The 144,179-nt window shown below is 42.7% G+C and overlaps 4 protein-coding genes across 4 annotated transcripts in view; 1 reads left to right on the top strand and 3 right to left on the bottom strand.

Moving 5' to 3' along the window:
- The window catches only part of bsnd (barttin CLCNK type accessory subunit beta), a 20,816-nt gene extending 241 nt beyond the window's left edge, over positions 1-20,575 (bottom strand). The window contains exons 1-4 of the mRNA XM_068036959.1: positions 20,187-20,575; positions 5,804-5,907; positions 4,471-4,725; positions 1-2,371 (exon numbers count right to left, since the gene is read on the bottom strand). The exon at positions 1-2,371 is cut by the window's left edge and continues 241 nt beyond it. Coding sequence (XP_067893060.1) covers positions 1,930-2,371; positions 4,471-4,725; positions 5,804-5,907; positions 20,187-20,366 — 981 coding nt within the window. The 5' untranslated portion in view covers positions 20,367-20,575 and the 3' untranslated portion in view covers positions 1-1,929. The remainder of the gene's footprint in view (positions 2,372-4,470; positions 4,726-5,803; positions 5,908-20,186) is intronic.
- Positions 20,576-36,251: 15,676 nt separating this feature from the next.
- LOC137372507 (transmembrane protein 61-like) lies at positions 36,252-48,685 on the bottom strand. Its single transcript, XM_068036381.1, has 3 exons — positions 48,577-48,685; positions 41,360-41,831; positions 36,252-39,095 (listed from the first exon to the last, which is right to left on the bottom strand). The coding sequence occupies exons 2-3, from the start codon at positions 41,701-41,703 to the stop codon at positions 38,783-38,785; spliced, it is 657 nt and encodes a 218-aa protein (XP_067892482.1). The 5' UTR covers positions 41,704-41,831; positions 48,577-48,685; the 3' UTR covers positions 36,252-38,782.
- A 23,243-nt stretch (positions 48,686-71,928) lies between these two features.
- Positions 71,929-102,720, top strand: dhcr24 (24-dehydrocholesterol reductase). Its single transcript, XM_068036958.1, has 9 exons — positions 71,929-72,309; positions 73,299-73,454; positions 75,080-75,185; positions 77,645-77,763; positions 79,545-79,808; positions 81,162-81,305; positions 83,196-83,393; positions 90,518-90,696; positions 96,567-102,720. The coding sequence occupies exons 1-9, from the start codon at positions 72,079-72,081 to the stop codon at positions 96,718-96,720; spliced, it is 1,551 nt and encodes a 516-aa protein (XP_067893059.1). The 5' UTR covers positions 71,929-72,078; the 3' UTR covers positions 96,721-102,720.
- A 7,153-nt stretch (positions 102,721-109,873) lies between these two features.
- On the bottom strand, positions 109,874-136,660 carry LOC137373191 (ciliary microtubule-associated protein 2-like). Its single transcript, XM_068038048.1, has 10 exons — positions 136,560-136,660; positions 133,415-133,502; positions 123,054-123,224; positions 121,226-121,348; positions 120,429-120,566; positions 117,297-117,437; positions 112,626-112,793; positions 112,377-112,499; positions 110,605-110,732; positions 109,874-110,173 (listed from the first exon to the last, which is right to left on the bottom strand). The coding sequence occupies exons 1-10, from the start codon at positions 136,658-136,660 to the stop codon at positions 110,122-110,124; spliced, it is 1,233 nt and encodes a 410-aa protein (XP_067894149.1). The 3' UTR covers positions 109,874-110,121.
- Between the last annotated feature and the right edge of the window lie 7,519 nt (positions 136,661-144,179).

Raw genomic sequence — 144,179 nt, 5'->3', positions numbered from 1 at the left:
GTTTTTAAAGTGGAGACATGGATGGCTGATGGGTCTGATACCAGTGACGAGCTCGCTGTACAATGTGTCCTTGGGGATCCTGCCATCTTCCATGCGGCTCACATGGCCAAGCCATCTCAAGCGCCGCTGGCTCAGTTGGGTGTATATGCTGGGGATGTTGGCCGCCTCGAGGACTTCTGTGTTGGAGATACGGTCCTGCCACCTGATGCCAAGGATTCTCCGGAGGCAGTGAAGATGGAATGAATTGAGACGTCGCTCTTGGCTGACATACGTTGTCCAGGCCTCGCTGCCGTAGAGCAAGGTACTGAGGACACAGGCTTGATACACTCGGACATACTTCATATGTTAAAGTCTGATTTAACATCGCTACTTCTTCTTGACCTGGTTGCTCTCCTGTTCATTCATCTTTTATCGCTGAATCACCAATCAAGTTTGCTTACATCCCAGACACTATAGCCATGGTATTGCATGCCCTATTTGCCCTTCAGCTGAAACCCTACTAAATGCTTTCAAGAAAAATGGTGTAAACTATGCAAGCCTCTATGTAAAGAACTCTATATAATGGTTAAAATGTGATTTATTGAGATGGCTAGTGGAACCAACTGAATATATTGTGTCCCTTGTGTTTATTTGTTTTATTTGACAGGAAGAGATAGCTTTACTGAAAAAATATTTCTTTCTGTTTTAAGAGTCAATATGCATCCTTTATATTTAATTTTGATTTTATAAATAGCAGCATTGTTGGCAGTTGGCAGATTAATAAGGAATGATTCTAGCAGCAACAACCATGAAAATAAAAAGAGCTTCTTTAACGCCAAAACCATCTCCTGACTATAGCTTCTTTAAAAATTAATTATCTTGGTGTGCAAATGTTTCCAAGTTGTTCAACATGGCTCTTTTAAAAAGTATAAAACTGGTTTAGGTGACATCATTTTATCTCTATGCTATGGGCAAAATGCATTAAGTTAAGTGCAGGATGCAATACAATGGTACATATACAGAACAGGTAGAATCTAATGTATACACATAAGAGCTGGAATTTTCTATTCAGATTCCATCTGATTTTGGGCAGATCTGGAGTTAGGCGGGGGCATAAAATTGGCTATGGATGCATTTCACTTCCTCCCTGCCAACTGCCATCACTTCTGGAACTTTCCACTGGACATGATGATGGTCAGTTACTACAACTACTCAGATATGGTATGGAATATCTAAATTGCATGGTAATGAAGGAGTGACATCATGGCTTGGATTCTCCTCTTTGGTGGGTTGGTATTTCCGCCTGCCTGTCCGCCTGCCAACCCAACCCAAACCCAATTTTCCTGTGTCGGGGCGCCACCATAAAGAGGGAGCCCACCAGTGGGACAGTAGAATCCTGGTGGTGCTGCAGCAACACTGGATAATCCGAGAGGGGACCTGAAAAGGGAAGAAGCCCCCTGAAGATTGGAACGAAGATTCTCACTGAAGATCTTGACCGAGACTGGGGTATTCACGAGGTAAGTCACTGGAGTTGTGCGGAGGGAGTGAAGAGTGCTAGAGGATATTTATTGCCACCTGACACATGGCAACCACAGGAAATATGGCAGAAAACACAAAAATCCACTGGGACCCCCCAGGAATGCTAGTAAAATGTAGGGAAGAAGGGAGGACATGGAACAATTCACGATAAAATGTATATTATATGAATTAATATTCTAAAACATTTGAATAATAATTTAAAGAGTGAAGCTCATTTTTAGCATAGCATTTTTAAAAAAGAAATTATGTTTCAAAGTATTGTCATTAACTTCCTGTCTAGTCTGCTGATTTTTTTAAAATGTATTTTTGTAAAAAGGTTCAATACGGACAATATCACTGAGGGCCAATAGGAAGATGTTACTGATCTTCAGTATGTAATTGTTTACTAAGACACTGAAGGTGATGCTCACTTTATACAGAAATTTCATCAGAGTGGAATTCTTCTTGTTCTGATTCCTCAGAAATATAAGGATTCCTTCCATGTTCTTCATCATATATCCCATAAAACATTTCAGCTTCTATCTGGCTCTCTTGTTTCTGACTCTCCCTGGTTGCAGATTGTTCAAGTTTAAAAGGCAGTGGAATTGCAATGCTTGTGGCATCCCTCTGATCAATCTCAGAGGTACTGGCAGCTAGCTGATTACACAGACTTGGACTGTCCGAAGACACGGAGTCAATTAAGGTGGTGTTTTCACTCCTAGCTGGGTGATTCAGGCCTTTGTCTCTGAAGCAAGAGGGGAGGACTGACCTGTGTCTGAGAAGAGACAGGCTGTTTGAGGAAGAAGGACTGACTGAGGTGTTCAAGCTTTCCTGGAAGGTGGCAAGAGGAGCCTCACTACATCCTCTTCCCTTGCTGCAAATGGACAAAGAAAGAAAGTTAATGAGACTGAACACTGATCACTGATTTTGTCAAATGTTATGTAAGGCTGCAGTAACCTGAATAGGAGTTAATTGAATAAGTGCACATGTGAAAGACGTGATTATATGTTTCAGATCACGAGGGTATTTGTGTTACAAACTACACCCCTCTGATACACTACCATACAAGTTGATATAGGGAAGTGTGAGTCAACTTCCATAAAAAGCAAAGTACTCAAACTGCTTATGGGAGTTGTCATGAAGACCCCCACCTGCCAAGAATGAGGCATATTAATTTCATCATATGAACATTAATTTTTAAACTGTTGCCGGAATGAAGAAATGACTTGTTAAAAAGAGATCACCAGGCACTTGGCTGGAGGACATTTGCATACTAAGAGACAGACATAGAGTCATAGAGTTACACAGCACAGAAACAGGCCCTTTCGGCTAATCGTGTCTGTGCCGGCCAAGCACCTATCTATTCTAATCCCATTTTCCAGCACTTGGCCCGTAGCCTTGTATGCTATGACGTTTCAAGTGCTCATCTAAATACTTCTTAAATGTTGTGAGGGTTCCTGCCTCTACCACCCCTTCAGGCAGTTGTTCCAGATTCCAACCCCCTCTGGGTGAAAAAAGTTTTCCTCTAATCCCCTCTAAACCTCTTGCCCCTTACCTTAAATCTATGCCCCCTGGTTATTGACCCCTCCGCTAAGGGGAAAAGTTTCTTCCTATCTATCCCATCAATGTCCCTCATAATTTCATATACCTCAATCAGGTCCCCCCTCAGCCTTCTCGGCTCAAAGGAAAACAACCCTAGCTTTTCCAGTCTCTCTTCTTTGCTGAAATGCTCCAGCCCAGGCAACATCCTGGTGAATTTCCTCTGCACCCTCTCCAGTGCCATCACATCCTTCCTATAGTGTGGTGCCCAGAACTGTACACAGTGCTCCAGCTGCTTGGAGAGATGAAAGAATTGCTCACAGATTCAATTAACAGAAATTGGGCTGGGCAATGGTGATCCACATCTTGTCGGGGTGAGAGACAGCACTACGCCCCCCCCCGCTCCCCCCACCCACCCACCAAGAGCTTTGGAATCCTCAAACGCAGGAGTGGTTAAGCCAGCTGGTCATACGACTAACCGGCTGGTCCAGGCTTTTTGAACTAGACACAGGACAGTTTGAATTCAGACTGCAGTTGCAACTGAACCTGGAACAAGAGAGCTGTCTTTCCTCGCTGGCTCTCTCTCGCTTTCTCACAAGCCTCTGGACCCATTGAAGACATGTAAACCTCAAAAGAGAAAAGACTCCTACATCGAAACAAGTTAAAGCTTGCACTGGGCCCCAACAAACAGCAAGACTTAACAGCAACCAAAGACTCCACATCGAACTCAAAGGGCCGTAAATAACTACCAGATATTGCCTCAAACTTTTCCCCTTTATTCTTTCTGCTTTTTCTGTCATTATCTGCGTGTGCGTTTATTGCATATGTATGCTAGCGTGGTCGTGTCGCGTATTCGTAGCCGTTACCCAAATTAGAGTTTAAGATTAATAAACTTCCACCTTTCTTGCTTAAATCTAAGAAAACCTGTCTGATTTGATTTCTTTGCCTTACAATTGGAAAGCAGCGAACAAGGATTCACTGAGGGGGAGCTAAAACACGATGTTTTAAAAAATTAAACCCTGTTACGGTTAGATCAGGCAAAGGCTGAGAGGGAACCCCTAGACCCCTCTCACCTGGTTGTAACAGAGTGAATGATGCCACTGAACCAAGTAGATAATTGTGTCAGACTCTAAATTTGAAACAGGTACCTTGAACAAACTTTGACAAAATTATTCCTTTGAAGTAATATTATCTGTGTGGTATATGAAATTCCCCAGTCCTTGAGTGCTTAAGTCGTGGGAAGTCTGTGAATGCATAATCTTTATTTTTTGAATGGGTTAAAAACTTTGTTTTCTGAACTGTCCACCTTCACTGTCTACCTTAATTTTTTTTAGAGGTTCAATCTCAGCCAGGAACCTGTACATGCACGGCCAGTAGATCTGGGGATAAGGAAATAAAATGTAAAAATACATGTAAAAAGGAAAGACAGCTCACGTTCTACAAGAAAGGCTTATGTCGCTGGTACAGGTCTCCCCATCACTCCCAGAGTCTCTGTGGACCAGAGCCTCTGCCTTCACAGAAGATTGACCTTCTATATCCATGTGTTCTGACTGGAGTGAGGTGGGAAGAGAGTTCACTCCAGGGGGATCTCCAGTGCTAATCACCTTCCAGTGCTGGATCTGCCCATAAATAGGAAGATTTTTCTCAAACTGTTCAGCCTCTTCACAGGAGGTATATGGACTCTGGGAGCTGAAAAAAACAAAACAAGTTATATTTAATAGGGGCTCAGTGATGCAAATCTCCTAGAGTACTGTGTCCAGTTTTGGTTACTAAATACAAGGGTGATTTTTAAGACCTGGACATAGTGCAACATTAGTCACAAATCTGGTCGCCAAAGTGAGAGAACTGAGTTTTAGCTATGAGGATACAAAGCTTTTAGGCTTTGAAAGAAAGGATTTAGAAAGGCTCTCATAGAAGTAAATAAAATGGGAAACAGTAAAAAAAACATGTAAATCCATGCATTACTTTAAAGTAAACCACAATAGCAGAAAAAGAGGTACAACCAAAACTAGGACAAGGCAAAATTAATATTGATATCTGGAAGTTTTTCACACAAAAAATGATCAACATTAGAAATGGACAATCAGGTAGAGTACAAGCAAAATCCTTAAATCGTTTATGGAAAGGGGATGGAACTGTAGGTTTTCTTTCTGGAATGCTAAGCTATAATGGCCTTTCCTTATCCTTATTCATCTTTTAATCTTGTGCACCAGGGGACACCCAAGGATTGACTTTATGCAGACCATTAGTGCTCCAGGGAAATAAATGGATGTCCATTGCTAGAACAGCGGGAATCGAAGCTAGATTTTCCGACCTCTCTGATGTTTACGAACAGGAATCAAATGCTGACTCTCATCATAGCCAGGAATTTGGCGCAGAACTTGTTGCTAGAACTCCAGATCAGACTCAGACCATGACCAGAGATTGGATACGACGTTATCATTGGTTCCAAAGTCTAGATACAACTTCTGTCACTGACATATGCTTCAGCCATATTATCTACCAACAACAAATCTCTTCAAATACAATTAAAGTTTTGTGTGACCTATCCCTCCCACTCAATTCTGTTTGTGTACTGCTGTGTTACATCATAATATTTATGTTTGGGCTGCTACATGAACTACCTTTAAGCTGAAAATCCTTCTCATTTGCACAAATTCCAGATTCATTTCAATGAGATCAGGAATGTGTAGAGACGGGTATAGTAAGTCCTGTCCACTAAAGAATATCAACAGTCATCCATAACTCAGCATTCAGGATAAATTACCTTGTTTGGAGAGGAACCCCACACTCTGACAAGGAGGTTGGAATCTGATGTTTTTGCGGAAACAAGTGCTCTGTGTCTGACTCGATGGGAGGAACGAATGTGATCTACAAAAGAAGTCTGTCTATCAGAAAATCACATTAAAAAAAATCCCACTGTCAACTAATACTGCAGTTAAACTAGAAACCATTCACTTTTTAGTAAACATTAGAAGTGAAACCAGGTGCTTCAGTGACATTCAATTCTTAATCCGATCTCAGAGTTTACATAATATAGTGCAAGAATGAGTTGAACCCGTCAAATATCTTGTAACTCATTCCAGTTATGTCAAGAGGGGGGCAGCTGAAGCCATGGCATGTGCTACTGTCCTAAGAGGAAAAAAAAATCCTATGCAGCTCCCAGTCCTGGGTGGCTTAGTCTTCATTATCTTCTTGGCCAAGATCTTCCTCCTCCTGTGCCATATTTCCCTTTGATGGAGCTTAGGAAAGAAGGGTTGAAACTAGGAGTTGCTGAACATCGCCTTCTTGGGATTAAGGAGACAGAGAAGTAGGTGGAAGGTTGTAGCTATGCTGTGCTTCATAGGGTTGCCAAGATGACAGCACAAGTGCTTGATCAGTACACTGGCACCAGCAAGATGTTACCAATCTTGCCACCTCCCACAGCAAGAGAGCTGAGTGTCTCCCACAAGCCTTCTCCTCAAAGTGGGTGAGGAACATAAAGTTGAGAAAGTCCCCTTCAGGGGCCAATCTGTGGCAGGCATTGTGCACCAATTTGTTCTGCAAGATGATAGCCTTACCTTTATTCACACTATCAGTTAAGGAGTGTGTACTAATTGACATGGGAGGGATATGGCAGATATAAGTTTGATTTAAGGTTATATATGTAATTACTGTGAGATGAGCTGTGTAGCCATAATACTAGCTGCTGAGTTTGAATCCCCTTTAACTAAAGAGCATTGTGAAGGATCTATTGGTGCAGGTATTTCTTTAAAAGGGGGAAGAATGTGCTGATGTCCAGGGTGCACAAGGAAGAAAAGAAAGAGGTCTACAGAGTGTCTGCCTTGTTGACAATATGGAACTATTCTGCAGGTTATACACCATTTCTTCATTGTTACCATGTTAATACACCTGGAATTTCCTCAATATCACAACTGTAGGAGTGCCATCAGCCAGAACCTCCAAGGAGAAGGCCCACAGCCTTCTCAGGGCAGCTGAGGATGGGCAATAAAAATGGGACTTTTTCAGCATTACTCATATACTGAGAAAAATAGATGAGGAAGGACAGTTCCCTGTTTAATTTATGCAACCAGATTTGGTTTGGGAACCGTACAACATTAGTGCAATTGCGATGTTTTCTTGTTTGCACTACTCAATGAATTAAAGTGTTATGGTATAATATTAAGTGCAGTTATGAAGAAATCTAATAATTTAACTGAAGTATTTAATAATTGATTTGCTTCATTTCACATCCCTTTTTGATATGCTAAGGTCCTGCAGCAAAACAATGGACATGGGCCAGACTTTACAAGAACACCCTTGTTAAAGCCCTGCAAAATTGAACTGTAACCCATGGTGCATGTCAACCCATACTATGAATGGTCACATACTACCAGCAGACAGTAGAGGGGAAAAATACCTTTTGTTGAAACACAAACTACACACAAAAGTATATAATGCTATAACTGATGGCAAAGATCAATTGTATTAAAAGTCACAGGCAGGGCAAAAGATTACTAGTCAAGGGGTTTGGGTGTTGAAGATTATGGAAGAGGTGAATCCCTTTCTAGCAAATTTCACTTTAAGCATGGTTGCAGTGTAGGAGGCAAAAGGCCTAGAAATTCTTGTAGACCATTTTTAAAGGGCGAAATGTGTGCAGGGACTGATTCACGCAGCTGAAGATGGAAGCATGAGGATTACAAAATATCGGTCCTCAGGCCTCATTGAAATATTCAGGGTGAGCAGCAGCACCTGACACGCCTCCATAGGCAGCTCACCTGATGCAAACATGCAACTTCTCATTGGCTGTGACTCTCAGGTAACCCACACTCCTCCTCCTGGCTACACAGAATTTTTAAAAGAATTGTTCAATTACCTTTCCTAGCTGCACTGGCTAAGTCACATTCACATCCCAACAACCTGAGCGGAGCAAGCCTCAGGGTAGCCCATTCCTGGTAAATGTCCTAACATAGATGTTAGGCCCCTTCACTGTCTGTTTTGGTTGGCTGCCCCAGGCACCTGAAAAAAGGCCAGGCACAATTTTGGGTCCAGTGTTTTTCAAGCGTCCTTGGGACATAAGAAGTTGCACACCAAAATTGACCCTTTCTACATCATTTTACGCCTATAAAACAGATGCAATGAGGACCAATTTATATCCCTAACACTTGGGCACAGAATAGTAAAAGACAGGCTTGATTCCTGGCACTGATATGAGATGTTAGAGTTCTAATACTCAGGAGCGCAGGTTTATGCTCCCCACTTCAGTGGGTTTCTGATGCTCTATATAGACTATAAACAACAAACTTTAAAACCAAAGGAAAAGGTCCTAACAATGGCCAAAACCAGAGACACTTTTACTGTGATAAAAGCAAAATACTGCAGATGCTGGAAGTCTGAAATGAAAGGTCATCGACCTGAAATGTTAACTCTGTTGCTCTCTCCGCAAATGCTGCCAGACCTGCAGGCTATTTCCAGCTGTTACAGCGAGGTGAGGAGGAGGTCTCAGGCTCCCTTCTTGCCCCTTCCTCTTAGTTGACTGCAACAGGATTATTCCTTTTAAACAGTGGTTTTGCTTAACACCCCCATGAGAGTTTTACCTATTACCTTTAAAGCGATTGTGAAAAAAACAATCGGACAGGTTTTCTTGAGTTTAAACAAGAGGTAAGTTTATTATACTTAACACTCTAACCTGATTTAAAAATACTAAAAATACGCTACACATTCATGCACACAATCACACACACACACAAATAGATTACAGGAGGGAAAATAGATTTGATGCTTAGATTAAAGTCCAGAATAAATGGAATTTATATACAATCTGTAAAGTGGATGATCCAATAGTCTTCGGCTGAAGCTGTATTCTTCAAGTTCTTGGTTGGTCAAGGTGTATTTTGGCTGGCTTGCTTTGCTGAGGGTTTTCCTGAAGGCAGAATCTGTAGTTGGCTCTCTTCCCTGGTTGCTGGCTGTAGTAGTCTGTTGGCTTGGAGGATCCCCCAGTCGTAGAACAGGGTATTGAGTTTGGATGATCAGCCATGATCATATTGAATGGTGGAGCAGGCTCAAAGGGCCGAATGGCCTACTCCTGCTTCTATTTTTCTATGTTTTCAAACTTGATGTTTTCTGGGGAAAGAGATAGAAGAGGGAGAAAGGGAAGGACGCAGACTTCAGTTGCTGCACACTCTGTTACTACTTGTCTCTGTAACAAAACATCTAGTTTCTTCATAGATGAACGGCGGTCACATAGTTCTCTCAAACCCCTTTGTTTCTAATAAGGTTTTTTCTGGAATCTTCTAATGAAATTCAAGGCCTACAAGCCCCAGGATGCCCATTCACACTTGGAGGGGGTTGGTTCTTTCAAAGTCAAAGTGTGAAGATGGCCTTGACTACCGTGATAATGAAGCCATTTTAGGTAATTCAATCACTTAGAGCAAGCCATTGTTCTGGCTGGGCTTCTTGTTAGACTTTTTGTCTCCAGTTCAATCTCCAGGTATTTCAGCTGTAAATGGCAGTGGCCATCTTGGCTGCTAGTTTTTTTTAAAGTTACTGCAGGAGTTTTTCCCATTAAAAGTAATAAGGTAAGTTTTCAACCGATAAAATAAATATTTCTCATTTGGCATCTAGGGTTTTCTTGACACGGTGCATTCTGTTTTTGCTATGCTTTTACTATGTATAGTTTTATTATTATAAAGTAAATACTTTCACTTTTGTACTATTATTTATGCACTTTGACAAGAAAAACGATATGCCAAATAAGGAAGATTCATTTATAGGTTGGAAATTTAGATTAAACTTTGAATGGAAAAAATCATGCAGTTAACTTAAAAAAAAACTGGCAGCTAAGATGACCACTGCAGTTTGCATCTGAAACATTTTTTCACATTCTAAGGCCCAACTGGAGACAGAGGTCTGAGGCGCAGGGGCCCAGAACAATGGCTTTTCTTTTCTTTGTTCATGGGATGTGGGCGTTGCTGGCTCGGCCAGCATTTATTGCCCATCCTTAATTGCCCAAGAGAAGGTGGTGGTGAGCTGCCTTCTTGAACCGCTGTAGTCTCTGTGGGGTAAGGTATACCCATAGTGCTGTTAGGAATGGAGTTTCAGGATTTTGACCCAGTGACAGTGAAGAAATGGCGATAGAGTTCCAAGTCAGGATGGTGTGTGGCTTGGAGGGGAACTTGCAGGTGGTGGCGTCCCATGCATCTGCTGCCCTTGTCCTTCTAGGTGGTAGAGGTCGCAGGTTTGAAAGATGCTGTCTAAGGAGCCTTGGTGCATTGCTGCAGTGCATCTTATAGATGCTACACACTGCTGCGACTGTGCGTCGGTGGTGGAGGGAGTGAATGTTTGTGGATGGAGTGCCAATCAAGCGGGCTGCTTTGTCCTGGATGGTGTCAAACTGCTTGAGTGTTGTTGGAGCTGGACTCATCCAGGCAAGTGGAGAGTATTCCATCACACTCCTGACTTGTGCCCTGTAGATGGTGGACAGACTTTGGGGAGTCAGGAGGTGAGATACTCGCCTCAGGATTCCTAGCCTCTGACCTGCTCTTGTAGCCACGGTATTTATATGGCTACTCCAGTTCAGTTTCTGGTCAGTGGTAACCCCCAGGATGTTGATAGTGGGGGATTCAGCGATGGTAATGCCATTGAATGACAAGGGGAGATGGTTTGATTCTCTCTTGTTGGAGGTGGTCACTGCCTGGCACTTCTGTGACATGAATGTTACTTGCCACTTATCAGCCCAAGCCTGCATTTCTACACGGACTGCTTTAGTTTCTGAGGAGTCATGAATGGTGCTGAACATTGTGCAATCATCAGCGAACATCCCCACTTCTGACCTTATGATTGAAGGAAGATCATTGATGAAGCAACTGCAGATGGTTGGGCCTAGAACACTACCTTGAGGAACTCCTGCGGTGATGTCCTGAGCTGAGATGATTGACCTCCAACAAATACAGCCATCTTCCTTTGCGCTAGGTATGAATCCAACCAGCGGAGCGTTTCCCCCCTGATTCTCATTGACTCCAGTTTTACTAGGGATCCTTGATGCCATACTCAGTCAAATGCTTGATGTCAAGGACAGTCACTCTCACCTCACCTCTTGAATTCAGCTCTTTTGTCCATGTTTGAACCAAGGTTGTAGTGAGGTCAGGAGCTGAGTGGTCCTGGCGGAACCCAAACTGAGCGTCACTGAGCAGGTTATTGCTAAGCAAGTGTTGCTTGATAACACTGTTGATGACACCTTCCATCACTTTCCTGATGATTGAGAGTAGGCTGATGGGGCAGTAATTGGCCCGGTTGGATTTGTCCTGCTTTTTGTGTACAGGACATACCTGGGCAATTTTCCACATTGCCGGGTAGATGTCAGTGTTGTAGCTGTGCTGGAACAGCTTGGCTAGGGGCACGGCAAGTTCTGGAGCACAGGTCTTCGGTACTATTGCTGGAATATTGTCAGAGCCCATAGCCTTTGCAGTATCCAGTGCCTTCAGTTGTTTCATGATATCACACGGAGTGAACCGAATTGGCTGAAGTCTGGAATCTATGATGCTGGGGACTTCAGGAGGAGGCCGAGATGGATCATCCACTCAGCACTTCTGGTTGAAGATTATTTTAAATGCTTCAGCCTTCTCTTTCGCACTGATGTGTTGGGCACCCCCATCCTCGAGGATGGGGATATTTGTGGAGCCACCTCCTCCAGTTAGTTGTTTAATTATCCACCACCTTTCAGGACTGCATGTGGCAGGACTGCGGAACTTAGATCTGATCCATTGGTTATGGGATCACTTAGCTCTGTCTGTCGCCTGCTGCTTATGCTTCACCAGGTTGACACCTCATTTTGAGGAATGCCTGGTGCTGCTCGTGGCATACCCTCCTGCACACTTCATTAAACTTGGATCGATCCCCAAGCTTGATGGTAATGGTAGAGTGGGGGATATGCCAGGCCATGAGGTTACAGATTGTGGTTGAGTACAATTCTGCTGCTGCTGATGGCCCGCAGCATCTCATGGATGCCCAGTTTTGCATTGCTAGATCTGTTCGAAATCTATCCCATTTAGCATGGTGGTAGTGCCACACAACACGATGGAGAGTATCCTCAATGTGAAGGCAGGACTCCATCTCCACAAGGACTGTGCGGTGGTCACTCCTACCAATACTGTCATGGACAGATGTATCTGAGGCAGGCAGATTGGTGAGGACGAGGTCAAGTATGTTTTACCCTCTTGTTTTACCCACCTGCCGCTTACAGAGTCTAGCAGCTATGTCCTTTAGGATTCGGCCAGCTTGGTCAATAGTGGTGCTACCAAGCCACTCTTGGTGATGGACATTGAGGTCCCCCACCCAGAGTATATTCTGTGTCCTTCAGTGCTCCCTTGAAGTGGTGTTCAACATGGAGAAGTACTGATTCATCAGCTGGTTGTGGCGGTAGGTGGTAACCAACAGGAGGTTTCCTTGCCCATGTTTGACCTGATGCCATGAGACTTCATGGAGTCCAGAGTCAATGTTAAGGACTCCCAGGGCAACTCGCTCCCGACTTTATACCAGTGTTCTACCACCTCGGCTGGGTCTGTCCTGCTGGTGGAACAGGACATATCCAGGGAAGGTGATGGCGGTGTCTGGGACATTGTCTGTAAGGTATGGTTCTGTGAGTATGACTATCAGGCTATTGCTTGACTAGTTTGTGGGACAGCTCTCCCAACTGGGGCACAAGCCCCCAGATGTTAGTAAGGAGGACTTTGCAGGGTTGACAGGGCTGGGTTTGCCGTTATCATTTCCGCTGCCTAGGTTGATGGCAGGTGGTCCGTCTGGTTTCATTCCTTATTGACTTCATAGCGGTTAGATACAACAGAGTGGCTTGCTAGGGCATTTAAGAGTCAACCACATTGCTGTGGGTCTGGAGTCACATATCGGCCAGACCAGGTAAGGACAGCAAATTTCCTTCCCTACAGGACATTAGTGAACCAGATGGCTTGCTCTAAGTGATTGAATTACCTAAGATTGCTTCATTTGCACAGCATTCAAGGCAATCTTAACATCTTGACTTTGGAAGAGCACACCCCTCCAGGTGTAAATTTTGGCATTCTGAGTATGGGGAGCCAATTCCGAACCTTGAATCTCATTAGAAGATTGCAGAGAATACAATGAGGCAGTCATGTGACTGTTTGTTTTCCATCTCTGTGAAAGCTGGGTGTTTCCTTGAACAAAAAGTCAAGCTAATAATTCAGACAGTGCAGCAGCAGAAAGGCTGTGTGCCTCCGTCTCGCAGCTCTCTTTCTCCAGCTAACACCACAAGTTTGAAAACCGTCTGTGAATGTGAACCCTCCAAGCCTGCAGATTGCTACAGACAGAGAGTAGGGGAAGAAAGCCACCTACAGGAAGACCTCAGCTAAGTGGGCCCGCCACAAAATGCACTTTGACCAGCCAAAAACTTCAAAAGTACAACTTCAGCCGGAAGACCACTGAATCATCCAACCTCACAGACTGTGTATTAATTTCCATTTATTCTGGACTATAATCCAACCACAAAGTCTACTTTTCCCTCTGTAATCTATTTATGTGTGTGTAGTTCTCATGTGAATGTGTGCGTGAATGGGCAGCGTATGTTTTTTAGATAGGGTTTAGATTGTTAAGTATAATCTCACCTCTTTCTTGTTTAAATTTAAGAAAACCTGTCCGATTGGTTCTTTTAGGGTCACATTAAAGGTATGAGGTAAAACATTCACTGAGGTGGTAAGCACAACCACTGTTTAAAAAAGGAATAAACCCTGTTGTGGTCAAGTAAGAGGAAGGACAAGATGGCAGCCTGGGACCCCCCCCCCCCCACCCCACTTCCTCACCCTACTTCCTCACCCTCCTCTCCTGGCTATAACAACTTCTAATGAGATTATATATTGTTATGGTTTACAAAATGCAAAGACTAATGCCCCCAGCAAATAAATTAAAAGCTGTATTACTATATAGATTAGGACTTTATCAAACCAACGTAAATCGAACTGGGATCCTGCCGGTGGCACAGTTACTCATATCACCAGAGATATGATTTTTACTTTGTTTTTGTTGGTCTTTTATTGTGTGGGAAAATGGCGCACTGACACGGAACACAAAAGTCCGAGTGTATCAGGCCTGTGTCCTCAGTACCTTGCTCTACGGCAGCGAGGCCTGGATAACGTATGCCAGCCAAGAGCGACGTCTCAATTCATTCCATCTTCGCTGCCTTCGGAGAATACTTGGCATCAGGTGGCAGGACTATATCTCCAACACAGAAGTCCTTGAAGCGGCCAACACCCCCAGCTTATACACACTACTGAGTCAGCGGCGCTTGAGATGGTTTGGCCATGTGAGCCGCATGGAAGATGGCAGGATCCCCAAAGACACATTGTACAGCGAGCTCGCCACTAGTATCAGACCCACCGGCCGTCCATGTCTCCGCTATAAAGACGTCTGCAACCGCGACATGAAATCGTGTGACATTGATCACAAGTCGTGGGAGTCAGTTGCCAGCATTCGCCAGAGCTGGCGGGCAGCCATAAAGACAGGGCTAAATTGTGGCGAGTCGAAGAGACTTAGTAGTTGGCAGGAAAAAAGACAGAGGCGCAAGGGGAGAGCCAACTGTGCAACAGCCCCGACAAACAAATTTCTCTGCAGCACCTGTGGAAGAGCCTATCACTCCAGAATTGGCCTTTATAGCCACTCCAGGCGCTGCTTCACAAACCACTGACCACCTCCAGGCGCATATCCATTGTCTCTCGAGATAAGGAGGCCCAAAAGAAAAAGAAAGAATTGCTTTACATGCATTTTTTTTCTGGTTTAGGGAGTTTTTGCTCAAAAAATGTTATGGTTAAACAATTATTGATTTCAACAAATATACGAAATCTATAGTAAGAGGCAAAAGGAAAAACTGCTGAAGAAATGATTAAACCCAATTCACTGCTGCCACATTGCAGTTATGAGAAGGATCCATCTGTAGGGTGCGCTAGAGCACGATGGAAATCGTGGAATGAACCAAGAATGTAAGCATCCTGTGAACAACTGGACGTTCAACTAACTCTGTGTTAGAATGAGCCTTGCGATGCATTTACAAGTAATCCACAAAATGAAAAGCTCATTGAAGTTGTTTTCTTTGAAATTGATTCCTGCACTTTTTCAGTTCAATGAATCAACAAAAATTTCTTCTATCTCAATTTTTTTTTTAAAATCCTGAATTCTCCATTCTTTAAACTGAAAAACTGCCCCCTGATGTATGGATAAACTGGGCCTGATTTTTCAGCGATAAATGGAAAACAATCAGAGTTTACGGCTCCAATGTTTCCAGTGGGCTGCTTTGCTGATGGCTATGTGGTGAAGCAGAACATTTGCTCGCGCGTCAAGGCCATCATTGTCCCCGCCCCAAATGCTAGGGTAGGTTAATAACATGAAGGTGGCAAGTGTCCATGCCATTTATGCCACTGTCTGTCTTGCTAGCATTGGTGTGGGGGCAGGAAGATTTTAGGCGCATACTGCCACGCATGGGTAGGGAGTGGTGGAGAGAAGGCAGTGGGGCGGGGGAGTGGTCATTGTGGCCAAAGGCAGAAGAATTTAAAATACATTAAAGATTTGCCAGTAGCTCCACTTGGCAGATTTAAGCCGCTCTCAGAAAAATAAATAAAATCAAACTTGAAATCCTACTTATAGTGCAGAAACAATCATTGTGCGATTCTACTTTTGCCAGCCTGTCCCATGGAATTTTGCAGCACTGCCCAAAAGAGGATCCCACCCCGAATTCCTTACACTCCCAGACTATAAGATACTTACTTATGTTAACAAACACTTAGGAATTTGGGAATTTATGTCACTGTGAATTGAAAATACAGTTAGATAATGCATTATAGAAGATGAATTCATATATAATTTAACATGCTTTCACTTTCAGACTTCAAACCAAGCAGATTTTAACACCGGTATTGAATACATTTACAGTGATCATTTTCAGGTTTATCCAGATTTGATTTCAATTGGACTCTGCTCTCTTGGGGAGTGGATAAAGGAGTGGAGAATGAAGACTACAAGAGTGACTTTCTATTGCTTGAGTGGTATTCTGGCAGTGCTGATGGGAAAGAGCAGTATGGACAGCATGCAGGGTCCAGCTGAATAAGTCACTGTAAATTATAGTCATAGAGTCATACAGCACAGAAACAGGCCCTTCGGCCCATCATGTCTGCGCCAGCCATCAAGCCTATCTATTCTAATTTTCCAGTACTTGACTCGTAGCCTTGTATGCTATGGCATTTCAAGTGCTCCTCTAGATACTTCTTAAATGTTGTGAGGGTTCCTGCCTCTACCACCCCCTTCAGGCAGTGTGTTCCAGATTCTAACCACCCTCTGGGTGAAAATTTTTTCCTCAAATCCCCTCTAAACCTCCTGCCCCTTACCTTAAATCTATGCCCCCTGGTTATTGACACCTCCACTAAGGAAAAAGGTTTCTTCCTATCTGTGCTGCTCATAATTTTGTGTACCTCTATCAGGTCCCCCCTCAGCCTTCTCTGCTCTAAGGAAAACAACCCCAGCCTATCCAGTCTCTCTTCATAGCTGAAATGCTCCAGCCCAGGCAACATCCTGGTGAATCTCCTCTCCACCCTCTCCAGTGCCATCACCTCCTTCCTATAGTGTGGCGACCGGAACTGTACACAGTACTCCAGCTGTGACCTAACTAGCATTTTATACATCTCCATCATAACCTACCTGCTCTTATATTCTATGCCTCGGCTAATAAAGGCAAGTATCCCGTATGCCTTCCTAACCATCTTATCTACCTGTGCTAAAAGCCTTCAGTACATCCAGAATTCCATAAAACCTTTATGGTAATTTAAGCTTTAAACTATTCGGTCACTTACTTTAATTATGTCAATGCTTCACTGAGCATGACTATTTGCAGAAATGTCATTCAACGCAGTTTACTCAGGTAACCTTTCAGTGATTTGTCTTGATTGTACAGTTTACTGTTTGCAATACAAACTGTTGCACGCCTTCTGTTGTTTATGCTGCACATCATGACTGACTATCAGTGGCTTATACATGTCAGTTATTCCTCAAACTGGTATTTACCCTGACTATTGAAATATGAGACCCATCTCATATTATGTGTGCTTGCATATGCAGTAGTGCTGATGCCTTTTTGTTGCACTCACGTGCTGTATCCGGACCAGTTACAAATCTTTTTCACATTACCCAAAATTACAGCTTTTTCTTGTTGCGGTATAATAACAAACCATGATGAATACTTTTAGTGTTGTTTAGACTTCGCTGTGATCTATCATGGGGTATCCAACCTCTTCACTGACCTTACTAATTGGCATATCACTGTATCTCTGTACCGAGAATTTTCTGCTTCTACATTCACCAGCTCGTAATTTCCCCATTCGTTTAATTTGACAGGAACATTGTCCTGCAGACAACAGTCTTCCCCAGTGATAACTTCTCACAGAATGCAGTAATTATTTTGTTCAAACTTGAAAAATTAAGATGTAACTTAGTGGCTATATAGCATCTCAGCCCATTGATATATTCTGAAGTTTTTCACAAAATGAATTATTTTTGCAGTGAGCAGCTGTTATTACATGGAAAGATTAGTTAACACTCTGTGCTGACAGTCAAATTTGAAAAACAGAATGAATGTGGCCTACAAACTTTCTTTCTTTGGCCTTTATAAGTTTTGTGCTCACTGTTGCTTAGTACAACTTTTGGTAAAATAAGTCCCATGCTGTATTAGAAGTGACAGCTATCTACCAAAATACAGGAAGGTAAAATATTCCTGAAACTCTGATCTCAGATGTGGGAGACACTATGCAGAGACCTGGTACTTCCCATCGAGGAAGCAGTCACCATCCTGCTATTACACACCTCCTAATGACTGACAGAACACTGACTGAAGCCTTGCAGCAGATTTTTAAACTATCCTTTTACCCTGATATTGTGCTTTGCACACAGCACTCCAACTGGGAAGGAAATATAAATTTGCCAAGGGATACCTGACGGCAGAATATCAGAAAATTGTGGGCAGACATCCAGCATTTGATTTTCTGACGTGAATGTTGTGAATTAGATCTCCATCATCAACACGTATTCAAATATTTTTTCCATAATCGATCTGTCTATAGACTGTATTAAAGACCTTGAGTTGATAATGGTGTCACCCCAGCCCTTCTCCCTCTACCATCATCAATGGGGAATGCTGTAATGATAACACTTGTTCTCACTTTCTTCAGAGGTGGCCGTTGCTACTTCTAAAAAAAAAGTGTTATGAGAATGCCTGTCATTCCTACTTGCTCCAGGGGTGGTGCTGTAACCAAACTTTCTTGCAGCTAAACACTGACATGAGGGTCAGGGTTTTCAAAGGCCAATGGACGTGGGACTGGAGGTGGGCAGGCCTGGAATTGTGCACCACTGGCTGGCGTGCCAGTTTCTGTGCACCATCTAGCCCCCAACCTATTTTCAATAAGGCCAGGTTGGGACTGGAACAGCTACCAACCAAAAGTGGCCAGTAGCCAACTGAGGTAATTAAGGCATCTATTAAGGCCCTTCTCACACGCCGACTGGAATTTTCCAGTTGGCAGGTGGGCCGCACACTGTGGCCAAAACTTGGCCAGTGAGAGGAAGCGGCTTCCAGACAGGAGATGGGGGAGCAATGTTTCATCCTGCTATTGCCTGTATGGCCACTAGGCATCCAGTGGAGGAGTTGCCCCTCCACATTCATGGCCTTGCTGCTGTGGCCATTTTTACATCAATTTTTTTTTAGCGGGTCTTCAGAGGCTTCCTCCATTGTGAGGCACCCTCTCTCTCTTTCTCTGCAGGCAACTTGCATCTTGGATGGTGGGGCTGCCAATGTGTCTGTGCTGGAGGGCGTCCTATTGGCTCTCCAGCCTCGGAAGCTCACCTGCTATCCTTAATTGGATGACGAAGGCAACCTCTGGCATTAATTGGCCAGCTCGTCAGAAATTGTTGTCGGGAAACTATTCCCGACATGTTGCGGGGTCAGGACCTGCATTCGATCCTGACGTTGGGGTCCTGACCCCAAACGGAAAATCCAGTCCTAGGGATCAGCCTTGTGGCTTGTTCCACTATTTGAATGTCTCTCTCTCCTTTCTCAGCAACCAGAACTGGCCTCTTGCAATAAAAACACCTGCAATGTATTAGCATTTATTCTGACTAACCATGAGCAGGGCCATGTGAGCTTTCGTGAGATCACAAAGTGCTTACAGATGAGAAAGGTCATTAGACCCATTTTCATTCAATCATCTAAAAATACCCAACACTCTCCCCATTGCAACACAAAGTACAGCCTGATGACAGCAGTGTACAGTTTCATCACAAGATCTTCTGACTTGTATTACACTAACTTTGGCGATTGCTGCTGTGCATTATTTGGACAAGTTGAGCAATAATTCTCAGTTATTTTGACATCATTCATGGAGTGCACATGGTGGCTTCTTATGTGCAGTACTTTACATTTGTCTGCATTGTTGGTATCTATAGCACTTCAAATGTCACACTTAAGAAAAGCTCCATGGGATGTTTTGTGACATTAAAGATGCTACCTAAATGTAAGTTATTATCACATTTTAGAGTCTAAAACATTTTCTAAAAAGAGAAAAAAGCAGTTACCACCTGCTTTTTTTGTCCCGAAACTGGAAATTTGAAAGCTACTTCCAGGTTCCCTCACCAAATGTGTTTGCAATTGAATTTTGTTGTCTTAAAGGGACAGGTTATACTAAACAAAACTCCATTTTAGCAATAGAATCATATACTGTCCTTGTCATTACTGTAAGCAACTCCATGAGAGATCTGAGAGTAGCTTCAAGAGCCCAATTTTAAAAAGAAACCATAAATGCTGGTCTCACTTTTCTGTTGGAACGATCAGTAGCATTTTCACAGTCCCTCCTTATCGCTGAACAAATAGTGTCAATAAAATAGATTGTCATCACAGTAGCAAGTTCCTATCTGTCAAATAAGCATGATATTCCCAATCTTCCCTTCATTGTTCTCTTACTTTCTCTGCTTTTGTCTTTTAACCCACTCTTTTTGTGTCTGTTCTCATTTTTCTCTCCCAAATTTATCCTCTCTTGTGATGAAAATGTTCCCATTCCCTCCTGTTCATTCCCCTAAAATCATTTCCCTATTTCTGGAGGATTATTTTTTTTCCATACCTTAGGATAGCACTGACAAATGCTCCAGATAATCCCCACAACGACCATCAGAATCCCGATGCAACAGAAGGTTGCATAGACCTCAGGCTTATCCACATTCATAATGAACATTCCAACCATTATCAGAAAGAATCCCAGAACGATAAGACCATAGCGCAATGTCTTGTCCTCTGCCATCATCAACTGGCCAGTCGGTACGCTTTCAGGAACCCTTCAAGGGAGCGTGTAGATTTTCCTTACAACTTTCCTTCTGAGTTCAAGATCATGTAGCATGATCTGCCCTGCTGCAATTTCATCAGTAAATAGGTATTGTTGATTTTTGCCTCCTTTAAATCTGTTGCGCTACTAGTTTAGATTAAACACAGCTCAGTCCTGCTCAGGTTTGTTCCAGTCAGCTCCAATGAACATAATAAACAGAAATACCTCCATAAACTCACGTACTACTGGAGCTTTATTGCCTTTAGCTATAACCTTCCCTCCAGGCATTCAGCCATTTGGAATTTCTTCAATAACTCCCCAAATTACAATAACAAAGATAAAAAGGTACATTCAAATGAATACCTTCTACTTTGTACATAATCAGATATGAGATAGAGTTAAAAAAAAATAGATGGTATTTACCACTGTATTTTATGAATACTTTTCAGGAAGGAGTGATGTAATCTGAAAGGGAAAATGGACATAATGTGTTCAGGGTTACAGGACTGTAAATAGCTTGAAGCCGCTAATTAGCTATTTGCATTCAAAATATTTAACCTTTCAAACTCTGGGTAATTTTAATATACATACTCTTCCCTGCTGAACAATTTGCATGCAAAATCATAGCCTTGTAAGCCTTGTCAGATTTACTGATAGCCTTGATGTCTTAATAAGTGAGTTGCCAAAAATTTGCCATTGCACAATCAGAGCTGAATTAGTTCACCTTTTTCTCTATGTTCCATTGCCACTTATTTATAATGATAATAAAGCTGCTTCCCGTTTATCAGAACGTCTCACACACCTTAACAGCTGTAGCTGGGAACATCTCTGTATTTTAAACAATCTCAAGTAAGGAGGTCATGAGTTCAAGCCCCACTCCAGAGACTTGAATACATAATTTAGGCTAACTATTTGGAGTCATGCACAGTCAGAAGTGCCGTCTGTCAGATGAGACGTTAAACTAAGGACCTATCTACCATGCCACAATTCCAACATGAGCAGTGGAGTTTTCCTGGTGCCCTGACCAATATTTATTTTTTAATCAACACCACCAAAACATCTTTGATCATTTATTTTATCGCTTTTTGCAGGACCTTGCCATATGCAATTTGACTGCAGCATTTGCCTATATTACAACAGTGACTGCACATCAAACGTACTTCTTTGGCTATGAAACACTTTGGAATTCCTGAGGTCGCACAAGTTGCTATATAAATGCATGTTCTTACTTTCTTAAAGGTCCATTGCAATTATTCTGACATTGAACAAATTCAGTCAAAATACTGATTATCATATCAAGTATGGTAATATAGTAATGTTACTGGATTAGTAGTCCAGATGCCTGGACTGAAACTCCAGAGAATGAGTTCAAATCCCACTATGGCAATTTGGAATTTGAATTCAGTGTAAAAATGGCTGGAAAAAATACTGGTATCAGTAAAACAAGACCATGGAACTGTCAAATTATCATAAAAACCTAATTAGTTCACCAATGTCTTTTGGGAAGGGAAAGCTTGCTGACCTTACCCAGTCTGTCCTATAAATGACCCCCAGTCCATACCAAGGTGGTTGACCCTTAACTGCTCTCCGGTGTGGCCTAGCAAGCCACTTGGTTACATCAAACCACTAATTGGGAGGTAGGGATGGGCAATAAATATTGGTTTTGCTTACAGCTTGAGAATGAAAAAAAAAGTTCTGCTGCTTTGCGCTGTCTGTCTGTCTGGCAACATTCTGCTATGTTGCACTTTTAATATTCCATTTGCTTGTTCGTGTTTTGTGAGCATCCGCAGGGCAACGAATTCTTTTACATTTAATGAATCTTTTAATGAGATCATAATCATCTGCTGTCTTCCTGTATGGACTGTGTAGTAGTTCCCAGTCTTCTCTTGCTTTCTGTCGTTGTGCAGTGAGAGAAAGTTATAAAAGCAGTATTACCCTAGGATTCATAATGGCTGTGAAAGGCTTCTTATAGTCCTCTGTAAAATTATAGTTTATGTTTATATTAAAACTATAGGACCTGAAGTTTTAAATGAGGGGTTTTCCAACTGCTACGGATGCTGGAATAGCACCACCTCTTTAATTACAATGTTACGCCTATAGTTTTAATAGAAGGCTTTCACAATTGCTATGAATGCTAGCCCTGAGCTCTCACTGGGGCTTCTATTTAGAAGTAAATTGGCCAGTGCCTTATTAGTAAACATTATTATGCTGCCCCTCGCTACGCCCAGGATCAGCAATACTCACACTCTGTAGTGAGTTTCTGGCTCGCCAACTAAAGGCATATCTGTTTCTGAAATGACGCAATGTCATCAAAGCACATTAAATTACAGGGATTTCTTTATTTGGTCATTCCACCTTTTTTTTTCAGATGAGCTATAGAGATTTCATTGGAGAAAGTGTCCAATAAAAGTTCTATAGCCTCATCTGAAAATTAGGGCGGTCCTCTTTCAGACTGATGGACAATTAGTCACAAGATACATGGCTCTAGGTGTCCTGCAGGAGCTGTCAATAAATGTGAATGTCACACTGCACCATTCACCAGGCCCAGTTGCTGTGCCATTAAGAAGTTTTAATGTCTGCTAAAGTGGGAGACCACAGCAAAACCTTGTAATAATGTAATGCAGTAAGAATGCAGGTCTCAGTCCTACAGTACTTTGAATGATTCCTATGGCTGCTGATTAAGCAGCAGGGTACATTTTGTATCAGCAACCTTCCCTCACAGAAGACATCCGAATAACATGTGAATGCTTCAAACCTTTGTGTGAAATTATTCATTCTGCTCTTCGAGGGGATGCATTAACCCATTTATTTCAAGGCTATCTTAATTTTCATTCAAACCATGACGATAAAAGAATGTTGATAGGTTACAGGGTTAACAAAGTTGTTGTGAAAACACAGTTGAGTTAGTCATAGCTTTTCCATTTAATTCCATCCCTGCGGAGGCCGATTACTGGCCCGATAGATCTTTAACTAAAGTAAACACATAGTTGGCAGAAAATTGCATTAATTTCGTCTGGGTGGTGTTATTCTCATGAGCACTGTACTTACGTGCTTTAAACCATTTCAGTGTTATGTATGCATTGATTATGGTCATTTATTTTGCCTTTTTGGCATCAAACTTACAGGGCTTACTATCACTACACTTTTCCACTGGTTAAAAAAAAACTACTGCATTTAATTCTGAGAGCTATTGACGTTCTGGCAAAATATTTTGGGGTAAATTTTCGATCTCACCACATAGGCAGTGATTGCGGGACGAGAATCAGATGCGTTCTATAACCTACCGCCAATCCGCTCCGCTACATTACTGCCCAGATGCTGAAGATTGAAATTCACTCCTGTATGGCATTGAATCTCTGATTAAACATCTTTGTGCTTACCCCTACGAGGAAGTTGTGTCACATTATCATTTACAGACTGTTCTAGCTATAAGGAAATTAAATACAGAGCCATGGTTCTGAACGTCTGCTGTACAACAGTTTCTGATTACATCATGGTTCTGGCTTTCATCTTCAAGTCGAAATTAATTATCAACAGTTAAGAACTGATGAAAATGTGAAGCAGTCAATTGACTGGATTAATAGCATTTGTATAAATATTTATAGCATCAAGTGTTGACTTATATGGAACTAAGGAGGAAATTAGGGGTGGGAAAGGAAAATTGCCTGCAAGGAAACTTTAAAGAGAGAGGGACAGCTAAAGGAGAGTCACAATAAGGATTCAGAAAACCAACACTCCAACACTGGTGAGTATTTCAATCCATTAGCAGCCTTTGCCAAAACTGAGGGGATGAAGAACATTAAGAAGAGGCAAACCAAAATGAGAGAATGGATACGGGTGCAAGTCTTCAGATAAGTGTGGTAGTATAGTGGTTATTTTACTGGACCAGTAATCAGAGGCTGGACTAACAATTCCAAGACATGAGTTCAAATACCACCACAGCAGCAAGGGAATTAAAACTCTATTAATTGAACAGATCTGGAATAAAAAGCTAGTATCAGTATCATTGACCATGTAACAGGACTGTAGTAAAAAAACAACTGGTTGACTAATGCCCTTTCGGGAAGGAAGTCTGCCATCCTTACCTGGTCTGGCCAAATGGGACTCCAGATCCACAGCAATGTTGTTAACTCTTAACTGCCCTCTGAAATGGAATAGCAAGTCATTGTATTCAAGCAACTCACTACCACCTTCTCAAGGGCTGGGCAATAAATGCTGGCCTTGTCAGTGACGCCCATTTCCTGTGAATGAATAAAATAAGAGTGAGGGAGTGGCCCAACAACCGATCCTGTTTGAAGGCTCCTGAAGTCGTGGTGGTGGTGAATAAGCAGCTTGCGAGGAGGGTTACCCTCTTTGCCGTTCCATGCCATCATTCCATGGGTCAGCAGATATAGATAAGGTTTAGGCTACTGCAAACCGTAAAGGTCACAGTGTGTGTCCGAATGATGCTGTTTGGTGCCCATTGGTGCCATTGCAGCAGAAATCTCTGCTCTTCATCTGCCATTCTGCTAACCCAGGCCTTCTTAAGCCTGGTCTGCAGTTAGGTGTACCAGGGCTTTTAGAAAGTGTTGATGGCATCATAGCTGGTAAAGTTGATCAAACAATACTGGCTTTTTAGTCGTTTGGGCTATCCTACAGTTATGTAGTATTATCGAAATCACTTTGAGGTGCTTCTGAAAAATTACTCAACATTATGCTTAGTCTGACAGATAGTCCCAGTAAAGGGGACAGGGAGCAAAAAAAAATGATGAATAGCAGCTGGCACAAACACAAATACCAGCAAAAGAAAACCCAAAACAAAAGTAGCAAAAACAGTCACTTTCCAGGCTTCTGCTCTTGAAATGATCTCCCAGCTGAAAGATTGCCTATTGCACAGCACTGTCTGGAAAATTGAGCAGGCACTTCCATGAACTCTCTTTAATGTGTTACAGAGGGACATAGATAGGCTGCAGAGTTGGGCTGAGAGATGGCAAATGGAGTTTAATGCGGAAAAGTGTGAGGTGATTCACTTTGGAAGGAGTAACAGGAATGCAGAGTACTGGGCTAATGGGAAGATTCTTGGAGAGAGATCTTGGTGTCCAGGTACACAAATCCCTGAAAGTTGCCATCCAAGTTAGTAGGGCTGTTAAGAAGGCATATGGTGTGTTAGCTTTTATTAGTAGGGGGATTGAGTTTCGGAGCCACGAGGTCATGCTGCAGCTCTACAAAACTCTGGTGCGGCCACACCTGGAGTATTGCGTGCAGTTCTGGTCACCACATTATAGGAAGGATGTGGAAGCTTTGGAAAGGGTGCAGAGGAGATTTACTAGGATGTTGCCTGGTATGGAGGGAAGGTCTTACGAGGAAAGGCTGAGGGACTTGAGGTTGTTTTCGTTGGAGAGAAGGAGGAGGAGAGATGACTTAATAGAGACATATAAGATAATCAGAGGGTTAGATAGGGTGGATAGTGAGAGTCTTTTTCCTCGGATGGTGATGGCAAACACGAGGGGACATAGCTTTAAGTTGAGGGGTGATAGATATAGGACAGATGTCAGAGGTAGTTTCTTTACTCAGAGAGTAGTAGGAGCGTGGAACGCCCTGCCTGCAACAGTAGTAGACTTGCCAACTTTAAGGGCATTTAAGTGGTCATTGGATAGACATATGGATGAAAATGGAATAGTGTAGGTCAGATGGTTTCACAGGTCGGCACAACATCGAGGGCCGAAGGGCCTGTACTGCGCTGTAATGTTCTATGTTCTATAAACTCATTTGCCACAGTAGAAATTTGGGGTGGCGCAGTGGTTAGCACCACAGCCTCACATCTCCAGCGACCCGGGTTCAATTCTGGGTACTGCCTGTGTGGAGTTTGCAAGTTCTCCCTGTGTCTGCGTGGGTTTTCACCGGGTACTCCGGTTTCCTCCCACCACCAAAGACTTGCAGGTTGATAGGTAAATTGGCCATTATAAATTGCCCCTAGTATAGGTAGGTGGTAGGGGAATATAGGGACAGGTGGGGATGTGTTAGGAATATGGGATTAGTGTAGGATTAGTATAAATGGGTGGTTGATGGTCAGCACAGACTTGGTGGGCCGAAAGGCCTGTTTCAGTGCTGTATCTCTAAATAAAATAAAAATAAAATAAATAAGCAAAGCTCAAAAGAACCAGTCCATTGGCTGAATCCACCTCTGGGGAGAAACTGATTAAAGTTCAAATTTTTGTGTGGGGAAGCCCCAGTTGGTATGGAAACTGGTTTCTTGTCTAGCCAGTGGGAGCAGGAACGGAGGTAGGTCAGATGAAGTGTGACTCGTGACTCGCATGGCAGTCGTCACTGAGGATGCTGGTTGTCCTGTGGGAGAAATCTGCGTTTTGTGCCAAAACCTTCCACAGCACCAGAGGGAGGCAAGATGTCACAGGAGAGCTGGAGGCCTGGCTGCTCCATTGCTTCATTGATACTGACCTGGATCTAAAGCTGGAGGCTGTGAGGGAGAGGAGGGAGGTCCTCTTCCCAGCGGGTGGTGGGAGGAGGCCATCTTGTTGTGCAGCAGGGGTACCTCTCTGTTCAGCATCATCTCCCTTTGCCTCCTCTTCCTCCTCCTCTCTCACCTGCTGCTCCTGCTCCTCCCCCAATGAGCTGTCTCTTTCCAGGTCCTCATTGTCCTCAAGGTCCACACCTCTCTGGAGGGCCATGTAATGGAGTGTGCAGCAGACCACCACAATGACCACCCAACTGATCCAGGCACCAGAATCACATCTTGAGAAGCCCGATGGCATGCTCAATTGTTGTCCTTGTGAGCAGGTGGCTCTGGTTGTATCGCCTTAGTGCCTCTATCTGGAGATCCTGTAGAGAGGTGAGTAGCCATGTTTTCAAGGGATATTCCTTGTTCCCTAGGATCCAACCACATTCTTTGCAGGTTGGAGTGAAGATCTGAGGCAGGGTGGACTGGCAGAGGATGAAGGAGTCATGGCAGCTGCCAGGACAGCACACATGCAAGAAGCTCTTGTTGTGGTCTCACCAGTTGAACAATGAGGAAGTGGAAGCCCTTCCTGTTGATGGATCTCACGGCTGGTCAGTTGGTGCTTTAATGACCACATGGCTGTAATGATGTAATGTATTTGTATAATATGCTGATGATGTGATGATGTAAATAAACACTTCCTTGAACTGTAAAATAAAAGCAAAATACTGTGGATGCTGGAAATCTGAAATAAAAACAGAAATTGCTGGAAATACACAGCAGGTCTGGGAGCATCTGTGAAGAGAAAAACAGAGTTAATGTTCCAGGTCTGTGACCTTTGACCCAAATTTATCACAGAAAATGGCGATGAGACTGAGATAGAAGTCCATCAGTATAGGCAGCAAATAGCAGCAGGGACTGCAGTGAACAAGATTAGCCATCTTCTGATGATCTACCTGCTTGGATGGTGGAGTTTTTGGCTGGCTTGTGCAAAGCCCAAGACCCGAGCTGTCCCCTAGGTTGACTGGGATGCCGCAGGATCCTAGTGTTTCGGATTCAAAGTGTTCATTTGGGTAAGAGCATATTTTCAACCCCAACTAGATGGATTTTAGGTGTCACTGTTATGCACAGCTGCAGCTGCATAAAGTGTTCACTGAGTTACTGTGAATTTGCAAACAGGACAATATGGCTGCGCCTGTGGGGTACATCAGAAGGCTAGGAACATAAGAGTGGGCTTGGGAACCATTCAGTTCATACATTGAAAGAATAGCCATGTTTTTCAGAGGTAATAGTCAAGAGGTCAAGAATCAGAATAAAGCAATTCTTGAGCGCAAGAAAACAATTTTGGTAATGGAAATTGGCCCATACACTAACAAACTTTCTTGCTCCCAACAAGTTGGAGGAAAATTTCAACCCTGAACCTCAGAGATAGTGGAAAGCTACAAATTTGGAACCAGAAACCAGAAAAGTAGCGAAACTGTTGGCGAGTGGCACTGAAGAATTTATTGCAACTTTGGTACATTCGTAGACTGTGCAGTGTGAGACAGATTTGTGTGTGGATTGGTGGATGCAAGAATCCATTTGAAGTTACTAAGCGCACAAAATCTTACATTTGAGCTAATGTGTAAGATTGCTCTTTCTATAGAGATGGCATCAAGGAATTCTCAGGAATTTCGTCCTATGCCAGTGACTAGTACAGCTTCTGTCCACTGACAGAAGGCTTTCACCAAGCCTAAAGTGGAAAGATCTGGTCAAAAGAGTGCTAGTGATTGCAGTTTAGTGTCTTGTTATCATTGTAAGGACAACTACATGGCACAAGCATGTCAGTACAGAAATGTCAAGTGATTTGATTACCAAAAGAAAGACCATATTGTATCTGCCTGCTGAGCGAAGGCTAAAGCAGGAAAGGGAACTAATTCCAGTGGTAATGGAAAACACTGACATTACAAGCATGGAGCTCACAATCTTGAAGTGAATCCAAAGTGCCTAAGCAGAGAGGAGTTAGGGCTGTACAGCATTTATGCCACTAGCAATCACTCAAATGACAGAGACTTTTGTACAAAGGTGTTGGTAAATCAACAATGCATTAACATGCTCGTTGATACAGTTGTAGATTGCTGCATCATGAGTAGGGATACGTACAAGAACAGATTCAATGAAGTACCTCTAACTGAGGGCACAGTTCTGTTGAAAACCTACTATGTTGAGGTATTAGAAACCTGTGGACAAATGGAGTGCAATGTCCAATATGAGGGCAAGTCCCTCAAATTACCCATTGGTGTAGCAAGATATGTCAACAAACCAACATTAATGGGAAAAAAATGGCTTCCTAAGCTGAAGTTAGACTGGCAGCATATTTTACAAGATGAGCCGACCAAGCAGCTTGATCAGCTGTTGAACAGTTATAGCAACATTTACGCTTATATGTATGCAGGTATAATCAGTGTAACAGAGCACATCCAAATTAGGCTTGATGCAAAACCAATATATTGCAAGGCTAGGCCAGTTTCTTATGCTCTCAAAACCCAGGCTGAAGAGGAGCTAAAGAAGCTAGAGGGGAATGGTGTACTAGTGAAAACTACACACAGTCATTGGGCAACCTCAATTGTAGTAGTGCCCAGATCAGACAAAACTATAAAACTATGTGGGAACTACAAAGTCACAATCAACCAGGCAGTGGACGATGAGCAGTATCCACTAGCAACCTCTCAAGATTTGTATGCAGAGATAGCAGGATCCAAGCTATTTATGCAGTTGAATTTGTCTCATGCTTATGCACAGCTCAATGTGGATTGAGAGAGTCAACAGTATTTCACAATAAACACGCACATGGGGTTATACCCCAACACGAAGCTGCCCTATGGTGTGAAGTCTTCTCCAAAACTCTTCCAAGCTACTATGGATAAGACTTTGCAGGGAATGCCGCATTTCTTGTGTAATCAAGATGATGGCTGGAAATTTATGCTACCCCAGCGAACTGGATGGTGGTGGGGGTGGGAGTAGTGTGACGTAAAATTGAGCAGGAGGCTCTGGGAGGCCTTCCCAACCCGATCCCACCTCTGCCTCACTTTACGTAGGGTGGGGAGGGGGGCGTAAAACGGGGTGCCCGCCCCAGGCCAATCAAGGCCCTTAAGTGGCCACTTAATGGCCACTTAAGGGTCTTCGCCCACCTCCACGGGGATTTTACCAGTGACAAGCGGGCATCCTGGAGCTGGGAAAGGCCACCCGGTGAGAGTTGTCGGCCTCTCCGCGCCCTGGGGAAGTGGGGGGGTCCCTGACCATCGGGCACAGAGTGCCCAATTGAGGGCCATCCCCGCTTCCCCAACCACACCCAGGACCCAAGACCCCCCCCACCCCCCCAAATGACCACCCTTGCTTCTCTGGGGCTCAACCGATTACCCTGGCGAGGCAACCCGAAGTTACCTGCAGTCCTGGCTCCATGTCCTCAGCTGAGCTACAGTCCCAGCAGTGGCCACCTCTCCCGGTGGCACTGCTGGGACTAAGAGCTGCCGGTCTGATGATTGGTCGGCAGCTCAGTGAGGTAGGGTTTCCTCTCTCAAGCGGTGGAAGTCCCACCTCGGAACAATTAAAGCCTGGGGACCCGTAAAATGCGGGATGGATCCCCGGGCTAGGCGGAAGTGGGTTCACCACCAACTTTTACATCAGTGGCCAGCTCCCATCCGCCCAACGTAAAATCCAGCCCAATGTGTTGATCACAACGCCAACAGAGGAAGAGAATATTCAAGTGTTGGACGAAGTGTTATAAAGGCTCAGTGATCACAATGAGAATTTGAAAAAGAGCATGTGTGCTTTCGTGCAATCTGAGGTAGTGTACCTTGGCTTGAAAATCAATGAAAAGGACTACAACCAGTGAAAGAGAAGCTGGGGGCAATAGTCAATGCCCCAAAGCCAAAAGATGTGTCTTTTCTTGGCATGGTTCAATAGTACTCATGATTTCTGCCTGAGCTTGCAACAGTATTAGCTCCACTACATGAGTGTTGAAGTAAGATACAAAATGGGAATGATCTGAAGCACAAGATGCTTATGCAGAAGATAAGAGAAGCTTGACCAGTGATGCATTACTCGTCCATTATGACACAAATTGTGACCTGAAGTTAGCATGTGATATTTCAAAATATGGAGTTGGAGCAGTGATCAGTGAAGTCATGGATGATGGTCAAGAGAAGTCCATAGCATTTGCGTCACATACCCTGACCAAGAGTAAACACAACTATGCACAGATAGAAAAGGAAGTGCTGGGAATCATCTTTGTAATCAAAACATTTCACCAGTTTTTGTTGGATAGAAACTTTATGCTAGTAACAGGTCACAAACTCCTAGTAGCTATTCTAGGATCAAAGTCTACAATACCGACAATGGCAGCATCAATGATGCAGCACTGGGCTGTACTTTTTGTAGTATAAGTGTTTGAAGGGGTTAATGTCTGGGACAGTGTGAGTAACATCTCCCACTATGATGATGTAAGAGATTACTTGAGAGAGAGACTTGAAGGAGAAGAAGAAGCATGGCATCAGAGGAGTTATGCATACTTAAGTGAGGCTATATATAGTTCTTTAATATGTATTACACTAGTTATTGTTAAAACTCACCAAAGGATCAGTAATCTCTCCTAGCTAGACTAACCAAACATACAATATGGTGAACAGCAGTGGTTCTGGTCATACAGCACCCAGAACACAAGAACCCAAGAAATAGGAGCAGGAGTAGGCAATTCAGCCCTTCGAATCTGCTCCACCAATCAACGAGATCATGGCTGATCTTCTGCTTCAACACCGTTTTCCTGCACTATTCCCATAACCCTTGATGTAGAAATCTATCGATCTCAGTCTTGAACATACTCAACGACTGAGCCCCCATAGGCACGAGCAATGTCCTAAAAACAAACCAGAATGCTTTCACTGCAAGAAAGCTGGACATTTTGGGAAGATGTGTCAAAGTAAAACCTCTACTTTCACAGGTTCCAACGGAAAAGTCTTCATTCATAGGGGTCTTAATGAAGTTGAACAATTTCCATCGGAAGAGAAATCAGAAAACGTCCTTGCTGAGATCAATGAGCCTAATCATGCATTCTGAAATGCAGATATATATGTCACTGGACATATCACTAACTTTAAACTAGACACTGGAGCAAATGTAACAGTTTTATCAGACAATGAACCGTGGTTATCAATGCATTGCCTGCAACCAACAAATTTTTGTACACAACCACTACTGAGACAATCATTCAGGCTTTAACAGAGATCTTTGCAACACATGTTATACCTGACCAGGTTGTTTACGATAATGGTCCACAATTTGCAAACGGCTACTCCACATACTTTGCAGAAAACTGTGGATTGTACATTTTACAAATTCCCCTAGATATCCTCAGTCAAATTGTGAAGCTGGAAGAGGAGTCAGAACTATCCAAGCCCTGTTAAAGAAGAAGGAAGATTTTCAAACAGCACTCTTAAACTACAGATCTACCCCACTGCTATGTGGATTAGCACCATCAGAACTGTTGACGGGAAGGAAGCTCAAAACACAACTTCCCATCCTACCCACAAAATTACTTCCAGGGCTACAAAAATCCAGGATTATCAGAGTTCAACGCGGAGAAAAGTCTTATCGAAAGCAACAAGCTTATAACTATAACAGGAGATATCGAAGGAGAAAAGGTCTGGGTACAAGACCAAGGCAGAGAAGGAGTAATCATCCAGAGAGATGAGAATCAACAGTGATCTTATAGTACCTTCTGAGGTATTGTCACGGACTTGTATTTATATTATCCTAGGATTAAAAAACAGTGTGTACCTTTAAGACTCTGTTTGAAAACAGTGTGCCTTTAAGACTGAGCACAGGGTGCCAGCTGCACCTGTCCCTAGGCCACAGCAGGAGAGAGAAGTCACATGATATAATGTTTCGATTTGACTGTGTGTAAAACTGGCAAAAAACAGCTGAAACTAGTTTTGAGAGATGCCATCGAGGCATGCTACCAAAGAAAAGAGCTGTCTATTCTCTCTCAGCAGACATTCTACAAGGAGCTACAGGCCAAGTTAATTGCCTAAGGAAGAGACCATTTGTGTTGTTGAAGTTAGCAAAACTCCTTTTCTTTATTTCCAAGCCAGGAAATACTTGCTTCAATATTGAATCTCTCTTAACCGATGGTATTTTCTGGAATCCATCAGTGGTCTTGATGCCTACTGCAGCCAAAGTGCTTTGAATACCTATCAAGAACAGACTATTTCATCAAATCCGCATTGAGACTTTGAGTAGCATTTGATTATTGTCCCATTGGAATGCCTCACCCATCAGGAATGTAACTCACAAAGAATTATTTATTTATTCTTAAGAAACAGCTAATTTTTAAAAACATTTTTAAAAAGAAACCGGTTAACTGTGATTTTTGAGTGTATGTGTGTGTGAATGGGGACGTTAGGTTAAAATAAGAAGTTATAAGGTCTTTAGACATAGGTTTATCTTAATAGTGTTTAAGATTTAGTTTTTTAAATAGATAATTAATTTGTTGTTGTCTAAAGATACCTGGTTTGGTCTGTTTTATTCTGAGGGTTACTAGAGTGTTTAATTTGGCTGTTTTCCGGTTGTGTGGGAAAACTTTAATAATATGCTGTGACCTGTGAAGTGATGGGACCGAATTGACACTGCATTGCTCCTGCCTCGGTCATAACAGTATGTAATAAATAAGAAGAAACAGGAGAAATCTTATTTTTATTCATCAAAGACATCATCAGTCATACATTTGGATGAACTAGATGTTGAACCTGAAATTCAGAAAACACCGGATACTACAAACCTCAATGAAGGCCGTCCGAGTCAAGAAACAAGAGTTCAGAGAAAGACTACTGATCTTCCGAGTCTAACAACCACATGATCAGGGAGAGTTGTGAAGCCTCCAGACAGATTGAATCTGTGATGTCAGAGAATTGGGGAAGATGGGGTAGTATGTAAAAGTAAAAATGAATATATATAAAATAAATATGGACAAAGACTTGGGGGAGATATAGTATAAGGGTTTGAAAGGGTTAAAGTCTGGGACAGTGTGAGTAACACCCCCCACTATGATGATGTAAGAGATCACATGAGAGAAAGACTTGAAGGAGAAGAAGCAGCATGGCATCAGAGGAGTTAGACTCAATTAAGTGAAGCTGTATGTAGTTCTTTATATGTAATAAACTAGTTATTGTTGAAACTTACCGAAGACTCAGTAATCTCTCCTAGATTAACCAAACATACAACACTTCTCTCACAGTACGACTACAACATCGAATATCGTAGTTCAAAGGAGAATGCTATTTGTGACACACTGTCACCATTGCCGTAAGAAGGTTCCGAAGAAGGCTGTGAAAGTGCAATCTTCAAAATAGGTGTAGTAGATGATGACTTTGCAATCACTGCAACTGAAATTGCTGCTGAAATTCAGAAAGACTCAGTGTTGAAAAAAGTGTACGAACAGATATAGAATGGATGGACAGAATTTGACCAGTGTACAGATGAGGAAATGAAACCATTCCACAGTCATCTCAATAAGTTGTTGTGCATTTAGTGGGGTCATCGGGTGGTAACACCTCTTTCTCTGAGAGCTATGACTATGGCAGAACTCCATACTGAACACAAAGGAATATTCAGTATGAAATCCATAGCTCGAAGTTTTGTTTATTAGTCTAGTCTAATCAGTGATCTGGAATCATTAGTTAGCAAAATGTACTATCTGCCAAAACTGTAGAAGCAAGCCACCTAAAATTCCTTTACAACCATGGTCATGGTCAAGCCGACCATTTCAAAGAGTTCATAAAGACTTTTGTGAGAAGGAAAATGACAATTTCTTAGTCCTCATTGATCGTCACTAAAGTGGATCGAAGTAAAACACGAGTCAAAACACCAATACTGAATGGACAATAAACGAGTTAAGGCCTATTTTGGCTTGTCATGGACTACCAGAGGAGCTTGTCTCAGATAATGGTCCTCAATTACGTTCTGCTCCATTCCAAAATTTCAGGAAGCGAAATGGTATCAAAGACACCCACACTCCTCCGTATCATCCAGGATCAAACGGAGGAGCTGAAAGATCCGTGAGGATAGTTAAAGATGCATTCAAAGAACAAGTGCTGCATGAGTGTTCAAATTTCAGTTTGAAACAGCGGTTGGCTAATTTTCTGCTGAAGTGTAGAAAACCCCACCCTCTACTACAGGATATACACCTGCTAAGCTTTTGGTGAATAAAAGGTTTAAGACATGTTTGAGTCTAGTTCATTATAGAGAAAATAATTTTCTTTTGAAAGGGGAAGCAGTGTAATATAATTGTATAATATCCTATTGATGTGATGACATAGTGATGTGATGATGTCATGATGTAAATAAACATTTCCTTGAACTGGCCATGCTTGGTGTCCTTCTTGTCTGTTAGTGCCACCCAAAGATGTCACTGATGATGACCTGCTGCTGGGAGAACCTAGTGATGGTGGTGAAACCCACTGCCCTCTGTGTCTGCAAGGCCTCATTAAATGAATATACTGTCCATCCCTGGCAAAGAGGGCATCAGTGACCCGCGAGATGCAGTGGTGTGCAGCCACTTGTGAGATTCCACTAAGGTCCACAGCCGACCCTTGGAAGGAGCCAGAAGTAAAGAAATTCAAGGCTACAGTGACTTTGCCAAATACTGGCAGGGCGTGGCGACTAGTGCTGCGAGGTGTGAGGTCTTCGGTGACCATCTGCCTGGAGAGACGCAGTCTCCTACGGTACTGGATCTTGGTGTCCTTCCTGCCCTTCTTTCCTCTCCTGTGCCCTCTCGCTGCTGGGGCTCCTGCCTTTTCTGTGGAGGGTGTCTCTCTCATCACCACTGCACACAAAATCTGACAGTTATGCCCCCATTGCCAGCTGGAGCCTACCTTCTGGGCAGGTGGCTACCCAACTACCCTGACTTTGCACCACTAACCCCTGTTATGGGGCCGGGATGATGTTTCCCACCCCACCCCCCCACCCTCCCTCCAGCTGTAAGGCATGTATTACCCATGCACCTCTTTCAAAATTAGAACTGCAACCCCTTAAAAGTGCTTAACGAGATTTTAAACTACCTTAATAGGGCTGAATTGGAGGGAGAGCAGGATTCATGTCCCACCCACTCCCCATCCCAATGTGCTGCTCATAATCGCTGGCGCCAGAATAGGCGTTTTGAAATCGACATGCCGCCTGGCACCAGTATTTTCGGGCACCCCCCCACCTCCGTTCCTGTCTTCGGGGGCGCCAAAAGTTCAGTCCCATGTGAACGATACATAGGGTATCTTCTGCTGCAAAATATTGTTCACTTGTAATGTTATAGCTTGTGTAGGTGTAACAATGCACAAATATTAAAAAAACACAATGTATAAACACTTGAGACACAATCTGTAGAATAAATCTTTATTGCAAAGCTCTGTGTCAAACCTATTTGGAGAGGCAGAAGACCCAGTAAAGCCCTAAATTGTATATGCAACATAATAGGGTAGATTTTAATTCCCATGTGTCTGTGGAGTTCCTGGACTACCTTAGGTATCCAGTTCATTATACCCTTGTAAGACGTCAACAGGACTCTGGGCAACTGAGAGATGGCTCGTGCTTCCTTAATGTCCGTGAAAATGTCCCAAAAGTCACAAAGGCAAAAGTAACCAGTCCCAGATTTAATCTTCCAATTATAGTACTGACCTTCCTTAGCAGGTGCATTTTAAAAATTGTTTGCCTACTTTTCTTTGACCTTACCCGAGCCTCCAGTCTGCCTGCTAGTTGGAGCAGCAATAAGCCACTGACATCTGCCAATGAATCTGAATGGCTGCCTCTGCGACATTCTTACAGATGCAGGCCGCCTGCTCCAATCATGCTAATTAAGAATCAGCTGTGGCTCTGTTAATAGCACTTTCACCTTTGAGTCAGAAAGTTGTGGTTTTAAGTCCAATTCCAGAGACCTGAGTACAAAAATCTAGGCTAACTCTCTAGTGCAGTATTGAGAGAGTGCTGCACTGTTGTAGGTGATGTCTTTTGGATGAGGTGTTAAACAGAGGCCCAACTGCTCTTGAAGTTGGCTGTAAAAGATACTGTGGCACTATTTTGAAGAAGAGCAGGGGAGTTATCCCTGGTGTCCTGAGCAATATTTATCCCTCAATCAAAATCACAAAACAAAACAGTCATTATCACATTGCTGTTTGTAGGAGCTTGCTGTGCACACATTGGCTGCCGCGATTCCTACACTTCAAAAAGTACTTCACTGGCTGCAAAGTGCTCTGATACTTCCTGAGGTTGGCGCTATAATAAATGTAAGTCTTTCTATTTAAAGATGCTGACACCGTGATTTGGCACAGGTACTGTATACTTTTGTAAAAGTGGCGAGGAGATCTGCTCCAACCTATTTAGGTTGGTGAAGAGAAAGGAAAAGGAAAAGACTTTGCATTTATATAGCATCTTTTGCAAACTTATGACATCTCCAATCTCTTTACAGCCCAAATTCTTTTGATATGTAGTCGCTCTTGTAGGAAACACGGTAGTCAATTTGCACACAGCAAGGTCTCAAAAGCAGCAAAGAATAAATGACCAGATGAGATGTTTTAGGAGTAGTTGAAGGATAAATGTTGGCTAGGATGCCTGGAGGAGTCCCTGTCTTCTTCAGATAGAGCCCTGGGATCTTTTATGTCTCATCTGGAAGACAACACCTTTGAAAGTGCTGTATTCCCTCAGGAAAGCACTGCAGTGCCAGCATAGTTTGTGCTCAAGTCTGTGACATAGGACTTGAATTCATGATCTTCTGACTCAGAGGCAAGACTCCTGACATGGAGTCCTAACAGTTGCAGCTGGGCTCCCCAAATTTCAGGCCCTTAGATTGTTAAGTAACTGGGCATATGTACGGCAAGTGGAAACTAATAGACATAAGTTGAAAACATGTTGGCCATAAGTAGACAGTAAATAGAATAACGTTAGCACAAGGAGACTATTAAAGGCACCTGAGAGTAATAGTAGAAACATCCATTTCAGTGTGCAATGTGTAGAATGCTAGAGTATATTAGAGCAGTAGAATAAAAGTCTATAGAAGTTATATGAAGACTCAGGCCACCTTGTTCAGTTTTGGTCAAAATATAGAAAAGCTTAATCTTTGTATTCGAGAAAGCAGGTGGTTCAGGAGGGACATCATTGAAGTACATAAAATCTTAAGTTCTATAGATAAGGTAAACTCAAAATTTACTCGACAGTATGATGAGAAATTAGGAATATAAAGGTCAATCAGAAAGCACTTCTTTACTGAGACAGTGTTAAATATTTTAAAGAATCCATCAAGCAGGGCAATAGAGGGAAACACATTGCAGGTACTTTTAACCTAACATGCCGTTGGAAACTGACAGGATTGGGTGCAACATTGGGGTGTAAAATGTGAGTGTTGGGGTCGCTTTGATGTGCTGAATCGTCTTTCTCTCATCCTGACTTTTCTTAAGTACCCCACCAAGTCTGGCATCGCGCTCTTGGAAATGTAGGTTAACACAGTGCGAGATGAACTGGAAATAATTCTCACGTCCCACCCCACTTCAGAACTGGCTGTTATAATAAGACAGCAAAAAGCAACGAGTCTTCTGATAAAAGATACTACATTGCAACATGAAATGTGAATTCAAATATTTGTGTTCAGACAACATGGCATAATAACTACTTCAGAAAAACAAGCCCAAGCCATATGGTTGTAGCCTATGGTGGCTTCCACAGCCTAACCAAAAGAACAACTATCTTTAAACTAATATTTCAGTAATCTACCATTAAATAAAAATAGCAATCATGATAAGAAATTAGAAGCATGAATAGCAAATTTAGGAAACAAAAAGAATCCTTATTACCCAATGAATTTCAAAGAGAAAAAAAGTACCCTATTCGGACTTTGAAATTGAGTCTGTATGGACACTGAGAGTTTTGTGCTGTCTGTTCTAGACATTCATTATCAAATATGCATGCGGAGATTCTCATAGCTGGGCGGAGGGGTGGTGTAGGTAGTGGATGTCATGGAGCCTGGCCCAAGCTCTTCCTGCTGCAAAATCTGAGTCGGCGCTCTCTGTGATAGTGCACTATCAGACAAACTGCGCTTACAGGGTGTAAGTCGAACTCTGCTAACATCTGATAGCATTTCATATGATGGAGGAAGATCTGGGTCTTTGGGTGGTAGTGGAATCAGAAGATTGCTAGATGGCACCATCATCACTGGTCTGCAGTTTAGAGCCTCATTGTATGAAGGGACTCGAAAGTTGTCAGGACCACTAGAAAAGAAAAAAAGACCTTAAAGACAAAAATTGAGATTTCACCTTAAACACTTTAATGGTTATTTCTAGTTATTAGAAGAGGGATGATGATGCTAGCAAATGAAACAGATTACCACTTTTTACATTGACAGTCTGTGAGTATATTAGGATGGACAGTCTGTGAGTGTGTTAGGATGGACAGTCTGTGAGTGTGTTGGTGAAGACATTCTATGGAGTTAGGTCACAGATCAGCCATGACCTAATTGAATGGCAGAACAGGCTTGAGGGGCTAAATGGCCTATTCCTGTTCCTATGTTCCTATGTATATGGGTGTGGGTGTGGACCATGTGTGGATATGTTGGTGTGGACAGTCTGTTAATGTATTGGTGAGGACAGTTTTGGGTGTCGGTGTGGACATTGTGCAGTTATGTTGGTGTGGACAGCCTGTAAGTGTGAAAGTGTGGACTGCTGTTCGTCTTTCAAGGTGAAGATGACCATGTCCATCATCTGTAGTGTTTGGTACTGTTTTTTTGGGTACATTGGTGACTGCTAAGGCCAATCTGCACGCAAAAGGTTCTGCTGCAAATAGGGCAAGATACTGCAGACGGTAGAGTTTTGGATGAGCTGCTGGCTTGGGATTTCCTCTCCTTGTGTTTTCTCTCTGCCTCTGATATGTGCTTGCTTTCAACAGAGGCCACATCTTTTTTCATTCGCTTGTGCCAGGTGCAGTGATCCTAGGCGAGCTTCTCCCAGGACTTGGTGTCAATACCAAAACTCTTAAGCGAAGCTTTCAATGTGTCCTTATAGCACTTCCTTTGACCACCATGACAGCACACCCCAGACTCAAGCTCTCCATAGAAGATTCGCTTTGGTAAGCAAGTGTCAGGTATTCTGGCTACATGACCAGCCCAACTCAGTTGTGACTGTCTCAATATGGTGTGGGTGCTTGGCATGCCAGCTTGGGTGAGCACCTCAGTGCCTGGTATTTTGTCCTGCCATCTGATCTTCAGAATTTTCTGAAGGCAGCTCAAGTGAAAGTGGTTGAGTTTCTTGGCATGTTGCTGGTACCCAGTCCAAGTCTAAAAATGCGTAAATCAGAGTGGGCAAGACTATAGACTTTCAGTTTGGTATGCAGACTTACTCCTCTTTATTCTCAGACTAATTTCTGAAGGCTTCCGAAGGCGATACTTGCTTTAGCAATACTTGCATGTGTCTCGTCATCAATATAGACAGCTCGAACTTATGCGTTGCTGACAGGTTCTGGTCATGGACTGAAACCTTGGACTCCAGATAAGGCTTTCCTGGAGCAGGTTGGTACATTACTTCAGTTTTCTTTGTGCTGATCGTAAGGCCAAAGTTGTCAGATGCATTGGAGAGCAAGTCCATCTTACATTGCATGTCCAGCTCTGAACCGAAAACTTGTGCACAGTCATTGGCAAACAGTCATTGGAGACCTTGGATTTTACCTGGAGTTCTCTCAGATTGAGTAGCTTCCCATCCATGTGATATCTGATTTTAATGCCAGGATCACCATCATGGAAGGCATTGGAGAACATAGTGAGAAAAACATGCAGAAGAGGGTTGATGCTAGCACGTAGCCCTGCTTAACTCCATTAGTGACTGGGAATGGGTCTTCTTCTGTTGACAGTACAGTATGGTACAGTGTGTGGGTGTATCGTTGTGGGGAGTAAGTGCGTGTGTGTTTGCTCTTAACAATTCAAAGACTACTTTTAAAAATTAAAGTTCAAATTATTATTTTCAGTACAAATGCGACCACATTTTGACTTTTTAAATTTTGTAACGCCAATTTGAATCTATTTAAAATAAATAGGTTCCCTTCTGTGTTACAATTGCCAAATCTAGATAATGCAATCATTATTATCAAAGCAGACCTGCAAATTTCAACATAACATGAAGGTGTCCAAAGATTTTGCTGAAAACTGTGGTCTAAATGGACAAAGTGAGCATGCACTAGTGTCTCATGTCTGTCAGTATCTATGGCATGCTCACTAGACCAGGTATAGAACATCTCACTAGTGGTTGGCCACTTTTACTTTTTTGGGGCAATTCTCACATCCTCACTGAAAATAATCCAAACCTTTCCTCAATTTCTAAAATATCTTCCATTTTATGAACTTGAGCAATTACGCTGTCGAAACCATCCCAAAAGGCAAATTTCTTTATGAGCAACTGTGGGGAGGAAAACAGTGTCTCACACACTATGGTCAATAATCCTATTGGAATTAATTTCTGGAACTGGACCAATCTGCTGTTTGTCCTACCTGTGCCTATACTTTGCTCTCCGTTCCATGGTGTTAAAATATACAGTTGTTCTATTCCAACGTCTGTAACCCCTGGACATTTGCCTATTCACTTTTGCAGACCATAGGAGGCCAAAAAAAAGTAAGAATCCTCCAATCATGCAGAATAAAACACTGACTGATCTCAGTAACGGGTTCAAGGAGGTTTGCTGGATAGCTGCTATGACTTCTTCATTGGATGAGGTTGCTGGACTCTTAGTAGGATCTGGTTGTTCATCGCTCCACCACGCAAAACAAATGGCACCAGACATAAGAAGCACTGCCCCTCCAATTGTGACTCTATTACGCATGCGGGTATATGCCATTTATGTTGTTTACAAAGCTCAAAGCTCAGTTAAATTGAATCAGAAGTCCAGCATCCAGCGAATTAGTATCCTTGAAGATTCTGTGTCAGTCTGTTGGACAATTCATAGCCCGAGGCCCATAGTCATTGCTGCAAGCAGAGGGAGATTAAACAGTAATAAACCCAGACTTGATGAAGTGATAACAAATACAAATCTGATAATCAGATCCCACGTTATAAAATTATTATAAATGACTTGAAAACAAAAAAAGATAGAAATAAGGAAAAGCCATTCAAATTGCATTTAAAAGATCCCATAGCACTATTTTGAAGAGCGGGGTAGATATCCCAGTGTTCTGGCCAGTATTTATCCCTTAATCAAGAAATAAGAAGCAAGAAATAAAAAATAGGAGCAGTGGACCATTCGGTCCCTCAAGCCTGCACTGCCATTCAATACAATGATGGCTGATCTTCGACCTCAATTCCACTTCCCTGCCCTCTCCCCATATCCCTTGAACATCACACAAACAGATTATTCGGTCATTGTCACATTGCTGTTTGTGGGAGCTTGCTGTGTAAAATCATGCTACTGCATTTCTCACGTTACAACAGATACTTCAAAACTACTTCATTGGTTGTAAAATGCTTTGGGATCTCTTGAGGTCATGAAAGGCGTTATATGAAATACAGGTCATTTTTGTACCTTTTAAAGAGATCCATCCACCCCTTGTCTCCTTTAACAAACCTTACACGCAACTGAAGTGCACGTGTTTACCTTTTTTCTTATTGTCACTTCCGACAACAGGAAGTGGCTGTCCCTCCAACTTCTGCCTGAAAATTTTTTAATTTTTATTAATTAAATTTTTTAGAATAATACTCCTGGCCCCACCAATATACAACAGCCCCATTGCTGTCCCATGTGCAACCCTCCCTGTCTCCTTCACCGTCTCCAACAATCAGTTGGTTCTATATTGTCCCAACCAGCAAGCTGCCTGGAAGCATTGATTTAGTGTTGACTGCATGCTAATGAAGCTGGGCTTCAGAATACCTCCGGCCTCATGGCAGTTCAATGGGCAAGTGGCAGCCAGAGTGTGCCTGATCTGAAAACCAGCCCTGTGATGTGTAAATTAGGCTGTCTAATTGGGTGTATCTTCAAAATGCAGGAGAATCCTGAGTCATGTCTGGATGAAAGGCCTGCAATAAGGCTGCTTGCTTGAGTACATTAATGGAGTTTTGGAGTTTATGTTTTTGGATGTCTTTAGTGAGTTTTTTGACTGTGCCAGCCAAAGTTTGCCTACTGCCACAAGTGACCACCAGACTAAACTTCATATTTTGGGCCTCCTCATTCCACAACAGGATCCTGGAGTTGCTTCTACAAAAGTCTGAAAGGAGGAGCTGGTTCTATATCCATCATTTGGAATAGCAGGAAGGTTTGGAATGCTGTGGCAAATGGCATTAGTGCAGCAACAACTGGTTGAAGGATGTGCCTTCAATGACATAAAAGGTTCATTAATCTGATCAGAAAAGGTAGGAGTGGATCTCTGATCTCCTGCATCTGATGTGACTATACTAAGTGAGACATTGACTACCACTTGAACTGAGCGCCCTCATAGACAATCAGAATCGCAATGCTAGCACCCTTTCCTGGGAGAAGCTTGCAGGCATGCCATAGTCTGTGCACAGCTTTCCACTGATGATACCTGACAACACTATAAGTTTGGCCACTTACCTGTCCCCTTGCTTGATTGGGGTTAGTACTGAAAGCTGGGGAATGGGGCTGCAGGTGAATTGGGGCTCTAATGGTCTTAATGTTGTTATAATTGCTCAAGAAGGCAACTGATTAATCAACGGCAGCGGTCTGCCCCTGGTGGAGCTTCAGCTACACTTGAAACAGTTTCTTCCTTTGAGGTGAGGACTGTGAGTATCCAGGGCAGATATTCAGGGAAGGAAGCTGATCCAGCAACTAATGCTATAATGCCAGTCTAGGTATTTCAAATGAATGTCCAGGCTGCTGCAATCCAGGCACTGGTGCAGTGTATCCTCCTATATGTATTGCCTGTTGGAAGAACTGGAAAAAATGAGGGCACACATGCTCACAGGCTTCCAGTCCTTGGCTAATGCTGTTAAGTCAATGGTGGCATTGAAGCCGTGACTAGGGGTATGACAGCGCCTTTGACAGTGGATGCTGCATGCTCTATGGTTTGCACTACCAACCCTAATTCCATCTATCCACTTCATTTTTTTTATTCATTCATGGGATGTGACGTCTCAAACTCCCAGCTCAGGTAGGATTTTTACTTTTAACACTTACCAGCAATTCTTGCTGTGTGTGTCCGACCCGGAGCCGGGCCGATCCGACCCGATCCCGAAAGCCGGACCCGGAACAGCGACCCGACCCAACCCGAGCTCGACACATGTTGTCAGGTCCCGTCAGGTTCGGGTCGGGTAGCAGGCCTTTAACCCACAATGCTGTTAGGAATGGAATTCCAGGATTTTGACCCAGCAACAATGAAGGAACGGTGATATAGTTCCAAGTCAGGATGGTGTGTGGCTAGGAGGAGAACTTGCAGTTGGTGGCGTTCCCATGCATCTGCTGCCCTTGTCCTTCTCGGTGGAAGAGGTCACGGGTTTGGAAGGTGTTCTCTAAGCAGCCTTGGTGACTGCTGTTGAGCAAGAAAGCATTTTCAAATAGCAACCAGAAGGTCTGGAAGAGGGCTGCCAATTCCTCAGCCTTTGACACCACAGATCACACAATCCTCCTCCAACACCTCTCCTCCATTGTCAAGTTTGTAGAGGACCTCGCAATGTTAACTATCAGCTCACACCCAACAAAGAAATCTTGGCGAGGGGGGTGAAATTTGACTTGGACGGTAGCACAAAGCGAGTGATAACAAACTAGCCCCCCGTTATATACTTTAGCTGACTTTTATTTTCACCACACCAAGTATTGGTGCAACCTATATCATGGGAGTTATTAGTACTAATCCTGAACAGAGATAGAAAAGTATGGTAAAAAAAAAGAAAGAAGAGGAAATAAAAGCAAACAAATACATGAAGTAAAGAAAAGGGAAGTCAAAAAGAAATAATTAGGGTTGGAGGAAATGTCTTGAAGGAAAAATGAAGGAAAATAAAATTGGTAGGAAGAAATGAGTGAATGCTATAAGTAGAATAAATCCACGATAGAAAAGAAAGAACAGTTGAGGAAAATGGCATGGCCTAACCCAAAGTCATTGGGGAGCATGGTGCTGGCATGTTATTGGTATAAACATGTGTCCATATTATTATGTTAAACATGCGACGGTTTCCTTTTGTGTATAACACAACACTAAAAGGAAATTGAATGTGAAAGCTAGTGTTTTATAAAATTTAATTGTACCCTTCCTTCCAGTTGCAGAGTTTTGCCAAAATATCTGGATGATAATTACTATAATAGATGAGGCCTGTAATAGAATTTGGAATAAATCTCTCATCTCATGATACATGGAAAAGGTTAACTAAACTACTAGGAAGTATTACAGCTCAAAATAAAATATGTTCCACCAGTATGTAAGCAAGTTAGTTTGAGGTTTTACTTTTTGAGACAGCACAATGTTGCATTGCTCTGTAATGTGTCATGGAGTTACAGGATACAAGTCTGCACACATGCTTTCCAATATGGTGATTCTTCTTAAAACCTCAATCGTGCTGTTGCACAGAAGCCCTGGTGGTAGATCAGATATTTCCTAACAAGTAGGGATGTAGGGAGGGACAACCTGGGGTCCAGGTGCCCTAAGCTACTTTTGAGCACTTTCCAGTGAGTGGTTATAGAAGGATGTTGGCAGAGATATCAAAGCAGGTTTCCAGCTAATGCTCTTGATCAAGGAATGTGTGTTGAGGATAATTTTCAGGAAAACAATTGGAGAAAGAATAACTTACAAACACCATTAAGCTACAATCCCACCCCAACTTGAGATTCGCAGCAGCACCTATCTCTATCCTCAGCGTAGGCAAACCGGTGAATCCAATTCTTTATTTCATTAAGGAACATTTTCTAGATGGCAGCCACTCCCCTTTGGATTTTCTTCAAGATTTTAATGATCATAAAAGTTAGAAAAATGTCATAATAATTTTATATTTGTGTATGCTCAGTAGGCCACCAGGGAATACAACATTTAAGCATCCTTGTTGAACCATTGATGCTTTCGTCACTTGCAATTTACCCAAGTTCCTTAATAATGGAATGAATCCTGTATTCTGAAGTTCCCAATTAAAAATCTTTAAAAATTCAACATTTTTTGATGGTCGATCCAATGGATTGCATTATGGAGGGGCAAGACATCTACTCATCACCTGGACCCTGACCTAAGCCATGCCACTAAATGGAAGTGCTGTGTAGTAGCCAGATGTTATTCAAGCAATTGGTATTGTATGTATTAGTGGAGGGAGATGCAGTGGTTTTTGTCAAGGTTCATCCCAAGCAGCTCTGTAACACAGGAGTCTGTGCTCTACGGGCTGTTCCCAGGGACACACACCGAGACAAACATCAACTGCTGCTGGAGGACTATCAATTCGGTGAAAGACGCCCTTTGGTCTGCCCCACACTTGCTGGTCTTCCAGCGTAAAGAGTTGTCCACGACCGAATGTTGCAGACTGGCACATTCCAAGGTCCAGGACTACATACTGAGGGACGCACTAAAGCTTGGGGCAGCCGCAGCAAAGGCTCAATGGGGAAAGACCACAGTGTAAGGTCCCCCCACCAAGCTGAACTGAGGGGCTGGATCCATGGGAAACCCCTCGAACTGTATCGGGAAAATTTTCATTTGCTGTAAAATGTAAAAATGTAATTGGCATGACAAATGTGAAATAGAAGGGTTGTGAGGCAACTCATGATTGTAATGAAGCAAACGGACCTCCTTTGCACTGTTTGTATTTTTTGCCTTGGTGCTGTTTGAAACTGGTAATGTAATTTTTACAGATTTTTATGAATAAAGTATATTTTGGAAATAATAAAATAATGTATTAGTGGAGTGGTCTATTATCACAGCTATCTTCTATATACAACAATTCCAAACTTATTTCACTTCTGTGCCAGATTTCACGTTCAATTGAGAGGTATTACCTTCATCATGCAGGAAAGTGAATTTTTGGTGCTATTTTTGTTGCGATGTTGGCTTAACATTTCAAGATGAATTATGCAATCAGAACACGGGGAAATAGGTTGCCAAATTTTTGTTAAGGACAATGCTTTGACCACAAAATCAACTCAAAATGGTGATAATTTGTACCTCAGTGAAAGTGGACATTCTGTAGATCAGATTGATGTCTCAGTACCATAAAACTATTGTCCATCCTGTTACAAAATTACCAGGGTTAATACAGATGTATTACTAACTGAGCAGATTACCAGATATTTTATTGTTAAATAGATCACCAGCTGGCAGGGAACATAAATGGAAAAAAAAACGCAATTAATCTTTAAAGATCTCCTTTGGCTTCAATTCACAATGACAGGAAATGAAAATGACAGCAATAAGTACTGTTTATTCATTGATATTGGGAAATCACGATGGCTTAGCTTGGGTAGGCCTTGCAATATGGAGAATTCTATCAACAACACAAATTAAACAGTAGTGCTAACCTGTATATCATTCTCTCCTATATTTTATATATATATATTTTCTTCTTTTAGGTATATGAACATATGAAAATGATGGGCATTAAAAGACAAGCTGGTCCAACAAAGCTGTTCCACACAAGATGCCTCGAGCATCATGACTAATGATTTCTTACAACCTGCCCACTGCACCGCACCCCCTCCCCCCACCCCTGGGAGAACATAAGCTCTGGAAAATTCCTCTCCGATTGCTGCAGGCGATCAAAACCAGTCCAGCAGATCACATGGACAATGTGTTCATTAACTATTAATCCTCTTATCTTCTTTACGATGCAATCTCTGGTTTAGGCAAGAACTGGCCCAACTCTTTCTTGAAGGATGTTGTCTTATATCTTTTATATCTTATATTTTCCCCGCATAATATATTGCAACTTGTAGTCAATGGGACAAGCGGTCTGCCTGATCCCAGATGACTGTTGATGCTGTTTTGATCCAGCTGTTGGTAAGTGTGTGAGAAACTGATCCATCTTGGCTTTTTCTTCACATTTTCCTCTCTCTATCTAAGAAAGTGTCTCATGTTCATAAGGTGCCTCAGGAGATGGCCAAGCTAAGATTTTTACTTCATAATAAAGGAGGTCCTGGGCACAACTCTGCATGCTACTATTCTGTGCTACAATGATTTGTGAAATTGATGCCTGTACCAGAAGGCCACCTATTTTCTTTAAAGTAAACATGTAACTCAGGTTTTCCAAAGAGAATAGGCTTGGATGCCCATGTTATACTGCTTTTATTTTCAATTCTGTGTACAATTCTACCCTATGGACATGTAAAAATAAAATAGAACTTGCATCATTTAATTGGTATGCTTTTTTTTAGCTTCCTGTTTTTTTTTAATGTCACTAATATCTAAATCTGCACCTATTCCTTTATTGATTTCTTTCCATTTATCAATTCATTCCTATAGAATTAAAAGATGAGGGCACATCAAGCAGTGCAATGCCGCACCACGATGGATTGACATGGCACTGTAGGAAGGGGTGGTACCCTACAACACTACTTCCCTATCCGCATATTACATTCCTAATATCAGATACCTCCCTTGAAAAGATGGGTGGACAAGTGCCATGCCCTCAGCAAATCGCAATTTCTAGCAGCTAGTATCAGAGCAATACTGGAAGGAAATTTCCTTCCCACTTACTTGTCCAGGCCTTGGTGTGGGGCACAATGTTATAAGATATATGTTTGCATATTAAAGATAAGACGAGTCTACTTATTTTGACTAAGTTGAAGGAAACTACTCACCAGCATTTGAAAACTAGAGGGTTCCAGGAGGATACACTTGTTTTGTACCGTCTCTATGGCACAAGTGGTGACAGCAGTGGGCAGAATGTATGTCCCAAGAACAGCTCTAACCAGTTCTGATCTAATATTCAGCCTGAACAATCAGCTTAATTCAGTACCTGACTGCTACCTCAGTCCGATTGATGTATGGTGATAGCTGAACAAGCTGGATTACTCAATGTTTACCAGTACACTAACAGACAAATGCAGCCAAAATAATTTACAAAACTGAGGCACTAGTCTCTCACTCAAACTCTTTAAACTTGACTTTCGCTTCCTCCCAGATGCATTGGTAATATACTTATGGATCTCTTTGAACATTACTATCTGTGCTATCTGTACTTTCTAATAGTCTGAAGACACACAGCTGCACTAAAGGGTTGGATTCTATGGGATGGTGGTGAAAAAATAAACAAGGTAACCTGCGAAAACAAAGAATCCCAGTGTTACGAGACAAGGAGGCCAAAGAAGAAGAAGAAATCTGCTTAATTTTGCATTCTTATAAAAGCTCAATTTGCAGATTAAATACAAAAGTTAAATAGTAGTAACTAATATTCTGCTGCTGCTAAAGGAGTATCACCTTCATGAAAAAGTGGTAAATTTTCATTTTGTTTAAAAATATTGTAGTATTACTAAAATGCATCTGAATGATAAAATCAAAATGAAAATAATGTGGGTTGGATTTTATAGGGGTCTCGACATCGGGATCTGTGGCGGGGGGGGGGTACTTGATGATTGCCCCGGATAAGGCCCACCACCGACCTCGACGCCGGAAGGACACATTCCAATCTTGCCAGCTGGGGCAAGGCTTCGTGGCGGCCATCCTGCCGCTCGGTGATGGGACCTGGATTTGAATATTCAAATAAATTATCTCACCTGCATTAATGACGCTCCCGTTGCCTCCTGAAGTGCTGCCGCGTTCTTCACCCCAGCGGCCGGCCTTCGAATCCCCATCCGGGGAAATGAGGCGCAACACCTATGGCAGGGGGGAAGGAAGTAAGTGTCTCAGTGTTGTGGGGGTTGGGGAGAGGGTTAAACTCTTTGGATTGGTGGGTGGGGGTTGGTGGGAAGGGGTTGAGGGTTAAAGTTATTAAAGGTTGGGGGGAAGGTCACAATCGGAATCAAAGTTTTTTTGGGGGGGAATGCCCTATTAATGACTCGATTATTTCTTGGGGGTGTGAGTGAGGGGAATGCAGATGTAATGTAATGTGTAAATTAAAATTTAATGCTTCGGTCCCTTTAAAAATTAAAATGTCTTCAAAGGGCTTCAAATCCTTTAAAAATGGCACCGGACCCTGTTGCCGGGATGGTTCGCCCGCCCCCTCCACGTCATCGGGGTAGGGGGGGGTTTGCAGTCCACCCCGGCCATGTAAATGAGCCGCCGTGTACAAGATCACGGCAGCTCCGCAGAATAAAACCCGTGTGTGTGGGCCGCCATCTTTTACGGCCTCCGGCGTACTCGGTAGCGGCAACATAAAATCCAGCCCTGTGTGACGTTTTTTGCTGATTCTGGTTCTCCGCACAACAAACTGGTTTGTCAAAAATATTTTAAAGGCATTGGCCTAGACATTTGATGGTGTCATGCTCATTCTTCTCATACTAAATGGGCACCTAAGCATCCAATATAGCTAATAGGGTGCCATCCGCCATATTGTTGAAGGAAGAAAAAGAAGCGTTGAGGTTCCATAACTGAAACGCTGCAGGGCTGGCTATGTTCGGAAAGACATCGTCTACATGTGGCCTAACTAGCATACCTCCCTGAGTGTGGAGCCAGGCGTGCTCCTTACAGCTCCATTGCATTGCTGAAGACCATTGCCAGCCCCTGATCATTTGCCTCCCATTAGTTCCTCCCTCCCAATCAGCCCCCTCCCTCCCAATAGCTTCCATCCTCTCCCCCGCTCTAATTATTTCAATTATTTTCCCCATCTCTCTGTCATTCCTCTCCTGAAGGTCATTGCTGGCAACGTAGCAGCCCCAAAATTGAAATCTTGTTTGCTGGTGAGCTGCCTGGGGACACCCAGCAGATGCCTACAGTAAGTTAACAGGCCGGAGGCCCAATATTGGGTGCGCCTCGGGTCTATCGGTTCTGGTGCAGGGATGGTTTCCTATGGACAGTTCACACCGGCAGGCTAGTGCGAACCAATTTCTCAGTCAATCACTCTTAGCAAGTATATTTCAACAGCCTAAACATTGCAGCATATTTTAGCTTTACTATCACATGCAGTGAAGCATAGATGGAATTATGGACGACTGGGTGACACAGATTTAGTTAAAAGCTGCAACATTCCTTATATTTCTTTACGAAAGATGTCGATGATCACATGACAGACACACTTGTATAGGACCTTTCAATTATCAGGCTTCTCTTCCTCCCGCTTGGTACCTCTAGTGTCCCCCAAGGATCTATCCGAGGCCCCCTCCTATTTCTCATCTACATGCTGCCCCTCGGTGACATCATCCAAAAAGCACAGCCTTAGTTTTCACATGTATGCTGAGACACTCAGCTCTGCCTCACCACCGCCTTTCTCAACTCCTCCACTGTTGCAAAATTATCAGAATGCTTATCTGACATCCAGTACTGGATGATCAGAAATTTCCTCCAATTAAATATTGGGAAGGCTGAAGCCATTGTTTTTGGTCCCTGCTCCAAACTCCATTCCCTAGCTACTGACTCCATTACTCTCCCTGGCAACTGTCTGAGACTAAACCAGACTGTTGCAACCTTTGTGTCACATTTGATCCCAAGATGAGCTTCTGATCACATATTCGCACCATCATTAAGTGCACCTATTTCCACCTCCATAACATCATGCGACTTCGCTCCCGCCTCAGCTTGTCTGCTGATGAAACCCTCGTTCACATCGTTGTTACCTCCAAACTTGACTATTCCAATGCACTCCTGGCTGGTCTCCTAGATTCTATCCTTCACAAACTTGAGATCATCCAAAACACTGTTTCCCCATGCCCTAACTTGCACCAAGTTACATTCCCCCATCACCCCTCTGCTCGCTGGCCTACATTGAGTCCAGGTCAAGCAATGTCTTGATTTAAAAATTCTCCTCCTTGTTTTCAAATTCCTCCATGACTTACGTTCCTCCCTATCTCTGTAATCTCCTCCAGCTCCACAACCCTCTGAGCATCCCCAATTTTAATTGCTCCACCATTGGTGGTCGTGCTTTCAGTTGTCTAGGTCCTAAGCTCTGGAATACTCTCCCTTCACCTCTCCATCTCTCTATCTAGCTTTCCTCCTTTCAGGTACACCTTAAAATCAACCTCTTTGTCCAAACTTTTGGTCGTCTGACCTTATTTTTCTTTATGTGGCTCAGTGTCATATTTTGTTTTAAAATGCTCCTATGAAGCACCTTGGGACTTTTTATTACATTAAAGGCACTATTTATTTATTTATTTGGAGATAAAGCACTGAAACAGGCCCTTCGGTCCACCAAGTCTGTGCCGACCATCAACCACCCATTTATACTAATCCTACACTAATCCCATATTCCTACCACATCCCCACCTTCCCTATATTCCCCTACCACCTACATATACGAGGGGCAATTTACAATGGCCAATTTACCTATTAATCTGCAAGTCTTTGACTGTGGGAGGAAACTGGAGCACCTGGCAAAAACTCACACAGTCACAGGGAGAACTTGCAAACTCTGCACAGGCAGTACACAGAATTGAACCCGGGTCACTGGAGCTGTGAGGCTGTGGTGCTAACCACTGTGCCACCCAAATATGAATATAAGTTTTTGTTTTTATCAAAATGCTCAAGTGTATTTTGTAGGAGAAGCAGTAATACTGATCAGAAAGCATTGTCAAAGGAGCAAGTTTTGATAGGGCTTTTGAGGGAGGAGGAAGATATAGTAAAAGAAAAAGGTTAACGGAGAAAGCTCCAGAGTTAAGTTGATGGTAAAGTTATGAGTTTGATGATAATGCACTTAGATAACAGAGAATAAAACAAATTTTGGATTTTGGTGGATAGGTCATTAATACAATTGAATCAGTTTCTGCAAACAGTCGAGAAACAAATAAAACATTGTAATGCCTGACTAGGGACTGAATTTTGTGGTGCCAGCAGGGCTCCCGGCGTCAAGTCGAAAAGGTGGGGAAATCCTGCCTCGGCCATTTGGAGCCCTTCTGATGTGATTCTATGTTGCCTGGGCAGTTAACAGCCCGGTGCTGGGATCTCCGTCTCTTAAAAGACGGGGATCCAGCCTCCAAGAGCTGCCAGGCAATTATAGGGCCAGCAGGTCAGTAGTATCAGCAATGCCGCTGGGAGCGATGGCCACTGCCGGTACTGCAGAGGCCTTGGACCCAGGCCCAGCGCTGGAGCCCCAGACCTCAGCTAAGTGAGGCAGAATTGCTGGGGCCAGTCTGGAAGGCCCTGGCGATGGGGTCAAAGATGGGTGGCATTGAGTGCAGGAGGAGGGGGTTACAGGGAGTATTTTATTTGCTTTCAGGGGGCCTCTGTGGGCCACAGATTTCCCATGGAGGAGGGCCCTCCCTCGAATCCCGCAGGGAGATCGACTTGTTTTACTGGGCAACCTTCCTGCCTGGTGGAGGTGCCCCCTGCTGCTAGCTGCTGCTGCCAGTGGCGGGGGAAGAGACCCTAAAGTGACTGTTAATTGGCTTCTGGCCGGGAAGGTTGTTATTGGCCTATCCTGCCCCCGACCAAATTCCGGTGCAACTGGAAAGTGATGGGCCCTCTGACCACCACAACTGCACCCCCACCCCGCCTCCCGTCACAATTCTATGGCCCCCACTGCCTCCAAACCCGTTTCCAGGGGGCTCATCAAATTCAGCCCAATGGGTGGGACTTACAAATTAAAGGACGTGCTATTGATGCATCTGGCTTGGATGACTCTACATCTGGAGTACTGTGCTCAATTGTGACCTCTATATTATGTGAAAAATGTGAAAATATTGAAAGAATCCAGAAGCAGATTGTGGTTGATTTCTGAACTTAAAGGACTGAGTTACAAGGAAAGAAAGGCCAACCTGAGATTTTATTCTTTGGAGAGAACAAATTTGATTGGAGACTTCATATTTACCCAAGTGTGGAGAATTTGGATGCAGGAAACATTCCTCAGGTTCTGGGTTTGAGGAGTAGAGGTGACAAATTAAAATTGTGTCAAAGGAAAATTAGGCAATATTTTACTAGTTTTCTTCTCTGCTCTTCTCTCTTCTCTTCTCTTTGGCCTCCTTGTCTCGAGAGACAATGGGTAAGCGCCTGGAGGTGGTCAGTGGTTTGTGAAGCAGCACCTGGAGTGGCTATAAAGACCAATTCTAGAGTGACTGACTCTTCCACAGGTGCTGCAGGTAAAATTGGTTGCCAGGGCTGTTACACAGTTGGCTCTCTTCTTGCGCTTCTGTCTTTTTTCCTGCCAACAGCTAAGTCTCTTCAACTCGCCACTCTTTAGTCCTGCCTGTATGGTTGTCCGCCAGCTTTGACGATCACTGGCAACTGACTCCCACGACTTGTGGTCAATGTCACAGGATTTCATGTCACGTTTGCAGACGTCTTTAAAGCGGAGACATGGACGGATGGTGGGTCTGATACCAGTGACGAGCTCGCTGTACGATGTGTCCTTGGGGATCCTGCCATCTTCCATGCGGCTCACATGGCCAAGCCATCTCAAGCGCCGCTGTCTCAGTAGGGTGTATATGCTGGGGATCCTTGGCCATCTCGAGGACTTCTGTGTTGGAGATACGTGCCTTGCCACCTGATGCCAAGGATTCTCCGGAGGCAGCGAAGATGGAATGAGTTGAGATGTCGCTCTTGGCAGACATACATTGTCCAGGCCTCGCTGCCGTAGAGCAAGGTACTGAGGACACACGCTTGATACACTCGACTTTTGTGTTCTGTGTCAGTGCGCCATTTTCCCACACTCTCTTGGCCAGTCTGGACATGGCAGTGGAAGCCTTTCCCATGCGCTTGTTGATTTCTGCACCGAGAGACAGGTTACTGGTGATAGTTGAGCCGAGGTAGGTGAATTCTTGAACCACTTCCAGAGCATGCTCGCCGATATTGAATGATGGAGCATTTCTGACGTCCTGTCCCATGATGTTCGTTTTCTTGAGGCTGATGGTTCGGCCAAATTCGTTGCAGGCAGCCGCAATCCTGTCGATGTGTCTCTGCAGACACTCTTCTGTGTTGGGTGTTAATGCAGCATCGTCAGCAAAGAGGAGTTCCCTGATGAGGACCTTCCGTACTTTGGTCTTCGCTCTTTGACGGGCAAGGTTGAACAACCTGCCATCTGATCTTGTGTGGAGGAAAATTCCTTCTTCCGAAGACTTGAACACATGTTTGAGCAGCAGGGAGAAGAGGATCCCAAACAGTATAGGTGCGAGAACACGCCACTCAGGATAGGAAAGCGGTCTGACGAGGCGCTGCTATGTTGAATTGTGCCTTTCATATTGTCATGGAATGAGGTGATGATACTTAGTAGCTTTGGTGGACATCCGATCTTTGCTCGTAGTCCGAAGAGACCACATCTGCTGACGAGGTCAAAGGCTTTGGTGAGATCTATGAAAGTAACGTAGAGGGGCATCTGTTGTTCGCGTAAGAAGGTGGTAGAGTTATGGAACATTTTACCAATGGGGTGGTGCTACAGAAGAGCATGGCAGGCTTTCTAAAAGGACCAGATGAGTTCCTGATAGTAATTAGAATTCAGGGCGATTATTTCTAGAATCACATCAAGGAACCTGATGGAAGGTTTGGAAGGAAGGCTTGATGGACCAATGGTCTCCTATCCAGATGTTACTATGTTACTATGGTGGCAGATGACTCTACTACTGACAATGAAGAGATCATAGAAATGGGATGAACGGTAGACCAGAATGGCAAGAATGATAACTTAGCAGCTGTTCAGAAAGAAATATCGAAGGCAGCATAACATTTCATCACGTGCATGGATCCAATGAACAGTTGACATTCAATTTGATACCCCAGAAAAGATTAGATTGAAATTGAGTAATTTATCATGTAGTAAACAAAAAGGTTGATGAAATATTGCTGGCTTGTCACAACCACATAAATTATTGGCCCAGATTTTGTTGTGGTAATGACAGCAAAACTGCATTCGCTGTCATTACTTCTCTGAAAATGATTACAACTTCTGGAGTCTGCACATATGCAGAATAACGTGGAAATCCACAAGTTGCTGTCAGTGATTCTGTGCTTCTCCAGCGGGTGTGCTGTTGAGGTTCCTCCAGATTGCAATCAATGGAAATCAATTGAAGTGACGAGAACTTCCACTTTCATCATGTTAATCTCAATTTGAAAGGCCTTGAAAAAATTATACCTTTTTGAATGAGGGGTAACTAGGTTTTTAAATGGTGCACTAACTTCATAATTACTGCTAAACACCCTCTGGGGCCCTGAAAGGTTTATTTTATATTTGTGGAATGTCAAATTTCTCCATAATGATAAAAATTTTCACGTATTTTAAAATAATTTTTTTACCCTTTTTTCTGAGTTTATCTTTACTTTAGAGTCTTTATTACTCCAATCATAATCATTTATTTCGCTATCTGAAAATTTAAAAGTGAAGGATATTAAGTGCTTTTCACTTCAGGTTTTGCGTGTGTAAATATTTCAACGTGATTGGCTCCTTACCTGCTTTCTGACATCACTGCTGTTACATACCAAAGACATCCCTTGACTTGGCACCTGATGTAAACTGTTGTTGGGAAAGTGGAAATCATGCTGCAGAAATAGCTAAATCTTCAGGCAGCTTTCTTTGATGTCAGTGGTGAGTGCTGTTGCTGCGCTACTGACTGCAAAATCTGGGCCGTATATTTACAAGGTGTATACTACATGCAGCAGATTTCTTCATCAATATTTTCTGCACTTTGTCTCCTTAAAGACAAAGTTGAATTCTAAATGAATTTCTAGTTTCAGAATCCAATACCTTGAGGCAAAGTTTCACTTTTCCAGAATTTAGGAATTTTAGACTAGGATGTCTGTTCCTTTTTGAGGCGGAGATCTGGCGTTGCAAGTGCTGTGAATTGGGCAGAACCTATCTCTATCCGTTCCTCAGTCCCACAGTAATTTCCAACAGGGAGGCGTACAATTCATCCATGCACATCCTCCTCCATACTGATTTCGTGCTTGAGATGTTCTGGTGGGATGCTATGCTCAACAACAACAATTTGCATTTATATATCACCTTTGACACATGAAATCATTCCAAGATGCTTCACAGAAGCCCAGATAAAAATCAACATCAATCCAGGTTGTAGGTTACGGAGGTTATGGATATCGGGAGGGGCATGGCCATGAAAGGATTTCAACAAGAGGATGAGAGTTTTAAATAAAAGCAGAAAGTGCATGTCTGGCAGCATCTGTAGAGAGAGAAACAGAGTTAAAGTTTCAGATCTATGACCTTTCACCAGAACTGGCAAAGGTTAGAAATACAAGGCTTTGAGGTGGGGAGTGGGGGGGGGGGGGGGGAGAAGAAGAACAAAAGGGAAGGTCTGTAATAGGGCGAAAGGCAGGAGAGATTAACTGACAAATGTGTCATGGAATAAAAGGCAAAGGGAGTAGTAATAGCCGTAGTAAAAACCAAAGCATTTGTCCAGAGAGTGTATTAATGGCAAAATAATGAACAACTCTGTCCGAAAGCAAAAACGTGAAAAACAAGTGTAAGACTGGTACATGGTTAAAAAACAAACAAAATGGTGGTCGGGTCTGAAGTTGTTGAACTCAATGTTGAGTCCAGAATGAGAATCATTCCTAATCAGAAGAGTTTTAAACTGGTTCCTCTGGAAATCCCATTAGGAACATCTCTGGCACAACTAGTATGCCTGCAGGAAACAGTTGTATGTGGGCCCCAATGTGCAGTTTTCAAGTTCCAATCGATCCCAGAGGGAATTGATTCCCATTCAAATACGGAACCAACAGTGAGGTAGCAGCCGCCAAGAAAAAATGGTGCCACTGAGGTCTTTGGCCAGACCAGCCTGCTCTTGCACTGATGAAGTGGCAAGAACCTGTTCCGACATCCCGCCAGGTTGACACAGTGGGCACTCCAGTAATGCTGTTGCTGGTGTAGGCACCCGACCCTAATGTGTAAACAACCTTGCCCTATCATTTGGGATTGGAGTCATGGCAGAAACAGAGGAGGAAGCAGAAATTCCAACAGTAAGACTTAAGAATGAATCTTTAGAGATGTTCCCTAAAACAAAATGGAAAAAAAAGCCACAATGCAACATATGCCAATCTTTTAATTTATGTTTTCAGAAGAAGGTACAACATTTGTAATATTAGTGGAAGGAGTCACAGTTCATTGTTCATTATTATTGACAGACTGTCAGCATTATTCCCAAATTACAAAGCACAATGAAGAGAAATGCTACAGAATATTCACAAAATTAAAGATCGGTGATGGATAGAAACCTGACTAGCTTTGGATTGTGCACTGTTCTACTTGAAATTAAGAAACAGGTGTTGAAAAGCAGAGACAACGGGTATCATATGATTTAGAAAGAACCCATTTATTCCTAAAAGGAAGAAGATATTGTGAACTATGGAACGTTAATCCACTTTCATTGCATGTTATTTTGTTATTAAAAGTCAGTCAGTGTTGTGGAAAATATATTATATTTATGTTTATTTTAAGGTCCTACTTCTGTAAATCGTTTTGCTATTTCATTTGAAGAATTTTTTTACACATCACCCTTCTTCAGAAATTATTACCTCTTATAGTATGTTGACTTATTAAAAGAAGTGTGCTATATTTATGATCCAAGGGTGCACACTACCCGTACATGAGGTAATGCAGTCACCAAACTCAGCCAAAACATAGAGAGAAGAGAGGAATAAAAACAGGAAATGCTGGAACCACTCAGCAGGTCTGGCAGCATCTGTGGAAAGAGAAGCAGAGTTCTTCGGAACTGACAAATATTAGAAAAGTCACAGGTTATAAGCAAGTGAGGTGGGGGTGGGGCAAGAGATAACAAAGGAGGTCTAGATTGGACCAGGCCACATAGCTGACCAAAAGGTCACGGAGCAAAGGCAAACAATATGTTAATGGTGTGTTGAAAGACAAAGCATTAGTACAGATTAGGTGTAAATACACTGAATATTGAACAGCAGCAAGTGCAAACCTGAAAAAAAACAGTGGGTAAGCAGACTGAACAAACTAAGATGAAATGAAATAAATGCAAAAAAAACGATTGTAAAAAATGTAAAAAAGAATGTAAAAAAAAAGGAAGAAAAAATAACTAAAAATGAAAGTAAAATGGGGGGCTGTCATGCTCTGAAATGATTGAACTCAATGTTCAGTCCGGCAGGCTGTAGTGTGCCTAATCGGTAAATGAGATGCTGTTCCTCGAGCTTGCGTTGATGTTCACTGGAACACTGCAGCAATCCCAGGACAGAGATGTGAGCATGAGAGCAGGGGGGAGTGTTGAAATGGCAAGCAACCGGATGCTCAGGGTCCTGCTTGCGGACTGAGCGGAGATGTTCCGCAAAGCGGTCACCCAGTCTGCGCTTGGTCTCCCCAATGTAGAGGAGACCACACTGTGAGCAGCGAATACAGTATACTACATTGAAAGAAGTACAAGTAAATCGCTGCTTCACCTGAAAGGAGTGTTTGGGGCCTGGGATAGTGAGGAGAGAGGAGGTAAATGGGCAGGTATTACACCTCCTGCGATTGCAGGGGAAGGTGCCCTGGGATGGGGACGAGGTAGTGGGGGTAATGGAGGAGTGGACCAGGGTGTCACGGAGGAACGATCCCTTCGGAATGCTGACAGGGGAAGGGAGGGGAAGATGCGACTGGTAGTGGCATCACGCTGGAGGTGGCGGAAATGGCGGAGGATGATCCTTTGGATATGGAGGCTGGTGGGGTGAAAAGTGAGGACAAGGGGAACCCTGTCACGGTTCTGGGAGGGAGGGGAAGGGGTGAGGGTAGAGGTGCGGGGAATGGGTCGGACACGGTTGAGGGCCCTGTCAATCACAGTGGGGGCAAATCCTCGGTTGAGGAAAAAGGAGGTCATATCAGAAGCACCGTCATGGAAGGTAGAATCATCAGAGCAGATGCGTCGGAGACGGAGAAACTGGGAGAATGGAATGGAGTCCTTACAGGAGGTAAGGTGTGAAGAAGTGTAGTCGAGGTAGCTGTGGGAGTCGGTGGGCTTATAATGGATATTAGTAGACAACCTATCCCCAGAGATGGAGACAGAGAAGTCGAGGAAGGGAAGGGAAGTGTCAGAGATGGACCATGTAAAGGTGAGAGAAGGGTGGAAATTGGAAGCAAAGTTGATAAAGTTTTCCAGTTCGGGGCGGGAGCAGGAAACGGCACCGATACAGTCATCAATGTACCGAAAAAAGAGTTGAGGGAGGCCTCACTATCCCAGGCCCCAAACACTCCTTTCAGGTGAAGCAGCGATTTACTTGTACTTCTTTCAATGTAGTATACTGTATTCACTGCTCACAGTGTGGTCTCCTCTACATTGGGGAGACCAAGCGCAGACTGGGTGACCGCTTTGCGGAACATCTCCGCTCAGTCCGCAAGCAGGACCCTGAGCTTCCGGTTGCTTGCCATTTCAACACTCCCCCCTGCTCTCATGCTCACATCTCTGTCCTGGGATTGTTGCAGTGTTCCAGTGAACATCAACGCAAGCTCGAGGAACAGCATCTCATTTACCGATTAGGCACACTACAGCCTGCCGGACTGAACATTGAGTTCAATCATTTCAGAGCATGACAGCCCCCCATTTTACTTTCATTTTTAGTTATTTTTTCTTCCTTTTTTTTTTACATTCTTTTTTACATTTTTTACAATCGTTTTTTTTGCATTTATTTCATTTCATCTTAGTTTGTTCAGTCTGCTTACCCACTGTTTTTTTTCAGGTTTGCACTTGCTGCTGTTCAATATTCAGTGTATTTACACCTAATCTATACTAATGCTTTGTCTTTCAACACACCATTAACATATTGTTTGCCTTTTCTCCGTGACCGTTTGGTCAGCTATGTGACCTGGTCCAATCTAGACCTCCTTTGTTATCTCTTGCCCCACCCCCACCTCACTTGCTTATAACCTGTGACTTTTCTAATATTTGTCAGTTCCGAAGAAGGGTCACTGACCCGAAACGTTAACTCTGCTTCTCTTTCCACAGATGCTGCCAGACCTGCTGAGTGGTTCTAGCATTTCTTGTTTTTATTTCAGATTTCCAGCATCCGCAGTATTTTGCTTTTATTTGAGAGAAGAGAGGAGATTGGGTGATCACTTAGCAGAACACCTCCGCTCAGTCCAAAAGCATGCCCCAAGCTCCCAATTGCTTGCTATTTCAACTCACCACCCTGCTCTCATGCCCACATTACTGTCCTTGGTCTGCTGCAGTGTTCCAGTGAAAATCAACGCAAGCTCAAGGAGCAGCACCTCATTTTCAATTAGGCACTCTACAGCTTTCCGGAATTAACATTGAGTTCAACAATTTCAGAGCATGACTGGCCTATTTTATTTTTTACCAAGTGCCTGCCTTAAACTTGGTTTTTCATGTTGTGCTTTTGGCCAAAGCTTCTCATTATTCTGCCATTAACACTCTCTCTGGACTAATGCTTTGTCTTTCAGCACAACCATTAACAGTCCCTTTGCCTTTGTCCCATGACATCTCTCCTGCCCTCTGCCCTATCACACACCTTCCTTTTTGTTCTCTTCACCCCCCCTCCCCACCTCCTTCACTTGCTTAAAACGTAATACATTTCTAACCTTTGCTGGTTCTGATGAAAGGTCACAGACCTGAAACGTTAACTCTGCTTCTCTCTCTATAGATGCTGCTGAGTACTTCCAGCATTTTCTGTTTATTTATTTATTTAGAGATACAGCACTGAAACAGGCCCTTCGGTCCACCGAGTCTGTGCCGACCATCAACCACCCATTTATACTAATCCGACACTAATCCCATATTCCTACCACATCCCCACCTGTCGCTATATTTCCCTACCACCTATCTATACTAGGGGCAATTTATAATGGCCAATTTACCTACCAACCTGCAAGTCTTTTGGCTTGTGGGAGGAAACCGGAGCACCCGGAGAAAACCCACGCAGACACAGGGAGAACTTGCAAACTCCACACAGACAGTACCCAGAATTGAACCCAGGTCGCTGGAGCTGTGAGGCTGCGGTGCTAACCACTGCGCCACTGTGACGAGCAGAGAGTGGGATCACTTCCCAGGTTCACCTGGGTCGGAAAGCGTGGTGTAGGCAGAAAACACCAGGAACTACTGTCAGTGCTGGAACTCTCAGGAATTGTCTATAAAAGAAGGCGAAATGGGGACTGCAGCCCAGGAGAAGGGCAGCAAGGGCTCGAGAACGGAGGCGAACAAGAGGCGGCAGAGAGAGCAGGGCAGCGGCGGAAAGGAAAGCTACCCAAGCTGCATGCAGCAAGAGTGATGACGTCAACACAAGCTGGTGCAAACTAGTACTAGCACTGGTAAATTGGCACACACCAATGATTTCAGCGGCGGCAGAAACTGCGCATGCACCGACAGACGCAGTGCAAACTGAGTGCGTATGCGCCTGTTCGATCGGTGTCAGGAGTTACAGTGTAAAAAAATTTACAAGTTAGGCACTGGCAAGTTGGGCCCTATGGCCTCCTTCTGTGCAGTATCAAACACTGAAGCAAATAGAAAAACGAATGACAAGGAATTCCTGACATAGTTCCAAATTTAGAAATTGTATTAATTCAGTTTCACCACCAACATCCCTTTTTATCACAGAGAGGTTTACTTGTCCGGTTCTGTTGGGCTCTTGGGCTGCCACCTTAGGGAATAGTCTTCTCCTGTTTCATAAGATCATAAGAACTAGGAGCAGGAGTAGGCCGTCCGGCCCCTCGAGCCTGCTCCGCCATTCAATAAGATCATGGCTGATCTTTTCGTGGACTCAGATCCACTTACCCGCTCTCTCACCGTATCCTTTAATTCCTTTATTGTTCAAAAAGATATCTACCTTAGTTTTAAAAACGTTTACTGAAGTAGCGTCAACTACTTCACTGGGCAAGGAATTCCATAGATTAACAACCCTCTGGGTGAAGAAGTTCCTTCTCAATTCAGTCCTAAATCTGCTCCCTCTAATCTTGAGGCTATGCCCTCTTGTCCTAGCTTCACCTGCCAGTGGAAACATCCTCTCTACTTGTATCTTATCTATTCCCTTCATAATTTTATATGTTTCTATAAGATCTCCCCTCATTCTTCTGAATTCCAATGAATATAATCCCAATCTACTCAGTCTCTCTTCATAAGCCAACCCCCTCAACTCCGGAATCAACCTAGTGAACCTCCTCTGCACCCCCTCCAGTGCCAGTACATCCTTTCTCAAGTAAGGAGACCAAAACTGCACACAGTACTCCAGGTGCGGCCTCACCAGTACCTTATACAGCTGCAACATAACCTCTCTGCTTTTAAACTCAATCCCTTTAGCAATGAAGGACAAAATTCCATTTGCCTTCCTAATTACTTGCTGTACCTGCAGACCAACCTTCTGCGATTCATGCACAAGGACACCCAGGTCCCTCTGCATAGCAGCATGCTGCAACCTTTTACCATTCAAGTAATAATCCTTTTTACCGTTACTGCTACCGAAATGAATGACTTCACATTTATTAACATTGTATTCCATCTGCCCACTCACTCAATGTATCTATGTTCCTCTGCAAAGTTTCACAGTCATCTGCACACTTTGCTCTGCCACTCATCTTAGTGTCATCTGCAAACTTTGACACCCTACACGTGGTCCCCAACTCCAAATCATCTATATAAATTGTAAATAATTGCGGTCCCAACACTGATCCCTGAGGCACACCACTAATGACTGATTGCCAGCCAGAATAGCACTCATTTATCCCCACTCTCTGCTTCCTGTTAGTCAACCAATCCTCTATCCATGCTAATACTTTACTCCTAATGCCATGCATCCTTATCTTATGCAGCAGCCTCTTGTGCGGCACCTTGTCGAAGGCCTTTTGGAAATCTAGGTACACCACATACACTGGGTCCCCATTGTCCACCTTGCTCGTAATGTCTTCATAGAATTCCAAAAGATTTGTCAAGCATGACCTGCCCTTCATGAACCCATGCTGCGTCTGCCCAACGGGACAATTTCTATCTAGATGCCCTGCTATTTCTTCCTTGATAATAGACTCAAGCATCTTCCCCACTACAGAGGTTAAGCTAACCGGTCTATAATTCCCCATCTTTTGTCTACCTCCCTTTTTAAACAGTGGCGTCACATCTGCTGTTTTCCAATCTGCTGGGACTACCCCAGAGTCCAGCGAATTTTGGAAAATTACCGCCAGTGCACCTGCTATTTCTCCCGCCATCTCTTTTAGTACCCTGGGATGCATTCCATCAGGGCCAGGAGACTTATCAATCCTTAGCTCCATTAGCTTGCCCAACACTACCTCTTCCGTAATAATGATTGTTTCCAGGTCCTCACCTACGTTCGGCTCTTTGTCAATTACTGGCATGTTATTAATGTCCTCCACTGTGAAGACCGATACAAAATACCTGTTCAATGCCTCAGCCATTTCATCATATCCCATAACTAAATTCCCTTTCTCATCCTCTAAAGGACCAACGTTTACTTTAGCCACTCTTTTTCGTTTTATATATTTATAGAAACTTTTGCTATCTGTCTTTATATTCTGTGCTAGGTTTTTCTCATGTTCTATCTTACTTTTCTTTATAGCTCTTTTTGTGGCTTTCTGTTGACCTTTAAAGTTTTCCCAATCTTCTAGTTTCATGCTGTTTTTGGCCACTTTGTATGCCTTCTCTTTCAATTTGATAGCCTCCCTTATTTCCTTAGACACCCATGGCAGAGTACCCCTTTTCTTCCAGTCCTTCCTTTTCACTGGAATATACTGTTGCTGAGCACTTTGAAAAATTGCTTTGAAAGTCCTCCACTGCTCGTCAACTGTCCCACCATAAAATCTTTGTTTCCAGTCTACTTTAGCCAAGTCCTCCCTCATTCTATTGTAGTCCCCCTTGTTCAAACACAGGACCCTGGTATTGGATTTTATCTTCACACTCTCCATCTGTATTCTAAATTCAACCATACTGTGGTCACTCCTTCCAAGAGGATCCCTAACTATGAGGTCATTAATTATTCCTGTCTCATTACACAGTACTAGATCTAGGATAGCTTGCTCCCTTGTCGGTTCCATTACATCCTGTTCAAGAAAACTATCATGGATACACTCAACGAACTCCTCCTCAAGGCTACCCTGACTGAGCTGGTTTGACCAATCTACATGTAGATTAAAATCCCCCATGATAATTGCCGTACCATTTTTACAGGCATTAGTTATTTCTTTGTTTATTGCCCGCCCCAATGTGACATTATTATTTGGTGGCCTATAGACTACGCCTATCAATGACTTTTTCGTCTTAGAGTTTCTAATTTCCACCCAAATGGATTCAACCTCATTCTCCATAGAACCTATATCATCTCTCAGCACCGCCCTGATGTCGTCCTTGAATATCAGAGCTACACCACCTCCCTTACCTTCCTGTCTGTCCTTCCGAATAGTCTGGTACCCTTGGATATTTAACTCCCAGTCGTGACCAACCTGTAACCATGTCTCCGTAATGGCTACCAAATCATATTCATTCACGATGATTTGTGCCGTTAACTCATCAACCTTGTTACGAATGCTACGAGCATTCAGGTAAAGTGTCTTTATCCTAGCTTTCTTACCCTCATGATTTCCAACATCTCTAATAATATCTCCTGAGTTATCCTTCCTTTCTGCTTCTTTCATAGTCTGCCTTGAACTTAAACCCTCCTGCACACATGTTAACCTGCTGCTTACCTTTTTATTTATCATCATGCACCCTGTCATTTTCCCTTTCCCTTCCCCCCGACTCACTAGTTTAAAGTCCTAGAGCCATGCTCTTATCTTTATGTTTCCCTAAAAATTTAGGCCTGAAAGATATTGCAGCACTCAAGCTACTCATGACATTTTGGTAGCTATATAGCTGCAATATTAGTGTTTGTTTCAGTAGCACAGTAGATGATCTGTAAACTTAAGGAATCAGCTGGCACATTTCCCTGCCAGCAGTCTGAGAGTTAAACATTTCAACTGGTACCAAAAATTATGTTTAACTTTAATATCCTTTTTAAAAAAAAAGTCTGGTGACTATTTTAACTTTCACTGCTGATTAAAGTACTGGGGAACTTATTACCAGCAGTTCCAGGCAGGAGAGATATCAGCATCGTAAGTAATTATTCACTCAGAGTGCTTCAGGGATTATTTTAAATGTAAGTTAGCTTGTTCCTCAGTACTGCAGTATGCAGAATACTGAGTATGTTGAAACACACTTGGTACAGTCAGTACAACTTCTGTTCATAACACCACTATAAAAATATAGAACATGTGTACAGTAATGTAACGTTGCTTAACGTAAAAACAATAGATCATCTCAGCTACCTGCCCTGCTGACAATGCCGAGGTTTCCCTTTTCTCACAGCATTTCTGATGCTTCGACTCCTTTCCCAGTCTTTCTGGATCCCCAGTAGATGTCCCCCCTCCCGTCTGCCCCCACTTACCTCCACTTCCCAGGGCCACAATGTGGAACTTATGAACATACAAACAGTGATGGCAGGAGGTCTATCCAGCCTGTCTCACACAATTTTTACATACATTCTCCACCCCATCCAAAACCAGGCGATCTCCAGGGAACGGCCAATTTCGGGGGAAAATACTGTGAAATTCTTCTCCCCATGGCGATCAAAATTAGTCCAGGAGATCACTCTGGCCCTGAAGTTTAAGCAGTACCCAGCTTTTGAATGAGGTGATCTGCCCCAGCCAGAAACAATGCCAGCTCTTGCTTGGAGGAATGCAATAAATTGGCTTCCCTGCATGAGCTAGCAGCCTGTTCCACAGGTCCAATATTCACAGAGAAAATAACCACTTCCTGACATCTATCCCAGATCTGGTCTTGCACAATTTAAAATTGTGACTGCTGATGCTCCTGTCAAGAAAACATCTATGTTGAATAACTATTTGTAATACATCATTTGGAAACCTACAGTAAACTTTTAAAAAGGAAAGCAGGAATCCTACATTTAACTTAATAAAAAAGCTGGCAGCCAAGCTGGCCATGACAATTTGCATTGAAATACCTCACATTCCAGGACATCGAAGTGGAGACGCATGTCTAAAAAGGCTCCCATCCAGGACAATGGCTTGGACAGTTGAGTAAACTATCTAGGATCACACTTGTTAGCATCAAAGCCATCTTGGAGCATTCACTAGTGGAGATGTATCCCCAGGGGTAAATATTGAAACAATACAACCTGAGAGAGATTTGGGATTCTTTGACTTTGGACCTCATTAAAGAAGAAAAAAAGGTACTGAGAGAACCATGTGACAGTCTCCCATCCCCGATCCATGTAAACTTTGAGTTCTTTTGTTACACACAGCAGACAAGCTTTGTGAGCTAACCCATGTGAGACCCCGGTGGGGCTGTGCCTTTCTCTCTCTTTCTCTCTGTCTCTCTCCAGGTAACATTGCAAGTTCTGAAATATGTCTGTGACTGCGGAACATCCAAGTCCACCATTGATACAGACAGAGACCCCAGGGGAGAAAGCCACCTACATCACTGTCTCCAAGAAAACCCTAAACCAGATGGACTTTTACCAGCCAGAGACTTTGGAACCATAAATTCAGCCAGAAGACAACTGAATTACCAGACCCCATAGACTGTACATTATTTTTACTTGTCCTGGACTCAAATCCAACCCAAACTATTCTTCATCACTCTGTAACCTATTTGTGTGTGTGTGAGTGTGAAAGTTGGAGCCTAGTTTATTATTTTACTTAGATTGGGATTTGATCTTAAGTGGAATAAACTAACCACTTTCTTGTTTAAACTCAAGAAAACCTGTCCGATAGGTTCTTTTATGATCATAGCACACAAAGGGTTAAACACTCACTGAATTGGTAAACACAGCCACTGTTCAAAAAGGAATAAAACCCTGTTGCAGTCAAGCAAGGAGAGGGACAAGAGGGGAGCCTTTCAACCCCTCCACATCTGATCATAACACTCCCTATTTAATTGGAACAAACTGTCAACCCAAAGAGTTCAGTTCAATGAAGAGTGCAGGAGGACATGCCAGGAACAGCAGCAGGCATACCCAAAAATGAGGCGTCAACCTGGTAAAGCTACAACATAGGACGGCATGCATGCTAAATGGCAGATGCAGCATGCGATAGACAGAGCTAAGCGATCCCATAACCAACGGATCAGATCTAAGCTCTGCAGTCCTGCCATATCCAGTTGTGAATGGTGGTGGACAATTAAACAACTAACAAGAGGAGGAGGCTCCACAAATATCCCCATCCTCAATGATGGGGGAGCCCAGCACATCAGTGCAAAAGACAAGGCTGAAGCATTTGCAACCATCTTCAGCCAGAAGTGCCGAGTGGATGATCTATCTCGGCATCCTCCTGAGGTCCCCAGCATCACAGATGCCAGTCTTCAGCCAATTTGATTTACTCCACGTGATATCAAGAAACGGCTGACGGCATTGGATACTGGAAAAGCTATTGGCCCTGACAACATTCCAGAAATAATACTGACGACTTGTGCTCCAGAACTAGCCTTGCCCCTAGCCAAGCTGTTCCTGTACAGCTACAACACTGGCATTTACCCGACAGTGTGGAAAATTACCCAGGTATATCCTGTACACAAAAAGCAGGACAAATCCAACCCAGCCAGTTACCGCCCCATCAGTCTACTCTCAATCATCAGTAAAGTGATGGAAGGTGTCGTTGACAATGCTATCAAGCAACACATTTCCGCCAGGGGCACTCGGCTCCTGACCTCATTACAGCCTTGGTACAAACATGGACAAAAGAGCTGAACTCAAGAGGTGAGGTGAGAGTGACTGCCCTTGACATCAAGGCAGCATTTGACCTAGTATGGCATCAAGGAGCCCTGGCAAAAGTGGAGTCAATGGGAATTTGGGGAAATCTCTCCATTGGTTGGATCCATACCTATCACAAAGGAAGATGGTTGTGGTTCTTGGAGGGCAATCATCTCAGGTCCCAGGAGTTCCTCAGGGTGGTGTCCTAGGCCCAACCATCTTCAGCTACTTCATCCATGACCTTCTCTCCATCATAAGGACAGAAATGGGGATGTTCGCTGATGTTTGCACAACGTTCAGCACCATTCGTGACTCCTCATATACTGAAGCAGTCCGTGTCCATATGCATCAAGACCTGGACAACATTCAGGTTTGGGCTGATGTGGCAAGTTACATTCGCTCCACACAAGTGCCAAGCAATGACCTTTTCCAACGAGAGAGAATCTAACCATCTCCCCTTGACATTGAATGGCATTACCATCACTAAATCCCCCACTATCAACATCCTGGGGGTTACTATTGACCAGAAACTTAACTGGACCAGCCATATAATACAAGAGTAGGACAGAGGCTGGGAATTCTGCAGTGAGTAACTCAGGTCCTGTCTCCTCAGTGCCTGTCCACCGTCTAAAAGGCATAAGTCAGGAGTGTGATGGAATATTCTCCACTTGCCTGGATGGGTGCAGCTCTAACAGCACACAAGAAGCTCAACACTATCCAGGACAAAGCTGCTGCTTGATTGGCACCCCATCTACCACCTTAAACATTCACTCCCTCCACCACTGACGTACAGTGGCAGCAGTGTGTACCATCTACAAGATGCACTGCAGCAACTCACCAAGGCTCCTTCGACAGCACCTTCCAAACCCGTGACCTCTACCACCTAGAAGGACAAGGTCGGCAATGTCTTTAACTCTGCTTCTCTTTCCACGGATGCTGCCAGACCTGCTGAGTGTTTCCAGCATTTCTTGTTTTTACCTCTTACTCCTACTTGTTCTCCCACCAGGACAGTTGGTGAGCAACTAGCTGATAGAACTTCACTGATGCATCCAGGGAAAGTAAGCAGATGCATCAGTCCATGACAGTCCTATCTTCACATTGAGGATACCCTCCATCGTGTTGTGTGGCACTACCACTGTGCTAAATGGGATAGATTTCGAACAGATCTAGCAATGCAAAACTGGGATAAAAGCAAAATACTGTGGATGCTGGAAATCTGAAGTAAAAACAGAAAGTGCTGGAAATAATCAGCAAGTCTGGCAGCATCTGTAGAGAGAGAAACAGAGTTAACGTTTCAGGTCAGTGAGCTTTCATCAGAACTGGCAAAGGTTAGAAATGTAATAGGCTTTGAGCAAGTGAAAGGCGGAGGAGAGAAGAAGGTGTGTGATGGGCAAAGGTCAGGAGTGATTATATGACAATGATGTCATGGAACAAAGGCAAAGAGAGTGCCAATAGTTCTAGTAAAAGACAAAGCATTAGCCAAGAGAGAGTGTTAATGGCAGAATAATGAGCAGCTCAGTCCAAAAGCACAAACATGAAAAACAAGTTTAACACAAGCACATGGTTAAAAAATAAAATAAAGTTTTTTAAAAAGTCAGTCATGCTCTGAAATTTTTGAACTTAATGTTGAGTCCAGAAGGTTGGAGAGTGCCTAATCAGAAGATGAGGTGATGTTCCTCGAGCTTGCGTTGAGGTTCACTGTGTTACGACCAACCGCTTCAGTCAAAGCCTCCAATCAAAATATATGATTCTGATTGTGTTGGGAGAAACGCACTGTTAATTCAATCCCGTCCCTCCAGAGATTGCCTAACATATCATATTAAACTTTCCAAGTTAAAGAAAGACCCAGCCAAATTGTACCATCTAATAACCCCCGAATGAGGCTAACCAAACCAGGTGTCTTTAAGTCAACAAATTAAATGTTTAATTAGAAAAAATTAAATTCTTAAACACTACTAAGATATAAACAACATTTAAAATAGAAAAAAATTAGGTGTTATATAAACTATAGGTGCTATATAAACACAAGTTATTGTTGCTTTTCTGTCCCTCACAGCTGAACTACAGTTCTGCAACCGCAAGCAGAAGTCAATTTGCTTACCCACTGTTTTTTTACCATGTTTGTACTTGCTGCTGTTCAATTTTCAGTCTGTTAACATCCTATCTTGTACTAATGCTTTGTCTTTCAACACACCATTAACATATTGTTTGCCTTTGCTCCATGGCCTTCTGGTCAGCTATTCTGTGACCTTGTCCTATCTACGTCTTCTCCTTTGCTATGTCTTGCCCCACCCCCGCTTTACTTGCTTATAACCTTTCACATTTCTAATATTTGCCAGTTCTGAAGAAGGGTCACTGACCTGAAACATTAACTCTGCTTCTCTCTCCACAGATACTGCCAGACCTGCTGAGTATTTCAGCGTTTCTTGTTTTTATTTCAGTCTCTCCATCTCTCTTCCAAACTCATAGCTGCCTCTCAATTGTGAGCCTGTTGTAGGCTGATATTGCTCAGCAGGAAGGTTCTGTGAACGGTCTCAGAGCTATAGCGGTGATTGTGGGTGCAAGGGACGGAGAAAAAATCGTGGCCTTGGTGGTCATATCCCAAGAATGAATGAAAAAACATACCACGTGCAACACTGTGGGAGATTGTCTAATATATATAATTAACAGCATATTTGCTAAGATTGTTTAGTATATATATTTAACAGCACTATATTTTAGGACACAATTGCTAACTGTGCAGCTTGCAACTGTGAACAGTTGAAATTTCTTCATTCAAGGTTGGTTATGTGCAAATGGCACAAATGTATCTCCGTTGCTGATCTTAGTCTCTTTTATGCAATAACCAATGTGGTGGTTTGGGTTACAGTATTTACAGAATGGCCAATACATAAATAGTACAAATAAACATAGAACACTACGGAAAATGTAGGCATATTGAAAATTTGTTCAAAAATATGGAGCTGGAAGTTTGGACTTGGGTGAACTCTCTACATTATATTCTGTTGAAACAAAAATTTTAAGCATTCAATAAAAATAACAGCCTGGACATGTTCGAAATTCTGCAGCCTGCAGGCTTACGTTTTTAAAAAGTGATTTCCTAGCAGTTTGCCTTTAATAAATTACACGATCACTTTCTATAGGATTACATTATTCTGCATCACTCAACAGAGGATAAACTGTTTACACAGCAGTGTTGCAATGTTTGCCGCTTGGTCAAACTCCTCTCACTGCTGCCACTTGTCACAATGAGGGGCCAGTGGTCCGGAAGGGAGGGAGCTGCACATGTGCCAATGGAGTGCCCGCGCTCCCGGTGGCCTGATCGACCCGGCGGATCTTATTGGACGAACCCTGCCGAGTGGGAGGGGATAATTAAATTAGGCGTCCCGGACAGCCAATGGAAAGCCGGTCTGGGCGATCTCGCGCGGAATCACCAGGCTCGCTCTGGGAAAGCGCTGACCCAATGGTGAGCGGGCTGGTGCAGGCGGGGGGCCGTTAGCGGTTAGGGCAGCAGCGGCGGAAACGCCGGTGTTTTTGTCACACGGCCGGCTGTTCGTGCTGGGGCAGAGGGGTAGCTGGTGAGGATGGAGCCGGCTGTTTACCTGGCCGTACTGGTGGCTCTGCTGCTGTTATGGGTCCGCAGGAAAGGTGTGGAGTATGTTATCATCCACCACCGCTGGGTCTTCGTCTGCCTCTTCCTGCTGCCCCTCTCAGTTGTTTTCGATGTCTACTATTATCTCCGGGCTTGGCTGGTCTTCAAGATGTGCAGTGCTCCCAAACAACACGACCAGCGGGTCAGGGACATCCAGAGGCAGGTGAGTGTCAACCATGATGGAGCAGAGTCTGACTATACTGGAGAAACCCAGCCAAAGACTGGGTATCATATTTATACGGCTGCCTGGGGGCTGGGGGTCGTGCCTGTACGGCCGCCCGGGGGGCTGGGCGTCGTGCCTGTAGAGGTCCCACCTCCCCCCAGAACCAGTCCCATTCCCCAGGAATCTAAAGCCCTCCCTCCTGCACCATCTCTGCAGCCACACATTCATCAGCTCTAACCTTCTACTTCTGTGCTCACTAGTTTCTGGCACTGGGAGTAATCCTCTGAGGTTCTGCTTTTTAATGTCTTACCTAGCTCCCTAACATCTGCTTTTAGGACCCAATGTTTCTTTCTCCCTATGTTATTGGTACCAATGTGAACCATGACCTCTGGCTGTTCACCCTCCCCCTTGCGAATGTCCTGTAGTTGCTCTGTGACATCCTTGAGCCTGGCACCAGGGAGGCAACATACCATCCTGGAGTCACTTTTATATAAATCACTTTTATAGTGAACATGAATCTGTACCAGATTGAACCAAGTATGAATCTTATTTCAAGTACTTTTTGGTTGTACATTCTTAACTTAAAATGATGCAAAGTTGTTGCTGGGTGAACCTCACATCAGTTTTGCCACTGGTAATTTGTTATTTGCAAACCTGTTAATTACAACTGATCATGGTTCTCAACTACGACTTAGCAATTTTGATCTCGAGAGAACCGTCCAAGACCTTAGAAGAGCTACAGTTACGAATATTTCAACCACGAACTTCAGACAATAATTGAGTCCAAATTCAACAGTTTAATTGTAAGTGATGAATGTAATGTAGATTTTCCACAGGGTAGAATGCTGAGCTTGTTCCGAGCAGCAGAAATTTAGATAATTTGACAGGAACGAGCTCTATTTGTGCCTTGTTGATTATGTTTGAAGTTAAAAACTTGTGCCTTGTTGAAATAAGGACAGTGCAATATGCTAATTTTTTTTTAAAAATAGGTACGCGAGTGGAAAAATGAAGGAAGTAAAACCTACATGTGTACTGGCCGGCCAGGCTGGCTGACTGTATCACTTCGAGTTGGCAAATATAAGAAGACTCACAAAAATATCATGATCAATTTGATGGACATTCTGGAGGTGGACACCAAGCAACAGGTGACTTGCCCCTGTATTGATCAAACATCTTTGATAAAAAAACTATACTTTTCATATCAACCCTTTCTTGGTTGAAGAGTGTATTAAATTGGTCTCCTGTTGGTAAAAGTGGTAAAATTATGATTCAATTAGCAACAATCTTGCCATTTAAAGAAAAATCAATTTTAACACTGAGTAAAGTTCATGCTTCGCTGCCATTTGTATGTTACATAATTGAGAAAACTATAGCAGCACGTAACCTTGTCATTTGTCACTTGTCCATATTTTCTGGGCAGCTTGTCCATCAGTAACGCACATGATAGGCTCACTACCTTATCTATTATTCCTGGAAAAATGATTTGGTAAGCATTAACTCGTAAAGATTGGATGCTAAAGCACCAATATAGAGGAGAAAGGACTGTTTGGAAATAGCTTCGCTTTTTATTTCCTCCCACTCCAGGGTTTCTGATCTGAGCTTAGTTATTATGGAGAAGTGTGGGATAGAAACCAAGTGTTTCCTAATGGGCAAACAGAGAAAGTTGATATTTTTAAACTGTCCTCGCATTCTGCAAGCGACCAGATTAGAATGACAGCAGAAATCTGAGAACAAACTGGCATATGCAGTATATTTTCTTGGCAGATTTAAAAGGGAAATAATTAGGGTAAATATTCACTTTAGAAACTGTAAAAGGGATGAAAATGCACAGAAAATGATATAAATACAAAATGAGCTGCTTTGGCTGAACATTTAATCTCGGTAGATCCTAAAATGACACCGCAAATGATTTGTGAAACTAAATTATGGTTCCAAAATAGTTCAGAGTTTTTCTTTGCATGAGGAGCAGACTCTATATTAACAAGGAAAGGAGAACCAATGGGGAAAAGAAAAAGAGCAGGTTACCACTGCTGGCCAGCTAGGGGTGTGTAGTTCAAAATACAATTTCCCTTTTTCTTTTTCTTTCCTAGGCATCAATTTATGTGTAGAATTACTATTGCAACTGAACAATTTGGGGGGAATTTTATGGAGGTGACGGCGGTCTCGGCCGCCGGCTGGAGAGACGGCGAGAGACCTCTGTTGCCTCCACGTGGGAAGGCCCGCCACATTACGAGCCGAACAGAGGGCGGCAGCTCTTTCACTGAGCAACGCCACTGGGGCAGTGGTGGCTGCTGAAGGAAATACACCCACCGGAGGGCCAGGATCACGTAACTACCCAGGCACAGGTGAGTGGCGGGAGGGATTTTGCGGGGTGGGGGTCACGGGGTATAGGAGGGTTGGCTCTAAGCAGCCCCCTCCCCCCACCTTCCCAATGCCAGATCTCTCGATCAGACACTGAATACCTTTGAACGAGGGACCCCCACCTTTCCTCGTAGGAGCTGACAAGCAACCTGCACAGGTTTGCATGTTGTGCTGTCCGCATGGTGACAGGCCAGCTCGTTGCTGGGTTAATACCAGCGGTGGTGGGAAGAAGCCCTTATTTGGGCATTAGGTGGGATTGCTACTCACCACCATTCTGCCTGATTAAGTGCCCTCCCTGCCTCCAAACCCATTACGGGGGAAGAGTATAAAATACTGCCCATTATTTATTTTTGCCTGTGATTTGTTTGAAAGAAAGGGAATGCTGTCTTAATTGATGTGTCTGTTTCAGGTGGTCCGTGTAGAGCCATTGGTAAACATGGGTCAAGTGACCGCACTTCTGAATTCAATTGGCTGGACTCTTCCAGTGGTCCCAGAGTTGGATGATCTCACTGTGGGTGGGTAGTTTTCCTCTACCCAGAAGGCTATCTTTTTATCAGTTCGTCGAGACAAAATAATTTGCAGGATACTGGTGATGTTTGTGAATTTGACACTCTGAAATCTTTACTATTCTGTTCCTGCTTGTGGTTTTAAGAGTAAGGTTGTCGGGCACATCTTTCATTTGAGCTCTGCTAATGGATGATTGGTTTACTTCTGTATTCTTGAAAATTAATTGAAATTGCATGCTCAAAATGGGGGCCCATCATTGTTGTAGCATGACAAGTCCGAGCACTGTCCAATGATGGGATGGGGTTACAACATTTTTTTGTCATTTTTTTCCCTCCTATTTGTTAGAAGCAATGATTTCGTTGGCAATCTCAGGAAGACCTCTTGCAGCTAAAATTAAGTCTACAGTGTATGTCACCTCTGGAGTTGTACTCCATTAATGTAACGACTGTCCCTATCTGAAATGTCAAAAGTGCAGCTTTCACAGTTTGCTTTAATGCGTATGCAATGTAGCAAGTATAATGTAAATGTCTTGCAGTTTGGAGACTCATATCAATCAAGCAGCTCTGTCTTCTACCTGAAACCAGCGGATGTAACATGAGGTATGACAGGATGGGAGTAGAAATTAGGGCGGAAATTGCAGGGAGCAGAAATTGGGATGGGAGTTGTGACTGATGCTAGGGATGCAAGGGAATGGGTCCCTGGTGGGGGGAGGGAGCGGGAGGTTTGAATGAAGATGCTGATGTGGGGAGGAAAAAGCAAGACCAGGGTTGGGAGCCCTAAGGATTCCCTGCAGGGCCCTATGGAGCATTCCTGATGTTGCTGGCTCAAAAAAGATTCCATGTGAAATTAAAACTTAAATACTCACTTTTTGGCCCCTAGGAGACAGCAGAGTAGCTATCGGGTTCTGCTGTTGTGTTTGGCACCATGTGGGCCTACTGCCATTTTAATTTAAAATGGGTGCCAAAACATTTATTCACCCCCTGGGAGCGGGATGGGGGCGTGAAGGGGGTGAGGCTGTAAAGTTGTCTAGGAGACAGTGGGGGGCGATGTTCCCGTTGCCTACCTGCCCTCGCTACCATTTTACCAAAATCAGGGGAGGTGGCAAATGACCCATCTGCCCCAGGTGAATTGAGACCCTTAAGTGGCCAATTAATTACCACTTAAGGGCTTCCTCCCACCACCGCTGCTGTTTTACCAGTGGTGGACGGGCACCACCAGCAGAGGAGGCCACCGGTAATATCTGGCGGCCTCCTTGTGGGGCGGGGGGGCCTCCTAATTGGGCACCCCAGTGGAGGGCCCCCTGCAGTAGCACAAGCTGTCCGTGTTGGAACACCTTTCCCTGTCCTCTTGATTGATTTCCCCACTCCGCCCCCCTCTGCCTTGCTGGGGCCCAGCCGATTGTCCCTGGCGAGGCCCAAACCCCACTCACCTGTTCCAAGGACAACATCCATGTTGCCCTTCTTGCTTCGAGCAGTGGTCACTGCACCTGGTGGTGTTGCCAGCCCTCTAATTGGCCAGCAGCTCTTGGAAGTGGGACTTTCTGCTTCAGAGGGGCAGAAGTCCCGACCAAGGCCAGTTAAAGGCCTGGGCCACATAAAATTACAGCATGGCTTCCAGGCCTGGTGAAGGCGAGCTCATCCCTGACTTTTCAGCCGGTGAGCGGGGCCACCGCTGCCGAGTAAAATTGGGGCTGGGTTTACCAATAACATCATTGGCCTGTGACTTTTCTATGTAAAGTAGGCCACTGGCTGACTTGGTCAGGTACCCTATATGCCTGATTTGTGAGTTAGAATGGTTGGGGGATGGGAATGCAGCATGACTCCATCCCAACATACACCATCTTAACCCTGTTCATCCACACCTTTCCTGCCATGCAGTGGCAGGGTTAAAATAAACCCTAGGTTATTTATCAAACTGGTATGTGAAGCGGAACAAACTTTTTTTGCTGTGGATAAAGGAGGGCATTGAAGTTATTCTTGAAAAAATAAACTTAACTGTTTTTGAGAAGGCTTTTACTTTTTTATCACTTTTTTTGTAACCGTGTAATCTCCAACTCAATGAGCAAGGCCACAGGATGTCAGCTAGTTGCCTTTTTTTACTTCGTTTAATGATAGTGTTTTATTGCTGCTGCTGCTTTTTTACTTGAATTATTGCAATGCTTGTTGGACCCTTATGTCCAGAATTTTGCATTCCTCTTACAAAATGTTTCTCAAGTAGCGGTAGAGTTGGTAGTAAAATCTTGGAATGCTAAAACAGTACGAACTGTCAGTGATCAAAGTGAGCATAAAGGAATTGATTGTTGCTTCAGGCACCAGTTTTCCGTTCCTATTCTTACGTATATTTGTAGCTAGTCAGTGGAGTTGACCTGTTCCATCTGAATTATGATTTGTGCAGTTAGTCTTATTACTAATATAAAGTGCCTCTAATTTTCACTAGATTGTGAACCTGAACAAGTGTCTGTTTTTAGGTGGTCTCATCATGGGAACTGGTATTGAGTCCTCATCTCATACCTATGGACTGTTCCAAAACATCTGTGTAGCTTATGAGTTGGTCCTAGCTGATGGCAGCCTGATTAGATGTACAGAGGTAAAAAAAAAAGCATTGTTTAGTTTTATGTTCAGATATAAAAATGTTTCTCGATATTCATTCAAAGTCTGTATTGGTAGAAAACTATAGTAATTGGAAGATATTTTGGTTCAATATTCGTGTAAAGCTTTTTCCATCTTTTTCATTCTCTTCTGTTTCACCATTTTTAAAACAAAGGCCCTGAAGGATATCTTTGCTTGGATTGGACCATTTTCTCAATTTTGTTCACCCAATATGAACTGGTTTAGGATCCATAAGTTCCCCATATGCTTCCACAATATCCTTTGAATGCGATATTAAACCAAGCTCCTGTCTTTTTTTTCCCCCTGTGGTTCACGTGGATGTTAAAGATCATGTGGCACCGTTCAAATAGCCAGGTATCCTTCTGGTGCCCTGGCTTGCATTCCTCTCTTAACCAAAAGCAAGTTGTGTTAACTAGTCAATCATCCAAATGCTGTTTGTGCAATCTTACTGTCATAGAATCACTGAATGATGCAGCACAGAAGGAGGCCACTTGGCTTATCATGCCTGTGCTGGCTCTTTGAAAGAACTATTCAGTTAATTACACGCCCCTTCTATTTCCCTATTGCTCTGCGAGTTTTTCACCTTCAAATATTTATCCAATTCCTTTTTTAAAGGTTGCTATTGAATTTGCTTCCACCACCATTTAAGGTAGTGCATTCTAAATCATCATGACTCACTGCTTGGAATTGCCTCTGGTTCTACGGCCAGTTATCTTAAATCTGTCCCCTCTGGTTACTGATCCTTTTGCCACTGTAACAGTTTCTCCTTATTTACTGTTATCAAAATCCTTCACTATTTTGGACATCTCAACCAAATCTTCCTTACCCCTTAACCTTCTGCTCTAAGGTGAACAACTACAGATTCTCTAGTCTCTACACTGAAACTCCTTATCCTTAGTACTGTACTAGTAAGTCTCCTCTGCACCCTTTTTTAGGTTTTGCCATCTCTCCTAAAGTGTGATTCCCACTTGGCCACAATACTTGATGACTGTCTTATCTTGCTGTTCCTATACTCACTAGCATGTAGCACTGGAGAGTAATCCAGAGATTGCTACCTTTTGAGGTCCTGCTTTTTAACTTCCTCCCTAGTTGCTGAAACTCTTGACTGCAGGACCTTGATCATTTGTCTTCCGAGGTCGTTGGCGCTCATGTGGACCATGACTTCTAGCTGTTAAACTTCCCTGCTCTGTTGGAATTGCTGTGTTTGCCTTCATAACAAATGTAGCACCTCAAAATAATTAATTGAATGTGAAGTGATTTGGATATTTTGGGGCATTTATAAGAAGCTATCTAAATGTAAATCTGTCTTCAATATGCTTTCAGTTTTTTTAATGAATGTTACAAAGTTGTGCTTTTTTGGGCCATGGTGCATTATAGATTACATGGTACTGGTACTAAATCTTCCTTTGTTATAATAATCTTCAAAAGTCCTGACATCAGGCATTTGTCTGGTATCTGAGACTACTGGTTGTTGAATTACAGGCACTGTTTTACTGCCCTTCTTTTACTAGGCACTGGGTTTAGTGTGGCTATAATGATTTTATAGAGAATGGGGTGGAATTTTGACTTTCACCACTCCCTGAACCCAGAAATTTGGGAGACCTGAATATTTATCAAAAAGATTTTAGTGGGATAGATTGTGGAATGGTTTAGGTTTTAGTTGACCTAGGAGATATATTACAAAATGGGGATGCAGATCCTTCTGAAAAGGTTACCCACCACTCTGCCAAAACAATACTTTTTCTCTCTCGTCTTCAGAAAGAAAATCCAGACTTATTTTATGCCGTACCTTGGTCATGTGGTACTCTCGGATTTCTTGTTGCTGCAGAGATCAAGATCATTCCCGCTAAGAAGTATGTGCGTCTGCAGTACCAGCCAGTGCAGGGCCTGAAAAAGATCTGTGAAACATTCAGTAGAGAATCCCAAAACAAGGAAAATCATTTTGTGGAGGGCCTTGTGTATTCGCTGGATGAGGCTGTGATAATGACTGGAGTCTTGACTGATGTGGCTATACCAGATAAGGTAAATTGGATTAACAGAGGAACTGGGAAAGATGACTACACAACCCATCTAGCTCATGTTTTATTTAAATTAACGTATAGAACATGCTGTGAATATTTTCATGTTCCTTTTATCTCCTGCAGTTAAGTCCACATTATCTTCTGAATTGAACAACTAAACAACAGTTAATTCATGAACCAATAGGCAGAAGTATTTCTTATGGTTTTTACAACAGTTTCTGATCCTTGTCTTCAGGTGTTTCAGCACTGTATTGACTGTCAATTTAGCATTTTAATTATCTCCCATGCCTTTACTTTGTTGCTCATTTCAGTGGGACTGCCTTTGCTTGGTTCCTTTCTTAACTAATCAAGCAATAGCTTATTTTTCTACCCCTAGACCATTACCTTTATAAGTCCATCAAGGACCTATCCTTTGCCCTCTCCCCTTCTGCATCTACATGCTGTCTCTTGGCAATGTTATATGACTTAGTCAACTTCCACATGTATACTGCCAAAACCCATTTCTTCTCTTGCAGTGCCTCTGTGCTGTCAGACTGCTTGTCCAGTATCAGGTCTTGAGTGAGCGACAATTTCCTTCAGTCAAATGCTGGTGAGACCAAAACCATCATCATCTTCACTCCAGCCACAAACACTCTACTTTCCCCACTGATTCTATCCCTTACCTGGTTCGGGTTGAAACAGACTATTTGGCACCCTGTTAACCCAGAGCTGAGATTCCAACCCCATGTCCTCCTTAAAACAGTCACGGTCCAACTCAGTAATATTTCTTACTCTCCTGGTAGGCCTCCTATCCTCCATGTTCTGTAAAGGTCAGTTCATTTAAAACACTGCCACTCGCACTCTATTCCTCACCAAGTACCACTCATTCATCTTGTCCTCGCTGACCTTAGTTTCCAGTCCCCCAATGTCCCCAATTTAAAATTCTCATCCTAATATCCTCCAGCACTATAAACTGCTCCCAAAGAACTACATCCCTTTGAATCTTGCTTCTTGTACCATTGGCAACTGTGCCTTCAGCCTTCTAAGCCATATCTTTGCCTTACTGCCCTCCTTAAAACCGAATCCTCTTTTGGTTACCCTGACTAATATCTCCCTTTTTTGCTTTGGCGTCCATTTTTTGTCTGATTTGCAGTTCAGTGAAGCACTTTAGATGTTTTTGTTCATTAAGACTTCTATATAAATGCAAGTTGATGATTAGTCTAGCATTTTAATTAATTTTGAATGAATCTGATAACTTGGCAAAAGAAACTGGGAGCACCCAATGACATCTGAAATAGACTGGGCTTATTATTGAAGTTAAACTGTCGCTGTTTGTATCTGAACTTAAAAGGACATATAGTAATTTTTTTTTTAGATAAATAGAATTGGCTATTATTACAAGCCATGGTTCTTTAAACACGTGACGAAGTACCTGCGAGAGAGCCACAGTGAAGTGGAATATATCCCTCTGAGGCACTACTATCACCGCCACACTCGCAGTATCTTCTGGGAACTTCAGGTAATGGCTGTAGGAATTACTACCAGACTAGTAGGTCCTTGTTCTTCCTGCCCTAGCTGTAGTTGGTACGATTGCAAAGAGATGTATACGATAGCTTTATAACAAGCTCAATCTTCTCTGTTGTGAAATTTATTTCTGTGGATTTACTGCTCTAGGATAGTAGAAGATCAAATTTGTTTTGATGGTTTATTGCTCTATATATTGCAGCTAGGATTGACTTGTATGTCACATGAGCATTTCAATCCCCCCCCACCTTCACAAGATCATGAAAAATAAACTTGCTGTGGTTGGGCAAAGTTCTTGCATTTCACATAAATGCAGCACAATGACATTTTGTTGAGCAGAATGGATTTAGCCCTTCCCTCCATGAAGGGACTAATTTTTACATATTCCAAAGCAGGGTGCTTGGATCTTGATCCCTTTTCAAATAATGTTCTTGTGTAACATTGTTCTGTAATTTCTAAACCTCAATGGTTAAATATTTCACAGCTGTCATTTATTAAAAGCTAACAATAATTGATCCCTATGGCATATGGTTTAAATTCCAAATTTTCTTTTAAAATACCAAGTATTCTGCTCAGTATATATATCCTTTAGTGAATCTTAATAGTTTAATTCCATATGTAATTTTTGTGTGGCTGAGAAATGGGTTCTAGCCTAATTGAGGAATCATTTGACAGCCATGAAAGCGGAACTAGTGATTTATGGTTATTTCAATCCTTATGTTAGCCATTAAATAATTTTAAATTTATGGCATTCACACATGATTTAACAAATTATATAATCACATTTCAAGTGATATTGACAACAGACCACTGGAAAGTAATTGTAAGCATGTGCACTTAATTTCAAGTCTTACTTTGTGAGCTGCATTATACATTGGAGTTTTAATGTGTGTTCTCAACCACCGCTCGCAAAGAAAAAAGGGAAAGGAAGGAGTAGGATGACCTTAAACAAAATTGAATGCCACTTCAAACTAATAGTTTTCAAAGTATAATCTGGCTCTCCTGCCATTATTATTCTTTGAAATTAGGTTCTGACCACAACTGTTGATATTTCCTTCTTGAACTTACAGTAACTAGTGTGCATATAAGCTATTAAAGCCTTCATATAATCATTCAAAAAAAAAAGTCAGTGTAACTACTAAAGTCCCAGGTGTGTGTTTTGCTGTAAACCTTACACAAGTCTACTTTTAACCTCCTGAGGAAGTTGTGAGTGCCTGATTCTTCATCAGGCTTAAAATTCTGAACGTGAATGAAGATGGGCATGTTGTACAATATAAAGGGGCCCAGTAAATTGTTCTGCATTCAGTTTATTGTGGCAACATGGCAAAATCCATAGTTTTGATCTTGGTTTGCTGTGCTTCAAAACTAACCTCTTTAATGAAGAACAATAAGTTCTCATAAATAGGCAATTCAGGTATAGACCCTTTGATGGAACTTCATCCCTTCTAATGAAGGGTTTTACATCCAAAATGGTAGCCTGTCTTCTCTTGTTAGATACTACTGGTCCTGCTGTATATTTTCAGCATTTTCTGCTTTTCAGATTTCCAGCATTTGCAGTTTTCTTTTTTTAACCTAACTTATTGCATGAAGTGTGTAGAATAATTTTAATGTGAAAGGTACTGCATAAATTATTTTAAGAACATATGTGCCCTTGTCTATATGCTATTAAATTCCAAGGGCCTTCATTCCTTTTAAATATGATAAATAACAGTAGTTTCACTTGCATCTGACCTATTAAATATAGGATTTGTACACAGCTGTAACTTATAGGACATTTATTCCTTTTTTGTCTTCAGTAACTTATTCACTAGATTCTATTATAAACAGGCACAAAACTGTATTATAAAGGTGTGTACTAGCATTTTTATTCCCTCCTATGTTCAAGGATATCATTCCATTTGGCAATAACCCATTTTTTCGATATATCTTCGGCTGGATGGTCCCTCCCAAGATTTCATTGCTAAAGCTAACCCAAGGAGAAACAATTCGAAAGCTATATGAGCAACACCATGTGGTCCAAGACATGTTGGTACCAATGAAAAGTCTGGAGAAATTGATTCTCTTCCTCCACAGTGAGATCAAGGTATGGGAATTAGTAGGATGTGTTTGTGTGTTGAGTTAAGTTAGAATGAGTAGCTTGTATTGATCATCCTACTTCTTTCAAGCTGTCAGTACTTTTGTTTAATATTTTCCTTTTAAGGAGGTAAAGATAAGCAAGTGCAATTGATAGTTTTTTTTTTTTATTTGTTCATGGGATGTAATTGTCACTGGTAAAGCAAGCATTTATTACCGATCCCTAATTACCATCAAGAAAGTTGGTGGTGAGCCACCTTCTTGAACGACTGCGGTCCCTGTAGTGTAATTACACCCACAGTGCTGTTAGGTAGGAAGCTGCAGGGTTTTGGCCCAACAATGATGAAGGAACGATGATATATTTTCAAATCATCTGGCGGCAGAGGTTGCAGGTTTGGAAGTTGTTGCTGAAGTGCATCTTGTAGGCGTTACACGTTGCTGCCATGGTATGTTGAAGGTGGTGGATGAATTCTCAATCAAGCTGCTTTGTCCTGGATGGTGTTGAGCTTCTTGAGTGTTATTGGAGCTGCACTCATCCAGGCAAGTGAGTTTTATTCCATCACACTCCTGACTTGTGCCTTGCAGTTGGTGGACAGGCCCGTTGGAGTCAGGAGGTGAGTTACTCACTGCAGAATTCCCAGCCGCTGACCTGGTCTTGTAGCCATAGTATTTATGTGGCTGGTCCAGTTATGTTTCTGGTCAATGGATGTTGATGGTGGACATTCAGTGATGGTAATGCCATTAAAGGTCATGGGTAGGTGGTTGTTGGAGATGGCATTGCCAGCCACTTGTGCATCATATCTGCTTGGTTTGATTCGAAGAGGGATGGGGCTTAAAGGGATATTTCCCGAAATGAAGTATTTATATAAAAACAAACTTGTCGAAGGTATTATAAACTCAAAATGGAGAACAGCCGAAGCTCAGTTTATCCTGTGAATAAGATGATGTGAATTCTGAGTTGCCTCATGATTATGCTGTCAGACATTGATATTCATTCTATTCTGTGACATCCTTTCATTGAGTATAAGTGAAGCATGATTAAGGAATTTGCCACTTCTTGTTCCAGATTAGTGTAGCCTTTGGCAGGCTAACATCTCTATTGAGTTATCCAGTATCTAATACTGCAAATAATAAATATTGTTGATCAAATCCGAGTTAGGGTTGCAAATGCAAACCACACTCTGATTCTCCAGGCTAGATTACAATTCTGTAATTTGCTGATTTCCAACAAATACTCTATAGCTTGCACACTGCAGTCAAGTGGGATAATTACAGCTCCTGCACATGTTTTTTTAACTGTGGGGTACATTATTTAGTTTGTTTAATTCAAAATGCATCTAGTTGGTTGTCTATATTTAAGGTAAAATAGATTGAGTATCTGACAGTATTTATACGACTAGGAGTAGGTCATTCAGCTACTCATGCCTGTTGTACCATTCAACCAGATCATAGCTGTGTTCAGACTGTATGCTGCAGTTCTGTGACTGTTAATACACTTGCCTAATAAAAGTCTCTCCATCTCGATTTTGAAATTTTCAATTGACATCGCCTCAACAGCTTTTTATGGGTGAGGGTACCAATTTTCCACTACCCTTCATGTGAAGAAGTGGCACATTTTTATTTTTGTGCTCTGACTCCAGTGCAACTTATTGCAAGTACCTGTTAGAGGTCTTTAGTTTGAGAAATTCCAAACTTCCCAGTGTAGTGATACTGGTGGGAAGTGCAGTAAGCAATTTGATCACAGCTCAGTGCTAATGGGTATCTTCATATCTCGGCAGCTAGGTGGTTTGCAGAGCATCTAATGAGTGCATTCCACTGACAAATGTGTGTGTCTACATTTCTTGGACTGCCCTGGTGGGATTCAGTGTTATAGCTAGACTTTACCACAAGATAAAGCGATGGTTTTGAAAAGCAGGCTGCTAAGCTTCTGAACACCAGCAAAAGGACACTGAGATCAATACTACAACAGGTGGTCCCTAGTAAAATAATGAGTTCAACTTACTTGAAGAAAATTATAAACAAGAAATGCTGGAAATACTCAGCAGGTCTGGCAGCATCTGTGGAGAGAGAAGCAGAGTTAACATTTCAGGTCAATGACCCTTCATCAGAATGTTAACTCTGCTTCTCTCTCCACATGCTGCCAGACCTGCTGAGTATTTCCAGCATTTCTTGTTTTTATTTCAGATTTCCAGCATCTGCAGTATTTTGCTTTCATTTAAAGAAAACATTGTTTTTTCTGGTGCTTTGAGCATTTAGCATGCTGCAAGGGTATGGGCAAGTGGTGAGGGATAGAATTTCAGGCCAGCAGACAATGAAGAGCTACCTTTGGAATGATGGCAATTTTTTCAGAGGAGGAAGGCTACAAAAGTAAGTACTGTCCAGGCTGTCACTCCTTCACTTGAACACAGCTCAGACCAGCCTGTGTGCAGGCTGCCAGCAAGCTTCACACTGGCTTACACCATTGGGCTCTGCATCGTAGATCTCAAGGTCTGGGGAGTACCAGCCAGTACCTGCTGTTGTATTATCAACTAGTCCTTGAAAGCTTTCCCTTCTAATTGCTTTTTTTTAAATGCTGAATCCTGGTATCAACAAGGCAATGGGATAAGGCAGGAAATTATCTAGTCAAGAATTTGAGACGGACTTATTTGAGAAGAATTAGGAAGAGAGTCCGAGGTATAAGGTGGAGTGTAGAAATTAAAGGCAGTCAAACTATCATATGCTGTCATCTTGAGTGTAACTTCTTGAGCTTGAATCTGATTTATTGGGAGAAAGGCAGTCTCTTGCCAGTACTGGTTTTGAACCCACACCGACCACTCCCTGGTGTGCAGCAAGGTTAGACTCAGACCAAAGAAGTTGCATCATTCCAAGCAGAAGGGCCACCCGCGCATCAACATGAGCAGAATTTCTCATCCACAGCTGTGACAAAAATTTCTAAATTCACTTGTAACAGCCCTTCAAAACACTCCCACAGGGGATGCTGAGACCAAGTGGGCCCACATCAGAGACGCCATCTATGGGTCAGCTTTGACCACCTACGGCAAAAGTGCGAAGAGAAATGCAGACTGGTTTCAATCTCATAATGAAGAGCTGGAACCTGTCATAGCCGCTAAGCGCATTGCACTGTTGCACTACAAGAAAGCCCCCAGCGATTTAACATGTGTAGCACTTAAAGCAGCCAGAAGCACTGCACAAAGAACAGCCAGGCGCTGCGCAAACGACTACTGGCAACGCCTATGCAGTCATATTCAGCTGGCCTCAGACACCGGAAACATCAGAGGAATGTATGATGGCATTAAGAGAGCTCTTGGGCCAACCATCAAGAAGATCGCCCCCCTCAAATCTAAATCGGGGACATAATCACTGACCAACGCAAACAAATGGACCGCTGGGTTGAGCACTACCTAGAACTGTACTCCAGGGAGAATGTTGTCACTGAGACTGCCCTCAATACAGCCCAGCCTCTACCAGTCATGGATGAGCTGGACATACAGCCAACAAAATCGGAACTCAGTGATGCCATTGATTCTCCAGCCAGCGGAAAAGCCCCTGGGAAGGACAGCATTACCCCTGAAATAATCAAGAGATCCAAGCCTGCTATACTCTCAGCACTACATGAACTGCTATGCCTGTGCTGGGACGAGGGAGCAGTACCATAGGACATGCGCGATGCCAATATCATCACCCTCTATAAAAACAAAGGTGACCGCGGTGACTGCAACAACTACCGTGGAATCTCCCTGCTCAGCATAGTGGGGAAAGTCTTTGCTCGAGTCGCTCTAAACAGGCTCCAGAAGCTAGCTGAGCGCGTCTACCCTGAGGCACAGTGTGGCTTTCGTGCAGAGAGATCGACCGTTGACATGCTGTTCTCCCTTCGTCAGATACAGGAGAAATGCCGTGAACAACAGATGCCCCTCTGCGTTGCTTTCATTGATCTGACCAAAGCCTTTGACCTCGTCAGCAGACGTGGTCTCTTCAGACTACTAGATAAGATTGGATGTCCACCAATGCTACTAAGTATCATCACCTCATTCCATGACAATATGAAAGGCACAATTCAACATGGTGGCTCCTCATCAGAGCCCTTTCCTATCCTGAGTGGCGTGAAACAGGGCTGTGTTCTCGCACCCACACTTTTTGGGATTTTCTTCTCCCTGCTGCTCTCACATGCGTTCAAGTCTTCAGAAGAAGGAATTTTCCTCCACACAAGATCAGGGGTCAGGTTGTTCAACCTTGCCCGTCTAAGAGCGAAGTCCAAAGTACGGAAAGTCCTCATCAGGGAACTCCTCTTTGCTGACGATGCGGCTTTAACATCTCACACTGAAGAGTGCCTGCAGAGTCTCATCGACAGGTGTGTGGCTGCCTGCAATGAATTTGGCCTAACCATCAGCCTCAAGAAAACGAACATCATGGGACAGGACGTCCGAAATGCTCCATCCATCAATATTGGCGACCACGCTCTGGAAGTGGTTCAAGAGTTCACCTACCTAGGCTCAACTATCACCAGTAACCTGTCTCTAGATGCAGAAATCAACAAGCACATGGGTAAGGCTTCCACTGCTATGTCCAGACTGGCCAAGAGAGTGTGGGAAAATGGCGCACTGACACGGAACACAAAAGTCCGAGTGTTTCAAGCCTGTGTCCTCAGTACCTTGCTCTATGGCAGCGAGGCCTGGATAACGTATGTCAGCCAAGAGTGACGTCTCAATTCATTCCAACTTTGCTGCCTCCGGAGAATACTTGGCATCAGGTGGCAGGACCGTATCTCCAACACAGAAGTCCTCGAGGTGGCCAATATCCCCAGCTTATACACACTACTGAGTCAGCGGCGCTTGAGATGGCTTGGCCATGTGAGCCGCATGGAAGATGGCAGGATCCCCAAAGACACATTGTACAGCGAGCTCGCCACTGGTATCAGACCCACCGGCCGTCCATGTCTCCGCTTTAAAGACGTCTGCAAACGCGACATGAAGTCCTGTGACATTGATTGCAAGTCGTGGGAGTCAGTTGCCAGCGTTCGCCAGAGCTGGCGGGCAGCCATAAAGGCGGGGCTGAAGTGTGGCGAGTTGAAGAGACTTAACAGTTGGCAGGAAAAAAGACAGAGGCGCAAGGGGAGAGCCAACTGTGTAACAGCCCCAACAAACAAATTTTTCTGCAAATCCTGTGGAAGAGCCTGTCACTCTAGTTGGCCTTTATAGCCACTCCAGGTGCTGTTCCATACACCACTGACCACCTCCAGGTGCTTACCCATTGTCTCTCGAGATAAGGAGGCCAAAGAAAGATATTCTGGGAATTTGAAAAAGACAATAATTCTGTTGTCAGCTAAACAATATGAAACCCGTGGCCAGAAAGAGAAGGGGAGCTGACATGCCAGAATAATATTTCAATGGACGATAAAGAAGGATTGTGATCTTTAGCCAAAATAGTTTGTGATAGTTCTTTTTATAAACTGCTACTTTGCCAATAAAGATGGGAGAAGGCTTTAGTTAAATACTGTAAATTTATAAATGGATTTTTGTCAATAAAATGTCCTGTTGTTCCCCAACTTCAGCTCAGTTGAGATCAAAGCTGCAACCTCCTATTCTGTGACTTCACACACAAGTTCCCAAAATGTACCCCTTTGCAAATCCACCAGCTACTCACCTACCCCTACCAACATACGGTTTTGATATTTGAACCCCTTTAATGTCCAAGCATCGTACAAAGTGTGTAAATTATAATACATCTATATAATTTAAACAATGGCTTAATAGTACTACTTGCCATTAATGTGACAGGTGAGGTCACTCCAGTGCTTGGAGTGATGGGTTGTAGTCTGAGTCATAAGTTGTTTTCTATGCAAAGGTGCTAATGATACTTTGATTTTATTCCAGTGAGTGATGAAAATCCACTTTTTCACAGGCAAGTTACAGCAAATAGCTCAGACAAATTTAATTACTTTGTTTCTCATCACTGATACTCGTGGCAGCCCCCTGCCGCTCAGCGACAGGACCACAATTTATGTATTTAAATAAATTAAAATTAATGAAATATACTTGCGTGTCCATCGTCTGTCCTGGTGCAATTTTCGTGCCGCTGGCCGGCACTCCCATGCCTTCGGATCCCCATCCGGGGAAACGAGGCTCCGCACTGGTGGGGAGGGGGGAGGAGGTAGGTTTCTCAGTGAGGTGGTGGGGTGGGGTGGAAACTGAGTCATGTTACATCATTGGTGTAGGAGATGGTGGGAAGTGTTTTAGGTTAAAGTTTGTGCACTTTGTTGGGGGAAAAGGTCAGGTAGACAAGATAAGTGCTTTGGGGGGGTGAGAGGGCAAGTAATTAATTTGATTATTATTGGGCCTGGGAGAGGGGCAAAATTAATGTATTTAATTTTTTTTATTAACTGTATCTTTAAATCTTTTAAACTTAACAGAAGGGCTCAAAGCCCTTTAAACATGGTGCTGACGCCTGTGCACAGGGAGCTGACGCCATTGCTGAGGATGGACAGCCCACCCCCTCCTCATGATTGGGGGTGGGCAGCCCCCCCCCCCCCCCCCCCAACCCGGCCATTCAAATGATCCACCGCATTGAAGATTGCGGTGGCTCAGAAGATTGCGGCAGCTCTACAACGTGCGAGTGGGCCGCCGTTTTTTTCAACAGCGGGCACACAAGATTCAGCCCTTTGTGTGTTCTTAACATTACCTGTCTTTAGCCATCTGTCCATTTTTTATTGTTACATCCCAATAGATATAGTGTGACCTATACAACAGAAAAACCTAACTTAGTTCTGAGCTCCGTTAGACTAGACAGTTGCTGAGTGACAAAACCATACTGTAGTGTATGGTGATTGGAGGTGAGGGCTGTGTATCTGTAACTCTGTTTCTGTGTTTTCATTGGTACATCTTGAAGTAAATTAATTACTTTATATAACAAAGTCCCACAGTGTTTTAAAGTTTTGGCTATGTAGCCTATTATAAAAGTGTAATAAATAAATAAAATAATTTCTCCTGTGTACCCCCTAGGGGTGTCCGTACCACAGCTTGGGAGCTCCTGATCTACCACTTCGGGTGGTAACTTGACCATTGGGGAAGTTATTTTATATTATTTTAATGCTTTGTCAACACTAACTTGGTATTTCCCTTTCTCGCCTGATTTCTGCAGGTTTATCCTCTTTGGCTGTGTCCCTTCATTCTACCCAGCCTACCAGGTATGGTTCATCCGAAGGGTGATGAGACTGAGCTCTATGCAGATGTTGGAGCTTATGGAGAACCTAGAGCCAAACAGTTTGAAGCCAAGGCATCAACGCGACAGCTGGAGCAATTTTTACGCAATTCACACAGGTGAGAAATGCTTCAGGAGGATAAACCTAGACCCAAGAGAAAAATAAATTCAGTAGATGTACATGTGCCTTCATCTGACTCTGTCTGTCTCAATCAAATTCTATAAAATGGTATCTCTTGTTGGTGAGTTTTTATGTTCAGGTTTTTGGTATCAATGTACCGTTGTTGAAATACGAAGCCCAAAGAAAAAAATGTATTTTGCACAGAAGTTACGGGGCTAGAAATTTGATCGTGCTGTTCCTGTTTTTCAGACATAAAATATGCATCTAAGGCCCTTGCCCAGGAACTGTGCTACCTGCCATATTGGATTGAGCTCCTCCATAGCCATCTAAGGCATGTACCGGAGCTATTAAGTTCCTTCACTCTAGCTGGGTCAAAATCCTGTAACTCCCTTCCTAACAGCACTGTGGGTGTACCTACCCCACATGGACTGCAACGGTTCAAGAAGGCAGCTCACCACCACCTTCTTGAGGGCAATTGGTGATGGGCAATAAATGCTGGCCTAGCCAGCGACGCCCACATCCCATGAATGAATTTTTAAAAAAAAAATAACAATAAGGGCTGTACAGTGGTTGTATGACCTTTTTGTGAAATTAAACAATCACTGTGCCTGCCTCGCCATATGATGAACTCTCGTAGCAACTCATGGCATAGCAGAACCCAGCAGGAGTGCTATTTAAAGAGCTTGTCCTCTGCATATAGGTTAGTTGTTGGTTTGCCCTTTTTAGGTTTCTAGTTAACTTGTTTGCCTTTTTAATGGCTCTATTCTGTGTTCCACAAATGAGTTGCGTTCTGGTAGCAACTTTATACTGAGGCTGGACTGCTTTTGTCTGTCTGGCAAGAGTTTATTCCACTCCTAGGTGGTCTGGTAGGTTTGTCTTTGAGGAGGAGGCGAAGCAGCGAGAAAGACAGGAGAGAGCAAGAGGAGCTTAATGTAATTCAATCATAATATGATTGTATTTTACATTCAGTTTGAGGGAGAGAAGAGTGGGTCCAAGACGAGTATTTTAAACTTAAATAAGGGCAATTATGAGGGCATGAACTGGAAAATCAGGTTAAGGGATAGATCAATAGAGATGCAGTGGCAGACATTTAAGGGGATATTTTAGAATACACAGCATAAATACATTTCAACGAGAAAGAAAAATTCCAAGGGTGGGACCCGCCATCCGTGGTTAACTAAAACAGTTAAAGATGGTATCAAACTTAAAGAAAAAGCCTATAATTGCGCAAAGATGGGAGGCAGGTCAGAAGATTGGACAGAATATAAAAAGCAGCAAAGAATGACTAAAAGATTGATAAGGAAGGTAAAATTAGAGTACAAGAGAAAGCTAGCTAGAAATATAAAGACATATAGTAAGAGTTTCTATAGATATTTAAAAAGAAAAGAGTTAACAAAGTGAGCGTTGGTCCTATAGAAAGTGAGTCTGGGGAAATAATAATGGATAATGAGATGGCAAATGAATTGAACATATTTTGCATTGTTCCTCACAATTGAGGATACAAGTAACATCCCACTTTTAGCTGTAAGTCAGGAAATGGGAGGGAGGAACGCAAGAAAATTACAATCACCAGGGAAGTGGTACTGAACAAATTGTTGGAGCTGCAGTCTGACAAGTTCCCGGGTCCTGATGGACTTCATCCTGGGGTGTTAAAAGAAGTGGCTAGTGAGATACTTAATACGTTGGTTTTAATTTTCCAAAATTTCCTAGATTCGGGGAAGGTTCTGTTAGATTGGAAAATAGCGAATGTAACTCCGTTATTCAAAAAGGGAGGGAGACAGAAAGCAGAAAACTACAGGCCAGTTAGCTTAACATCTGTCTTGGGGAAAATGTTAGCTATTATTAAAGATGTTATAGCAGGGCATTTAGAAAAATTCAAGGTAAACTGGCAGAGTCAACATGGTTTTGTGAAAGGGAAATCATGTTTAACCAATTTATTAGAGTTCTTTGAGGGAGTTACACGTGCTGTGGATATAGGGGAACCGGTGGTTGTATTGTACTTAGATTTCCAGAAGGCATTTGATAAGGTGCCCCATCGAAGCTTATTTCAGTAAATAAAAGCTCATGGTGTAGGGGTAACATACTGGCATGGATAGAAGATTGGCTAGCTAATAGGAAACAGAGTAGGCATAAATGGGTCATTTTCTGGTTGGCAAGATGTAATGAGTGGTATGCCGCAGGGATCTGTGCTGGGGCCTCAACTTAGATGAAGGGACCCAAGGTATGGGTTGCTAAATTTGCTGATGACACAAAGATAGGTAGGAAAGTAACTTGTGAAGAGGACATAAGGGGGCTACAAAGGGATGTAGATAGATTAAGTGAGTGGCAAAATGGAGTATAATGTGGGAAAGTGTAAAATTGTCCACTTTGGCAGTAAGATTAAAAAAGAAACATGTTACAGTACTGGTCTCCTTATTTAAGGAAGGAGTCATAGAGTTGTACAGCACAGAAACAGGCCCTGCGGCCCATCGTGTCTGTGCTGGCCATCAAGCACTTGTCTATTCTAATCCCATTTTCCAGCACTTGGCCCGTAGCCTTGTATGCTATGGCGTTTCAAGTGCTCATCTAAATACTTCTTAAATGTTGTGAGGGTTCCTGCCTCTACCACCCCTTCAGGCAGTGTGTTCCAGATTCCAACCCCTCTGGGTGAAAAGATTTTTCCTCAAATCCCCTCTAAACCTCCTGCCCCTTACCTTAAATCTAAGCCCCTTGGTTATTGAGACCTCTGCTAAGGGAAAAAGTTACTTCCTATCTATCCTATCAATGCCCCTCATAATTTTGTATACCTCAATCAGGACCCCCGTCAGGCTTCTCTGCTCTAAGGAAAACAACTCTAGCCTATCCAGTCTCTCTTCATAGCTGAAATGCTCCAGCCCAGGCAACTTCCCGGTGAATCTGCTCTGCACCCTCTCCAGTGCAATCACATCCTTCCTATAGGGTGGCGACCAGAACTGTACACAGTACTCCGTACAGAGAAGGTTTGTTAGACTAATATCTGTAGTGGGCAGGCTGTCTTACGAGGAAAGATTGGACAGGCTAGGCTTGTATCCTGTGGAATTTAGAAATGTAAGATGCAACTTGATTGAAACATGTAACATCCTGAGGGTTCTTGACAGGCAGATGTGGAAAGGATGGTTTCCCCTTTTGGGAGAATCTAGTTCTAGGGGCCCCTTGTTTAAAAATAAGGGGTTGCCCATTTATGACACAGTTGAGAAATTTTTTCTCAGAGTCGTGAGTCTTTGGAATTTGCTTGCTCGAAAGGCGATGGAAGCAGAGTCTTTGAATATTTTTAAGGCAGAGGTAGATAGATTCTTGATCAGCAAGGGGGTGGAAGGTTATCGGGGGTAGGTGGAAATGTGGAGTAATCAGTTCAGCCATGAACTTATTGAATGGCGAAGCAGGCTTGAAGGGCCGAGTTGCCTACTCCTGCTCCTAATTCGTATGCTCGTATAAGCTGGGAGAAAAGGGAGGTGGAGGGCATTGTGCCCGAGGCTATATCACAGTGGTCTTTATCATTTATGCCCATAAGTTGTCTTTAGACCCTTGAAGTCAGCATTTGACAAGTGCATCTTCAGGAATGCTGCCCTCCTGTTCCTGCACTGGCACAGTGGCCTTAATGTCTTCAACACTTGAAATTAAATAGAGGGATACGAGTTAGCTTTTAGTGTGAAGGGAGAACAGAGAGAAATGTGAGTGATTGCTAACAGCAGTTGCAGTTTGTCATGTCAAATGAGATGGGTGAGAAGGGAAAAAGAAGCCAAGGCATAAAGAAACACCACAGGACGTCTCCTGCAGCATTGCCATTCACCACTGCCACACTTCGACTCCTGCCTTTTGATGTCTGGAACATCCTATTCCAGGTGGGAAAATGTGTGCAGGCAGACTCTTCTCCGGTCACCATCTGCTACCTCATAAGTGCAACTTTGTCCTGTGGAAGGAGTGTCAGTGATAGTCAAGTGAGCTGTTTTGAAAATGTGGCCACTATGGCTGAATAGTGCAATTGTGGGGAGAAGGCTGTGATTGTGCTGCGATATTAGTTGGTACTGAGTGTGAGAGTATGAAAAGAAGGTGGTGCAGTGATTGTAGGATAGTGAAGGGAAGTAGGCGGTGCATGATGATTGGTGTGGCTGTAGGTGCGAGGAGAGAGTTAATGGGTGAACATTCCTACCTTGACAACAGTGCTGATATGTTTAAAGTTTATTCGGCATCACAGGCATGTCTTAGGAGCCAAGCGCCTCTTATTTACCTCCACGGCCATCTCTCTCTCTCTCTCTCTCTTTCATTCGTGAATTGTGGATGTCGCTGGCTTAGCATTGATTGCCCATCCCTAATTGTCCTCGAAGGTGGTGATGAGCTACTTTCTGGAACCTCTGCAGTCCTTGGTGTAGGTACACCAACAGTACTATTAGGAAGGGAGTTCCAGGACTTTGACCCAGCGATGGAGGTGTTGGGGGTGGGAGGGTAGCTTGCTGCCCTCCAGGTGGAGGAGGGGAAACAGGCTGTCCAGCGTCCTGTCCAGTGTGACCAATCAGAATTAGAGAACCTGGGAGCCCCCATTGTTTCTCCTGTCTAGCTAGAATGCACTTTCCCTTTAAAAATGCAGAATGCATTTTAAGTGGTGTCAGCTGCCTGTTTTCCATGTCTCTCCCTCCACATGAATAGGCACATTCAGGCCTGCCCTGTTCCCTGAGCGCCTGTTTTCTAGCCCACTATTTTTCTTACTGTGGTACACTTCAAGTGACACTGGTCATCCTCTGCTATCTCCCACTGGTTCTGATTCACTTGAACCTTGGCACTGTGTATTGGCAAGCCAGTTAACTACGGAGTGGCATCTTACCCAAACCTGTTCCTGTGCTCACCAAATATACACACACTTGGTAGCTGTCCAAATGTATCAAGCCTGTGTCCTCAGTACCTTGCTCTATGGCAGCGAGGCCTGGACAACGTATGTCAGCCAAGAGCGACGTCTCAATTCATTCCATCTTCGCTGCCTCCGGAGAATCCTTGGCATCAGGTGGCAGGACCGTATCTCCAACACAGAAGTCCTCGAGGCGGCCAACATCCCCAGCTTATACACACTACTGAGTCAGCGGCGCTTGAGATAGCTTGGCCATTTGAGCCGCATGGAAGATGGCAGGATCCCCAAAGACACATTGTACAGCGAGCTCACCACTGGTATCACCGGCCGTCCATGTCTCCGCTTTAAAGACATCTGCAAACGCGACATGAAGTCCTGTGACATTGATCACAAGTCGTGGGAGTCAGTTGCCAGCGTTCGCCAGAGCTGGCGGGCAGCCATAAAGGCGGGGCTAAAGTGTGGCGAGTTGAAGAGACTTAGCAGTTGGCAGGAAAAAAGACAGAAGCGCAAGGGGAGAGCTAACTGTGTTACAGCCCCGACAAACAAATTTTTCTGTAGCACCTGTGGAAGAACCTGTCACTCTAGAATTGGCCTTTATAGCCACTCCAGGCGCTGCTCCACACACCACTGACCACCTCCAGGCGCTTACCCATTGTGTCTCGAGATAAGGAGACCAAAGAAAGAAAGGTAGCTGGGATTGATTGGATAGCACTAACTTTGCTCTTTTTGTTCCATTGTTCTTGTTTGCTGATGACTGGAATGGACACTATTTTAGTTTTGGTATCTCTGATTTTAGGTTTAGATTAGAATTAGTATTGTGACAGTTTTGCTGCAGGTGTTACCTTTGCAACACTTGTGTACTTATGGAGGGAACAAATCATTCCCATCATCTAGAGATGCCAGTTTCTTCACATTTGCATCTGGTAAATCAAGGGCAGAAAATTCACTCAAGCATGTACATCTTCAAAGCCATTTTAAAAGGTTTACTGATGTTTTGGTTTTTCTGTCAGTTTTCAGATGTTGTACGCTGATTGTTATTTGACCCGAGAAGAATTCTGGGAGATGTTTGACGGGTCTCTGTACCACAAGTTGAGAGAGCAGCTGAACTCCAAAGATGCATTCCCTGAAGTCTATGATAAGATCTGCAAGGCGGCGCGACACTGAGCATCCCAGGGAAGGAACTAGGTGTAGCTTTCATTAGCCGATTTTTGTATTCATCTCTAGGTTGCAGTTCACATCACAGATACTTAAAGTTGGCTTCAGGACTTTTTTCTAACCCAAAGAATTTCTCTCTTTTATCATGAACATTTTTTTTTGCGTGAATCTACCTTGTTTTCATTTTCTGTCCTTTCCTCCCCATTACACTCAATTCATTTAAAGCAGTGAATCATGTTGAGGTTCAGTTCTATCATGATTCTGTGTTATACCACCAAATAGCCTGGAGAATAAACTTCAGCAGGCTGTTTGAGGTGAAAGCCATTATGCATGCTTCACTGTGTCATTAATAGTTAAATCGGATCATGTATTTAAGACTACTTTACTTGTCTACTATTTTCTCTTACTCTATTTCTGGTTTCTCTATAAAGTAAAACCAAATGTGAATAGGAATATTTTCCTCTTCCTAGCCTGATGATGGCAAGGCCAAATGTATAATTCTTACTAGCTAGAAAAACAGCCATGAACGCAGGGAAACACTCTTAGATTTTGGTTTAGTGGTCCAGCATATGTTATACTTAGCAACTGAGCCATTAGAAGAATAGCTAAATCTCTTGTAATTTACATATTTCTTGTAATTGTGCCTATTTTGTTCACCTGTGTAATAAATATGTTTCTAGTTGCACATTTATGCAAAACTGTAGATAATGTCCTAAATCTCATAATATGCTACATTCGCAGTTGTTTTACTTAGTCAGATCCATCATTTTGAAAATTTATCAACAAATTTTCTTTGCTTATGCTTTTAAATCTTCGTTCTCTCTATTAAAGAAGTATAGCCTAGCTTGATAGATACTGCTCATAAAGTTGGCATAATATTGAGGATGGCCAATGTCTGTGCATGAGTCCTGTAAGTCCCGGGATCTATGCCATTTTAAAGTTCATATTCCATTGTGTCAGATATTCATTTGGGGTAAGTCTTCAGCTTTTAAGTAAGTAGGTTAATTAGTCAAATGTTAATCAAATATTAATTTATCTAGCTTGTCTGGGTTTTTTCAATTCCTAGCAGAGTAAGGTGTTAGCACAAGATGATGAGCCTCCAGGAAAATACAGTAGGGTATCCTTTTTGAGACTAGTATACTAAAGCTACACTCTTTGGGGTCATATGCTAACATTAGTAACCAATCTTGTGCTCCTTCAGTAGCAGCGTAGGGCCTGATTTCAACTCATCCAGCTGGGCGAGGACCATGTGGGCAGGGCAATTAAGATCTGGAGGTGGGGGGGGGGTGGTGTGGTGTGGTGTTTGTTCGTGTGTTCGCAATTTATTTTCACACCCCCACCTAATAACCTGCCTGAATTCAGGCACAAGCACACTGCTGGCTCCAGAGGAGTGGGAGCCTAACTTAAATGACAAAGCTGCATCCAATGACTTCACGGAGTGATACATCATTTTAACTGCAGACTTGACTTAAGACCTGCCCAGTCTGGAACATGCCAAGCAGCATCCTAGCCACAGGAGGCTCAGGTATTTTAATTTTTAAAAAATTATAAGTTTTTTGTGGGTCAGGAGGAGTAGTATTTCTCCTGGCCCCAGAAGGGTGCTTTGGTCCCTGCCCCAGGCTTTTGCCCTGATGGTGAGCTATCTCCTGCACCCTCACTTAACTTCCAGAGGTCCATCTGTAAATTTTAATGATGGCCTGCCAACAGTCACATCACCCGTGCCAGCTTCAGGGAGGAGCCAGTGTTGGGGCATTCATATGATCCCTGGGAGCTAAAATCTCCCAGCACTCAGACCCACACTTCCAGCCCAGAGTTAAAATCAAGGCTATGACAGAGCAAATCGAGCCAGCCTAAACAAACCTGCATAAGGTGGCAAGCATGTACCTAGCTGGGCTCTAATTGTACAATATGTCCTTCAGCACTGACAAATGCAAATGTCTGATATTACAGACAGATCAGTGTGCCTGAAATATCTGCCAAAGTCATTAAATACTGCACCCAAATGCAATAATCCAACAACTTAATATTCATATATACAACCTTTATCTTAGTAAAGAAAATTCCCAGAAATATAATCAGACATTAGTTGACACTGAACCAAAGGAGGAGATATTGGGGCAGGCGACCAAATGTTTGGTCAAAAAGGGTATGCTTTAAGGAGCACCATAAAGGAGGAGAGAAGTAGAGAGGTTTAGATAGGGGATTCCAGAGCTTAGGACCTAGACATCTGAAGGTACAGCTGCCAATAGTGGGGTGAATGAAATCAGGGATGCACAAGAAGCCAAAGTTGGAGGAACTTAGTTTTCAAAAGGTTGTAGGACTGGAAGAGGTTACAGAGATGGGCAAGGTCAAAACCACGGGGGAATTTTAATACAAGGATGAGAATTTTAAAATTGAGGAATTGATAGAAAAGGAACTACTGTTGGATCAGTTATCCATTCAGTATGGCTAACACTCAGTTGTTTTATAAAATGGTTGTTGCTTAAACATAACACTACAGTTTGCTGCAGATTCATGAACTAGACCTGAACCATGTAGACTTCAATCCCATAGAACCACAGTCGTCTTCAGAGTGCCCAGTAGACTGTGGCTAGAGGGTTGACCCTGTGCACAGTCAAGAATGAATTTTCGTTAGCTGCAACTTGGTCCAATTGTCAGTTCTAATGTTCAACATTCCTCTTCTATGTCTTTTATCAGTGAAAGAAATTTATTTTCTATAATAGGATTCATATTTTGTGAACAGTCATGAATGCAATAGGTATTCATCCTTTTCTCACCCAAGTCAACCCATAGCGTTTTCCTAACTATAACATAGCGATTTACTAACTCTTAGTACTTCTGCAATGTACATCCCTTGTGGATTGGGCTTCTGTTGCTCACGTTGACATGCTTATGGCTCATGAGCTCTAGGTATTTGAGCCTGTGAGGACCCAGCTGCAGATTGCAGCCCCTCAGCTACTGCCAGGGCAGTTTGGCCTAGCTGATTTGTTGCTGGCACCATGTTTGAGGTGTTGAAAGTGAAGATTTGCTGACATCCCAAGAAAGGCAAACTGCATGGCATGCTCACCTCACCAGCTCCTCCCTCTGGCCCTGTGTTGGTTGTAAGTTAAAAGTCGGGTTCAAGTGTCAACGTGCACTGAAAATTAATTAAATAAATTCAGGAAGTCCAGCTTTTTGGTTTTGTTTTTCCTCCTGTTTGTAAAGATTTTGTGGCTTTCATAACTTTTCAAATTAAATCAGCAAGTTGGGTTTTAGTGATGTAATGAAACAAGTGATTGTCCTTGCCTTTTAAAATAGTTTTCCAAAGAACTGAAGGTGGAGAAATTGAACTTGTGATCATCCATGTTGTGCCTGAGAAATGGGCAGCCAGGAGTTGAAAATCTATTCAATGAAAGTTATTTTCTTGAGTTTGTAAGAGCAAGGTTTTTCAGTGTGAGTAAGCGAAAAAAGAGGACTCAAAAAAAAAAAATTGTGCTTAATCATATATTTAAGCCAAATGGGGCAGTTGCACTTACAAATTATTGCAATTAAAGGTAGTGTACAACATAAATGGGAGGAGTGGAACAAGTTTTTCTGCCTGGTCAAATTTATTTTGGGCATATGTGTCTTCCCCCCCACCATACTCTTGTTATTCATGGTTACATCTCTGCAGCTGGTAAGCAGTCAATATTTGACAAAAAAAAGGAACATCATCTGACAAAGTTAAAACAAAGTTATTACTTAAATTGTGATAGAATTCTCAAAATTAGCAGTGCAGTACACAATTGTTAACCCATTGTGCAATGCAGCTCCACATTGAAGCAATTTTTATAGCAATGAAATAGAATTTTCTCCATTTATTTTTTTAAAAATTCCTTTTAAATGTCATGATTGACCAATTCACTTGTTATATTCCATATTCTAAACTCATTTGTACAATCTTTCTTTTTAACCTTTTATTTCATAGTACTAATTATAACTAGAAGTGGCATTGCCAGCTTTACTGCTACAACTTGAAAGTATACTGTGCCTTTAACATAAAATGTCCCAAGGCACTTCAGAGGGGCATTATAAGACCAAAAAAAAGGACACCAAGCTACATAAGGGGATATTAAGTCAGATGACCAAAAGCTTGGCCAGAGAGGTAGGTTATAAAGAACATCATAAAGGATGAAAGAGAGTTAGAGGGGTGGGGAGGATCAGGGAGGGAATTCCAAAACCCAGGGTCCAGGCACTGCAATACTAGAGCATTTAAAATCAGGTTGCTCAAGAGACCAGAATTAGGGGAACATAGATATCTCAGAGACGTGTGTGACTGGAGGGGATAACAAATAAGGAGGGGTGAGGCCATGGAGCATTGTAGCATAAAAAAAGTGAGAATTGTAAAATCGTGGCATTTTTTAATCTAGGTGTCAATCTAGGTCAGTGAGCACAGGGGTGATGGGTGAACAGAACTTGGTGTGAGTGAAGACACGTGCAGCAGAGTTTTGGATGACTTCAAGTTTATAGAGTTGAACGTGGGAGGCTGACCAGGAGTCTAGAGTTAACAAAGCCATGGATGAGGGTTTCAGCAAGAGGTGAACTGCGGCAAGGGTGGAGTCAGGCGACGTTACAGAGGTGGAAATAGGCGGTCTTCGTGATGGTGCAGATAAGTGGTCGGAAGCTCATTTTGGGGTCAAATATGATGGCAAGCTTTATTCCTTTTGATGGTTGTATTTTTTAATCTATGTTCAACTTGCTCATCCCAATACTAAATGAGGAGCTTTGTACATTTTATACAATGGCTAGCTGGAAATTGCAATGCTGTAATTCACTCTTAGTGGTTCTATAATATTTATAAGCTACTTGAACTGAATTTGTGGCTTGTGATCAAGTGCAGCTTTGTGGCTGCTTGCCACTACTGTCCTATAATTTGCTGTTTCATTTTTGTAACATTTTAAACCACCTTAGGGATGGGCAACAAATGCTGATCTTGCCAGCGACACTCACATCCCAAGAAAGAATTTAAAAATCCTATTGTAATGTCCCTCATGCAGTATACACTTTATTCAAGCCTGTATAAAATACTCAGTATAAATTATTACTTGAGTTTGCAACTCAGTTACATTGCTAGCCTTTCATTTGTTTGACTCACTCTCCTTGGGCATATTGTGTAATCCACTTGAGTTCCTCTTCAGTTTAGTAAAGCCTATTATATCTCTGCTTTTCCTTGTTTTAAAGTTTGGCGCTTGTCAGTGCCTATTAAGTGACGTGAAAGCTTTACTTGTATGTTTATATTGCTTCATTATGACTGTAAATTATTGAAAGGGTGAAGGGAAGTCCTATAAGCTAGACATTTTGTAAAAGGAGAGGAGGACCTTGCAATCCGTTTATAAATTTTCTGGAATGCCGAAAACGAAAACACTGTTACTGTGGGCATTTAAAGCTCCAAAGATAATCCGGTTCCTGCTTCCCTTGTACTTACTGATTTGTAAGTTTCACATATTGCATCAAACCTTTTGTAGGCTTCTAGCTTTCTGTAGTGCTCTGTGCAAGAGGCTCCTCATTTTGTTGAAGGTATTCCCTGAATGTGATATTCACTTGATCCTCACCTGTACAGAGTGAGATTTTAAAAAGCACCATATGCCCAAATCAACTGCTTGATCAAACGTCTTTTTGATCCATCCTACTGTTGAATTTGATGATACTTTGCTTTACGATTGAAGAAAGATTTTTGTTATTCTGTTCGTGTTTATTTGGACCTCCTAGTGTGTGAAATTGAAGTATTTGGCCAAATGACTCTTGTGGGGGTGAGCAGTTTGCTGTTTGCAGGAATGTACAAAGGAACAGCCTCTCAAACTAATGACACGGCTGTATTTTAATGGCAGTAATCGTTCATTTAATCCTGACCTCAATTTGTTGTTGAAGGTTTGAGAGTGCTGGTAATCCTGTTTTCCCTTTTCATCTCAAATGTATTGTAACTATACTAGAATGACATGTTCTTTTATGTTTTTGGTGTGCTTTTAAATAAATTTTAATTTCTTAAGTGGACACTGCTTAATGTGCTTTGCATTTCTTCTAAACAACCTGTATGGTCCAAAATATATTTTAAAATCTGAGAATTCTGTGCCTCCTACTGTCTTCATATCCTTTTTGAATCCAGAGTGTGTCACTAAACTGATTTGAGAGTCAGTCATTGAACAATATGTGCTATTTACTTATTAAATTATCTGCATATACAGCTGTGCAAAATCAATTTTGCGTGATACAAATCCAGTCACACAATTCTACTCTGGCAAAGCAGAATTCTTTATGTATACTTGTGTACACACAAAGCTCTGCTCATCAGCTTCAACTGTTAGTAACAGTTCAAAGTTTAGAAGTAATATAAATGACTAACATTAAAAATCTTAGTGAGTTTTAGTGTAGTCTGGTGGACAACTGTAAAGTTTGATAAATTTGTTCAGTGTGAAGTAAATGGTGACAGACTGCATTACTACAGAAAATTTATTGTACTGAACTTGCATTATTACAGCATTGCATTATAACTGCTAACATTATCCGTGGGTCACAGGTGCTTGGATTGATGGTAGTTCTTTGGCTTTCCTTTGGAAAGCTTTTGATGGCATAGAATAGAATGTTTTCCATTTTGTGTGTAAGTGATTATCAATGGAATGATCTGACTGTTTCATCATTACATCCTTGCTTTTAATTTGTCATGGCAATTGAACCCTTGGCAATACCTATACGCTAGACATCTGACCAATTACAAACCCAGGTGGGAGCAGAAAATCAGCCTCCAATCTGTAAGTTTCACTTACATTTGATACGAACATAGGAACAGGCATAAGCCATTCAGCGGCTTTGAATCTGTTCCAACATCGTTAGATAATGGCTGATATATCTCAACTTTGTTTACCTGCCTTTGATCGATATCCCTATATCAATCTCAGTCTTTAAATTTCAATTGACCCAGAATCCACAGTCTTTTGGGAATTCCACATTTTCACTACCCTTTGTATGAAAAAGAGATCCCTAATTTTATTTGTGAATGGCCTAGCTCTAATCTATAGATTGTATTCCCGAGTTCTGGGTTTCCTCTACCAGAGGAAATTCCTTCTTTAAAATGTAAAAGAATTCGATAAAGTAGAGACAACTTCAATGTAGTCTTCAATTAGATCATCCCTCAACCTTCTAAATGCAAGAAAATACAAACCAAATTTATGCAACTTGTCCTAGTCACTTAACCCTTTATGTCCCAGTATCATTCTGGTATACCTGCACTGTATTGCTCCAGTGCCAATATATTCCTCATGATATGCGGTGCCTAGAACTGAACACAATACTCAGATGGAGTCTGACTCAGGTTCTGTACAATTGAAGCATCACTTCCCTTTTCATTCCAACCCTCTTGCGATAAAGGCCCATGTTTCATTCGCCTTTTGATTTACTTTTTGTAACTGTGCACAAGTATTTGTGCACCTGGACACCCTTTGCTTCTCTACAGTTTCTAATCTCTTGCCATTTAAAACAATCTTATTTGTCTTTGTTGCTTCCAAAGTGGATGACCTCACTTCCCCACATTGAATGCCAACTGCCAGTTTTGCTCACTTTCACTTTAATGTCCTTCCTATTACCATCTGCATAACTTACAATTCCTCCTAAAAGTGTCAGCTTAGATATACAACTCTCTTCCTTCATCCAAGTCATTGATACATATGGTGAAAAGCTGAGGCTCAGTACAGATCCCTGGGGAACGCCATTTGTCAGATTTGTCCAGAGTACCTTCTCTTTATCCCTACTCTCTATTTCCCAACTTATTAATGCATGCCCCAGGTTTACCTCTAATTCCACGCACTCTAATTTTCCAATAATCTTAAGAAAAACCTTATCAAATACCTCTGATAGTCCATATAGAAAACTTTCATCGATACTCCCCATATTCACTTTGATTATCTCCCCCAAAAAATTCACCTACAATACATTGGTACCAATGACAAAGGTAGAAACAGGGATGAGATCCTGCAACAAGAATTTAGGGAGCTAGCAGATTACAACCTTTAAGGTCCTGCTTTTTAATCCCTGGATTACTCCCGGTGCCATGTGCTAGTGAGTATAGAAATAGGAGGATAGTGCAGATGAATGCATGGCTGAGGAGGGAGGGCTTTAGTTTCCTGTATCACTGGGTCTGTTTCTGGCAAAAGTGGGACCTGTATAAGTTGGACGGGTTGCACCCAAACGGGACCAACCCCATCCTTGCTGGGAGGTTTGCTAGTACTGTTGGGGATGGACGGTGGGTGTGGTGTTTAAACTAATTTGGCAGGGAGATGGGGATACAGAGTAGAGGTACAGTAGGGGTGATGCACAGTCAAATATAGAAGAGAAACTGAGTCAGTCTGGAAGGCAGAGCAAACATCGACCTGTCAAAGCACAAGTGAAAAATGCAAGGCTGGATTGCATCTATTTTAATGCAAGGAGTCTCACGAGTAAGGCAGATGAATTGAGGCATTGATTAGCACATGGGATTATGATATTGTTGCTATCACAGAGAGATGGTTGAGGGAGGGGCAGGACTGACAGCTCAATATTCCAGGATATAGAATCTTCAGGCAAGACAGGGGAGGAGGTAAAAGAGGAGGTGGCATTGCACTGTTGCTCAAGGAGTCAATTACTGCAGTAAGAAGGGACGATATCTTAGAAGGTTCCTCAAATGAGGCCAGATGGGTAGAACTTAAAAACAAAAAGGGGCAATCACTTGGCTGGGAATGTATTACAGGCCTCCAAACAGTCAGGGAGAGATAGAGGAACAGATATGTAGGCAAATCTCAAGAGGTGTAAAACTATTAGGGTAATAATAGGGGATTTCAACTTCCCCAATATCAACTGGGATAGTCTTAGTGCAAAAGGCTTAAAGGGGGTGGAATTCTTAAAATGCATACAGGAGAGCTTTTTGAGCCAGTACATAGAAAGTGCTACAAGAGAAGGGGCAGTACTGGATCTAATCCTAGGGAATGAAGCTGGACAAGTGGTAGAAGTGTCAGTGGGGGCGCATTTTGGGGATACTGATCATAACTAAGATTTAAGATAGTTATGGAAAAGGACAAAGATGGGCTGGAAATAAAGGTACTGAATCGGGGGAAGGCCGATTTTAATATGATAAAACAGGATCTGGTCAAAGTGGACTGGGAGCAACTACTTATAGGAAAGTCTACATCAGACCAGTGGGAGTCATTCAAAGAGGAAATAATGAGAGTTCAGGGCCAACATATACACGTTAAGGTGAAGGGTAGGGCCAACAAGTCCAGGGAACCCTGGATGTCAAAGGATATAAAGGATTGGATCAAAAAAAAAAGGCTTATTTTGATTGAGAGTGAGAGATACAGCACTGAAACAGGCCCTTTGGCCCACCGAGTCTGTGCCGACCATCAACCACCCATTTATACTAATCCTACGCTAATTCCATGTTCCTACCACATCCCCACCTGTCCCTATATTTCCCTACCATCTACCTATACTAGGGGCAATTTATAATGGCCAATTTACCTATCAACCTGCAAGTCTTTGGCATATGGGAGGAAACCGGAGCACCCGGAGGAAACCCACGCAGACACGGAGAACTTGCAAACTCCACACAGGCAGTACCCAGAATTGAACCCGGGTCGCTGGAGCTGTGAGGCTGCGGCGCTAACCCCTATGCCGCAGATTCAGAGTGCTGAAAACAGCAGAGGCTCTAGAGGAGTACGGAAAGGGTGGGGGATTACCTTAAAAAATAAGGAATTAGAAGAGCGAAGAGGGGTCATGAAAAAACACTGGCGGGCAAGAGGATTGATTACCAGGGAAAGAGTAGGGCCGATCAGGGACCAAAGTGGCAATCTGTGTCTGGAGCCAGAGGACATAGGTGAGGTTTTAAATGATTACTTTTCATCTGTGTTCACTATGGAGAAGGATGATATAGGTGTTGAGATCTGGGAGGGGGATTGTGATCTACGTGAACATATTAGCATTGAAAGGGTGGAAGTATTAGCTGTTTTAGTGGGCTTAAGAGTGGATAAATCCCCAGGCCCAGATGAGATGTATCCCAGGCTGTTATGTGAGGCAAGGTAGGAGATAGCAGGGGCTCTGATGCAAATTTTCAGATCCTTTCTGGCCACAGGAGAGGTACCAGAGGATTGGAGGACAGCGAATGTGGTACCATTATTCAAGGAGGGTAGCAGGAATTAAGGCTGGTGAGTCTAACATCAGTGGTGGGGAAATTATTGGAAAAAGATTCTGAGGGGCAGGATTAATCTCCACTTGGAGAGGCAGGGATAGTCAGCATAGCTTTGTCAGGGGGAGATAGTGTCTAACTAACTTGATTGAATTTTTTGAGGCTGTGACTAGATGTGTAGATGAGGATAAAGCAGTTGATGTAGTCTACATTGACTTAAGTAAGGCTTTTGATAAAGTCCCGCATAGGAGATTGGTTAAGAAGGTAACAGCCCATGGGATCCAGGGCAATTTGCCAAATTGGATCCAAAATTGGCTTAGTGACAGGAGGCAGAGGGTGATGGTTGAGGGTTGTTTTTGCGAATGGAAATCTGTGACCAGTGGTGTACCACAGCGGTTAGTGTTGGATCCCTTGCTATTTGTAGTGTACATTAATGATTTAGATGTGAATATAGGAGGTATGATCAGTAAATTCGCAGATGACATGAAAATTGGTGGTGTTGTAAATAGTGAGGAGGCAAGCCTTAGATTATAGGACGATATAGATGGGCTGGTAAGATGGGCGGAGCAGTGGCAAATGGAATTTAATCCTGAGAAGTGTGAGGTGATACATTTTGGGAGGACTAACAAGGCAAGGTGTTGGGGGTTACCTGAAGGGAAGAGAAGGCCACTACAAAGCCTTTCCCTTCACTGGGGGTATACAAACTTTTACTGCCATCTTCCACATGGCAGCCTTGGGCAACAGTGGTAACTGACATTAAACTAGACCTTCCTGAATATTGAACACTAATTTTAACACATGCTCAATTTTCTTGCTGGGTCAGGGTGGAGTTTTTAAGATCATGTACGGACTTGTTAAATGAAAAGAAATATTTCAAATTAATACAAAACTCCTTTCCTTTTGAGGTATCTTTAATATGGAATTGCAACAAAACTTTCACAGTACTGTAGACCAATTATGTAATGTCCTAGGACATCAGAAGCATTGAGATTTGTGCATGTTTCTGAAAGGCTTGGATAGCAGACTATGAAGAAGATATTACCCTATTTCTTAGGCATATGCTGGAATAGATGAAGCCTATTTGCATGAACATTCATAGGTTGTTCCTTCAATCTGTATTTAATTTCAACCAGTAATAGGTCAATATGATATTGAATTGCTCATTCTTTGTTCACTTCTGCTCCATAATAAAGGTAAAGCACATTCTCTTCTGAGTCATGTGTTAAAGCCCCACTCCAGAGACGTGAGCACTTAGTACAGGTTGAATTTGCATTGCAGCGGTGAGGGACTGCTGCACTGTTGGACGTTCCTTTTCACGGATGAATCATTAAACCCTCTCACGCGAATGCAAAAAAAAAATCCCATGGCATTATTTCGAACAGGAGCAGGGGACTCCGTCCTGATGAACTGATCCATATCTACTATCTGGTCATTATCACAATGATACGCAAATTAACTGTTGTGATTTCTCCATTACAGCAATGACTACACTTTGTAAAGTACTTCTGTAAAGTAATTTGTGAACATCCTGTGGCTGTGAAAGGTGCTATAAAAATACGTCTTTCTTTACAGTCCAGGCTGGTACTTCACTACTGAGACAGTGCTGCACCATCAGATTTCAGATGAGGTGTGAAATCAAGGCCCCATCTGCTCTCTCAAGTGCAAGGAAAATATCCCACAGCAGTCTTTCAAAAGAGCAGTGTAGTTCCCCAATGTTCTAACCAACATTTATCCCTCAACCAACACTTAACAACAGTTAAATTGGTCATTTATTTTATTGCTGTGGGACTTTGCTGTGCACAAATTGGCTGCCACCTTTCCTTTCATTACAACAGTGATTACATATCAAAAGTACATTATTGGCTGTAAAGCACTTTGGGATGTCCTGAGGTCATGAAAGGCACTATATAAATGCAAGTTCTTATCTTTAAAGTGAGAAGAAATTCAAACAATGTTAATTTGGTTCTCCAGTAGCCTTGCAAGTGCCTCGCTTATTCTGATGTACATAAGGACTATGGCCACTGCAAGCGCAGCAGAAATGCAATTGTCAAGTCGGTCTCAAGAATGAACAGGTCAATTGAGGTGGACTACATACCATCATGTTTAACTATGCTAAATATTGGGCTTAGCTATACCCTAGCAGTGTTTCCTGCTCTTGCTCCAAGGCTACGATATTGATGGGTACTGAGGCACCTCCAGTAATTACAGCAACATCTGCTGTCTCTGGAAGATCTAGAGAGGAATGTTACAACTGTGGGAGGTAATATGTGTGAGGATACTTTTTCCATTTAAAAAGCCTTGTGTGTGGAGGATTTGTGTCCAATAGCTGCATCCATTCACAAAGACGGGGCAAGAGAAAAAAAAATGAGCTGGGTTGACAGTAAGTCAATATTTTCCCTTTGAGCCTTCCGGTTTAGGGAAAAATCAGATTATCAAATGATCAATGAACTTGCATTGATATAATGCCTTTCACATCATCAGGACATCCCAAAGGATTCACAACCAATCAATTTCTTTTGAAATGTAATCACTATTGTTATGTAGGGAAATGTCACACAACAATGTTCCATAAAGAGCAATGAGATAAATTATCAGATAATCTGTTTCTGGAGGTGTTGATTGTGGGATAAACAAATGGCCAATAAACTGGGAGACCTCCCTGGCTCTTCTTTGGTTCCATGGGATCTTTTATATCCACTATCAGGGCAGTTGAGTCATAGGTTTAACATTGTATCTGAAAGACAGTGCAGCTCTTGCTCTCTATGCAGCACTGAAGAGTCAGCCTAGATTACATGTTCAAATCTTGGAATGACTCTTTTACCCATGATTTCTGACTCAGAGGCAAAAGTGCCACTGAAGGGTATGTGTGTAGTGTGAGGATGCAACTGTGATTCCCCACAAGATCAAATAGCTTACTAACATGCTCTGTCAAGACTCACGAAGAATCCTCACTTGATGCACTGATGCACAACCTGTACCTCAGCAGGAGGGGAGAAAATTGCATAAACAAATTTAATGTAAATCAATTACTGAAGCCTTGCATTATGCCAATTATATTGATGGACCACACTATCTTCAAGTTACTTATCCCTCGAGTTACAGGCTCCTTTATTTCATGATAAAATCCAAAAAACACATTTTTTTAAAAAATGAAATAACCATTGTGTTGTGTTTAATTGTGAATGGGATTGTTGTTAAATCTATTGAGATGGTTATTTGAATAAGTTAAGGCACAAAACTTCTTTTCAGTTGGTATCATCTTGATCTGGCCTGATTTTTCCAGATCCCAGACGCTCCCTAAAAATAGAAGGACAATGGTTATATAGAAAAAAAAAGACACTCTCCAATTGTCCAAAGTTATTAATAGCTCCTGATTCATTCTTCAGCAGATTAAAGAAGATTAATAGTGAGAACAGCAAAACAATTTTAATGGGAGATTTTAATCAATAAACTGAGAAAGACCAAGTGCTTTAGAGTCTGATTTGGGAATGCAAAGCATACTACATCTTGACGCATTGCATCAAGGAAGCCCCAAGAGGCAATATTCATCTTGACCAAATTTTCAGAAAATACCCAGAAAGTGCACATGACATGGATGTCATGGCATTCCTGGGCAACTGTGACCACAAAATGGCAAAGTTTAACTCCATTTAGGAGTTAGAAATACTCAAGACCAGCAGCTAGGTACATAATTTTAAATTGACTGAATTTAATGTATGTAAACTTACATCATGTACTTGTCCCTTTCTATATTGTTCAGGTAACGCTGAGTCTTGGAGTCGAAAGAGGACTTGTAGGTGTTTACTGATTTTGGATCATATTTAGTGGGGTCATAGCGACCCACACCAACATTGTTCTGCAGCAAAACAAAATCATTGGAACAATAATAAAACTGTCCCTTCATATGGCTAAGCTCATTTTCCCCTAATCCTAGTTTGATCATGTTTCACGCATTCTTAAGAATATCATCTATTTTGACATATCCTTTAAAATAAAAGGTACAATATCTGCATATTTATAAATGTGCCTGTAATCTGTGCACTTTAATTATAAATCTGACCTTTAACATGTCCCTGATGTTAACATCTGCATCGGCACTATAACAACTCCCCATCGAGTCATGTCCAATTCACTTTGGGCAGTACCCTGGGTGATGTGAACAAAACCCACTGTGGATCATTTAACCTGGAAACAGAACAGCCAGGGGAAACGTTAAGGCATTGATATGCAGTCAAAGGCTAATAGGTTATTTAAAAATATGACTGGAGGAGAGGGGTAGAACCAGGATAGTCCTAGGTGAAATGGAACTGAACTTGCGTGGAGCACAGTGGGAATTGAGATTTTCATTTCATTGACTGCTATCAAAGACAGAACATAGCTTTAACGATCAAGCCTTTTACTACTGTCATTATACATGTGGTGTTCCTTATTGTTTGATTTCTGCAAATAAACATAGCTAGTTCGGAATCTTAGTCCAACTCGAGTGTGCTGATAAAACAGTGTTCTGGAGTGGCTTGGAGAGAAAAGAAGTCCAGCAGGCATGAGTATTCTAGGATTATGTGTCTTTAAAAAAATGGCTGTGTTTGCTGACAATGCAACCACCAGGTGGCAGTGTAGTAGTACATGCGCAAATGCAGCCTCATCCACTCAAATGTCACTGACTGCGATGTTCAGGCTGTTGCCAGGATTAGAGATGGCGCTGCTCAATTTATCACAGAAAAACAACTTCAACCCATGGCAACACACAATGGACATGTTTGATTAACAGAGAACATTGCACTGTTTAAAGTCTCATCAGAAGGACCGCATCTCTGACAGTGCTGCACACGCTCTGTAATTCTGTGAGGTTTCAGTGCCATCCCACTCTCCGGCCGCACACTCCCCACTTACCCCCCGCCATCCCTCCAGACGCTAGCTCTAGGCCGCACTGCTTCCCTCCTCTCGGCCACTTGCTCCTATATCGCTCCGTCACCCCTCGCGGCCCACTTTGTTTCTTCGGGCGGAGTGAATGGCAGAGAGGAGGGAAATGGCCCATGGCCTAGAGCTAGCATCTGGAAGGATGGGGAAGCAGGGGGCGAGGAGCTGGAGAGCCGTTGCTGGGGGGGAAGTGAAGCAGCCAGAGAGTGGGAGAGGGGGGAAAGCAAGGACTGAGCGGCTGGAGAGTGGGGTGCGGGGGAAGCGAGGAGCGAGCAGCCTGGAGTGAGTGGCCAAGGGGGGGGGGGGGGGGGGTGGTGGCGGAAAAGAGTGTTTTTCTGCGCATGCGTTTGTTAATCCTGACAAGTCGTTGGCTGCGCATTCGCAGCATCTCAGAGCGCACTGATGACATCAGCAGGCCGCTGCGTTGTCAGGAGTCACTTTGTAAAAAAAATACTGGATTGGTGTAGGTGTTACAAACCACAAGGTGGCAGGCTATAGCCTAACAAGCACATGAGATCTGCTGATGTCAAAATTATTGAAATACCCTAGACTGACTGACTTGTTACATAGAACTCACACTTACAGGATTAAAGGTGAGCAATTTGGCAGGAATCCGGCCACCTCGGCTTGTGGACGATGAAAAGGGAGGTGGTTTTCGATTTTCTGGTCTGGAAAGCTGTTGCACATCGTAAAAAGCAGAGTTACCCTGTTGTACCACAGGAGAACAAGATTATCAGACAGAGCATCACCACAGAAAGAAAAACACAATGAAATAAATGTCAATTGTTGTTTTAAGGAAAAATGTAATAAAGCAGGAGTCCCGGAGACTAACTGCTGGCCGTCGAAACATATTCAGCGCGCTGTAAAATATTCTCTCCACTGGGGGAAATGGATACTGCGGGACATTGCTGAACTTTCCATGTTTTTTCTTTGCCGGACTTAAAATGTCATCGGTAAATGATTTGATATTATACATTCCAGGGCTGAGGTTCAGTGGGTCCTAAAAGAAAAAACAAGCACAATTTTCTTTCAGTCAATTACTCTAGATCTTTCCTGCTGTAGCAACATTTAGACCTTACTATTTTTCTTCTTTGGCCTCCTTATCTCGAGAGACAATGGGTAAGCGCCTGGGGGTGGTCAGTGGTTTGTGAAGCAGCGCCTGGAGTGGCTATAAAGGCCAATTCTAGAGTGACAGGCTCTTCCACAGGTGCTGCAGAAAGATTTGTTTGTCGAGGCTGTTACACAGTTGGCTCTCCCCTTGCGCTTTTGTCTTTTTTCCTGCCAACTGCTAAGTCTCTTCGACTCGCCACCTTACTAAAGCAAAATACTGCAGATGCTGGAAATCTGAAATAAAAACAAGAAATGCTGGAAATACTCAGCAGGTCTGGCAGCATCTGTGGAGAGAGAAGCAGAGTTAACATTTCAGGTCAGTGACCCTTCATCAGACCCTTACCGTTGTCTGTCTCTCTCTATGTACATGAGTTTGAATGTTTATCTGTATTTAGCACAAGGCTGCAAAGCATGAACTAGTTCATACATTTTGTGGAGTGTGACAGAAATTATAGATATTTTTCAACAATACTTTTGCCTATAATAAACACTGACAGATTCATTGCAGTATTTGGGGATTGTTGAAGAGGCATCCATGTTTAAAGAAACTAGTGATCAGTAATAACAATGGACTCACCCTGACTGAGGTATCAGTTTGTTTAGCACGTGTAACCAAATAATGGCGTAAGTACAGCAAACGCACATTTTTTGCAGATAGTTTCAGTATCAAACCATACTGTGATTAGATAGTAAATTATTGGCGGACAAAATAAGACTAAAATAAGTCAACCTGCAATTTTACGTAACTGTTGTGAGCTTTAAATGTAATTGTCCTGAATGTGCAAGACCAGACACGTCAGTAACAATTAGTGCTAGTTAAGTCTAGAATAACAAAGATGTTTGGAATATAGCAATAGCAGACCAGGAGGTGGGCTGGTGATGTGGGATTTATTTATTTATTTAGAGATACAGCACTGAAACAGGCCCTTCAGCCCACTGAGCCTGTGCTGACCAACAACCACCCATATTCCCTACCACAATTATAAATTGCCCCTAGTATAGGTAGGTGGTAGGGAAATATAGGGACAGGTGGGGATGTGGTAGGAATGTGGAATTAGTGTAGGATTAGTATAAAATGGGTGGTTGATGGTCGGCATAGACTCGGTGGGCTGAAGGGCCTGTTTCAGTGCTGTATCTCTAAACTAAACTAAACTAAACATCCCCCTACACTACACTAGGGGCAATTTACAATAGCCAATTTACCTATCAACCTGCAAGTCTTTGGCTGTGGGAGGAAACCAGAGCACCCGGCAGAAACCCATGCAGTCACAGGGAGAACTTGCAAACTCTGCACAGGCAGTACCCAGAAGTGAACCTGGGTCACTGGAGCTGCGAGGCTGCGGTGCTAACCACTGCACCACTGTGGGGTATTCTAGATCTGCAATTTATCCAAGAGGAGGACATCTGCCTGACGTATCAGAGTTTTGAAGCTAGTGTAGAGGAGTGCCGAGTTCAAGGACTATGTGGGTGTGGGCCTGTCCAATTGACTAACGGTTCTCAACATCTATGATAAGGCCAAGGATAGAAGCACAGGAGAGGATAATCAAGAACACCCTGGTAGTCCTGATGAGATCATTAAATTTTTTCCTGCAGTGCAGACAGGTCCTCAGCAGAATGTTTGTGTCATTTATATTCTCTGCCAGCTCTTTCCATTTCTGTTGACTAATTTTGTCAGGGCACCGTCACCCATCCGAGGGGAAGAGGACCTCCTTCCTGCTGCTCACTTGGTCTATGAGCATCTCTATCGCTGCATCCAAGAATCTGAGGGGCCTGGTTAATGTCATTATGCCCACTGCTCCACAAGATCATCGCCTACTTACCCTACCCTTTAAGATGATGCAAGCTACCTTCAAGTACGGGTAACCCAGTTAGATCTCATGCCTCCATCCCAAATGGCAAGCTGCGTATAGGGAGCACATTTTGCTCTGGCAACAGTGCCTGCATTGTAAATGAAGTAATAGCAAGACATTTAGAAAATCATGGTACAATCAAGCAGAGTCAACATGGTGTTATGAAAGGGAAATCGTGTTTGACAAACTTATTAGAGTTCTTTGAGGATGTAATGAGAAGGGTGGATAAAGTAGATGTAGTGTATTTGGATTTCCAAAAGGCATTCGATAAGGTGCCACAAGCTAAGAGCTCATGGTGTTGGGGGTAATATAATAACATGGATAGAGGATTGGCTAACTAACAGGAAACACAGAGTCATGAAAAATGGGGCATTTTCAGGTTGGCAACTGTAACTAGTGGAGTGCCACAGGGATCAGTGCTGGGCCTCAACTATTTACAATCTATAGTAATGATTTGGATGAAGGTACCAACTGTATTGTAGCCAAATTTGCTGACGATACAAAGAGAGGTAGGAACACAAATTGTGAGGAGGACAGAGTCTGAAAAGGGATTTGATAGATTAGTGAGTGGGCAAAAATCTGGCAGATGGAGTATAATGTGGGAAAATGTGAGGTTGTCCACTTTGGTGGGAAGAATAGAAAAACAGATTATTTAAATAGAGAGAGACTGCAGAATGATCTGATTGTCCTTCTACATGAATCACAAAAAATTAGCATGTAGGTACAGCAAATAATTAGGAAGGCAAATGGAACGGTGGCCTTTATTGCAAGGAGGGTGGACTATAAATGTAGGGAAGTCTTGCGATAACTGTACAGGGCATTAATGAGACTGTACGAGTACTGTGTATAGTTTGGTCTCCTTACTTAAGCAGGAATATATGTGCAGTGGAAGCAGTTCAGAGAAGGTTCATGAGTTTGATTCCTGGGATGAAGGGGGTTGTCTTATGAGCAAAAGTTAAGCAGGTTGGGCCTATACACATTGTAGTTTAGAAGAATGAGAGGTGATCTTATTCAAACATATAGGATTCTGAGGCCCTTTACAAGTTGATGCTGAAAGGATGCTTCCCCTCGTAGGGAAATCTAGAACTAGGGAACACAATTTAAAAATAAGGGATCTCCCATTTAGGACAGAGATGAGGAGGAATTTCTTCTCAGATGGTGGTTAATCTTCAGAATTCTCTTCCAGAGAGCAGTGGAGGCTGGGTCATTGAATATATTCAAGGCTGAGTGAGACAAATTTTTGATCAGCAAGGGAGTCAAGGGTTATGGGGGCGGGGGTGGGGGGCAGGCAAGAAAGTGGAGTTAAGACCACAATTATATCAGTCACGATCTTATTGAATGGTGGAGCAGGCTCGAGGGGCTGAATGGCCTATTCCTGCTCCTATTTCTTATGTTCTTATGAAAAGTTGGGCCCACTATGTCTTAACTCCATCCACAGAAATTAAGCAGATGCATAGGAACACCACCACCTGCAAATTCCCCTCCAAGTCACACACCATCCTGACTTGGAACGATATAGCCATTCCTTCACTGTCGCTGGGTTAAAATCCTGGAACTCCCTTAACAGCACTGTTGGTGTACCTAGGACTGCAGTGGTTCAAGAAGGCAGCTCACTACCACCTTCTCAAGGGCAATTAGGGATAGGCAATAAATGCTGGCCTAACCAGCACTGCCCACATCCCTCGAATGAATTAAAAAAAAGCCACCATAGTGCTTCTTTTTATTTTTCCTCATGCTTTTTTGACCTGAGTGAGTCTACCAATTTAATAACACTGAGTCCAAAATTATAGCCAGTGTTATGCAGTGGATTGGGAAGAAGGGGCTAGGATAGCCTAAATGCATTGTTCTTAAGACTTTTACAGAGACAGGAATTTTTCATCCCATTAGTATAGTTGGGATTCACGCTTATGTTACAACAGTGAAGGAACAATGGGACATAAATTCAATTTTTAGGCATAAAACAGTTGCAACACTAACTAATTTAGTAGAGCAACAACCTGCAATTGATTTGCACATGTTTTTGGGCCACCGCTAAGTTTGTCAGGGCGTTTTTAGGTGGACCTGGCGCCTGCCTGAAATGAGCACAGGCCTTTTTTCAATCTTTAAATAGTACTTCGTCTACCTCCAGATTAATACTTCAGGGTGCTCCTGCCCTACACCTATCCCCACACCCCTCCAGTTTGTCTCCACCTACATTCCTGGAGTTATCTACAGGCTCGCTGAGTGACCAAACTCACCAAAATTTGAAAGGCCCAGGCTGGTGAGTTGCTTGTTTGCCTCCCACACTTATGGATTAACGCCAATAAGGCCCGAGGACAAACTTAGGACTGTCCTTGAGCCTCTCTCTTCTGGCACGCATGTCCAGCATACCGACCATCTCCAACCCATTATGGAGCACTATCAAATTTAGGCCTCAGTGTTTTTACTCAGTAGAATGCTCATAGATATCTTCAATGATCTCTATATTAAAAGCTGACCTAAAGCACCACAAGAAAAACAAAGCAATGAATTTGGAATAAACCTGACTGTTTATATATACATACCGTTGCATAGTGACCAGTTTTTATATGACTGCTCCTTTCGCCTGTAAAGATATCGTAGGGGCCACGTTTACTGACCACCCGTGTCAATAACTTATCTATGCTATTCCCGAGGTTGTAGGTATTTGGTGCCAAGTCACAACCCTAGAAAAGGATATATAAACTTTTAAAAATGAAGCACATAATGCTGAGAATAGCTTGGAAATTGCTGTTGGCGAATTAGTGCTAAAGTGCTCATTAAACATTCCTCTGCCCACGATTTTAGATTTTAGTGAACAGACGAACCTACGAATTAGGAGCAGGAGGCGGCCACTCGGCCCCTCGTGCCTGCTCCACCTTTCAACAATATCATGGCTGATCTGATTTGCAACCTCAACTCCACATTCCCGCCTATCCCCAATAACCTTTCACCCCCTTGCTCATCAAGAATCTATCTACCTCTGCCTTAAAAATATTCAAAGACTCTGCTTCCACCGCCTTTTGAGGAAGAGCATTTCAAAGACTCACCTCAGAGAAAACATTTCTCATCACAGTCTTAAATGAGCGACCCCTTATTTTTAAACAGTGACCCCTGGTTCTAGGTTCTTCCACAAGAGGAAACATCCTTTCTACATCCACCCTGTCAGGACCCTTCAGGATCTTATGTTTCAATCAATTCACCTCCTACTCTTCTAAACTCCAGCGGATACAAGCCTAGCTTGTCAAATCTTTCCTCTAAGACAACCCACCCATTCCAGGTATTAGCCTCATTAATCTTCTCTGAACTGCTTCCAACGCATTTACATCCTTCCTTAAATAAGACCAGTACTGTACACAGTACCCCAGATGTGGTCTCACCTATGCCCTGTATAACAGTAGCATAACCTCCCCACTTTTGTATTCAATTCCCCGCGCAATAAATGATAACATTCTATTAGCGTTCCTAATTACATGCTGTACCTGCATACTAACCTTTTGTGATTCATGCACTAGGACACCCAGATCCCTCTGCATCTCAGAGCTCTGCAATCTGTCACCATTTAGATAATATGCTTCTTTTTTATTCTTCCTCCCAAAATGGATAATTTCATATTTTCCCACATGATACTCTATTTGCCAGATCTTTGCCCACTCACTTAACCCATCTATATCCCTTTGTAGCCTCCTTATGTCCTCTTCACAACTTAATTTCCTACCTATCTTTGTGTCATCAGCAAATTTAACAACCATACCTTCGGTCCCTTCAGCCAAGTCATTTATCTAAATTGTAAAAAGTCGTGACCCCAGCACTGATCCCTGTCGCATACCACTCGTTACATCTTGCCAACCAGAAAATTACCCATTTATTCTGTTTCTTGTTGGCTAGCCAATAATCTATCCACACCAAAATGTTACCCCCTACACCATGAGCTTTCATTTTCTGCAATAACCTTTGATGTTACTTCTTCAAAGAACTCCAATAAATTGGTTAGACATGTTTTGCCTTTTGCAAAACCATGTTGACTCTGCCTGATTACCTTGATTTTTTTCTAAATGCCCTACTATAACGTCTTTAATAATAGCTTCTAACATTTTCCCTATGACAGATGTTAAGCTAACTGGCCTGTAGTTTCCTGCTTTCTATCTCCTTCCCTTTTTGAATAAAGGAGTTACATTGGATATTTTCTAATCTAATGGAACTTTCCCCGAATCTAGGGAATTTTGGAAAATCAAAACCAATGCATCAACTATCTCAATAGTTACTTTCTTTAAGACTCTAGGATGAAGTCCTTCAGGACCCAGGGGCTTGTCTGCCCGCAGCTCCAACAATTTATTCAGTACCACTTCCCTGGTGATTGTAATTTTCTTGAGTTCTTCCCTCCCTTCCATTTCCTGATTTACAGCTATTGCTGGGATGTTACTTGTATCCTCTATGGTGAAGACCAATGCAAAATACCTGTTCAATTCATCAGCTATCTCCATTGCCTTATTTTCCCTTATTAATTCCCCAGACTCACTTTCTATAGAACCAACGCTCACTTTGTTAACTCTTTTTTAATATCTATAGAAACTCTTACTATCTGTCTTTATATTTCTTGGCAGCTTTCTCTTGTACTCAAATTTTTCCCTCTTTATTAATCCTTTAGTTGTTCTTTGCTGCTTTTTATATTCTGTTCAATCTTCTGACTGGTCACCATCTTTGCACAATTATATGCCTTTTCTTTAAGTTTGATACTATCTTCAACATTTTTAGTTAAATACGGATAGTGGGTCCTCCCCTTGGAATTTTTCTTTCTTGTTGGAATGTATTTATTCTGTGTATTCTGAAATATCCCCTTAAACGTCTGCCACTGGATCTCTATTGACCTATCCCTGAACCTATTTTGCCAGTTCACTTTTGCAAGCTCTGCTTTCATGCCCTCATAATTGCCCTTATTTAAATTTAAAATACTAGTCGTAGACACACACTCCCTTAAATTGAAAGTAAAATTCATTAATGTTATGATCACTGCTGCCTCGGGGTGCCTTCACTACAAGGTCATTAATGAGTGGAGGTATTCACCAACTTAAAATAAACAGGTTAGTTCATGTTAAAATAGTGGACAAGGGAATGTCTTGCAATCATAGTTTTCTGCTAATACTGTCAACATTAATTTCTATGCTTCTTGTCCCAGTTAGTGTTTATTCCAGGAACAGTACTGGATTCAAGGGAGAGGCAATTTTCAACTTTGCTGGTTGGGCAGTAATCTGGCAAAGCAGATCTCCCAATCATTATAGAACCTGCCTGTTTTTCATTTCTATTGAAATTGATGCAATGAAAATTGGACAGGTTCTACAATAGGTGGTGATCCACTCCACCAGATTACTGTACAAGCGGTAAAGAAAAAAGTTATCTCCAAGCATTCAAAGTGGAGACAGCCTTGGCCCCTTGGTGCTTTTGCTACATTTTGCAAATGTTTCTTGTTTTGATGGTCTGTCATAACAGCAGTCTGAAGATTTTATAGCTGAAAAATTAGTGAAATACTTATTTAGTCGGAGTAACATTTTCTGGTAAATATATAAAAATATATCAATTAAACAGTGTGAAGTACCTTGAGAAAATTTTTATTGTTCATATTCATATAATTGCAAATACTTGTGGCTCTTTAAAGGAATGCAACAGAATGATATACTTACCACCAAGTCAGGAGATCGGTTCTTTGCGGTTTTTGAATCCATCAATCCCTGTAACCCAAAAGACTTCTTAGCTTTCTCCTCCAGCACTGCAGTCGGGATTCCACCCTTTCCATATGTGCCAGGACCTGGGCTACCAATCTGAAAAAGAACAGAGTGAAAGTAATATCACTGCTTTCAGTTTATATTCTGATTTCATTAGAATTCACCTGGTTTAACATTTTGGGGTTAAAATAACACTGGTGATATTGATAATGAACACATTCATAGAAAATTTCTCTGTCCAGCTGGTTAACAAATGAGTTTTATGAGTTCAGTAACAAATTGAAATCATGCTGTGCAACATTAATAACAAATATATTCTTTGATAATATCTAACAGTGCAATGTCAACCTTCTTGGTATTTTGCTCAGTGCTCACATTTGTACTTCTGACTAAATACTGAGTTTTAGCCAACAATATAAAGCCCATTGTAGTCAACTGAAGGAGCAGACCAGTAGAGTAGCACTGAAAATTGCTGGCTTCTTGACACTGATATGAACAGTCACATAATAAAAAACGTTACCCTGCAGTATAGATCTGTAGGAAGAAACCACCTCTGTCAACCATGTTTCAAAAACACATGAACCTGTTTACAGAGGAGGGTTTCATGATGTCACTATACGATGGACAGAGGAGATTTCTCATTTAATCCCCTTGAATTAACTTAAAACGTGCATTTATTTTCATAGACAACATTTTTATGAATATGAAAATGTGCAACAGAAATAGTTTAAAAAGGCAAAAACATAAATCCTTACATCCTTTTTCTTTTTAAATCGCTCCTCAGTAGTGTCACAAATACCTCTGCTTCTAGCATTCTTCTTCTTCATTAGGTCAAGAAAATTTGGGATCTCATATTTACCCGGGCCAAGATTCGATTCCTATAGTAAAAATAAACAAAAAAAAAAAGGTCTTTTTCCCCCCAATTTTGATCATCAGGCTTTCAAACTTTTATTTATGGACCAAGCAATTGCATACACTCTAATCAGGTTATCCCATATGCCACATTCAGCAAAGTTCAAATGAAATTCCCAGATTTTCAAATTATTTTTAGTGGTGAGGATTATCTGTGCTGGAGAACGGAACACGTGTTCCAATTATTTTGCTTCCAGTGCCAGGGACAACTGCTCCTGGGTCTCGTTCAGATTAGATGCAGTCTAAAGTCCCCCCAGTTATGCTTCATTAACAAATCTCATTATCTTTCCCAACCAGAAAAAGTTACACCCAACAGGGAATCGTTGAATTGAACCCAGTTAACTCTTCACAGGGTGGGATATATGAGGAAGTATGTGTGTTGCCATTTTCTCAAACTTCATACTGTCTAGCTTTGTAGAACCAATAGTAGAGGTATAACAAATGTTCCTATTTTCCTATAAGATTACTGCATCCAATAGTCTCAGGAAATTCAACAAAGGAGACTAAAAACAAGCAACTATTTTTCATCTCATCCCATTAAAAAACTGTGCAATATGTGACATTTTCTGCATCTATTTTGTGTAGAGTCAAATTAGTGGACAAGGGGTTTGAAGATGTCCAAGCTCATTTTATATGGGAGCTTTACAGCCATCAAGGGGAACAGACTGCATTAGGTTTTTGCTGCACTCAGACCCCCACATTCTAAGAGATTAGGTTATGATATCTGATTGGATAAAATTAGTCCTCCACATGGGGATGGGATGTGGTGGGTTTGTGGGGGGGGGTGAGGGGGGGGGGGGGTGCTGTGGGCAGGGGGAAATGGCAAGAAGAGCCTGGCTGCCATTTGATGCCTCTCTTTAATGGATGAAATTGGGAACTTACAATGTAGGGAAAGTGGAATCCAAGCATCTTGGAAGCCCCTTCCCCACCACCTTCCATGATTCTGCTCTTAAAGCATTCTTGCCCTGGAGATGTAATATTCCTCTTGAATTCCGATTATTTATTTAGCTCCTGGATGATGGCTATCCTGATTTTGCTTTTCTAAAAACTCTTAAATTATGAACAAAATATGGTAGGTCATATAAAAATGACAATTGTAAAGCATTGAAATTGCAGTTTTTGTTGCTTACAAACAAGCCTCCTTTGTATGTTTCCTTTCTCCCAGAAAGCTTCCATTTTCACTGTAGACCCTTTTGTCTTGCCTGGCCATGCAACACCCATGCAGACCAAAGGGGAGCCTGTCTGAAGACCTCTGCAGGTGCACCGCAGCAGTCCAGAAATGGTTCTCTTCCCAGCAATAATCATGCACCTTAGCAGCTTAAGCCTGGAATCTCAGGTTTGTGACACCACAGTTACCACCACGATCTGATGCTGCAGCTTATTGTCCAATCATGCTTATTTTTATGTCTTATAAATATAGGAAGTGATTTATTTACTGGTGGAAACTTTCTTTTAAATTAGAGGTAACTAAAAGGTTAGGCTGCAAAAGCAGGATGCAGGTACGTATAAAGAGCTGACCTATAATTTGGATTTTGTTCTACATTTACTGAAAATGAGCAATGATCTTAACCTCACTATGCAAAACTAGAAACCCACCTCCAGCCTTTGTTTGGTGCTTTTCTTTATTTCAAACAGTAAATGTGAGTAGAATAGTCAGAAAAGATTACTTACCAAAAACTTCTTTTTTAGCTTTTGTTCTTTATAAAACAACTGTGGTGTCTGAGCAAACCTTTCTACTTCATGTGCTCTTGCCCAGCCTGGCCCTGCTGCTTTACGGGAAACCTCACTAGTGCTAAAGTCTCCTGTGTCCACATTGTAGTATCCAGGTGCTAACCTTCTTTCCTGAAAGAGAATTCAATTCTTATCAATATCAACCCTTCAATTGTTAAAAAACAGTTTAAAAAGGAGCTGTAACATAGGGTGGGTACATAGTTACTGATCTTAATTGTGCTGTCAGGTTAGAGATGCTAGGTGGAGACTTAGCTCTTTCCCACAGGTGCAGGGAATATCAAAGAGCAAGTCATTTCAGGCTGCTCTGATACATCTCCTAACAAAGGAACAAAGTAATCTATCCCCACCTTTTTACTGAAGAATGGTATTGGATCCATTTCCTGGCCACTTAACATTAGCATGTTGTCATGAGCGTGTTATGCTAAATGATGATTTTTAATTCGTCGGTTGGAACCCTAAATTAAAAAGGCTGCATTTACTGACAACGCAAGGTGGCACAGTACTGGCACATGCACAAATGCAGCCTCACTGATTGAAACATCACTGTCTGTGACGTCTCAGGCAGCTGCCAGTAATAAAGATGGCGCTGCTCAATTTGTCACAAAGTGAATTATACCCAAACCCCCACAATGTCCTTACACAATACCTGGTATCGCCTTCATTAGCAAGGCATTCAAAGCCATCTTGGAGCATTAACATTAATGGAGACAAACCTCAAAGAATAAACACTGAAACAATGAGACCTGGGAGAGATTGGAATTCTTAGACTTGGATCTCATTAAAGTGCAAAAGAGAATACACTGGAACAATCATGTGACTGTTTCTCCATCTGTGTGAAAACTTAGAGTTTCTTTCGGATACATCAGACAAGCATCTGAGGTTTTAACCAGTGCAAGACCCCAGTGGAGTCTGTCTCTCTCTCTCTCTGTCTAGGTAACACACAGTTTTGAACCCTGCCTGCGGGCTGCAAAACATTCAAGTCTATCATTGCTGCAAACTCCGGGGAGAAAACCATCTTAGTCATTGTCTCCAAGAAAACCCTGAATCAGGTGGCCACCTCTACCAACGGGAAACTTCAGAACCACGAGTTCAGCCGGAAGACAACTGAATTACCAGAATCCACAGACTATATCCTTTTATTTGTTCTGGACTCAAATCCAACCAAACTATCCTTCTTCACTCTGTAACCTATTTGTGTGTGTGAGATTCTCATGTGTGTGCGCATGAAAGTCAGAGCGTAGTTTATTATTTTACTTAGACTGGGTTTTGATTATAAGTATAATACACTAACCTCTTTCTTGTTTAAACTCAAGGAAACCTGTCCTATTGGTTCTTTTATGATTATAGCACGTAAAGGGTTAAACACTCACTGAATTAGTTTAGTTTAGTTTAGAGATACAGCACTGAAACAGGCCCTTTGGCCCACCGAGTCTGTGCCGACCATCAAACACCCATTTATACTAATCCTACATTCCTACCACATCCCCACCTGTCCCTATATTTCCCTACCACCTACCTATACTAGGGGCAATTTATAATGGCCAATTTACCTACCAACCTGCAAGTCTTTTGGCTGTGGGAGGAAACCGGAGCACCCGGAGAAAACCCACGCAGACACAGGGAGAACTTGCAAACTCCACATGGGCAGTACCCAGAATTGAACCCGGGTCGCTCGAGCTGTGAGGCTGCGGTGCTAACCGCTGCGCCGCGCACATTTACTGTTTAAAAGAAATAAACCTTTTTGTGGTCAAACAAGGAGAGGGACAAAAGGGGAGCCTTTCAACCCCTCCTCATCTGCTCGTAACAATGTGCATATACTCTCCCTGATCATGTTGGAGATCTCTTTGTATGGAAAAGAGTGCCCACAGCAAGTCACTGAATTGATTTACTTTATAGGATAAGAGATTAAGATCATAGAAGGAATTGATTTATTCCCATTTTCGGGCGATCTGGGAATACTTGCGCACAGATTTATTGGAACGGAGTTTTGCCCTGTAACCAAAATTACAACAACGTATATTTATATAGCGCTTTTAACATAATAAGTGCTTCACAGGAGCATATAAATCAAAATATGGCTCAAGCCACATAAGGAGATATTAAGGTCAGATGACCAAAAGCTTGGTCAAGGAGATAGGTTATAAGGAGTCTCTTAAAGGAGGAAAGCAAAATAGAGAGGCGGAGAGGTGTAGGGAGAGAATTCCAGAGTTTAGGGCCTAGATCACAGTATATTCAAATTTGAAATTACAGATTTCAAATACAAATCTGAAAGAAATTCCAATTAACACTAAGGGCGGCACAGTGGCTAGCACCGCAGCCTCACAGCTCCAGCGACCCGGGTTCAATTCTGGGTACTGCCTGTGTGGAGTTTGCAAGTTCTCCCTGTGTCTGCGTGGGTTTCCTCCGGGTGCTCTGGTTTCCTCCCACATGTCAAAGACTTGCAGGTTGATAGGTAAATTGGCCATTATAAATTGCCCCTAGTACAGGTAGGTGGTAGGGAAATATAGGGACAGGTGGGGATGTGGTAGGAATATGGGATTACTGTAGGGTTAGTATAAATGGGTGGTTGATGGTTGGCACAGACTCGGTGGGCCGAAGGGCCTGTTTCAGTGCTGTATCTCTAAATAAATAAAAAAATGTGAATATGGAATAAATAAAGTAATCAACAAGTCTCTAACAGCAGGTTCGCTTTGGGAAATAATTTAGATCACCGGTCTTAGACTGTAAAGTGCAAATTAACCCTTAAGTTTGGGCTGTGTTTGCTGACAATGCAATCACTAGGTGGCACAGTATTTGTACATGCGCAAATGCAGCCTCATGCACTGAAACGTCACTGTCTGCAACGATTTTGGCAGCTGCCAGTAGGAAAGATGACGATGCTCAATTTATCACAAAAACAAAAACAAATGAAACCCAAATACCCACAGTGGCTATGATTGCCGCTTTCATCCCAGCCCCAACAGTATCCCATTCCCTTCTGTCATCGTGCTTCTCTTTGCCACTACCTCCCGCGCCCATCTGCTTGCCGCTCATTCTTCACTTTTCCCCTTTGGCCACTTGCTCCCCGCCTCACCACCTACTACACCCCACCACGCCCCCACCTGTGGGCCACTCATTCTCAGTCTCGCCGCTTCCTCTGCTTTGCTCTGCCTCTGCTCCCTGCTCCTTCCTGCTCACAGTCTCCCTCCCCTGCCTATCTTGTCACTCCCTCTCTCCCCTGCTTCCCCAGTACAGGGAAGAAAGGTGGCGATCGTGGGAGGAAGCAGGGAGCAGTGGCAGAGCAGAGGGGAGGAAGTGGAGAGGCCCGGAGTGAGTGGCTCACATGTAGGTTGTGGGAGGTGGGGGGGGGGGGGGGGGGGGTGGTGGTGCGCAGAAGCGGGGAGCAAGTGGCAGACAGGGGGATGAAGTACCATACACCGGCCTGTAATTACCTGGTTTATCCCGGATACCCTTCTTGTATAATGGTACCACATTTGCTGTCCTCCAATCCTCTGGTACCTCCCCTGTGGCCAGAGAAGATTTGAAAATTTGTGTCAGAGCCCTGCAATCTCCTATCTTGCCTCACATGACAGCCTGGGATACATCTCATCTGTACCCTGCAGGAAGATCTCGGATTGTCTCCCTGAGTAGCACGAGTCTATCACCTATGTATGGGACAGGACGGTGGATACCTGCCTCATCAGCCTGGACCAGGAGAAGGCTTTTGACAGGATATCGCACACCTACATGATGGACGTGCTTTCCAAAATGGGGTTTGGGGAGGGAATCTGCAATTGGATCGAACTGCTCGACACAAACATCAGTAGCGCAGTCTCAATCAACAGGTGGGAATCAGAAAGTTTCCTGATCCAATCTGGAGTCAGACAGGGCTGTCCTCTCTCCCCGGTCTTGTTTTTTTGCTGTATTGAATCTTTTGCTGAGTCCAGTGGGGGGATGCGAGCATAAGAGGGGTGACAATCCCAGGCAGCGGAGGCACCCAGGTAAAATCCTCCCTGTACATGGACGACGTCGCCGTCTTCTGCTCGGATCCGCTATCATTCGCAGACTGATGAGCATCTGCGACCAGTTCGAACTGGCCTCGGGAGCCAAAGTTAACCACGGCAAGCATGAGGCCATGTTCTTTCGGAACTGGGCCAACTGATCCTTTGTCCCCTTCACCGTCAGGTCAGACTACCTGAAGGTGCTGGGGATATGGTTCGGAAGGCCAAAACCTGGAAGGAGCGAGTAGCCGGGGTACACCATAAATTGAGCATGTGCGAGCAGCGATCTCTCTCCATTGTGGGTAAGAACCAGGTCATCAGATGCGAGGAGCTCACATTGTTGCTATATGTGGCGCAAGTCTGGCCCATACCCCACTCCTGAGCCATGGCAGTCACCCAAGCCACCTTCCGCTTTATCTAGAGATCTAAAATGGACCGGGTCTGGAGGGACATGATATTCAAAACTCCGTATAAGGGCGGGAAAATGTACCCAACGTCGCCCTCATCCTGATGACCACTTTCGTGTGCGGTTGCATCAAGCTGTGCGTACAGCCCCAGTACGCAAACACCAAGCGTAACTACGTGCTGACTGGCGTTACGAAGGATGGGTCTGGTCACATTGCCACGGAACACTCCATCCAGTTGGACCGTGCTGTACCACCTAACCTTTGTGGGAAAGTTTCTGTGGGAAACCACCTTAGACCACCAATCCATCAGGCAGTGGTCTGCACGGAATGTTCTAAAGGCCCTACGGGAAAAGGGGATGGTGGATCCAGTCGGATGGTTTCCCAGGCAGACTGCCAAATTCATTTGGCAGAATGCCCCATCACTAGAACTTTCAAACAAGCATCAAGATGTAGCTTGGCTGGTGGTGAGAAGGGCCTTCCCTGTCAGATCCTTCCTGTTCGCCCGGAGTCTCTCCGCCTCCACACGCTGTCCTCGAGGCGGCTGCGGTCGGGAAGAGACAGTTGCCCATCTCCTTCTGGAATGTGTCTTTGCAAAGCAGGTGTGGGAAGAGATGCAGTGGTTTTTGCCGAGGTTCATCCCCAGCAGCTCTGTAACACAGGAGTCTGTGCTCTATGGGCTGTTCCCAGGGACACACACCGAGATAAACATCAACTGCTGCTGGAGGACCATCAATTCGGTGAAAGACGCGCTTTGGTCTCCCTGAACCTTGTTGGTCTTCCAACGCAAAGAGTTGTCCACGACCGAGTGTTGCAGACGGGCACATGCCAAGGTCCAAGACTATGTGCTGAGGGATGCACTAAAGCTTGGGCAGCCGCTGCAAAGGCTCAATGGGGAAAGACCACTGTGTAAGATCCTCCCACCAAAGTGAACTGAGGGACTGGACCCATGGGAAACCCCTCAGGCTGTGTATACCAAATATGGTTTTGCTGTAAAATGTACATGGCAGGTAAAATGGAATGGAAGGGTCATGAGGCAACTCATTCCTGTATTGAAGAAAACTGATTTCCCTTGCACTTTTTGGAATATCAACTTGGTGCTGTTTTGAACTCCTTTGTAATGTATTTTTCACAGATTTTTGTGAATAAAGTATATTTTGGGAAAAAAAAGTAATACCTTTCCAACATGGAAAAGTCTGTGCAGAAAAACAACTTTGACCACAAGTCCATCAGGTAGTGGTCTGCACATAACATCCACGAAGTCCTGTGGGAAAAGGAGATGGTGGATCCCGTCGGATGGTTGCCCGAGCAGACTGCCAAACTCATTTGGCAGAATGCCTCATCGCCAGAATTTTCAAACAAGCACCAAGACGTAGATTGGTTGGCGTTGTGAAGGGCCCTCCCTGTCAGATCCTTCCTGCATGTCCATAGTCTCACCGCCTCCGCACGCTGCCCTCAAGGCGGCTGCGGTGGGCAAAGAGACCACCGTCCACCTCCTTTTGAAAGCAGGTGTGGGAAGAGATGCAGTGGTTTTTGTCGAGATTCATCCCGAGCAGCTCCATGGGTTGTTCCCAGGGATGCCACCTAAATAAACATCAACTGCTCCTGGATGGTGAAAGGAGGTAAATCAGACACTAGAGGGGTTTAAAATTGATAAAGAGGATGTATTAGATAGGCTGTCTGTACTTAAAGTGGATAAAACACCAGGGCCGGATGTGATGCATCCAAGGATACGGAGGGAAGTGAGGGTGGAAATCACAGAGGCACAAGCCATAATTTTTCAGTCTTAGACTCGGTGATGGTGCCAGAGGACTGGAGAATTGCAAAAATTACACCCTTGTTCAAAAAAGGGTGCAACGATAAGCCCAGCAACTACGGGCCAGTTAGTTTAACTTCAGTGGTGGGGGAACTGCTGGAAAAAATAATTGGCGACAAATTTACAAAATTAATAGTCACATGGACAAATGTAAGTTAATTAAGGAAAGCCAGCACATATTTCTTAAGGGAAAATCATGTTTAACTAACTTGCTGGAGTTTTTTGAAGCGGTAACAGTGAGGGTTGATGAGGGTTATGCTGTTGATGTGGTGTACATGGACTTTCAAAAGGTGTTTGATACAGTGCCACACAACAGACTTGTGAGAAACTTATGGCTCATGGAATAAAAGGGACGGTAGCAATATGGATACAAAATTGGCTGAGTGACAGGAAACAGAGGGTAGTGGTTAATGGATGTTTTTTGGGCTGGAGGAAGGTTTGTAGTGGAGTTCCCCAGAGATCAGTGTTGGGACCCTGCTTTTCCTTGTATATATTAATGACCTAGACCTTGGTGTACAGGACACAATTTCAAAATTTGCAGATGATACGAAACTTGGAAGCATTGTGAACTGTGGAGGAGGATAGTGTGGAACTCCCAAAGGACTTAGACAAGTTGGTGGAATGGGCAGACAGGTGACAAATGAAGTTAAATGCAGAGAAATGTGAAGTGATTCATTTGGATAGGAAGAACATGGAGAGACAATAGAAAATAAAGGGTACAATTCTAAAGATGGTGCAGGAGCAGAGGGACCTGTGTGCATAAGTCATTGAAGGTGGCAGGGCAGGTTGAGAACATGGTTAATAAAGCATACAGTATCCTGGGCTTTATTAATAGGGGCATAGAGTATAAGAGCAAGGAGGTTATGTTGAACTTGTATAAGACACTCGTTTGGCCTCAGATGGAGTATTGCGTCCAGTTCTGGACACCGCACTTGAGGAAAGACATGAGGGCATTGGAGAGAGTACAGAAAAGATTCACAAGAATTGTTCCAGGGATGAGGAACTTCAGTTATGAAGATAGATTGGAGAAGTTAGGACTGTTTTCCTTGGAAAAGAGAAGGCTGAGAGGAGATTTAATAGAGGTTTTCAAAATCATGAGGGGTCTGGACAGACTAGATAGAGAGAAACTGTTCCCACCTGTGAAAGGATCGTGAATAAGAAGGCACAGATTTAAAGTATTTGGTAAGAGCAGCTAAAGCGACATGAGGAAAAACCTTTTCACACAGCGAGTGGTTAAGGTCCGGTATGCGCTGCCTGAGAGTGTGGTGGAGGCAGGTTCAATTGAAGCATTCAAAAGGGAATTTGACAGTTATATGAAAAGGAAGAATGTGCAGGGTTACAGGGAGAAGGCGGGGGAATGGAACCGAATGAATTGCTCTTTCGGAGAGCCAGTGCAGACACGATGGGCTGAATGGCCTCCTTCTGCACTGTAACAATTCTGTGATTCTGTGACCATCAACTCACTGAAAGACGCACTTTGGTCTGCCTGAAACTTGCTAGTATTCTAGAGCAAAGAGTTGTCACAATTGAGTGTTGCAGACTGGCACGTTCCAAGGTCCAGGACTGCGTGCTGAGGGACACACTAAAGCTTCGGGCAACCACTGCAAAGGCTCAATTGGGAAAGGTGTAAGGTCCTCCCACCATAGTATACCAACGGGCTGGAAACTGTAAAACCCCTCGGGCTGTATACAACAGAAAATGTTTTTGCTACTGTCATGAAGAACTCTACCTATCAAGAATGAGGCATATTAATTTCATGTGAACATTAATTTCAAACTGTTGCTGGATTGAAGAAATGACTTGTTTAAAGAGATCACCAGGCATTTGGCTGGAGGACATTTGCATACTAAGAGACTGCTGCAAAGACAAAGCAACTACTCCCTGGTCCAATTAACACAGATGAATTTTGATCACCAGACATTGAAGGTGTAAGAAAGCTTGCATTCCAGTGTCTGCTAAGATGGAGAATCCACAAGTGCAGGAGTGGTTAGACCAGCTGGTCACATGACTAACCTGCTTGCCCAGGCTTTTTGAACCACACACAGGACAGTTTGAAGACAGACTGCAGATTGCAACTGAACCTGGAACAAGAGAGCCTCTCTCTCGCTTTCTCACAAATCACCAGACCCAATGAAGTCGCTTAAACCTCAAGAGAGAAAAGACTCCTACATTGAAACAAGTTAAAGCATGCACTGGGCCCCAACAAACAGCAAGACTTATCGGCAACCAAAGATTCCACATCGAACTCAAAAGGACTGTAATTACAATCCAGCTATTGCCTCAGACTTTTCCCCTTTATTCTTTCTACTTTTTCTGTCTCTATCTGCGTGTGCATGTTAGCATGGTTGTGTCGCATATTCATTGTTGTTAATTGAATTCGAGTTTAAGGTTAATAAACTTCCACCTTGTTTAAATCTAAGAAAATCTGTCTGATTGATTTCTTTGTTTTACAATTGGAAAGCAGTGAACAATGGATTCACTAGGGTGGTTGGGGGGGTGGGGGGTAGGGGAGGGGAGGTGGGAGCTAAAACACAGTGTCAAACCATGCAAAGGCTGAGAGGGAACTCCGAGACCTCGCTCACCTGGTTGTAACACTATGCAATGCAAATGTACATTGTATATAAAATGGAATGGCAAGGGTTGTGAGGCACCTCACATTCTGTATTGAAAGAAATTGATCTTTTTTGCACTGTGAAATGTCTACTATGAATGGTCTTGTAATGTACTTTTTTCACAAATTTTATGGATAAAGTATATTTTTAGGGAAAAAAGTTGTAATACATTAAAAATAAAAAAGCAGAAAATATAGGAAATGCATTTGTTTCATCAGCATCTGAAAAAAGTTGAATTATTTTTCAGGATAAAGGGACTTCACAATTGCAAAGTAAGTACTTTTATAGGAGTGAAGAAAATGAGCAGGGAATAATGGGTTTAAGGAAGGATCTATTTATTACAACATAGAAGGGACCATTCCGTGCCAGCTCTTAGCTAGACAAATCAAAAACTAATCCCACTGCCCTGCTCTCTCCCTGTTGCTCATTCTTGTCCTACTTTTCCAAGGGGTACTGGATGGGAGTAATAGCCTGTGAATGGGGTTTTTTAAAAATACCTGCAAAAAGGGCGAAAAAGTGTAGGATGAAAAACAAAGATCATCTCAGACAAGCACTGAAAAAGCATTGGGAATACAAAACATGGGAATGAAAACAGTTCATTTGGGCAATTGCATATGATTATCTATTAAAATGCAACTGGAATGAAGGCAGAACCAGAGGTTTTATTGTAATCTACCCCAAGACAATAATTTTTGCTTGTGTTGTAGAATATTTTGATGTATGTCTGATCACAAAGCTGGGAAAGATATTCATCTGAGAACACCCAGAGGAAGCTGCTTAAAAGTGGGAATTGGGAGATGTAGCTTCCTTCTGCTAAGAAGATACAGGATTCATAGTCTTATAGGTAGAAGCCTCCACTGACCTGATTACACAATTAGAACAGAGAAAACAATGAAAACTTTACTTGAACATTTCAAATATTCTAGTCATGAAAATGGAAAACCTGTGGAGGCATGTGTAGGATCGATGTTTTCACTTGTGAGGCTGAGTTGGTTGCTTGCTAGTTATTTGGTTAGTAGATTGGTGTGTAGAACACTAATCTTGCACTGCTGTTATGTATTCCCCATTTGTCTAAAGGAAATGTGTTTATCAGATTTTCTCACAAAACTTAAGGGTTTTTCATCTAAGCTTTCTTAATTTTCTTTTGTAATATATTTATATTATCAGAGCCATGCTGGATATATTTGCAAGTGCTGCTAATTATTTTGCTCACACACCCCTGACAATGTTTGCCACTATTCAATGAACCATCAGGATGTGTTTGAGCATAGCTCTGATTTTTGCCTCTGTCCTCATCAGGAAGTGCCTTTGCCTCCACTTTCTCCTTACAAGAACGCAGTGGAGACATAAAAGTCACCACTTGCTGGAATGTGCAAACTAACATTGATTAGCTAGTAACCTGTAGCAGCTTTTGTTGATTAAATACTCAACTGTGTGGGCTTGTCCCACACCTGACTTTCACCTAATTCTAATATCCTGATTAACTCACCAGTTCCCCAGTGGCCTTTCTATCATAAGGCACTTCTGTGTAAGAACCTTGCTTCTTTCTGTCTGGGTGAACTCCATACACATCAAACCTGCAATAGTACCAAAAGCAACGTTGTCTTATGTTATTGGATATATAGAATACTGCACAAAGATATTGGAAGGAGATAAACCATTCAGCCCATTTAAATACTTAGCACCCACTCAGACCATTTGCATCTCTACCTTATCTAGATTTCAGCTTCATACATTCAAAAGTGAAGGACTGTATTGGGTGGTACACCATGTTGTAACAGTCCTTGAATCGCTCTCTATCCACATCCCCTTTCCCGCTCCCAACCCCACTTCCTTCTGTATCTGTCCTCGGAAAATCACTCCCCAAAGTCATTTGCAACTCTACTTTCAAATTCCCAACTGTAAAGCCTTTGGACCTCCGTTCACCATAACATTTCTGCAGCTACCCATCTCCTCAAAGAAACCTTCACCTCCATCTTTGATGCCCTTGTCCCCACTAAAATCATTTCACTCTCTCATTTCCCCCAATATGAACACCAGCTCTACATCCTCAAGTCCAAGGACACAGACTTGAACGTTTATGGTGGACAACCGGTTCAGTCATACATTGCCAGATCTGGCTGGACCACATAAAGTGCTATTGGGTCCTGTTCTTGTCTACCAAAACTGTTCACTATTCCAGGACCATCCTGGAATGCAAAGATAACCCCAGGCTTCTCTTGTCCACTACAAACTGTCTTTCTTAAACCCCTCTCCCTGCTTCTCCACCCTCGCTTCCAACAGCAATTGCAAGGAGCTCATGAACTTCATTCTCACTAAGATTGAGACCATTTGTTCAGTGGCCTCTGCCTCCCTTCCCCTAGCCACCGGATCAAACTTCCCTTAAGGCTCCCCCCTACCTTAGCCCTGAACTTGCATCTTTCTCTAGTTTCTCGTCTATCTCCACTCATGCCCTCTCTGAGCTCAACCTATCCATCAGATCCAACTCCTGGTCCCTCCTATTCCCAACAAACTTCTGACCACCCAAATTCCCTTCCTGGCCCCCATGTTGGACGATTTTTTTAATGGCTCCTTCTCCTCAGGTACACCATAGGCAGTATCAGCTGTAGCGCAGTCGATAGTACTCTTAGCTCCAAGTCAAAAGGTTGTGGGTTCAAGTTCTACTCCAGGACTTAAGCACAAAAATCAAGGCTGACATGGCGTAGTCTGGCACTGAAGGAGTGCTGCACTTTCAGATGAGATGTTAAACTGAGGTCCCTGCCTGCCCTCTCAGGTGAATCTCAAAGATCCCATGGCACTATTTGAAGAGCAGGGGAGTTATCCTTGGTGGCCTAGCTAATATTTATCCCTCAATCAACATCATAAAAACAGATTATCTAGTCATTATTACATTGCTGTTTGTGGAAGCTTGCTGTATGCAAATTGGCTGCCATGTTTCCTACATTACAACAGTGACTACTTTGTTGGCTGCAAAGCACTTTGGGGCATCCTGCAGTCCTGTAAGGTGCTATATAAATGCAAGTCTTTCTTTTCTCTTTTTACTGTCCCTCTCCCCTTTAAATCTGTTGGCTCCTCAGAAAACTCACCCATGACCCTTTATCTTTGCAAACTACCACCCCATCTCCAAACTCCCTTTTCTTGTCAATGTCCTTGAACAGGTGTCCCCTTCCAATTCTGTACCCATCTTTCCCAGAACTCCATTTTTGAGTTCCCCAATCAGGTTTCCGCCGCTGCCACAGCACTAAAATGGCTTTCAAGGGTACAAGCAAGTCCCTATGTGACTTTTTCTCATGGTAAACTATTCCTCCTCGTCCCTTTCGACCCAATCCATTTGACCTGATCTGGACCCATTCTTATTTAAAAGCAGAAAATGCTGGAAATACTCACCAGGTCAGGCAGCATTTGTGGAGAGCGAAACAAAGTTAACATTTCAGGTCAATGATCTTTCATCAGGCCATCAATTTGAAATATTAACTTTGATTCTCTCTAATTTAGAGCTGTGTTTGTCCATTGCATAAATATTGCATCAGATTAGTCACCCCAGGTTATCTGTTATTTCCTCACCGTTCCTTAGAATAAAACTTAGAACATTTCCAAAAAATAATCAACAATTTCAATAGCCCATTTAGATGTATTAAAACACTCCAAGTATTGACAACCAATATGTAGGTTATCAGCAGGTATTACTGAATTGCTAATGCCACCACAAAATGTATAACATGGACATCTGTGTCACGACAATGTTGTATGCAATTTAGTTCACAAACTGTGAATTGCACTGTACAATGTTGTGTAACAAGTTGCACCTGATCTCACTATTCCCAAATATAAGACAATGACTTATTAATTGGAGCCTGATTTTGTACTTAGTAAGAATGCTTCTTACCTCGGTTACTTACTCGGAGTAAAACACGTTGCTTTATACAGCAAAGAATATTATCTTTAGGTAGGAGGTGTTAATAAGTAAATATTGTTCTGTCTTTGTAACATTTTACAGCATTTCCCAGGATTCTACCAACAACAACTTTCATTTATATAACACTTTTAATGTAGGAAAATATAGGAGCACAATAAGACAAAAAAAAAACAGGAAAAGGCAGTTCCACTGAAGCAGCACTACACAAATGAATTTCCCCCCAGTATTTCTTTAGCATTATTAAGGCAATATCCATTGAGATGATGCTTTAATTCACATAAATCTGAATGCCCAAATCCATTGGTTCCTGCACATCACACACCCTACACCGACTCCTGGTATAATTACTACTTTTATTTTCTTAACCAAAATGCACCACATCACAACTACTGACATTGAATTCCATCTGCCCCTTTTACCCCAATCCACTAATTTAGCAATTTCCCTTTGCAGCTTCCTTCAGTTGTCCAAATTATTTACTATCCCTCCTATTTTAGTACCTGAAATTTGGGTACAACTTCTTCTGGCCCTATATCCAAATCATTAATGGACATAGTGGGCAGAATCAATCACAGAACAGAACCCTGGGGAATACTGCTACTCACTTCCAAGAAACTGCCATCAAGTCCTACTCTCTGCTTTTTCCAATTTGATCCGTTTTTAATCCAATGGCCCTGATTTTGCAGTCAGTGGCAAAGGAACAGCATTTGCCGTTCACCTTTCCGACAGCTGCCCATAGAGTTTTCGCAAGCTTCTGATCATAGACTTGCTGTCATTGGGCATCTGATCCAGTGTGATGCCCTCTACAGGGGAACCCATGTTTGTGTAAGCAGGGGAAGCAGCAAAGAGCTTCAACCAATCAGAATGAAGAATCCTCAATCAGCACACAGAGTGTATAACCAGGAGGTTTAAAACAGGAATTATAAATTAGATTTAAATCATATACAAAAAGCAAAATAAAGAGAGGATAAGAAAGATGGGATTAAGAACAAAAAATAAAGAGAATTTTTTTAACCCTTCAACACTAATTGATTACCGAAGAAATGAGACTCCGCACTTGTAAACTTAAACTTTCAGTGCCACAGAGGTTGCCCGGGAGTAATGATAACATATTACGTTGTTAAGAATTCACTTATACCTGACTGCGCCAGCCCTAACCTTTTCAGACATATTTAGCAGGGGTCTAGTGGGTATGTACCTCAAATTCATGCCTTTACATTGATTTCAATGCCATGTCTGTCAGTGAGGCATTGTTATAGCACAGCCTGTGGAGCAGCAGGGTATAATAGACTGCAACTTTTGGATTTCTACATTTCACAGTGCATGTGCATATTCTGGAAGTTGCTGCCAAATTTAGTCCATAATAACCGTGAGCACTAATAGTCTCACTGTTATTCTCAATGAATAATCTGAACCAATTTGTTATGGTTCCCCTAATTCAAGACCCCTTAATCTTTTCCAATAGTCTCCTATGCGGACCTATTCGAAGGCTTTCTGAAAGTCCATGTAAAAACCACATCCATTCCATTTCTGCTGTATCTGTAACCTCCTCTAAGAGCTCTATTGGGTTTGTCTTTGAAATTATTGTTTGTTGCTGCATCTAGATATTTAGTCATTTCATATTAATTAATGATTCCATTTAACAAAAAAAAAATCACAATGTTAAACTAATTACCTAGATTAGCCGTATCTTCACCTCTGAAAATGAATATTACACTGGCCACTCTCCAGTCCTCTAAAATACATCCACCCTCAATATAACCCTGCAAAATAATTTCTAGAGTCTTTTCTATTTCTTCCCTCATTTCCCTCAGGATCCTTGGATGTATCCTGTCAGGCCCTGGCACTTTGTCTGTCTTTCTTTAATTTAACTAAACTAACTATTCTTTCCTTTTGTTCACTATAGTATCTCATTTTTTAACCAATTTAGGATTTACCTCCTCTCTTTTTCTTCTGCATAAACTGATATAAAGTACTCGTTAATAATCCTAACCAATTACCATGTATTTTCTACTACCTTGCTCTCCTCTCAACAGTCTCGTCTCACATTTAACAACATTCTACTTACTAGGAATCAATCAATATTAACTAAATCGGTTTAGAGAAAAAAACTTAAGCGATTGGGCTATTTTTTTTTCTTGTCTTCCATTTACCTGGTTTTCTGAGTTCCAAAAGGAGCTCCTTGAAATTGTTTCACTTCCATTGAGTTATCAGCGAACAGCGGGTGTTGAGTGCGATTTCAGACTCGATTAAATTACAATGAGTTGCTGGTTAACTTCAGCTTGATATCGAATAACCGCCTGCTGCGCGACGGCTCCTAGCAACCAGGAACGCGCATTATCAGGGCGCATAAAGGCAATCAGGCAATTTATAAAATAATAACGACTTCTAATACCCATTGCGTCAGACAGTAAACTGACTTATTATCAGTGAATCAGCGATGATAATCTAAAGGCAATAAAAATATTCCAAATAAACTACAGCTAGTCTTAAATCTGTTTGGGATTTTCTTCTCCCTGCTGCTCTCACATGCGTTCAAGTCTTCAGAAGAAGGAATTTTCCTCCACACAAGATCAGGGGTCAGGTTGTTCAACCTTGCCCGTCTAAGAGCGAAGACTAAAGTACGAAAAGTCCTCATCAGGGAACTCCTCTTTGCTGACGATGCTGCTTTAACATCTCACACTGAAGAGTGTCTGCAGAGTCTCATCGACAGGTTTGCGGCTGCCTGCAATGAATTTAGCCTAACCATCAGCCTCAAGAAAACGAACATCATGGGACAGGACGTCAGAAATGCTCCATCCATCAATATCGGCGACCACGCTCTGGAAGTGGTTCAAGAGTTCTCCTACCTTGGCTCAACTATCACCAGTAACCTGTCTCTCGATGCAGAAATCAACAAGCACATGGGAAAGGCTTCCACTGCTATGTCCAAACTGACCAAGAGAGTGTGGGAAAATGGCGCACTGACAAGGAACACAGAAGTCTGAGTGTATCAAGCCTGTGTCCTCAGTACCTTGCTCTATGGCAGCGAGGCCTGGACAACGTATGTCAGCCAAGAGCGACGTCTCAATTCATTCCATCTTCGCTGCCTCCGGAGAATTTTTGGCATCAGGTGGCAGGACCGTATCTCCAACACAGAAGTCCTCGAGGTGGCCAACATCCCCAGCTTATACACACTACTGAGTCAGCAGCGCTTGAGATGGCTTGGCCATGTGAGCCGCATGGAAGATGGCAGGATCCCCAAAGACACATTGTACAGCGAGCTCGCCACTGGTTTCAGACCCACCAGCTGTCCAAGTCTCCGCTTTAAAGACGTCTGCAAACGCGACATGAAGTCCTGTGACATTAATCACAAGTCGTGGGAGTCAGTTGCCAGCGATCGCCAGAGCTGGCGGGCAGCCATAAAGGCGGGGCTAAAGTGTGGCGAGTCGAAGAGACTTAGCAGTTGGCAGGAAAAAAGATAGAAGCGCAAGGGGAGAGCCAACTGTGTAACAGCCCCGACAAACAAATTTTTCTGCAGCACCTGTGGAAGAGTCTGTCACTCTAATATTGGCCTTTATAGCCACTCTAGGCGCTGCTCCACAAACCACTGACCACCTCCAGGCGCTTACCCATTGTCTCTCGAGACAAGGCGGTCAAAGAAGAGTCTTAAATCTAAGGATGCAACATCCAGTTAACGTGTCCCTTATTACACAGAGGAGAAACATCCCTATTTCACTGTAATTTAAACCAGGTGATTCAGTGCAAGTGATCACTGTTGTTCAAAAACGAAACTGAAATAAAATAATCCTTCCCCTGGCAAGTGCATGTCTCTGACACTCCTTGTTTGCTTCTCGGCGCCCCGAAAATATTCTGCAGGCAACATAATGAATCTTTTAAAAAGAACTTAGGAACTCTGCTTCAACAGGTTTACCACGCCACTAATTTGCTTACATCCAGTAAATTTCAATTATATTCTTCTCGTTCCTATATCCATACGATCAATATAATAGGAAAACTAAAGATCCCAGCAGAGACCCCGGGTTACACATTGCCGACATCCCACCAACCCAAATTACAGCTATTTTACTGCACCTATTTTGTTTTCTGCCCCTAACCATCTGTCAATTTCACAGCTACATTTCTTTTAATACCCTTCGTCTGTTTTCATTTTCATAAAGAAAATACATTGCATTTATTTAGTGCACATCATCAGGCCATCCCTAAAACATCTCATTGCCAATAGGTTATTTTGAACAAGAAATGCTGGAAATACGCAGCAGGTCTAGCAGCATCTGTGGAGAGAGAAGCAGAGTTAACGTTTCAGGTCAGTGACCCTTCTTCAGAACGGACAAATATTAAAAATATGAAAGGTTTTAAGCAAGTAAAGAGGGGGTGGGGCAAGAGATAACAAGGGAGAAGATATTGATAGGACAAGGTCACAGAGAATAACCCACCAGAAGGTCATGGAGCAAAGGCAAACAATATGTTAATGGTATGTTGAAAGACAAAGCATTAGTATAGATAGGGTGTTAACGCACTGACACGGAACACAAAAGTCCGCGTGCATCAAGCCTGTGTCCTCAGTACCTTGCTCTATGGCAGCGAGGCCTGGACAACGTATGTCAGCCAAGAACAAGGTCTCAATTCATTCCATCTTCGCTGCCTCCGGAGAATCTTTGGCATCAGGTGGCAGGACCGTATCTCCAACACAGAAGTCCTCGAGGCGGCCAACTTCCCCAGCTTATACACACTACTGAGTCAGCGGCGCTTGAGATGGCTTGGCCATGTGAGCCGCATGGAAGATGGCAGGATCCCCAAAGACACATTGTACAGCGAGCTAGCCACTGGTATCAGACCCACCGGCCGTCCATGTCTCCGCTTTAAAGACGTCTGCAAACGTGACATGAAGTCCTGTGACATTGATCACAAGTTGTGGGAGTCAGTTGCCAGCGATCGCCAGAGCTGGCGGGCAGCCATAAAGGCAGGGCTAAAGTGTGGCGAGTCGAAGAGACTTAGCAGTTGGCAGGAAAAAAGACAGAAGCGCAAGGGGAGAGCCAACTGTGTAGCAGCCCCGACAAACAATTTCTTTTGCAGCACCTGTGGAAGAGTCTGTCACTCTAATATTAGCCTTTATAGCCACTCCAGGCGCTGCTCCACAAACCACTGACCACCTCCAGGCACTTACTCATTGTGTCTCGAGACTAGGAGGCCAAAGAAGAAGAAGAAGTAACGGACTGAAAACTGAACAGCCACAAGTACAAACATGGAAAAAAACAGTGGGTAGGTTATTTTGAAGGTCTTTATGAAGGGAAAAATTGCAGCCAATTTGCACATAGCAACTAAATTGTACTCAGCAAGGTCCCATAAATAGCAAATGAATGCCTGACCAGACAATCTGTTTTTTGGTGGAGAACAGCCTGAGTAGGCACATAGGTATCTTTCAATGTTTCATCCAAAAGATGGCTCCTGGAACAATTTAGTACTTCCTTGGTAATAGACTGAGTGTCAGCCTAGATTAAATGCATAAATTCAGATGTGAAATTCCTACCTACTGAGCCATATTCACATTTAACAATTCTCTCTTGTGGGGCTTTTACTGAAAATCCACATATGCAGCAACTATTGCATCCTTTGTCTGTGCAATGAACTGCATCTTATCCACAGGAGAGTATAATATGGAATTTAACAAAGTACATCCATCACCAGATTTACCACAAAAGGCCAAGTTCTTAATGTGGTTGGCATATCATAATGTTAAATGCTACAGAAATACTTTACATAGAATCTACAACACAGAAACAAGCCATTTGGCCCAACTGTGCATTGTTTATGCTCCATGAGAGCCTCCTCCCACGCTGCTTCACATAACCCTATCAACATAACCTTCTTTCTCCCTCATGTATTTAGCTAGCTTCCCCTTAAATGCATTGGGCATTGGGCTGTCCTTCTAACTTTGTGCTACGATAGAAATAATTAATCCATTTGTAGGCCATGAGATTGTGAAATGTCACAAGCCACCGATTCACTCTGAAGAATAATAAGACTATTATGATTGATATGTTATAATAACATTTGTCATAGTTGTTCCCATGAGTTTTAAACTGGCTAGTAGCAGTCTAAGCATCAGAATATAATAGAGGACAGAAGGTAAACTTCAAATTGTATTTAATCTTGAAGAATATCTGTCATAGAGTCATAGAGTTATACAGCACAGAAACAGGCCCTTCGGCCCATCGTGTCTGTGCCGGCCATCAAGCACCTATCTATTCTAATCTCATTTTCCAGCACTTGGCCCATAGCCTTGTATGCTATGGCATTTCAAGTGCCCATCTAAATACTTCTTAAATGTTGTGAGGGTTCCTGCCTCTACCACCTCTTCAGGTAGTGTGTTCCAGATTACAACCACCCTCTGGGTGAAAATTTTTTTCCTCAAATCCCCTCTAAACCTCCTGCCCCTTACCTTAAATCTATGCCCCCTGGTTATTGAGACCTCCGCTAAGGGAAAACGTTTCTTCCTATCTAACCTATCAATGCCCCTCATGATTTTGTATACCTCAATCAGGTCCCCCGTCAGCCTTCTCTGCTCAAAGGAAAACAACCCTAGCCTATCCAGTCTCTCTTGATAGCTGAAATGCTCCAGCCCAGGCAACATCCTGGTGAATCTTCCCTGCACCCTCTCCAGTGCAATCACATCCTTCCTATAATGCGATGACCTGAACTGTAAACAGTAGCTGTGGCCTAACTGGCATTTTATACAGATCCATCATAACCTCCCTGCTCTTATATTCTATGCCTTGGCTAATAAAGGCAAGTATCCCATATGCCTTCCTAACCACCTTATCTACCTGTCTTGCTGCCTTCAGTGATCTATGGACAAGTACACCAAGGTCCCTCTGTACTTCCTAGGGTCCTACCATCCAATGTATATTCCCTTGCTTGTTAGTTCTCCCAAAATGCATCACCTCACCCTTCTCAGGATTAAATTCCATTTGCCACTGCTCCACCCATCTTACCAGCCCATCTATATCATCCTGTAATCTAAGGCTTTCCTCCTCCCTATTTACGACACCACCAATTTTCTGCAAACTTACTGATCATACCTCCTATATTCACATCTAAATCATTAATGTAAACTTGATATAATCTGAACTATTTGTTAAATTATTGTTTTATTGCTCAATCCCAGCCATCCATAATTCTCTATTTATTTCCCTGCTTACCCAGTAATCTATTATTTGCTGTGTAGCTTCCGCTTACTTTTCCATTATTATTTATGTAAACTGTTCCAGATATCAATTGTTCTGTGTATAACTTTGTTTGAGGAAGTAACTGTTTCTGAGCAATTCCTTCCTAACTCTCTTTATTTCTGTGTAACTTCGTAAATGTCCATTGTACTCTCTTGTCAGTCCCTCCTGTATTGCTGTTTTTGTCTTCTAACTCCCTCCTTGGTATCTTCTATTCTCTATTTGGCATTATTCTCCTTATAATCAGCAGTGTATATTTAATACCATGCTTTAAAAAATGAATATGATTATGACATTGACTGAAACTATCAGTATTAATTGTGGTTATAGTATATTTCCTTCCTCTATTGGGTAGAGTTAGGTCTCCTGCATCTGTCTTCAAACTTACAGGTGAGATCATTTATGGTCAAACTGATAGGATGATGCTCTGTGAGACAGGAAGGACTTGATTTGCCACATTTTTCAAATTACGTAGAGTCCTCAAGCAAGACTTTAGCAATTGCTGCCAAACGCACCCACATTGTAAAGATTTCAAAAAGACTTTTGATAAGGTGCCACACAAAAGGTTAATACACAAGATAAGGGCTCATGGAGTTGGTGGTAATATATTAGCATGGATAGAGGATTGGTTAATGGTCAGGAAGCAGAGAGTAGGGATAAACGGGACATTTTTATGTCGGCAGACTGTGACTAATGGGGTCCAGCAAGGATCAGTGCTAGGGCCTCAGCTATTTACAATTTATATTAATGACTAAGATGAAGAGTCTGAAACTAATGTATCTAGGTTTACTGACGGCACAATAAGCTAGGTGGGAATGTAAGCTGTGAGGAGGACAGAAATAAGCTGCAAAGACAAACAGACAGGCTACATGAATAGGCAACAAGATAGCAAATGGAGTATAATGTGGTTTGGTGAAACCAAATTTGGAGTACTGTGTGCCGTTTTAGTTTCCATATTTAAGGAAGGATGTACTTGCATGGAGGCGGTACAGAGAGGGTTCACTAGATTAGTTTCTGGGATGAAAGGGTTGTTCTATGATGAGAGGCTGAGTAAATTGGGTCTATACTCTTTGGAGTTTAGAAGAATAAGAGGTGATCTCACTGAAACATAC

Source organism: Heterodontus francisci, chromosome 8, assembly GCF_036365525.1.
Source record: "Heterodontus francisci isolate sHetFra1 chromosome 8, sHetFra1.hap1, whole genome shotgun sequence".
Taxonomy (NCBI): Eukaryota; Metazoa; Chordata; class Chondrichthyes; order Heterodontiformes; family Heterodontidae; genus Heterodontus; species Heterodontus francisci.
The sequence above is the reverse complement of the archived record's forward strand: the minus strand, read 5'-3'. Positions and strand labels throughout refer to the sequence as shown.

Bases quoted from the DNA above. Each gene is read 5' to 3' on its own strand.
- dhcr24 (XM_068036958.1), top strand. From the start codon at position 72,079: ATGGAGCCGGCTGTTTACCTGGCCGTACTGGTGGCTCTGCTGCTGTTA. The intron at 72,310-73,298 runs GTGAGTGTCAAC...TTTTAAAAATAG, and splicing joins TCAGGGACATCCAGAGGCAG to GTACGCGAGTGGAAAAATGA. The intron at 90,697-96,566 runs GTGAGAAATGCT...TTTTTCTGTCAG, and splicing joins TTTTTACGCAATTCACACAG to TTTTCAGATGTTGTACGCTG.
- LOC137372507 (XM_068036381.1), bottom strand. From the start codon at position 41,703: ATGGCATATACCCGCATGCGTAATAGAGTCACAATTGGAGGGGCAGTG. The intron at 39,096-41,359 runs GTAGGACAAACA...TTTCTTTTCTAG, and splicing joins AGAGCAAAGTATAGGCACAG to TGGTCCTGACAACTTTCGAG.
- LOC137373191 (XM_068038048.1), bottom strand. From the start codon at position 136,660: ATGGGTTCCCCTGTAGAGGGCATCACACTGGATCAGATGCCCAATGAC. The intron at 133,503-136,559 runs GTGAACGGCAAA...GTACTATTGCAG, and splicing joins TATGGGCAGCTGTCGGAAAG to GTTTGATGTGTATGGAGTTC. The intron at 121,349-123,053 runs GTAAGTAATCTT...TTTTTACTATAG, and splicing joins AGCTAAAAAAGAAGTTTTTG to GAATCGAATCTTGGCCCGGG.